Source organism: Onychostruthus taczanowskii, unplaced genomic scaffold (genome assembly GCF_017590055.1).
Source record: "Onychostruthus taczanowskii isolate IOZ18803 unplaced genomic scaffold, ASM1759005v1 scaffold44, whole genome shotgun sequence".
In the NCBI taxonomy this organism is placed as follows: domain Eukaryota; kingdom Metazoa; phylum Chordata; class Aves; order Passeriformes; family Passeridae; genus Onychostruthus; species Onychostruthus taczanowskii.
Genome location: NW_024501903.1, coordinates 498,711 through 610,633, shown reverse-complemented (window position 1 = coordinate 610,633; position 111,923 = coordinate 498,711). Strand labels below are relative to the sequence as shown.

General features: G+C 45.8%; 6 protein-coding genes across 11 annotated transcripts; 4 read left to right on the top strand and 2 right to left on the bottom strand.

The window, feature by feature from the left end:
- The first annotated feature begins 1,245 nt into the window (after nucleotides 1-1,245).
- LOC121340971 (C-type lectin domain family 4 member A-like) lies at nucleotides 1,246-19,054 on the top strand. 2 transcript variants are annotated; one of them, XM_041414083.1, is made up of 7 exons: nucleotides 1,246-5,085; nucleotides 10,143-10,446; nucleotides 13,134-13,250; nucleotides 15,806-15,898; nucleotides 16,224-16,375; nucleotides 16,602-16,723; nucleotides 17,428-19,054. In XM_041414083.1, exons 2-7 carry the CDS (start codon nucleotides 10,380-10,382, stop codon nucleotides 17,573-17,575), a joined length of 699 nt encoding a protein of 232 aa, XP_041270017.1. In that variant the 5' UTR covers nucleotides 1,246-5,085; nucleotides 10,143-10,379; the 3' UTR covers nucleotides 17,576-19,054. The 2 variants fall into 2 exon arrangements, with proteins under 2 accessions (XP_041270017.1, XP_041270018.1); XM_041414084.1 differs by lacking the exons at nucleotides 1,246-5,085; nucleotides 10,143-10,446 and adding an exon at nucleotides 14,600-14,824 and having other exon boundaries at nucleotides 13,178-13,250.
- Nucleotides 19,055-22,406: 3,352 nt separating this feature from the next.
- Nucleotides 22,407-26,581, top strand: LOC121341014 (C-type lectin domain family 4 member E-like). The gene is made up of 6 exons (XM_041414160.1): nucleotides 22,407-22,516; nucleotides 23,407-23,502; nucleotides 24,355-24,447; nucleotides 25,436-25,587; nucleotides 25,792-25,922; nucleotides 26,192-26,581. The coding sequence occupies exons 1-6, from the start codon at nucleotides 22,477-22,479 to the stop codon at nucleotides 26,349-26,351; spliced, it is 672 nt and encodes a 223-aa protein (XP_041270094.1). The 5' UTR covers nucleotides 22,407-22,476; the 3' UTR covers nucleotides 26,352-26,581.
- A 3,289-nt stretch (nucleotides 26,582-29,870) lies between these two features.
- On the bottom strand, nucleotides 29,871-58,329 carry TCAF2 (TRPM8 channel associated factor 2). 5 transcript variants are annotated; one of them, XM_041414142.1, is made up of 10 exons: nucleotides 58,013-58,286; nucleotides 49,900-50,019; nucleotides 48,460-49,093; nucleotides 45,048-46,027; nucleotides 43,054-43,148; nucleotides 41,896-42,109; nucleotides 40,281-40,520; nucleotides 38,086-38,423; nucleotides 36,407-36,529; nucleotides 29,871-29,953 (listed from the first exon to the last, which is right to left on the bottom strand). In XM_041414142.1, exons 3-10 carry the CDS (start codon nucleotides 49,074-49,076, stop codon nucleotides 29,951-29,953), a joined length of 2,610 nt encoding a protein of 869 aa, XP_041270076.1. In that variant the 5' UTR covers nucleotides 49,077-49,093; nucleotides 49,900-50,019; nucleotides 58,013-58,286; the 3' UTR covers nucleotides 29,871-29,950. The 5 variants fall into 5 exon arrangements, with proteins under 5 accessions (XP_041270076.1, XP_041270075.1, XP_041270074.1 ...); XM_041414141.1 differs by lacking the exon at nucleotides 29,871-29,953 and adding an exon at nucleotides 52,554-52,797 and having other exon boundaries at nucleotides 35,288-36,529; XM_041414140.1 differs by lacking the exon at nucleotides 29,871-29,953 and having other exon boundaries at nucleotides 35,288-36,529; nucleotides 58,236-58,329.
- A 55-nt stretch (nucleotides 58,330-58,384) lies between these two features.
- Nucleotides 58,385-74,932, top strand: FKBP4 (FKBP prolyl isomerase 4). Its single transcript, XM_041414146.1, has 10 exons — nucleotides 58,385-58,635; nucleotides 62,051-62,195; nucleotides 63,379-63,521; nucleotides 67,322-67,442; nucleotides 68,020-68,176; nucleotides 69,218-69,308; nucleotides 69,644-69,727; nucleotides 70,317-70,502; nucleotides 71,038-71,277; nucleotides 74,512-74,932. Exons 1-10 carry the CDS (start codon nucleotides 58,552-58,554, stop codon nucleotides 74,608-74,610), a joined length of 1,350 nt encoding a protein of 449 aa, XP_041270080.1. The 5' UTR covers nucleotides 58,385-58,551; the 3' UTR covers nucleotides 74,611-74,932.
- A 3,491-nt stretch (nucleotides 74,933-78,423) lies between these two features.
- ITFG2 (integrin alpha FG-GAP repeat containing 2) lies at nucleotides 78,424-90,280 on the top strand. Its single transcript, XM_041414145.1, has 12 exons — nucleotides 78,424-78,567; nucleotides 79,748-79,843; nucleotides 80,171-80,212; nucleotides 81,049-81,226; nucleotides 81,530-81,669; nucleotides 82,079-82,227; nucleotides 83,124-83,218; nucleotides 84,995-85,045; nucleotides 85,523-85,614; nucleotides 86,120-86,237; nucleotides 86,819-86,992; nucleotides 87,139-90,280. Exons 1-12 carry the CDS (start codon nucleotides 78,454-78,456, stop codon nucleotides 87,279-87,281), a joined length of 1,392 nt encoding a protein of 463 aa, XP_041270079.1. The 5' UTR covers nucleotides 78,424-78,453; the 3' UTR covers nucleotides 87,282-90,280.
- Nucleotides 90,281-90,433: 153 nt separating this feature from the next.
- Nucleotides 90,434-109,467, bottom strand: NRIP2 (nuclear receptor interacting protein 2). Its single transcript, XM_041414147.1, has 6 exons — nucleotides 107,923-109,467; nucleotides 103,092-103,268; nucleotides 98,578-98,660; nucleotides 98,019-98,146; nucleotides 96,077-96,129; nucleotides 90,434-95,263 (listed from the first exon to the last, which is right to left on the bottom strand). Exons 1-6 carry the CDS (start codon nucleotides 108,151-108,153, stop codon nucleotides 95,171-95,173), a joined length of 765 nt encoding a protein of 254 aa, XP_041270081.1. The 5' UTR covers nucleotides 108,154-109,467; the 3' UTR covers nucleotides 90,434-95,170.
- Between the last annotated feature and the right edge of the window lie 2,456 nt (nucleotides 109,468-111,923).

Here is a 111,923-nt window from a genome sequence, read left to right as displayed (position 1 = left end):
CAACGAACTAGGAGCCTCTTCTGTATTGTCTTAGTATTCTGGAGATAATATATTATGTATTTGAAAAGCTGAAGAAGCAAAAATTAAAAATATATGTATATAAAGCATAAGATGTACTGGTGCAAATGGTAATTAAACAAGTAATACTGGGGAAAAAATGTCATGAGTCTTCTAAGTTGTCAAATTGTTTTTGCTTTGGAAGTCTATAGGTTGAAGGTCTTCGTCTCTCCAGCAAGGTCCTCACAGCCTGCTTATCCTTCTGCATATCTGTTGTGGCCTGCAGACTGAACAAGAGCAACCTCAGGAGTGATGGGTTCAGGCTCTGTCTGGGCAAAGAGGTAGGACTGGTGGAGAGAGGAAAAAGGACACAAAACTGACACGGCTGTTCCCCATACGGCAAAAATCTCACACACCACCAAACACATATCAACATGGAAACAGGCCTGAGTGTAGGTTACTGTGGGACTTGGTAAGAGTGTGGATAAAACAAGCAAGTGTGAAGACTTAGTTGCCCTGGTATTTAGCACCTCAGACATTAAAGGCTTCTACAGCCTGCAGGTATTTTCCATGCCTGTAGATGGGAAACAGTCTCTGCCTACTAGAGAGATGGTCAAGGTGAGCCAAGTGGGCCCTTTGTTAGGAGTAACAAGGACAGGCTGCCTGGAAAGAGAGGAAGCAGGAAGATGAGTCACAGCAGGGCAGGCAGGGGCAGTGGCCTCACCAGCAGAGGAGAAGTCCTGAAGTACCTAAGCACAAAGATCAGAGCAGGTCAGGATGAGAATTTAGATATCAGGGTACATGGCCACGCATGGCTGTGCTAGCTCAGGCAGGGTCCAAGGGTGAGAGACTTAGCTATGATAAGGCCAATGTTGCTGAGGTTTCTCAAAGCCAAACACCTCTATTACTTAAGCTGGACCTGAGTCCAGCCAATCCCCCAGGAGGTGAATATGTTCAGGCCCTGACATTGTTCTGTCAAGCCTGCTTGCAGCCATCTTGCACAGCAATGCTTGCTTCATGTTCCTCTGCCAGACAGCAAAGCTGTGTATATGGCAGGTTGGAAGTACAACACAAGTCTTGTGGCCTAGGTAAAGATAAGAAGTCTTAACCTTTTAAGTCAGCTATTTGAATTGTCAAGCATTCTATTATCTGTAGTGGCTGGGGGGAAAAAAAAAAAAAAAAAGACATTTTTTCAGCTCTAGGACCAAAGCTTGTACCTTATTTTTGTAAATAGGATGGGTATGTTGTATAGGTCAGGGAGAAGAAGGTAGCATTTTACCCTTAAGCTGTGGTGGAGCTTCTCAGACCTTTCAGTAGGTACTTGCAGCAGAAAGAGTTAAAAAGCCTAAAAGGGTCTCTCCAGAGCAGAATTTTCAGATGAAGTTCACCTAAGGGAAGTGCTGGGATATATTCCTGTTTGTGCATAAAGAAGCACAGAAGACTGGAAAACAGTTCATGGAGGAGAGCTTAGTCATGTGTGGGGATCTTCCCAGGCCCCATGCCTTTCCTCACAGCAAGACTTGCTAGAATGCACAGCTTGGTGAGTCCTGTGCAAGTTTTCCCTTTTTTCCTATCGGGAGACAGATTGTAGCACGTGGAAAGAATCAGGAAACGAGTGTCAAAGGGAAGATCCCAGTTTTGTCTGGTTTTTGGTTGTCAATACTTCTGTGGGAGCTGTAGTTGAGGTGGGATGTGTGTATTTCCCTGCCCCTTCTCCCATTAATTATGTTTTGTGTTCTGTGACTTTGTGTCTCAGAGCCATGCAGCAACTGTTCTTAACACAGGCACACAATATGGAATGCAGACACAAACGTGCCAGATTTCACAAAGCCTTGATGCTGTGTTGGGACTCCTGAAGAATTGGAGAAGAAGGGCTGTACATTGGAGGAAATCAAACGAAAACCAAACAGGAAACCAAAACCCTCAAAGTCTTCCTGAGCTTTGATAATGAGGTAAAAGAATCTGAATCTGAAGTCATCCTGCTAAATCAGCATAAACCTACAAGGTTCTAGGAGGAAGAACAAGGGGGCTGTTAATGTATATAAGCAGAGCACTGTGGCCCAAGTGGTTAACACACATTGTAATGCCTCCAGGTCTAGGTAGTCTGATGAGTGTTCATTACGTTATGTGAGCAATAGACTCTTGCTCTGGAGACTGTTACTGATCTTTTTTTCTCAAGACAATAGCTCTGTCCATGCTAATAGTCAGGGAAAGCACATTGCAGGATGACAGCTTAATTTTGCCACCTGCCATTACCTATAGTTGTATGTCCCCATCCAGGAGCTGGGGCCATGATGGATGTTCCTGGAAGCTGAGCATAGGAAGATCAGCCAGCAACAGCTGGACTGTGTAGTGGCTCCTGACCAGAGCTATGTTTGCCAGTCACTGTTGGGATCCTGGGGTGCACTCCTTGCATCATTTGTGTTTGGGGCAGGCCAGGCAGGTAGCTTGCAATGAATGGCCTGCTCTCCCTTTTCTTTCCCAGGCGTTGTAGGATGGCAGCTCCTGCATGTTGAGGTAGAGGCAGCTTTCAAGCCTTGAAGCAGTCTGAAGAGGCATTCCCTAAAAGAGGGAGCCGCCTGTAACTTGCAGCCTTTTTGTCGAGCCTTGTGTGTTAGGCATGTTCAGAGGTGGGGCGCTCCCTGCCCTCCCAAGCCTGGTCTGCGAGCCTGGCTGGGCTGGTGACACCCGCGAGCAGACGCCGAGTTCATCTCACCCGTGGCCGTGTGCTGCCATCTGCTGCCGAATCCCTTTGTTGCGGGCTTTCCCGCAATCCCTGGGCTCCGTCTCCAGGGTCTGGCTGGGCGCCAGAGGGAGAGGGAGAGGGTGGCAGATGGGATGCAAGCAGACATCACCTGAGACCTGGCTAGCCCTGGGGGGGTGCTCTCTGAAAAGAAATCGTAGCTGGTGATTTGTAGTTTGATAGTTTAGCAATGATGGAGCTGGTGTTTCCAAATGTAGCCGTGTCCTGCTATTCTGCTGCCCTCTGTGCTTCAGTGCCCTCCTGCACAAACACGGTAATGTAGGGCTTGGAACTGAGCCGTGCCAGGGCAGGCACACATCCCCTCTTGTGTCTGTTATGGATGTCTGTTGTCTTTAAGAAAACTAGGAGTTCCATTCCTTTGGGCCTAACTTTAAAGTGGTGGCTAAGCACTTGTTCATGAGTCCATGTTTATGGTGTTAAGCAAACTGTTCAAAGATGTGTGAGGTGCTCTGTTGGTAGTGCTACTCAAACCGTCCTTTTGACTAGCTGGCAGGGACAAGGAGCTGGATTCAAGTGAGAGGGAAGGGGTAGGAGAGCATTTTCTTTGGAGAATATATGCTAAGTGGGTATAGGTACAGCTGTATGTCTGGCCCAGACTTAGGCGCTGCTGTCACCAGTACCTAAAGCTGAAGTCAATACCATGGGTGCTTGGAAATCACTCTTTTTTGGGGTAGAAAAACAGGAAAAGCCCTTAAGTGATACATCCCATACAGAAACAGTGTTACTGTAAGCTGATAATGTGTCCTGGTAACCTGGTTTAGCCCCAGAAGTAGTCCTGATTTGAGCAAGGTTTGAACAAGATACCTCCAGTCTGAAGTATTTCCTAGCACAACTTTTGTGCTCAGCTGTGGTGTGGTGGTCCCATGCTGGGCAGCAGTGTGGTGAGATGTCTGACCTGGGGAGTTGGTCAGTGAAAAGGAACGCTGAGATCTGACAGTCATCCTTCACCTCAGAAAGGGCAGAGGCTCTGCAAAGAGCAGGATGGTGTGCTGAGCCTGTCCTGTCCAGTCTTAAAATGCTAAATAGGCAAATAACTGTGATCTAGAGGCAGAGTCTGAGACACACTGAGGAGCACTTTGCCCTCTTTGTCAGTCCCAGCCGGCAGGGAGTCAGCAGCAGGGGCCCTTTGGCCTCTGGGTCAGTGCCAGCTCTGTGCTGGAGGCTGGCACCCTAGAGTGCCATTTGCCCACCCTTTGCTTCCTTTTGCTGACTTCAGTGTCCTGGCATGGTAAAAGTGGGTGACACAGGGGCCTGGAGAGTGGGCTCTTAAAAAAAATTGCCTTTCCCCCTCTGATGGTGTTGACATCTGTGTCATGAGGAGGTTCCTGCATATGGTTGAACCCCAAAGCTTGGGGCCTCCCTGCCTGGCATTAAAACTTTGCCATCATGTTTCATTGATGAGGTGCCAAGGAGTGTTTGGTTGAGCTGACTGTACTCCCTGGATTTAGTTCAGCTTTCTATGGCTGTTTCCAGATGGCTTTTGCTTTGTCCCATTCTGACTGGACACCTGGAGGCAGGTGATGTCCCATCACCTCGCTGCTGGCCGTCACAAGCTGGGCTGGGAGGCTGCAGGGCCATTGGCTACAGGGTAAGGGGCAGCAGAGGTCACTTGTAGTCTTCCTGATAAATGCAACCTTGAGGATAGGAGGGGGTGAGGGAGTTCTGCAGGGCCAGGGAGGTTTGTGCTGCTATTCCAGTACCACCTGCTTGGACAGCCTAACCAGTACAGCTCACCCCAGAACCTCCCTATGAGAATATTTTTTTACTACATTCCACTTACATGCATGCAGAGGATGTGGAGGGAAACAGTTTAAGTTCCAATAGGAGTGGCCCTAATGTTACAGCATGAGTCTGGGTGACAGCTCCATACTTGCTTGGTCACTGTGGTTGTTTTCCATTTTTTAGCTTTTCTTTCCATTCCCCCTTGAAGAAAGGGAGATCATGTGCATTCACCTCACTGGGCAGAGAGTAGCCAAACAGAATTCAAGGCTGTGGAGATCTGTGCGATCCTTAGAACTGGAAATGAAGCATGAAGAATTGCTTCTGTGGACAGGTGTTATGTGGCTACAACTTGTCCGTGTGGATTCCATATGCCCACTCTAAGAAGATATACTCCACAGCCCCACTTCTGAAAACAGGCCACTGGGGTCTGAGCAAGACTTGGGTCTGGCCCAGATTTGAAGTCAAGATATGGTGCTGTGGCAGGCAACTGCAGTATCTGGTTCTAATCTCCAACAAAGTCTTGAGACTTATGACTCAGATCCAAAAGAGGAAGGAGACAAAGGTGAAGTGTTCCCAGTAATGGCATAAAACAAAGCTCTGAGGTAACTGCAGCTGAATGTGGTCTCTGTTGGCTTTGATTTGGTAATTTGTTAATTGGGGGAAATAAATAAATAAAACATATCTTTGCTCTTCTGAATAAAATCTTCTGTTAATGCTACATGTAAAGAGGCAGACTGGGGCTTCTTGTCTCTTTGAAGATCCTCTGGATCATGTTCTTCCTTCTCTTATTCCTTCCCTTACACCTGAGGGATTTTGGTAACCTATCAACACACTAGAGTGAGCACATGACTTTCCCTTTGCAATTCACACTGAGTTTGAGCTCCCTCAGCTCAGGTAACTTTGGGACATGATCTCTCCTGCTTGAAACTCTCAGCACGTACTAAAATTTGGCAGGGATGTGGCCAGGGGAGAAATACATCCCTGTTTTAGGGAGGAACATTTTATCACTCCTACTTTTCTTTCGTTCCCCTGTGTTGTGCATGGTACTGTAACCACAGCGTTGTCTTTCTGCTGACTCAGGCCTGCCTGTGGTGAGGTGCTGCCACCTGCCAGAAACTTGTGTGGCTTTACAGTGCTACCTTCTGTTAAATTCATCCCACTCATGGCTCTCACTCCCCTTTTCCACTGTCCATTCAGTACTTCCCTGTTTCCTCTTCACCCCTGGATGCTCAAATGTCTTTTTCCTGTGCTTTCACAGCTCCGTAGAAGCCATTTTTTTACTTGGTCTCTTAGCAACCTGTATGGAGCCCTGGTTCACCTTGTATCATTAGAGGGGTTGACTGCCTTCCAGAGGAGGTCTCTTCTCCCTGCAGCTCTGCCCAGTGTCAGCCTTGGCTGAGAAGGGCATAGGGTGCCTTTCTCTCAGATCCCAGGAGGCTGCTGTGCTCCCACACTGTCCCCTGGAGCAGTATGAACTGCAGCATCCTACCCCTCCCCTCCCTTCCCTAAGCAGTTCCATGCAGCAGGGTACACAATGGGATTACCTATTGCTAGACTCTCTCTAACCAGCCAAATCCCTCAGGTGCCCTCAAGGAACTCTTGCTGCCTGAATCTCTTTGATCTGTTATCTGACATCCCTTATTAACTGTTCAGCGTCAGGCCTTGGGTCCCCATTCTCCATGTTCCAGTGCCTTTTAATGCTCTTCCCTTGGCTGCTCTGCTCCATAGCCTTAATCCCCAAAAAGGTGGTGTGGAGAGGGAAGACCAAGAAGGTGGCATATATTCACTTCTGATGCTCTTCTCACCTAGGTGCAGGGATATAAAGCCTGGATTTGGTTTAGGCTTTTATCTAAGTGTCTTGGAAGTCTGTGCTATCTACAAGTGCCATAAGAGTAGGTGATGCCAGGACTGTAGGCAAAGACCCACAACAGGCAGGATTTCTTTACAAGAGTTACAGTGACTCTCCCCAAAGTCCATCATACTTACACGCATCTCCATCCATTAATTCTTTTGTTATATTAACTTGACCACTAGAGGTGTCAAACCTTTAACTTCCTAAATCTCTCTGAGACTTCTCCCCTTCTCCTTCTTTGGTATGTTCCCTGCCAGTCTGGGATTTGCTGATTAAATGATAGTTTAAGGCAAAAGGTGTCCTACTGATATTAGTAACTGTTTCACCTTTGAATCTCCTGAGAATCCCTGGGACCATCTTGCCCAGGCTGCTAATTCCGTACATTTTGCACAATCAATATTTTATTTTGGACAGATCCTTTGGTTTAGTCCTCCACAAACCAGGGTTCTTGCGTGAGAATTTCACCTATTCCACTGTGACAAATAATTAATTTATCTTTGTTTTGATGTGCTTGTTCTCTCTGACTGCTTATTTTATACCCTGCTCTTAAGTTGCCCTCAAGGCAGTATATCAAATATAAAGGGTTCAAGGAAGTTCTGACACCTTTGCTTTGTTATGGTTCTGCACTTACTGGAGGTCATGCTCGTTTCAATTTTCCTCATTCGGCTGCAAGGTCGCTTCCTGAAAAATGCATATTGATAATCCCTTTAGGAAATTATTTTAGTCATGTCAGCTTCATTTTGCCTTTTGTCATATCTTCTAAAGAGGGTTTAGTTATTTGGGTGGCCAATGTGATGTCCCTGTGTAACCTCCATGTCACTTCTGATGACTCACAGCCTTCAGCTCAATTCTCTCAGCTGCCCTTCTGTATTCAAACTGGCTTGTAAGAAGTGTGTCATTTCCCTGCAGCTTCCACCACAGCTGTGGTCAATTTAAAAATGGGATTTCTATTGCAATGTGTGGGGTCACAGCTTTAGGAATCCAGTCCTACTCTTTGCCTATAAATTTGAATTTAACTCCTCAGGTTCAGCTGGATTTTCAAAAGAAGTAAGGCATGTGCAATGGCACAGTTTCATCTGCTCACATGGATCTGCTTGCTAAATTGGGTGATGCTGGCTGTGGGGTGAAAGGCTAAGATACCACCTTATTCAAACCTCACTGACAGGTAGGGGAGAAAGAGCTTTAGTGGCTCTGCTGCCTTCTCTTTAGGTCAAGGACAAAGGGTGGCCATGGATCTTGCAGAGCTATCAGCAGCTGGAGCGTGAGTAAGGAGGGGAAGCAGAACTGTGAGAGTCCCAGAAAGAAGCTGGGGCTTGTGAGGCACGTGGGGCTGAGAGCATGGGAGGCACTTGGCAGTGTGGGGTAGGGCTGAGCTGAAAGACATCTGTGGGGAAACACAGGTATTTGTGGGAGGACAAGGGAGTGAGCAGAACACAGGAAGAGGGGGAATGAAGTTACTGAGGAAGAGCAGTGAGAATGCAAGGGAGCAAAGCATGAGTTTTGGGGGTTTTTAAGCAAGATTTTTGTTAAAACTTATTTTTTCAGCACCACATCTGCAGGGTCCAGTTGTTTCTATCTCCCACTCATTCACATGCCATCAGTATATATGAAATTCAAAGGACAAATTTTTCCCTCAGGAATATCACGTGATTTTTGTTACACATTGGCTCAGCACTGCATGCCATGCAAGTATGATTCAGGGTTGAATTTTGATAACAAGCAACAACTCTGATGGCTGACAGAGAAGAACTGAGCTGTCTATTGATGTTTCGGTGCAGTCTAATGTAATCTAATAAAAAGAGCAGCTAGAGCCTGAATTTGCATTTGAAATGCCTCAGCTGTGTTTGGAGATGCGTTTCAGTGGAAAAAGCTCATGAAGCTGCTCTGTAACTTCCTTCTCTGTCTGCTGGTTTTGTTTCCTGTTTCTTCGCAGTGGAAATCTTGAAACCCTGCAAGGAAGTAAGCGTTTTTCCCATGAGACTGGGTCTGCTGAGGCTTGGGTGGGGACAGGGGGAAGCATGCAGAGAGTTGCTCAGAATTCTCAACTTCAATTCTCTGAAATTTGAGGGCTTAACTAGATTTCAGCAGAGACTTAGGGAGGCTTAATTCCAGTGAGAGGGCCAAGACTGAAGACAAAGGGTAGTGTTGGAAGGATGTTGGAAAGAGAAGCAGGCAGTATTCTTGCTTGAGGGACCAGGTTTCTCTTCTGTAGCTGTTCTTATTCTTGTGTGAAAGTCACCTTCTTTCTACACAATATGTAAAGGAGAAGTAAAGTTAGCTCAGGACACACAAGACGCAAAGAAGATCCTTGGTAAAAACATCCAGTTACTGCCTCACTCTGCTTAGGGGCAGTTCTCCATAAACTGTGTTCAGATTCCCTTTATCTTCTGCCACATTGTTGTTCTCTGTTGTCTGGTGAATGTTCTTCCTTCTACTGCCCTATCTCAGCTCCAGCTTTGCTCTGGTTACCCTCTGTGCTCTCTGGATGTTCTGTGAGCATCTCATTCTGCTCTGCCTTAAGGGAATTCCAGGTAGCCACACTAACCAGCTTCTTCCTTCTGGTTGTTTTGGAGACCTTATTGTGGCTTTTTTCAGGCTTTTACAGGGGACTTATAAGAAAGATGGAGAGAGGCCTTTTAATGGAACTGGTAGTGGTAGGATAAGGGGTCATAGATTTAAACTGAAAAAGCCAGATCTAGATTAGCTATAAGGAAGAAATCATTTACAATGAGGGTGCTGAGATGCTGAAACAGATTGCCCAGAGAAGTTGCAGATTCCCCTTAATTGAAAATGTTTAGGGCCAGGTTGGAAGGGGCTTTGAGCAGCCTGAAGATGTCCTTGCCCATGGCAGGTAGGCTGGAGAAGATAGTCTTTGAAGGTCCCTTCCAACCCAAACCTTAGTCCTATCTGCTGACTGAACCCTCCCCACCCTGCCTGACTTATTGGCCTCTGTTCCCAGAAGTATTCCTGATTTAGAATGTACCTCAGCAGCCATTTCCCTTGTCTCCTTTCAAGATCTGCTCCAGCTTGAAATCAGACTAAGCACTGACATTTTGCTCAAGGTAATATCAGAGGTTTTTACCAGAAAGCAGATAAGGGAGATAAATGACAGTGTTGGAAAAATAGCAGAAAACTGTAAACCATCCCTTTTCAGCCTCTGAAATGGAGCCTGAAGCAAGCACTGCTCTGAACTTCCACAAGCTGTGAATCAGGTTTTAACAGAAAAGTTTCTGTGTGTACTCTTCCCAGCAATCTCTCAGACCATCAACATATGTTTTTTAAAATTCCACTTTGCTTGTTCTCCTCTCTGACTCCCACTTGATCCTTCTATTTCTTCATGGATATATCAACTTTCTGATTATTTTTATTGCTCTAAGGCTGCAACTCCTCAGTCTCACTTCTACAGGAACATTTCCTAGTCTGAGATTTGTTCTAGGGCTAGCTTCCAGCTGGGCTGACTTTGAAGAATGAGACATAGCTGTGACATTTGATGTAACAAATGCAGTTTAACCACAAGGGGCAAATAGGGCAGAATGCATTTTGTTCTGGACTGCAGGTTAAACTGGGCTAGGACCTGTGATAGCTGCAAATGTGAGAGCAATGGTAGAATTACTAACGGACAAAGAAACACATGAAAATATGGGGAGATAGTTAAGAAAGAAAGTTGAAAAGAGGAAAAAACCCTATAAATTTCTTGAAAAGGAAGCCTATCAGCTGAGAATCTGATATGAGGAAGGAGTGCAACTTCCTTTTCAGTTGTTAGGTTCTCATTTTTCTTTTATGTCTCAAAATCTTCCATGATGCCAGGGCTGATTTCCTGGGCTAAGAAACTGAAGATCTCTTTGGAGCATTTCTGAGCTCTCAGGAATTCTCGGGTTATCACCAGTGCTTCCAGTGTTCAGCACAGCCTTCTTTGATGGGTAGAGGGTGAATGAATGGATGGAAAAGGCTCAGTAACCTATTCCTGTCACCCTCTGGAAACAAGTATCTAAAAGACCCACCTTTTACGTGGCAAAACTAAGGACAGGGTCACACTACGATTAAATGGCATCAGAAATCACCTATGCTGAGGTGAAGTTCAAAAATGAATCGCCGGCTCCAGTGGTCAAAGGTAAGGAATGAATGGGTTATTTGGGAGAAAGGGAGCTGGGGGGAGCAGGGCTGAAGAAGATTTTTCCTTCTGTGACTTTGGTTTCTACCTGATCTTGATGGATTGGTAAGAAAAAGGAGCTAAACGATCAGGAGACTGAAGGAGTTTTGAAATAAGAGTCTTGAGGAACATCTCCAAGAGGAAAGACGAATGGGAGTTGCAACATGAACAACTGCCGGGAGCACAGACAGTAGGTTTCAAATGAGCATTCATTAAGGAGCCTGTTTGGGCTCCCTCAGTACCCTACATGTTATGTAGTCTTGAAAGAGTAATTTTTTGGACCATGCTGAGTACAACAGTAGAGACTATGGTTTATTACAAACAATCTGATCTGTCACAAATGTGGATGGGCTCCCAAAGCAGCAAATAAGCCCAAGTCCTGGCTGCTCTTGCCTCTGAGTGAGACTACAGATTGGTGCTTGTGGAGAGGGTAGGAGAATCAACATGCCTGCTTATAGTAGAGCAGTCAGTTGTACTCTGCAGCTTCATGAGAAGTGGTACTGGCTGCAGAAACATAGCCCCATTGTCCATGGCAGACTGGGAAAAGGCTCTTGGAGAAGAGAGACCCAAAACTTAAACACTCTGAAATATAGAGAAGAAGAATTATTTAAGATCTGGAGGGAGATCCAAATCTGTTATTGATGTCTGCCACTCCTGAAAAACATTTAATGCACCAAACAAACAAATTATTTTTTCCTATTAAAAATTACAGTGATAAAATGGTTCTTTTACCAGACTTGGTGCAAATTTAAGGTATTTTCTGGTTAATATGTACTCTGTAGTCATTATTCCACAAGTAGAAACCCATAGAGATGTTCTATGTAAGGCTGCTTTTGCCTGACCTGCCTACACAACAGCAGGTTCTAGGGCAGGAAATATATGTGTGCATAAATCAATAAATAATATTTTTTTAAATGAAATAAATAATTACTGCTGTCTAAGGATATATAGTAGCTTGCCTATTTACAGCTTTATCTCAGTTTTACAATCCCAAACAGAGCAGGCATCAGCTCCAAGTTATACTTTTCTTGCTCTGAGGCATGAGTCATGGAAATAAATAGTGTACATAGTCCTGTCTGTCTTGAAAGCTCACTGTTTTCAGTGCACCAAGATTAGTTGGTTCTGGATGTAGTTAGCATTTCCACTGTGGTGAGGTGCGGGTGGTGAAGTTCCCCATTGTGTTCCAAATTAGTATTCCAAAGACATCAAGTCTGTTGTGTTGTGATCGTGCTGGACATGTTACAGAGCACAGACCAGCTGTGGAAAGCATTTTGTAGGGAGTTCAACCCATCAAGAGTGCACGAGATTACTGCACTTCAGTTGTGTTGCCGAGGTGCACAGCATGCAGTGCTCTCTGTGCCACCCGGCTCTGACTGGGCACAGGCTGAACAATCTCTGGATGTGCTGCATATCAAAAAAATCAGTTGGATTGGTTAGAGCTATTTCTGAAGTAGGTGGTTCAACTCCAGCTCTTGAGGGGGCTCCTTGTTTTCACTAAGGCAAAAGCTGGCTAGAAAAACATTATTTGACTGGAGAAACCTGGACCTTCTCTGTCCACACATATTTTCTCTCCAGATTATGAAAGATCATGCCTTTTCCTCTGCTGTGGCAGTCTCTCCCAAGCCTTTGGGAAGTAGTCAGAAGGCTTCCACAAAGAGCAGGTTTCTTACAGTCTTGCTTACTAGGCGTGTCTGGCATGCACACTTGGCTGCTGACAGACCTGGGAGCTTCATAGTGAACAATGAATGAAGGCTCTCTAAATCTTATCTTTAATAGTAGTCTCTCCCAAAGTTTCTTTACTCCTGCCCTGCAGTGAGTGCTGCTGTCTCTTTACCCTCCTATTTGCCCTGGCTTCTGTACCTGCCACAAGCTAGAACAATCCCTTAATGCGTGTTTGCTTCTCCTTCCCTGTGTCCCACTCTCCTGCCTGCTCCCAAACCTCCTCAGTACTGGCAATATCCCTCTAGACAAAAGCAAGGTCCTGGCAAATCTTAATCTGAGTATTTTACTCAGGCTTCCGGACACAGCCCTCTGTTCTCCCCAAGTATCCAGCCTAGCACAACCTAGTTTTATTACAGCAAATCTTTGAATCCTGACTTGGAAAGCAGAGATGGAAGGAAAAATATATATTTCAGTGACGTGTGATCATAGCCTTACACAATCCTCACTCAGATTACACCAATCTTCTGCACAGGAAGTTTAAAAAGCTAAAGGAACTGAAGAAGACAGGAAAAGTTTTCTGGGAAGAAGTCAACATGAATTCTTCCCTTATGTCTTAAGTATCACGGTTTGAGCAATGTTGCATTTAGCAGTTTTGGGCTTAATCTAGAAAGACATCGTTTCACTATAGTTTTTGAGGCCCTGTGAAGGGTTCACCTCCAAACACCAACAGTTATCATTGTTGGCTCACTGGCTGGGCTGGGAACACACTCACTGAATTTGACTTTTCTCCAGAAACCACAGACATTCCCTGCTCTGTCCCAGTCTGTCCTTCTCCCAAACCTTGTAACTTCCACGTCAGAAATGAAATTCTTTTTTTTTTTTCTTTTGAGGAGCTCTCCCTTGAGTATCCTTGGTATGTGGACTGTGGAGTGACAGACCCATAGTTGACTGTAGTGTTTTGTTTGTTGTGTTTCTGTCACTTTTAGGACCCCCTGAGACAAAGAAGCCTGAGCAACATCCCCAGAAGTACCCACTCTGGCTGCCATGGTTGATCTCACTGCTGCTTCTCTTGGTGTGCATTGCCCTTGTTGTCGTCCTTCTTGGTGAGTATGTGCAAGGAGATTACAAGGGAGAGGTCTGGGGGGAGAAAAGAAGAGAAGCCATGCTTCATGGTTGTCTGGGCTTTGTGTAAGGTCTCAGGTTTTCCTGCCCTGACTTTGTATATGTCTGCATGCATCCCCCAAATTTTCCACTGTTTACCCCGAGGCCTCGTCAGTATGCCCAGATTGCACATTCCAATCTTGCATGGTCTTTTTGAAAGTGTAGAACAATTCTCTACCCTCATTCCCCACAAAAAGAACTCAGTTACATTTGACACATGGGAAAAAGTGGAGACAGAGGCACAAGTGTCTATACAAGCAGCTGAATCTGCACTTAGGCTCTCTAAGGTACTTGGATATGCTTTGTGTCCTAGTGGAAAAAATGGCTTCTCATAGTCCTGGCATTTCCAGGATTAGCTGCATTGTGCAGTTAATTAACTCTCACAACTTTTTAGGGTTGATTGCAGAATAGTTCATTAGAGGTTATTCCTGTGCATTCTGTTTGTAAAGGTTGTGATCACTATGTCATTCTCATTTCTATTAAAGATAATTCACGGCATGTTTGCACAAATTGCCAATAACCACAATGGATTCTGGAAGGGGCATCTTATTACAAAAAATCACTGTCTTTCCTTTTGCTGCCATTAGCATCTGATTCCCTGACATTTGTACTGCTTTGTTCCTAAATGTATAACCTTTCATGGTACTCAGGCGAATGGTTGGGGAGTTGTAGGCTGGGATGTTAGCATCTGATACCTTCTGATACACATGGAAGGTTTAATTTTTAGTGAAATTTTACTTATCCAAGTTAATTGACACTACACAGGATTTTGGTTTAGCATAGCAATACAGCATTTAAAGGAAACACCAATACAAATTGCATGCAGCTGAGAGTGGCCACTGCAATGCACAGGTGGATCACAATACGAACATGATTTTTAAAATTGCTGATCATACAAGCACGGAATGATAGAATCATTAATCTTGGAAAAGACAGCTCAGTCTGTCTTTTAACTGGTAAGCAGTTTAACAGTAGTTAAACTGCTAACCAACCACTGCCAAGTCCACCACTAAAACATCCAGGTGCCACATCTACTTGTCTTTTGAGCACTACCGGGAATGGTGACTCCAACGCTTCCCTGGGCAGCCTGTTCCAATGCTTGGCCACCTTTTAGTGAGAAGAAGCTTTTACTAATATCCAATGTAAATCTTTCCTGGCACAACTTCAGACCATTTCCTCTTGTCCTGTTTGTTGTTACCTGGGAGAAGGGTCTGACCCCCACCTGGCTACAACCTCCTTTCAGGGAGTTGTAGAGAGCGATAAGGTCACCCATGAGCATCCTTTTCTTCAGGATAAACACCACCAGCTCCTTCAGCTGCTCCTCAGAGGACTTGTGATCCAGACCCATTCCCAGGGCCCATGCCCTTCTCTGGACATGCTCCAACACTTCAATATCCTCATTATGAGGGGCCAAACATAGTTCTGCAGTATGCTCCACATCAAGATATTGAATGTCCCCAAATACCAAGAAAAAATAGGGGAGTTAAAGCCAGATCAGGCCCATTGCTTTCTTCAGGTAAGTTTTTGTTAGTCATTCAGATTCTCATGCCATTTTTTGTTAAGGTACTGACTTGTGCTGTGCTGGTTTGGCTAACTAGGAAGACGATGCCCTTTTTGATCTCTGAGGGAATGAACACTTCCACACCTGCTCACTTCCCTCAGCTGAACAAAACTAAAAGCCAAATTTTTTCTAATTTTTATCTTTGTGTAGAGATAGAGATACATTTATTGGCAACATGGGTGGTCAGCCAGGCATTGCCCTTGCCCATCTCCTCTGAGCCTTCTTCCATTACAGCCACTCACTAATCAGGCACTGGAACCACTAGGATTTGCTTTGCTCATAAGTGAAAATAGTTCTAAATTAAATGATTGATGAAAATAGGCATCTGGATAGTTAAGCACACCCTGATCAGCCTGCAATTCATAATCCTGAGTGTCTGAGTTACTAGGAAGTGCTTGGGATTGTGGCTGTGGCCTGTCAGCAAGAGTGCATTCTTCCCCACAAACTGGAGCCAGTAAGTCCTAGGGCTTTATGCTGCACCCTGGTTTCAGCAGCTCCAGCTGTAAGTGATTCCCTTCACCTGGACTGTGTGTTGCTGATGGAACAGGCCCAGCTGAGGGTGACTCCTCCAAATGCCTGTTGCTGTGCAGCTGAGGAAAGGACAAAGGGTGACAATGAGAGGCTGCTTTGTAGACTGGCAGCTGGGCTGTGGGTTTGTGCACGGCAGAGTGGCTGTGGCTGGGAGGGCTCACTCCTGCCGTGTGTGTGGCATGTGCCCAGTGGGATGTGCTTCCAGGGGTCCCTCTGCTGTCTGACCTGGCAGACGGTCTCTTTCTGGCCGGGAAGGCAGCTGTGCCACTGGTGTGGGCCAGGAGAGGCGACAGCTGGGACAATGCTTGCTGGGGAGATGGTGGCAGGAGAGTCAAGGGGCCAGAGATGCTGTGTGAGGAGCTGGGAGCAAGGGCTAATCCTGCTGCCTTTGCTCTCCCTTTGCAGTGCTTCCCTTGTGCCACAGCAGTGGCCAGCCCTCAGCCCTGCAGCAGCAGTTCTCGGAGTGGGAGTGCGACTCAGCGGTGCCACAAGGCACAGGTCAGTGCTCCCAATGGCCCCTCTTCCTTGGGGCTAAGGGCCTCAAGGAGGCTGTAGCAGGGCAAGTCAAACCACATCCCCAAGAGAGCTTTGGAGAGACCTGAGATTCCCTTACAAGGATTACCACAGCTTTGGGTACACAAAGCTCACTGGCCATACCCCAAAGCAATGGGAAGAAATGTCTGTACTATCCCTGTTTATTCAATCCCTTTCTGTCAGGAAAAGTCACTGAGCAGGACATGAGCATTGTCCCTGGGAAACCAGGATCTCTGCAATCACCATCTCTTGTTAGTAGCCTTCATCTCTCTGTCCTCTCCCTGCACAGACCGAGGCTGGACATGCTGCCCTAAGGGCTGGAGAAGGTTTCAAGGAAGCTGCTACTTCCTGTCCACTGATAAGTTGAGTTGTGATAAGAGTGCACAGAACTGCACTGGGATGGGGTCCCAACTGGTGGTGATCAACAGCAAGGCAGAGCAGGTAAGTGCCCAGGCCTCAGAGAGGGACCCAGCAGGCAGAGGCACAGTGCTGGGCCCTGGAGGGGTCTCAGAGCCCCTCCTTGTCCTGCAGGGAGGGGGACGGTCCTGTCTGCACCTCTGCAGCACCAGCCCCCTCTGCCACCTGCCCCACCCCACGGGGACTCCTGATGCCTCTGTGTGCTCAGTCCTGCCCCTCATGGACATTACACTTTCTCTCTGATTGCCAGGAATTTCTCTCTGAGCAAACAAAACAAACTCCAAAAAGAATGAATGTCTACATTGGTCTGTTTGAGAACAAGGTGGGCCAGTGGCAGTGGGTGGACAAGACTCCATACAATGTGACAGCAGCGTGAGTATCTCTGGATGAAGAATGTTTGGTGTGACTCCTGGTAGGGAAACAAAGTATGGAAGATGCAGGTGCATGAGAGAGGGTTGTCACTCTGCTTCCTTGTGGGAGATCAAAGATACAGCAGGAGAGGGCTGTGTAGGACACCAGGTTCACCTGGCCCCATCTGTGCTGGATATTTGTTATGAAATATCTACCTGTGACATGTGAAATCATTGCAGTAGGTGTAGAAAAAGCTGCATCTTGCTATCAGCAAGAGCCCTTAATACATGCCTGGCATTGCCTGGCCTGCTCTGCACTTATATGCACAAAATGGCCTCTGCTGGAATGCAGGGAAAGAGATGGGGCACAGGGAGAGAGCACCAGGACTGTTCATGCTGTGCCTTCTTCTGGAGAACAAACTTGCCCTGGAGGCCAGCTCTGGCCTCTGCAGGGAGTGAGGTGCCTGGGGTGAGTGGTGGTGATCAGTTCCTCCCAGCAGGATGGAGCAGGGCCCTGTTGCGCTGGAAGGCTTTGGGAAGGAGGCAGGTTTCCATGTGACACTGGTGGCAGTGGGATATGGAGTGAGAGGAAGGGCACTGCTTCAGTCCATGAATCAGCATTGGGAATTTCTGTCTCTTCCCTTCAAGTCTTGAATCCCACAGTGGCCTTTTCCAGCAGTGCTTTACAGTGGTCCCTGAGGAGTAACAAGCCTGTCTGTGTCCCAGGTTCTGGCGAGAAGGAGAACCAAGTCCAGACTATGATGAGAACTGCACTGTAATCTATGTGCCTGAACCAACTTTCCACAACTGGAATGACGTCAAAGCAACTATGCTTCATCATCGAATTTGTGAAGCTGCAGCAGTATTTGTGTGATGGAAATACCCCTGTCCTGAGTAAAGCTGGGAGCATTGCTGGGAGGGGTCAGGAGCTCTGACACATCTTCACTGTGTGGGGTGGGACCATGTGTTTGTCGAAGTGAAATTAACTTTGTCCAGCATCCCCAGTGCGTGTGGTGGCTCAGGGAACACAGGGAGGCTCAGGCTCTTTGAAGCAGCTCCTGTGTTCTTGTGTCCTCTTCTCTCGGAGTGAGTCCAGGAGCCTCTGACTGAAAAGAGATGGACTTTTCCAGGAGGAAGACACTGGAATGGAAGGCAGATATCCAGAGATTCAATGTCCTTTGTCTCCTTGAGCAGAGCTGTTTGCTTCTTGTTGAATGACACACCAAATGTCCTCTAGCTGTACTGGTTGTGCTGAAAAAATTCTGAAAACTTAGACCAGATAAAATAGAATATCACACCAATCAAGAAATTCTCTGTACCCTGTTTCTGTATCTCTTTTTTCCCCCATATCTAAGCTGGAAAGCTAAAGACCTAGAATCACAGAATGGTTTGGGTTGTATGGAAACTGTAAGGATCAAGTTTCCAACCTCTAGGTCTTGAGCAGGGATCGCTTCCACTGGACCAGGTTGCTCAAAGCCCCATGCTGCCTGGCCTTGACCGCTTCCAGGGATGGGCGATGCACAGCCTCTCTGGGTAACCTGTGCCAGTGCCTCACCACCCTTACAGAAAAGAATTTCTTCCTGCTTTACACCTGCCCTCTTTCAGTTTAAAAACATTCCCCTTGGGCTTATGCACTAAATGCTCTTGTAAAAAGTTCCACTCCAGCCCTCTTGGAATCTTCTTGGAAGGCTGCTAAAAGACCAACTTGGAATCTGTTCTTTCCCATGCTGAACAATCCCAATTCTTTTAGCTGTGCTCCAGCCCTCTGTCTCTATCCTCATTGCCTTCATCTTTGTGGCCCTCCCTTTGGACTTGCTGCCACGGGAGAAACAATCCACACTGGGCCTTCAGATCCACCTGGAGGAAAAAGTCCTCTTCCTGACTCAGAGCGGATCCCAGGCAGCAGGCCTGAGGCAGCAGCAGCAGTCCTGGAAAGCCACATCCTCAGTGGTGCCTGGAATGGCATTGCCTGCCCAGGCCGGACCACGCTGCAGAGGAGGCTGACGAGACAGGGCTCCTGCTGCACATGCCATCTCATCCAGAACATCAGTGCCTATTGCATTGCCTTCATGTCCTGCTGTAGAGCATGGGACACCATGGATCTTCCTCTGCTCCATCTCTTCCCACTTCCTGCCTCCTGTGTCCTCGCTTCTCTTTCCTCAGGAAACACCAAGTGCCCAAGCCACCCTGAGGGAACAGTGTCAGCTCCCCACAGGGAATGCAATTGGTGTACAGCTCCTGTCTGTGAGCCTCTGTCCTACCTATGGAAGTGAATCCTCCCTCTGTGTGCCAGAGAGAGAGAGGAATTCTTTCTGGAGACAAGGTGCCCAGGAGATTTGGCTTCATAATCCAGGGGGAGCAGGTGTATGAACAGCAGTGCAGGTGCTGCAGGTGGCTGCAGGTCCACATGCACAGCTCAAGGCAGCAGGGACACACAGTGTGTAGGGACAGTAGGTCCTACATATCTAGGGACAAATGGAAGAAAGAGGATATATACATTCAAAAAACCACACACATCAGCACAGCAGTAAGCGCAGATCCCAACTCACAGAGCTGCCTGTTCCTGTTCCCCTCCCTGGCTGCAGCAGGATGAAATCCTTCTGGAGAGAAAATGTCTGTTTACACCTGTACAATGTGGCCCTGCGAGTGAGGGCCTCTCCATCTGCACCTAGAAACCTCACCCTGCAGTGCCACAGCTTCTCCCAGCAGCAGCCTGGGCTGCTGGGCCTGCCAATGGCTGGAAAGGCATGCTTTGTCTGGGATCTTGAGCGCCATTGCCACACGTTTCTGGCTTTTACCATGCAGGATCCCCGTTAGGCCTCCCCTCTGCCATCACTCTTAGCACACAAGCAGGACAAGGAGCACATTTCCTGCCTTCCCTCCTCCTCCACGCAAGAGGCAGCCCAGCACAGGAGGCTGCGGCCTGCTGTGCTGCAGCCAGCTGAAGGTGCACAGTCCCTGCAGGACAGAGCTGACCAGCAGGTTCCTCTGCTGGCTGTCCACTCCTGGGGTCAGCCTGCGGTGAGCAGCAGCCCCTGCTGGGTCTGGACACAGCCCCCTCCTCCTGGCTGGAGGAAGAAGGCAGGATTCCATGCAGGATTGCTGTGCCTAGGAACAGGGCAGGAGGAGAACAAGGGAGATTGGAATGGGAGTTTGGGATGAATCAGGAACCGGAAGAGTCTGTCCCTCTGAGCCCTGAGGCCCCAGGCCCTGGAGCTCATCCTTCCCTGCAAAGATTGACAACAATCTGAATCCCAAAATGTCAGAATCACTGCAGACAACGTGGACCTCAGCCTCTACATGTCCAACAGATCAGCGTCATTGGCGAGAGTGAGATCCAACAGAGTCCCTCTCATCTTTGGTTCCTCCATACCCTTTTTAGAAAGCTCCCTGAAAAGGAACCTCCAGTGTCCTCCTGGATTGATTGTACTTTACTGCTGAAAACCAACTCAGAAACCACAGCACAAGTTGCAGAGCCTCACAGCTGCCTCTGTGAGCTGCCCTCACACAGTGCTGGGGCTCAGGGCTGTGGGGCTGGATTTCAGGCTGTGAGAGGGCAAAGAAACCAGGCACAGTGGGAGCAACTTTCTCTGGGATTAATTCTCTCCTCCTGTACTGTCCCTGCTGCTAGCACTGCTGGTGTGCTTTCTGCCTTTCTCTTTGTTGATATTTCCTTCCAGGATACTTACCCTTATGGCATTGTTGCAGATAAGTCTCTCCCTTCAAATCATTTGGAATTCAAGAAAACTGGATAGCAGGACTGCTCAGGGGATTCAGGTTGATGGAGAAACGGCCACCAACCACTGAGAAAGAGAGAACATCCTCCACCAAGTTCATTTCTGAACAAGAGCGCATTTGCTGTTTTTTCTACTTGGAAGCCTCTCCAGCCTTACCCATCCCATTTCATGTTGCTCAGATGGTCTGGTCAGCAGCAAGTGATAAAGACAGGAGTGTGAATGCAAAGAGCTGTGTGAATTCAATAGCTGCAACTTGGTGAGGGGGCATTTGCCCCAAACTGCTGCTGTTAAAGAAGAACATGACCACCAGCTTAACAGTAACCAGGGCATGAGGGAAAGGCTTCTGAGGCACCAAAGAAACAGTCTGGAAAGAAAGTTTAGATGAAGCAAGACCATTGTAAGAGAGAGAGGAGTGGGAAGGAAGTGGCCATCGAGCCCAGGGTGCTCTGCAGCTTGGCCCCTCTGTCTGTAAGAAGCTCCCTGGCAGCTCAGTGCTGTGTCTTGCAGATGCTGCCTGTCTGGTAAGAGAGAGTCAGATAAACTTACCCCAGGCATTGTCCTAGGGAGTTTTGAGAAAACTCAGAGGAAGAATTAAAACCGTCCTTAATCTTTGCAGCTGGTGTTTTGAATGTGTTATTTAATTGTAAGGGATGCAAGAAGGGTGTTGTTCCTTATTAGCCACTGGTGTGACGGGTGTTGATTGAGGACCAATCAGGTACGGCCTTCTCGGAACTGTCTATAAAAAGAATGGGATATATAATAAAATTCACATTTCCATTCTAAGAACATAGGAGTGTACGTCGCACCATTCATCTGTCCTTAATACAACAGTGTCAGTGGGTGACCTCGCTGGTGGCACTGAGAGGTGCCGCAGGCACAGACCCACAGTGCTGCAGTGTGACAACGTGACCCTGTGCTTTCACCTGTGGTTCACAGGCTGCTGGAAGAGCTGTGGATACTCACAAGCCCTACATCTGCAGCGGGAAGTGTGTGGGACCAGGGGAAGCCTTGCTTCTACAAAGGGGATGTGTTCGTGCAGCTGCATTTCCTGCATGGCTGGAGGAGGCTGGAGGTTCCACAAGTCTTGTTTTGAATGTGTTTTTATGTGGGATGGGAACTTGTTAATATCAGTTACATAAAGATGTGGAGAAATGTAGGCTCTGACCCTGCCTGCAGCCTGTTGTGCACCAAGTCACAGAATCAGAGGATGTTTTCTACAGAGAGCTCAGGCTTGTCCTCCCTTGTAAGCAGTTCTGTGCCCTGATCTTCTGATGCTTCAGCTGAAATGCCTGTGCTGTTGCTATGAGCTCTCCTATTCCTGAGTCTCTGCAGCCATGCATTTCTCTCCACAGGGAGAGAGCATATGATGGAACATCTCAGCCTGTTCCATGTATGTCTGCAGCATTTGCAGTCACAAGTGAGAAGTGAGGCTTCATGATCTGTCATGCACACGGACTCTGGCACTGCAAGCAATCCTTCAGCCCCACCATGCCAGCTCATATTGAACCCCTTTGCTCTAAGTCCAAGCCACCTTTCCAATGCAATTAGATCAAAACAGTGTTGGCAAGTTCTCTGTTGGACTCAGGATGCACATGGGCACTGCCCAGACTCTGTCACAGATAGGCTTTCCTCTCAATTTTGGCTCCCTTTTGCACACTGTGCTCAGTGAGTTTAACCCATTTCTAGCAAATGCCTAATATACCTGCCTGTGTCTGTATTTTCACACACATGGACCCTCAGCAGGAGAGAGCAGGCAGCAGAGAGGGAAGGCCATGTATGTATGACCTGTGCCTGAGTACAAAGGGAGATTGTGTGAGCTGCAGTGATGCTCCTCTTCATCTGTTTTCCTTTGTCTTGGTGACTTTGTGTGTTGCAATGAGCATCTTGTGAAATGTCCTGGCAGGGAAATGATGAAAATTCCCTAATCTCCATGTGCTGTGGGGTGCACCAGTGTGGGAGGTGCCCTGTGCAGGAGGAAGGCTGTTGGTGGCCACAGTGGTAACAAGGACAGTTGGAGAAGAGTGATCCTCTTGCAGAGATGATGAATGGCCAAGGGAGAGTCAGTCCTGGAAGTGCAGGTAACCCCCAAACCTTCCTTCCTGTCTGTCCTCCTGTCAAAGGGGTTGGGGGAAAGACAGGGCTGGGATGGATCCCGGGCATGGTGCGGTGGCCGGATCTCCTGCCAGGAGATGGGGCTTGGGACAAGAGCAAAGCAGCAGATGAGGGAAGTGTGCAGTGCCAGGCTGGCAGAATGACCTCTTCCTAGAGCCAGGGGGAAGAATGTGCCCTGCTGTTCCCTTCAGTGCTGTGTCTGTAAACAATGGGGCTGAAGGGTGCTCTCCTTGTGTCATTGCCCTGCTAAAGCTCTCTGCATCACACTGAGCACAAGTCCCTGCTCCCATCTCTGCTCTCTCCAAGGACAACCCAGCCAGGGCTCTCCCAAGAGCTCCCAAGTGCCTTTACCCCTGTGGAAACAATCCCTTCTGTGGGTCTGGCTGTGCACACCCTGAGCAGGGCAGTCACTCCTTTGGGGGACCGGGCCACTGCAGAAAGGGGCTCACGGTACAGAGGCAAAATGCAGGTAGGGAGAGAAAGAAACCCTAAAGAGAGAGGAAGAGGAGGGAGATCCAGAAAGGGCATTCAGTGACAGACAGGATAATGGAAGGTAGGCAGGAAGATGTTTTGAGGAGGAAGGAGGTCTGACAGGACAAAGGGAGAGTGAGGTTTGGGCAGAATACAGGCACATCTTGTGATAAACAGGGAAATAAAAAAACAACCTTTGGGCAGGTCCTGTGTATTGTACTCTGTGGCTCCTAGCCACTGCTAGGGACAGGCAGCAGGACCTGCTTCCAGCACCTGTGGGGCTCCCCAGTCCTTGGAAGTGGGTTGTTTGGGTTCGGAGCACTCTCGGTTATCCTGCTGCTAACTCTGGGCTGGGACATGCTCACTCTTGCTTTGTGTTTTTCAGTCCCTGCAGAAGAGAGAAGCTGCACCTGGCTGAACATCTGGGTCTTCCTTATTTTTGCCCTTGCAATCAAAGCTGCTGTTGTGACCATCTGCCTTGGTGAGTTCCACGGTGTCTTAATTCCCTCAAGATTAAGGGCTCAAGTGACTGCTTTTTCTCAGGTGAAAACCCATATCCTAGTCCCTCTTCCAGGCAGGCAAATGCCCTTCACCAAAACAGGCGTCTCCACTCTTATTAGCTTATTCCATGTCTTCTTTTTCCCTTTCCTTGCCCCTTCCTCAGAGGATTTCTAATCCGGGTTTGTCACCTCGGCAAGTGAGTCTCTCAGACAACTGAGATGAGAGGAGCTCTTCTGAAGGAAGGAATGACTGGTAGTGGGAGAAGTGGCCTGCTCTTCTCACCTCATTGCTCAATCCAGATTTCATAGCTTGTTACTATAACAGAGTCTCTGTTAGGGCTCCAAAGCAGAAGTTGGAGGATAGCACAGGTTGTTCATGCACAATATGAGAAGGATGACTATGGAGGGGCTTGATAGCTGGTTTGCAAGCAAAGCAGAGTTAATTGAAGAAATAATAATTGATGATTTTCGAGTGTATCCATAGCATGGAAGAAGACAAGGCCATCAGCATGGAAACAGATTAGAAAAGTTACATGAACATTTTTGTAAGCTAGGCTATATGCATAAAGTAGATGTGTATACATGCCTTATTAAATTTCTCTAAAACTTTTGCCAGTTATATTGACGTTAATTGCTTTGCACCAATGAATATAGTAAGTTATTGTGATGTAGTTAATGACTTAAGATCACACTTTGTGAAGGGTATATAAGATGGTAACATGCAGAATAAAAACTTTTTTCTTCTTGGACCCTGATCAGGTGTGTGTATGTCACGTCCGACCTAACAGTAACAGACGACAATAGCACTTTGCTTTGCTTTCCTCTCTTCTCAGTGGCTTTACTTGATGGAAGCTCTGGCCATTACAAGATTCTCCTCCAGAACTCTACAGAGTGGTATTGTGTCCCCAGCAGTTCTGCAGAGAAAGGTGAGTGATGCTGAGAGCTTCATAAGTAACAAAAGGGCTTCACCAAAATTTTGTTTGGTTTCCCCTCAACCTCTGAGGTGGGGAATATTACTGTCAGTCACAAGTGGATTGTTTGAAGGAAGGAATCTGGGGAATTGAGGTAAGAAGACACTCTATTGTACATCTTTACTAAGAATGCTGTGAAAACATGCTCCAGGTCAGTGAAAGAGGGTGGGTCATTCCATACCTGCATTTCACCAACCTTCCTACTCTTCCCCTCACACAACCCCTCTAATGCAAGTATGGTCTACTGATCTAGATGAAAGTGCTTTTATGCTGGCTGGTTCAATCCAGCTCCATCTCCTGTGCTGGCTCACTGCCTGTTCACTCAAGCATGATGGTCAGTGTGAGGGACAGAGGAGGGAGGATGATGAGTTCAGAATAGCTGGGGAGCTGAGCTGCAGTCACACACGAAATGATGGTAATATGGAGTGCTGGAATGCTGGTAGTGCAAGTTCTCAAACTAGGGTCAGAGATCCCTTCTCATGTAGCCTTGACCTTTGTGAGAACATATCTGTAGCTTTTAATCCACCATTTGAACCTGTGGGCACAAGGCAAATCTCTTGGATAAGCTGGCTGTGTAAGGAACTGCCTGTGGTGGCAGCAAGGCTGTCAGAGAGGTGTTTCTAGAAAAGCACAAGCCAACTACTTCTCATCTTGCTTCCTCAAGAAGGCTAAGGCAAAAACCATGTCTCTCACCAAAGAGAGGTTGCATGGACATGGCAGGACAGAGAGAGAAAGGGAAGGGAGCTTCCCTTCAGGCAGGAGCCTTGTGACAGGAGCCTGTTACGCTGCTGACAGTTTTACTTGTGGAGAGCAGAAGAGAGCATTTATCTCTGTCCAGGCTTTAGGTTCAAACCCCACTCCTAACACCTGGGACCCTATATTGAACTCACAGCCATGAAGGACAGCACATCTTGTTCAAAAGCAGGATTTTTTTTCCCCACAGTGGATGGCTGGATGTGCTGCCCTAAGGGCTGGAGAAGGTTTCAAGGAAGCTGCTATTTCCTGTCCCCTGACACGATGTCATGGCCTGAGAGTGCACAGAACTGCAGTGGGATGGGCTCCCAGCTGGTGGTGATCAACAGCAAGGCAGAGCAGGTAAGTGCCCAGGCCTCAGAGAGGGACCCAGCAGGCAGAGGCACAGTGCTGGGCCCTGGAGGGGTCTCAGAGCCCCTCCTTGTCCTGCAGGAGAGGGGGAAGGTCCTGTCTGCACCTCTGCAGCACCTGCCCCACCCCACAGGGATTCCTGATGACTCTCTGTGCTCAGTCCTGCATCTCATGGACATTGTGCTTTTTTTCCAGGAGTTCCTTTTCAACTTGGCAAAAGAAAAAGCTACTAGAATCTTTGAAACAAAATTCTACATAGGCTTAGCTGCTTACAAAAATGGGAAGTGGCAATGGGTGGATCAGACTCCATATGAGAATACAGCCATGTGAGTATCCTGGTGGAGTGAGGAGAGCCCTAAAACTCATGCCCTCAGTCTAAGTGACCAATACATTGTGTAAGGCAGGTATTTGTCAGAGTGGGATTTCTGTCTTCAGCTTCTCTGCAAGTCAGAAAACTTACATAATTTTCTATTCACAACTATGGCTCCTGATTTCTGTCACAGTGACTTTCCTTTTCTCTTCCACAACTGTTTGAGGTGACTTCACGTCCACTGTCATGCTAGTGCATTTCCAATAAAGGAACTTTCTTTTACAGGTTCTGGAAGCCTGGGGAGCCAAATTTACTCTTTGCAGAAAAATGTGCTGCAATTCATGTCAAGGGAAACACAGACCCCAACACTTACAGTAACTGGAATAATGTCCTTTGCATCACAAGTTGCTATCGAATTTGTGAACAGGCAGTCAAACTTCTCTGAGAAAGGACATAAAATCCAATCATCAAAGTACCTCAGTTTCCAGCCTGTGCCCTTTCATCCCTTTACAAGCTGGAGATCAGTCCTGGATGAAATAGCTCAGGCCGATGTCAAGGACTTACTGTGAACCTTTCTGCTCTCCTCCTTCAAAAACAAGGGTCCTAAGGGTTCTCCATCACTTTCCTTGACTCCTGGTCCAGATAATATCTCAATGATGTAGAAAAGGCCATTACTGTTTCATGAAAGGATACCTGTCCATCAAATCACTGGAGCAGAATTTGAAAGAAGAGCATTCAGTGGAGTGTCCCTGTCCCTCCTCTTAAGGGAAAAATTATTAATGGCTGTAGTGTTTCCTTCTCCTTCAGCACATTGTGTGTTGATTAGTTTTTAAAAAAAAAATTTAATAAATGTTAATTCTGCTCTTTGCATGAGGATGTCTTCTGAGTGACGTGTCCCAGATTCCCACAGTCCAGCCTTCCAACACAGAGGTTTTAACTTTTCAGTGTCCTCAGCACCTGTAGATGAGAATATTGCTGAGTGTGCTGGACCAGCTGGGAGCAGGAACAATGTAATGTTCATCTGTAGAGCGTGTGAGGAAGGACCTGAACACTTTGAAGAATCATTTGTGAAGCCAGAAACAGAGCAGGCTGTGTAGTATTCAGTGCCAGGCAGTTTGCCCAGGATGTAGCAGAAAAAATGATGGATGCTGGAGATTCTGCTGAGATGTGGCAGAATGAGGCATGGCAATGAAGGGGAGAGAAAGCAATTAAATGTAACAAGAAGGAAAAAAGCCAGAGTCCCCTAAGGAGAAATTTTTAATGAGAGAGAAGGGTGGAAGACCCCTATCAGAGGCATCACTGCAAATCAGATACACAGAAGTCTTGAGCAATGTTCTACTTCCCTAAAATTTCCCAAACTCCAGTCTGTATGTTCCTCCCTTTCATCAATGATACACATATTCTTTGAGGAGCTGGGAGTTTCCAGTTTGGGACTAAAAATACAACCTGAAAAATCAGTTCTGGGTGATTTTTTTTTCTCCATCAGAAATGTGAATACTAATACAAATTTTTGTCATTTCTGCCTGAAGAAGTGTATTTTCCAGGTTTCTCGTTTAGCCACTGGACCAAAAGCTTGGCTGTTGCAAAGTGTTTGCCTCCTAGTTTCTAAAGTTGCTGGATACTTTCACAATGGAGAAAATTATTTTTTGTCCAACGTGACCACACACCCAAACATTGCAATGGACTTCTCCATTTCTCCCAGCTCAGTTCTGCAACTTACAGCAACAGGGTTCTGAGGAAGAAAAAGAGGCAGAAAAGACACGCAGAGAGTGACCAATATTTTACAAGTGGTTTTAGGGGTGCTGCAGTTCTGGTTCCTGGAAGGTTGATGGGGCAGAGCAAAACCCACACCAGGAGATTGGTTTGCAAGAAAATGCACGTAACTTGCTAGAAACAGTCTCCCTGCCCCAAATTTAGAAAACAAAGTTTTTCTTGAGAGGTCATGACAAAAGAGAGCCATGACAAAAGAGTGATCTTGGGAGATGATGCTGGGTTTGCCTACAGCATTGCTGAAGGGATGTTCCTGATCCCCTCTTCAATATGGATTTGGCTGATGGAGGTGCCTCTCTCCAACAGATAAGAATCAGTCTTTACCCCTCAAGTCTGTCTTGATTCAGGAGGCAGCAGATGCCACAGCAAGAGGTGACAATAGACAGCTAGGTACAGCACTTTCAGAAAGCTTTAGAAGGACATTCCTGCATACTGAGCCCAGGGCTTGGGTGGGAAGGACAAAACGTTTTTGTCTATCAGACAAAAAGCCTATCAGTTTATCAGAATAGCATTCTGCATGATGACACCTGCAGTCCTTGCTTTCAGGTGGACATATTGGCCACATCCCTGTTGCGATGAACTCTCTGTGTGTGTGGAGGTTTGACTCCATGTTTCTCAGAAAGCTGATTTATTATGTTAAATCTTATACTAAAATACTACATTAAAACTATACTAAAAGAACACAGAGAACAAAGAAATCAGAAAGCTACAAAAAACAAGAATAGAATACATAACAAAATCCTGTGATTGCTCACAGCCTTGGCACAGGTGGCTGTGATTGGTCATCAATTAAAAACAATCCACACAGACCAATCACAGATGCACCTGTTGCATTCCACAGCAGCAGATAGTTATTGTTTACATTTCTCTCCTGAGGCTCCTCAGCTTCTCAGGAGGGAAAAATCCTAGCAAAGGATTTTTCATAATATCATGACTACACATCCCAGCTGCCTCTCACAACAAGACCTGCATGCTTACCACTCCTTGGCACATTAACTTTTGCTTTTGGAATGGAACTCAGGTCTGAGGAAAGGAGCCACAGTGACATTCACTTCTGAGAATACACACACCACTGAGTGCAGGTACTCTGACTGTTGCAGCAAAATTCTCTTGTGGTTCAAACCTGAGCTAGCTTCTGGTTTTCCTCCAGAAAGGTCACGGTGCCCAGTCTTTGAGATGCTGTCTTCAGCTGGAAAAACATAATTAGAGCCATGTTGGAAGGACATCCAGTGTTGATTCTTATGGTCAGACTTATTAATTACATCTGTACACTGAGCATACTCCTCTCCTTATGTTTAGCTCTGACAGCTAAGTCTTCCTTTATAGGATGTGCCTGACTTTCTCTAATAAATCATGATCCTTGCCAAGCCAAGTGATGAAATAAAGTGAAATGTATGTGTTTTTCTTGGCAGACACTATCTTTTATAAATTTTCCTCCAAGGGTGTCTGTTCTTTTTTTAGACAAAGCAGAGAATTACACCTCTACTCCTTCTCTTTTTCTCTTTTATCCCACCTCAGATTCTCTCTGGTTCCCTTACAACATTTATTTCTCCACTTCTTTATTTTCTTTGCACTCCTGCTGTCTTTCATACTGTTTCCCCCTTTACTTATTTTTTTTTCCTTTTAAATTTTGTTTCCTTTTACCTTTTCTTGCTAGACCACAGATGAAGAGCATACAATGTTGTGTGGGAGAAATAAAAGAGAGAAATGGCATTTAAAGAAGTTCTGGCACTGGACACACGTCTGTTCTGTCTTTTAAAATTTTGTGTTCTGAAATTATTTCCTTAGCAGTCTTGTGTAAGGTATTAGTACTAACCCAGGCATTGTTTTCCTTGCAAGGTTATTGTTTTCGAAGAGATCCACAACCCAGAGTTGCTCACTTGTCCAGTTCATGCTGGTTATCCATTGTTTATCTCAAGTTGTCTAAGACAACCTTTATGTCTGTACCTGGTTACAAGGGAATAAAACCACTTTTTTATTTTATATGGAATCAGTTTACATACCTGAGCAAGCTTTTTCACATCCTGCTGCTTAATTATAAATAATTTATCTTGACAGGCTTTTGGACAATCTGCTGTTTCCTGGAAATGCCTCAGCTGATCATGAGCACTTCAGCACCATCTCCTGCTCACAGCAAGTCACCTGCACTCTCTCAGTGTCACTGTGATCTATCTTCATGAGATCAGGAGGAGATGCAGAGTGCCTCTGACTCTGTCACTGCAGTCCCTTGTGGTGCATCAATGGCTCTACATCAAGGTAAGAATTCTGTAACACTCACTAGAAAAAGAAAACACAGCCATAAGACATGGAATTACTTAGCTCAGGATCTCAAAATGCACCATAAAAATTGGCTTGTGCTATAGTCCATGTTTTAACATAGGGGAAATTCAGCGTAGCATTTAAGAACTGGACTTGGATCTGGTTGTTTAGATTCGAAATCAAAACAGACCACTGTAAACACACTCCAGTGCTCTGCTCCTCCCATGACATTCAATCCTGCTAGGTGAGGCACCTGCTGTCTTAGATCCTCATGCAGACTGATTTGCCACAATAATACATGCAGAATTTTAGGTGTCTGCAAATTTACTCTAGCTAAGGATCAAGGAGGTAAGTTCACTGCCTGAACACTCTTTTGCTTCTGACATGAGCTGAAGCCGCTGATTCTCACAACACAGTTGCCAACTCTGAAAGCAGAGGATGAAGGCAACCTCTTTCAGAACAATTAAACACATATCAAGGCCTCTCCTGTGTGGTCCATCAAGGTTTTCCTTTAAATTGTCATCCTCATTTCTCATGGTTATAGCCATAATTTCACCAGAGTTCTTCCATTTATGTCTAGCTTTATTATCTCCTAATGTGTCTGTTTTTAAAGTGACATTTCCCCCTGTTCCAACTCTTCTCGTAATGATTATAATTAACAAACTTTGCATACCTGAAATCAGAGTAAGTCTGGAACAGAGAACATTTTGGAGATAAGGAAACAGAGAAAGTAAAAAATTGAAAGGGGCTGATTGGTTTCATTCGTAATAAGAGAGCCAATGTTTCCCCTTCTGTGGTTAAAATTGCTCCTGTTGGGAAAGGAAGTAGTGGGACCTACACAGAAAAAGGCAGATTTGGGAGGAAGCCAAGAACGAACTCTTGTATCACATGTACAATGCAGAGACGCTTCTCAGATTCATGAGAACAGCACACCATTCAGACACCATTTAAAACTACTGCAGAGAATGGCTTTAGGACAGACAATCACATTTTCATGAGTCAAAACCTGCTTAGGAGATATATTGCTTTGTGGGATCATCTGATCAGATGGGGAAAGAAACAGCCAGCTGCTGCGAAGGGTTTGCCCAGACTGGATATCCCCAGGCCTTAAAGAAACGAGTCAAATTCCTCCTGACCAGATATGAAAATGTTTCTGCCTGCAGATTCATTTTTGAGTCATCATCATCTGGGAGCTCAGTCATATTTTGGTGTTCAGAAAATATCTTGGTGAAGGCTTCCTATGCAAAGGCCTCTTGCAACTATGAATCACAAGTGACACAGTACAAAATACATGCATGGAAGTTTACAATTATTCTTCCTGCATTCTTAACAAAATCTTGTATTAAATTCAATTCTTGATCTTTTCATGGGGTGTTTTTCTTTTTTTTAAGTGTAGCTACCCCCAAATTTTTAAGTGCCTACTGAAGAACCAAAGCAGCCCTTTAACAACATCAGATGATTCAACAAACTCATCTGTCTACTATTCACACAAAACCAAAAATCAAGTACTTATATAAGTGCTCTTCATCCTGAAGGGCAGGACTGTGCTCACAGGCTTGATCCCTACTTTTTTTCCCCCCAACTGTTACAAGTGTTCAAAACAAAACTGATAAAAAATATCAACCCACCTCTCCATGCTTATAAGTATGCATATTTAAAATATCTCTTCATACTTAAAATATGTAAGACTCTCCTCACAGCACAAAATAGAGGGTCCCTGCCTAGAGACTGCACAGTTGATGTATCAGTTAACCCTGGCTGCTACTGAGTGGAATTGCACCACAACACTGAAAGACTGGCTTGAATGTAGTATTAGGGGAAAAAAGAGAAAGAAAAAGAAAAATAACTATTTTCAGTGATCAGAAGTCACCCTTGGTACTGCCCAAAGGCTGTGGTTCACTATTACATCTCAAACCAATGCATTCCACAGAGCAATGAGCCTTGCACTGTGCTGTGATCACAAATGACTCAAAACAAGCACATTTTCTGAGGACTGCTTCAAAAACTTTTCCCTGAAGCTCTGGTTCTCCTGCCTAAGTGTGCTACTTGGAGACAGATCAGGACTGACTCATGTTGATTTGTGGAATCCTGTGAGCTGGCACATGTACACAGGGCTGGAGACTAAGAGTCAACAGACAAGATGATCTGGGGTAGGGATCAAATGGTTGCAGGAAGTGAGGAAAGGAAAGAAGCTTCCCTGGATTAAAATAATAAATCTGTAAATGTGTTGTAAGCTTAATTTACCTGCAGATCCATGGTCTTCCTCACTTGATTTCAGATGTGCCTCATCACAAGGGGCCTGCCTGGCAACCAGTGGAATATGTCTGACCTTGGTCACCACCACAGGACCCAACACTGACCTGAGGACTGATTTCCATGCTTGACCTCAGACCTTCCTCATCCCTGGAGACTTGCCCAGCTATCTAGCCCCTGGATGCTGTGCCAGGTGTGCCCTGCTTGCCCCACTCAGGTGCTGTGGCTGGTCCCCAGCTGTCCTGCTGGCTGTGTGACTGCAGCTGACTCCTGGCCACCGGCCCTCGGGGAGCAGCCGCCTCCACTGTGCCCTCACAGTGTCTGTTGTACCACAAAGCAAATCAGGAACTGGGATTCATTTTATTTTGTTGGTTTTTTTAGGGAAGGCAGATTCTTGTCAGTTTGTTTTAGTAAAGTAGCTCTTTACTATTGAATATTATGGAAATATGGAATATTATTCCACAGCTCACTTGAGCTTTGGGTAGCATTTGCTGCTGATGGCCACCATTACTTCTTCACTGTATTTATCATCACTTTGGTTCCAATTTTGCTGTTTTTCATGCTGTTTGTGAAAATCCTCTTTTTTCAGTAAAGATGAAGTTACTGTACTCCTTAACATCTTCCATGAGCTCCTCGGTATTGCTGACAACCATAACCAGCTTTAAAAGTCATGTTCCAGTAGCTTTTCATATAATTTAGTTTATCTTTGGTTCTTTTTCCTTCAGGGACAATTCAACAGGCTAAACTGGTTCCTCATAGCTCCAAAGTAGTGCAGGAGGGATACAGAGCCATTCACATATTTGAAGTGGTGCTACACTCCACTTGTTTTAGCAAGTCTGAGAGAAGCAGGAAGAGTTTTATATGTTGGGTCACACAGTGCTGCCTGGATCTGCGCAGAGGATCTGCAGTGTCTGTGCAAATCTTTTTATCTTATGAGATTATAGGTTATCTTATAGGCTATATAGGTTATCTTATGAGAAGGAGCCACGTAAATCAATCCAGAAGCAACTGATAGGTAATCTCAACACAATTGTTGAAGAGCCACTGAGAGATTACAACTTTACTGTTGGATTCAGAGCTGTATGAGGCCAGATATGATGATTGATTAATAAAATCCTCCTGACAGAAAGACATGTTTAGAGAAGCAAATGCAGTATGGAAACACAAGACCCACTTTTCATGGAATCATGGAATGGTTTGGGTTGAAAGGGACCTTCAGTGTCATCTAACTGCATTGAGCAGGAAGATCATCAGATCAGGTTGCTCCAAGTCCCATCCAACCTGATCTTGAATGTTGTCAGGGATGGGGCATCAACCAGCTCTGGCTCTGGGCAACATGTGCCAGTGTTTATACTTGGGCCAGCCTCTCTTGAATCAGTTCTACTTGACTGACGTGAATCAAGCTGCTGTGAATTATTGAGTGTTGCCCTGGCCAGCTGATGAATTTATCAGTTCAAGTGGTAGAAAACACTTCTAGTGCTATAGTCAAGTCCTACTGAGAAAAGTGCAGCACTTGAACAAAGATTAACTGAAAATAATGCTGAGATTTGGCCTTTAGGAGCCTCCTCATCAGCCATAACAAACTTCAGTTCCACTAGCCTAGTGAATTGTCTTTCAACAGCAGATTTCTGCAATGACAGACAGCCAAATGCTGCTTACAACCAACTCTGCCCCCTACCACTGCCCTCACTTCCCCACTAATGGAAGCAATCCTATGCCTGCTAACACCAGGGTCTTATTACACAGTAGGCTGCCTATGTGTCTGTTGCATGCCTTAATTCAAGTTTCGAAATCTCCTTTGTCCTGCCTAAACCAGCTACCTGTGTTTCCCTTCTTTCTGCTGCAATTAGAATAAATTCACTCCCACAGCAACAAGATGGTACATGATTACATGGTACACATCATTTGGTGGCCAGCCTCCCTTCACTGGGTTTTACAGTGTCACATTCAGCAGCAGAATATGCTACTTTTGCATACAAGCTCTTGACATTCACAGAAGATTCTTACTCCCTCCAGCAGTCTTCTTGGATATGGTGGAATTGATCTGCTGATTTGAGGATCTTGCGTATTTCCCTTACAAATATCCATCACAGATACAGACAAAATGTCCTAATTATTATACTTGCCATGAGATATCTGGACATCTGCCACCACCCTTTCTGGCCTTGGAAAATGTTGCTGGGATGGCTGCTGGCCTGGCAATTGCATCCATCATCTTGATGCAGATGGGAAGCAGACTCTCTGGGCTGCCCATGTGGTGTACATCAGCAGCTGGTACTGTCAGGAGGATGTTCTAGTGGCCAGTTCAGCCCAGGGAGCCGCTACTGACAGATGGTTCAGAACCAGGCAGAGATGTCAGTTCCCCCTAATCCAGCATTCAGGTGAAAAAAGGCAGCCAATTTGAAAATAACTTTTAAATGTGAAGAAAGAGGACGATCACCACAGGTAAACCCCTTTGCATGGCCTTAGAAACAATAAATTGGATGTAGACAATAATCTGGATGTAACTGTGTTTTACTGAATCACAGGGAGATCCTGGGATGCTGGCAAGGGCTTCAATCATCTTTGGTGACCTCATGTCTGCTGCTGCTGAGAGCTGATGATATTCAGTTTTTAATATCAAGCCATGTTAAAGGTGTCTCAGACATACTTACACTGGGAACATGGAAAGAGATTAATCCCTAATTGAAGGTCTTATCAATATACTTTCTGGGCTAAGAAATGCAAAGCTTAATGCAAAGGTTTTCTTGGGACATTACATATTTTAACATTTTCTACACACATGACCACAAAAAAAATCAAAAACCAGAAAAGCAGGAAAATATGGGTAAGCCATAAATGCAGAAATGCCTCTTTACTACAGCTAGGTTTTGGCACCACTTACCAAGCCTGAAGAATGGAAGCTGCACAGCCTCTTTAACTGTGACTGATATTTGGCCTAATGTGCCCTCCTTTGGCACTATATATGAGGCCACACCACAGACTAGAGACTTTCATGGTGTTTTTTTTCAACTTTGAACAACTTTACCACCAAGGCAACTTCTATTGAGGTCATTAGGGCATGGAGACATGAAAACAGGACCACAAAACCTGTGAGTCTACAGTGATTTTTTTTTTTTTATTTATTTATTACAGATACATAAGGAATAGGCTGGGACTAGTGCGCTCTTAGGCTAAGCATTAACATGCTTGCCAAAACCCTTAACAGCTGAGCAATTATGAAAGAGCTGGGAGTAACATGAACTTTTATTGTATCTGGAAAAGGCTGGCCCTCTGTCTTGATGAACTGTTGTCTTCCTTCTCTCTGCTCCCTCAGGCTGCCAGCTCAATGCCTGTATTTTAACCTTTGATGAGTCCACAAGCTAAACCATTACTGACTACAATCAATTCACCTCCCTGTTTCCACTCTCTCATCTTCATTGGCATGTATCTTGCTGTCAGGCTATGGCTGAAGACAGCTGAAACTTATAATTGACTTACTCACATAAAGATGGACGCTGGGTCACACAGTCAGAGAATGTAGAAAGAAATCTACAGCATTTCAGTATCAACTATGCATTATATAGCCTGTATATAAGCATTGTAAGGCCACTTTCACAAAAGGTGCTGTGAAGTTCTGCGCAATAAGAGGAATTAAAAATTAGGAATTTTAGGGTAACAAAAATAATTATGAAAATCTCATGTTACTGCGATTATAATGTAAAAATAGAGTGTTGTGGAGGTTACTATTTGCTTTAAAGATCTCTATTCCCATGGTAAAGTCCTTGAAACTGGTCCAGCGACTGCTCCACCTAGAAAACTTCCATTTCATCACAGAAAGGTTCTGTAGCAACTAAATCGACTTAGAATTACATTCTTCCTGAGGTGAAGCACCTGGAACAAAGCTCACTGATTATTTAACCCTTCAAAAGACAGCTTAGGTGGTTGCTGATCTGCTGATCCCTGTTGAAATTCTGTTGGGGCTGGCCTCCACTGGCAGCAAGAACCTGAAGAATCCAGCATAAATTCAAGCACATAGTGAGCTATCATGTAGCATACAAGGAGAATAAGATAGGCCATAGCTAGTATAAGAACCAGGATTTAGGTAGTTTTCCTTTATGGTCTATAGGATCTCATTGGATCCTGTTCCCAGCTGGGCAGAGAGGACAGTTCCACAGACAGCTCTTTCTTGATAGGCCATCCCCAGGCTGTAAAGAATGGAGCCAAATTCTTATTCACCTGCTGAGAAAACTTCTGTGCCCACAAGTTCATCTTAGAAGTGTTGTCTTTTGGGATCGTGCACATTTTCTGGTAGTCAGAGAAGAGGTGGGTGAAGGGGTCCCAACCAAACCCTTCCTGCAGCTGATGAAAAAGAATACAGCATACAAATAGTTAAGTTATCATTTCACTGGCATTATTCCTGTGTTACACACAGTAGAAAACTCCACGGGTTTCTGCAGTGTCTTTTAGAATGAATGTATATTTAGATGAAATCATCTAGGCTTTTCAGGCTTCAGAGCATAACTAACAGCACTAATGTACAGAAAAATACTTCCCCATTACACTGATCTCCCAAAACAAACAGAGATCAAAGATACATTGGGAGTAGCCAGAAGTGTCAGCAACCTATTATACAAGCTGCTGCTTTGGAGACAGTGAAAGCAGTATCAGAGGGGACACTGGCAGAATAGCTGGAAAGAAGGGGCACAGGAGAACAAGGAGCATTGAGAAAACAAGAGGGAGAGATTATGAACAGGGTATGCTTTGCCTAAGAATAAGAACAAAAGGAATTCATACAAAAGAACTGCTGCTGCAGAATTAGAACTGTTCTTCCGTGCCACATTTATTCCAGCAGTCCTGTTAGTAATCAAGCAGGAGATGAGACATCCCAGCCTACAAGCATGGGTGAGGCAGTGGCCAAACTGGTAAGGTATTGTGGGAAAATTTCTCCCCTTAAAACTGTTCCTTCTGTATAAATATTTTGTTATTGGTTGCACCAAAAATCCCCAGAGGATGACTCTTCAGCTTGAGAATGCAGATGCTTTTCTGGGATGTGGAGAAGTCAGGATTAATACTCCTCCAGTAAATATTCTTTTCCTCATATGAAGCGTGAGAGCTCTCAGACAAGGTAGCTGAGGGACACTCATCTCACAGCAGTCAGTAGCTTAAGCCATCATAATGGACATCTGCTTTGAACTCCCCAGTTAAAATCAGGCTGAGTGCTCTCTCCATTAGGCTAATAGTTTCTAGGAGGATTAAGGGAAAAGGAGAATCTGTCTTGCATGCTTCCCAAGAGAATGCATTTCAATCTAGGATAGGGTTCACTTTTCAGAGTCTCAACCACAGTGAGGGATTCAGTTCTGTGTGCAGGAGGATAGGCTGAGCCCATCCTCTTGCTACTCGATGGACTACACTGGCTCCACTCAGTGCACTGGATGATATGAACACCCTCCTCTCTGTAAGCTTCTTAAAAGGCCATGTAATTCACCAGGAGACTGTTCAAAGTCTGGCTTTCCTAGACACTTCACAGTGCCAAGGTTTTTTGACAACTAGCCCACCATCCCACAGGAAATCTGCTGTGGATTAAAGAGCTGTGCCCAATTTTGATCCTCCTTTTCCCATGTTGTATAACAAGCAGCAGTTCCTGTTTCTCTTCCAGGGAGAAAGATTAGTACATTGCACTGAGCTATCTCCCTGGGTGGCTAAGCCCAAATCTGACAAAGGAAGGTTTTCAGGAGATGTGAACTTTGGGCACTCTGCCTCTTTACCTCTCAGGTGTGTTCTGGGCCCAAGATAAACCCTCTGACAGTAATCAAACACTTACAAGGCTTCACAACTACAGTCAGCAGGCTGCAGACATCCCTCTGACACAGGCTTCAGTGACTGCACTAGGAACACACACACGTTTCCCCTGTTACCTGCAGGTATGTCTCCAGAGCAGTCCACATGTTCCAGTCCTTTAGCTGAGCACCTTTCTTCAGATAGTCTTTCATCCTTTCCTTCCGGCACTGTGGCCTGAGTGCCTGATGGGCCTCATGCCTGGGAATGCCCAGCACCTCCTCATGCACATAGACAGACCAGAGGTTGCACGTGGCCTCTGTGGTGTGAGGGGGAAATTCCCACGCCTGCTGCTGTTGATTGTGTCCCAGCTCATGGATGGGACCCCAAAGACCAGTAGTTTGCATGTGCTGCACGTCTAACATCTCCTTCACTGAATCCAGGTGGCCCATGATGGGGTAGCCAGCATGCATCCAGCCTGCAGGACAGACAGGTAGCAACACACATCATTAAGTGCTCACCTCAGTGCTTCTTAGATGTAAATTATTATTGGGTTTTTTTTTCATTTCTCTAGTGCCTTTCCTCCATCTCACAAATAACACTTTTTTATTTCCACGAATGACCAACTTTTCCCAGTGTGACAGAAGGAAATACATCACGTTTCACCCTAACAGACAGTCACCCTTAAACAGTCAAACAAGTAAAGGCAGGATTGAACCATCAGTCAAGTGCAGTTTCGCCTGCTTTCCCTTTTTATATACAAATGTACACTCATGGTTGGACTGAGACTGAGGTTTTAGAATGAGGAGAAAAGCCTGACCACTCAGAACACACCTGAACTCCCCCAGGCTGAGCACAGTTGACACCAACCATGCAATGATGTGATTGAGCACCATGGCACTCCTTGAGTGCTCCTATGGAGAGTGTGGATACTGCAGGCCTGCACTCCAGTGGTCACTGGTGTGGATGAGACAGATGGAAAACAGTTTGTCATGCTTAAGGACTACAAAGCCTGTCATACTTAAGCCTGTTCTTAACCCTGAAGGACAGCTATTCCATAAACAACTTCCCAGCAGGTCACTAGGCAAGAAACATGCACTGCAAGGGATTTTACTTATGCCTTTTTGGTGTCTTCTTCCCTAATTGCTCCTCCTGGAAGATTCCCAAAACTTCATGCAAGAGCAATGTCCCCAAATTCAAATACCTGTTTTAGCAGGGCATAAGCAGCCCTTTACACAGAGGGAGCCTGGTGAATGAACAGGAATCGCAATCCCCTTCCTGCAGGAGTTAGTGAACATAGAACATGAATGGCCTGGAACTAGTTTCTGCAGGAACTAGTGAAGATCTTGAGATTCCTCCTTTTTAATAAGAGGGATATATGCAATTAGCAACCACTAGCACCCAAAAAGTTCAGATCCAGAAATGTGAGTGAAACCATTTAGTCCATTCAAGCACAAAAAAAAATTATGTCTGTAGACTATGGTATTTTTAACAGGCATTTGCTCGGCATAGCAGAACCTAACACTCCCAAGATGTGCCACAAATTCTTTCCATTGTAGCTTAGCAAAAGTTTAGGGCATCAGGATTCATGCCAAGCCCTTGTCTCATTGTGGGACGATGAATTTAACCATGATGAATTTAAGTTATTTTTTTTAAAACTGAGCAAAATGTTTATTGCAAAGTTCCATGTTTACTATATAATTGATTCTTGATCACTCAGTTCATAACTGGAAAAGCTGGAGTGGGGGAACATCAGCTGCAAAAATACACACTGCTGGTCTTTGACAGCAATACTGGATCTGCTTCCAGATGTGTGCCATCATCTCAGGCACACATCTTTTTGGGCTAAGCTTTGCCCACAATAACCTTTGTGGAGCGCACCTCCAGCAAGTAGGCACATGGAGGTTTAAAAATTGTCACTGAACACATGAGAACAGTCCTGTGGCTGAGCCAGAGAGAAAATAGAAATCAGGTCACTGCTTCCCAGCTGTACTGGCTCTGCAGTGCATTCAGGAGGGAGGACGGATAACTGCATGTGAGCTAAAGCCACTGCAGTCAGCAGCTCTGCATCGTAACACACCCCAACAGCTGAGGAGACACCACCAGTTTCGAGAGCAGGGAGGCATCTGGAAAGGTCAGTATGTTTTTCAAGCCCTGCCTTACCACATTTCCACCCTGATGGAGTAGCTCACAATTATGCAAGGGTCACAGTCATTTAACACCTCACATATGTTCCCAGTCTGGTTTTAGCAAAATAACCTTGAAGGAACAGACATTGCTGCTAGAGGCCACTTGCCTCTTAGCCCCAGAGAAGGCCATATGGCATTGTACCTACCACATGAAATCTGGACATCTGTTACAATCCTCTCCGGCCTTGGGAATTTTGCTGGCACGGCTGCCAGCCTGCTTATCGCCACCATGATCTCGTCCCACAGGGTCAGCAGCGGCCGCGGGTCCTCCATGTGGCGGATGCTGTCAGAAGGCACCGTCAGGATGAGGTTCTCAACAGCCAGCTCCGCCCAGGGAGCAGGGTAGTGCCGGATGCAGGCCTCCCACTGCCTTTCACAGGTCTCCCCTACAGCAGCAACACAGAACACCAGTTAAGCACAATTCTGACTTTTGAGCATTCTCACAGAGGTCTCAGAGAAAGAGAGCAGGTCATGAAAATTTCTTGGAAAACAGTATGCGGTAGTTGCATGACTGCGGGTGGTGGCTGTTAAACAGCCAGTGCTCAATCTGTTCTTGAGAAGCCTCCTCAGGCTCTTTAATAGGTAGGGAACAGAAAAGGACTGGCATATAACAGAGCAGCATAGCAAGAACAGATCCCTGTTTTGTGTCAGAGAGCAAGAAGCATCAAGTTTCTCCAGTGTCTCGTTTCTTTTTGTCCAGCAGAGTTGCTGTTTCACATAACAATGCTGGTTCCATTCAGTTTGACAGGGAGAGAGGAGAGGAGGGGAGGGGAGGGAAGAGGAAGAGGAAGAGGAAGAGAAGAGAAGAGAAGAGAAGAGAAGAGAAGAGAAGAGGACTGCTGGGAACATGGGGAATTCAGTGGAGATGTCTTGTAGGATCTAGAGATGGCCATATGAGGGCACAGTAACGCAGGCAGAGCACAAAGCATCCTTTGCTGCGCAGAGATCAGTCTCCCTCTCCCTAGCACAATGGTTTCCATCAGAGATAACAACTCCAGCTCCAAGAAATGTTGCTGTGGACAAAGCCTGCCCATTTTGTGAAAGTTCTTTCACCTACTCCCTGCCACGCAGCAGGTTCAGAGTGACTTACTCAGAAGCAGAGATTCATAAATTGTAGAATAGTTTGGATTGAAGGGATCTTAAAGATCACCTGTTTCAACCCTCTTGCTATGAGCAGGGGGGACATCTTCAACTAGATCAGGTTGCTCAGAGCTTTGCCCATTTGACACTGAATGTTTCCAGGAATGAAGCATCCATCAACACTTCTTTGAGCAAAGTCATTTTAGTGTTCCACCATCCTCATTGTAAAAAACTTCCTTACACATAGCCTGAATCAATCCTCTTTTAGTTTAAAACCATTGCTCCTTGTCCTACTGCAACAGGTCCTTCTAAAGGGTCTGTCCCCATCTTTCTTGGACTTGCTCTTGGTGAAGCTGTGCTGGCTGTTCCAAATCACCTCCCTGTCCTCCACGTGCCTTAGCATAGCATCTAGGGAGGGCTTGTTCCATGATCTTTCCAGGCACAGAGCTGAGGCTGACAGGTTGGTGATTCTTGGGGACCTCCCTTCCATCCTTCTTAAAAATTAGTAGAAAGATGGGAATCCCAGAGGACAACATAGTAAGGAAAATAAATCTGGATATACCTAAATCAAGCCATTTCTAAGACCTTCCTAAGCACAGGACCATCCTTCCTTTCAGTCACTAGGACAATGACATCTGTGAGCAGCCCTCAGGCAAAAAACACCAAGGTAAACAAACCTACCAAGCTTGAAGAAAGGAGCTCTGACTGCCCCTTCCACCGTGATGGGCACTTTGCCCAGGACACTCTTTGCTGGTACTACGATGTAAATGAGGCCACCCCAGAGGCAGGAAATGGATTGTTTCTGGCAGGCAACATCACAGGTGCGGATTACCACTGGTGCCCGTTTCAGCTCCTTGGCTTTAGAGAGGTCATCCGTGTGACACCCAACCTGCACCTGGCAAGCAGAAGTGTAGGAACAGCTGGTCAAAGGTGTGCCAGTGTGACCTGGCAGACTGACCTCAGCACCCGCTGAGCTCTCCACTGCAGCGCTGTCCCGGCACAGCACGCGCACAGAAGCAGCCTTCTGACTCCAGCCTGGTCCCATCTCAGTATTACAGCTCTCCTCCCACTAGTCCTGGCTCAAGCGCATCCTTCACCAGCAGGTCAGAGTCCTGCAGTGACTTCTTCCACTGCACTGCACTTGTACTGATCATTCCTCCACCCTTCCCCAGCATCAGAGTCACTTCCTATAACATGATTTGGAGAGATGTGGTCATGACCGGCTTCTTTTATTGTGCCTCCTCCTTAGAGCTCTTATAATAAAACAGACAGCATGTGGCTGCAGGATCAGACAGAAGCACCTGAGTTAACTTTGCATTTCAGCTTCAGGGAGGTCACTGCAAAAAATATCCAAGCAGGTAAGGATTTGCTTCTATTGTATTTTGCAGAGAACAGGATCCCAAGTAACAGTGCCTATCTCGTCTGGATACATCTACATGAGCAGCAGTGACAGCACTGTCAAAGGAATTTATGAGAGATCTGGAGAGATGGAATCAAGTTTGGTTCATAGAAGGGCCCAAGTACTTATCCTGGACCTGAAAATCATCTTGATCAGGTTTTCCTGCACCATAACAGAACAAAAACCAGCAGCCCTCAAGCAGCAGCCACACTCAATTACCCCACCAGCACACAGAAAGGGAGGAATGCAGAAGAAAAGCTTGAGGACACAAGGTGAAGAAATGATGACAAAGCATTTAAAGTGCCACAGGGTGGCAGCAGTAGGAAAGGGCGGGAAAGGCAGAAAAAGCCATAAAGGAGAAAACCCTTCCCAGTGCTATTTTTGAGCGCTCACCCGACAAATATACCAGTGTAAACCAAGGCCAAGGAGAGAGAGTTTACCTTCAGACCAGCACCGACCACCAAGCAAGGGCACGTTATCACTGCTGTGTGACCTTCGGGGAGGTAGAGCCCTGTGCTTCTCCAGGCTGTCTTTCCTAAAATGTAACAGAACACAGTCCCTGAATAGTCAAGCACTTCTTTCTCCCGAGCATTACAGATCCTGGAGATTTCAAGCTGCAACAGGAGAATCATCTTCCGTCCTTTCCTTTTCCCTTGCTCTACACTCACAGAACCATCTCGCATTTACCCAACTTGTCAGAAATACAGTTTCAAAGAAATGAACAAAATCATCACACCATTAGCAAGCAAGCCCATCCAGATTTACATTTCTGGAAACCACAAGCTTAAATGTGCTTAGTAATATCTTCTAAAAATTCAAAGGGAAAAAAAAAGAAAAAGAAAAGAAGCCAAAACCTCAACACTTCCTACACTTAGACCCTCTTATCCTAAAGACCTTGTAAGAGGTGCCAGCTATGGTGGGATTACACAATTGAAGTTGCAATGGTCATAAAACATTTCCCAAATAACAGATTGATGGTGGCATTGCATTTTTCCTTAGTGACTGGAGAAAACTGGAGCCCACAGGAATTTTAATTTCTAGCTGACTGAAGTGATGAGAAAACCTCAAGAGACCATTCTGTGCTAGGTGTACCTGTAAGAAGGGTACCACTACAATTCAGCAGGTTTCTAGACAGTCTTCCCATGGAAATGCAAGTCTCCTCAGCAAAAATCTCTTTAAACACTTGCAATTTACAGAATTTACAGGGCAAAACTGATCCATCTCTACTGTACTGGCAGATTCCACTCCCTAGTTCTGACACAAAGTTTACTTAAGGCATATGTCAATCCAAACACCAGAAGACCTAAAAAGAGCTGAACTGTCATTAAGCACCCAACTTACAACCTTTCCTGTCATCCTAGACAGCAGAACCAGTTTTGTCAAGCAAAACCTAATCCAATGAACAATGCAAATTAGACTATATGACATTGTGTTACTGAGTTCACCTCAGTTTTACTGGATTTGTACCAAAGGCAATTTTGAAATGATGCTCAGGGTTTGCGAGCTTTTCTTTCTTTTTCGTTTATGTGAAATGATACAAATTCTGAGTATTTTCTGCTTTTGTCCTAACTCATTAATGTTAAAACCAGTGAGAAGTTTTTCTACAACTTTTCTCTCTGTACAGCCACTGCACTCAGACATTGGCACTCCAGAACAGCCTCCTTTATCTCATTGTAACAATTTGAAAATAACTCCTCTAAATCATATTCTAGTACCAAAAAAAATCTGTCCAGGGAACAAAAGTCACTAGTGGAATTTAACCCAGAATTTAAACATATCAGTTGTGAGCAGGATTCTCAGCAAGGTGGTACAGATGCAAGACCTAAGCTTAGACAAATAACTTATGGTGTATTTACTCAATACTTTGGCTTCAGTGGTGGTGTCAGCCCAAGAAGTTCCAACCGTATTTCCAGCCTCTTTCACCCCCAAAACCAGATCTTCCCTCCATTGTGCTGATACACCAAGCTGTGGGACTGTGCTATAACTCAGGATGAAATTACCTATCTAGATAACAAACTTTTTGTTTCTAACTCCCGCCTGTTTGTAGGATGGCTCCATAGATGGCTGTATCAGCACAACTATGGGAACAGCAACGTGCAGTGTGGAGTCCAGGGTTTCTCAGAGAAACTTTCTTGCCAAAACCATTGTGCCATGCAAGTGCCCTGTGGTACCACTTTTTGGGGGTTCTTCTACCAGTGCCTGTGCACCAACAGGGAGGAAGCAAGATTTCCATGGGGGTTTCAGGTGCTAAAATCAGGACTGGCCACAAAAGGAGCCTGTCTGCCACTGCACTGAGCTCAGTCTCCTCCGAAGCCCGAGGTGAAATTGCACATCTGTGCCCATGTTCAGGCACACACAGACACAGGCACACTGAGGGCAGGCATCCCAGTGATACCAGCAACAGGACACCTTGAGAGGAAGAGAGATAACTCACCTGGGTTTGTGCCATCGATTTCCACAGTGACAGGGAAGGCACAGCCCCCAGCAGCAGATTTCTGCACCAGGGCTGAGCTGTCTGTCATGGTGAGGGACAGCTCGGTGGCCATGCAGAGCAGCACTACCTCTTTGGAGTTGCTCTTGACGGGGCAGTGCCTGCTGACCTGCGGGATCCCGGTCCTCTTGAGCACTTTGGTCAGGATGCGGTGGAGCGAGGCGTACGCCGGGCAGTCGTGGGCTGGGATGTGCAGGAAGGCAGCGCAGTCCCGTGCCAGGGGGTGCAGCCAGCCCTTCAGGGGCTCCGTGAGCTCCTGATGCCCCTGCAGCTGCGTGCTGAAGAGCAGGAGCGCCCTGCGGAAGTGGTAGTGCTCCCCAGGCCCCACGGGCGGGTACTTGGCTGCCTGGCCGCTCTGCCCCAGGATGCTCAGCCCAAAGCGGTTCAGGATCCTGTTGCCAGGATAATTTGCCACGGCGGCTTTGCCAGAGTTCTGGGAAGCCCAGTACCAGGCCTGGCCCCCCACCAGCAGGCCACCTCCCTCTGCCACAAAAGCATGGATCCTCTCGGCTTCTCCGGCGCTGTAAGAAGTGCAGCAGTACACACTGATGTCACCTGCCAGCTGCGACACCTGCGACACCTGCGACTTCACCTCTGCCTGAGACAGCAGGCTACACAGCTTCTTCAGGCTGGGATCCACCCCCACCAGCCCCTTCCTCCCAGCATCCAGCCAGGAGACAGCATTGAGCAGGAATGTGGCCAGCTTTGGGGAGGACAGTTGGCTCTCATGGGTGGCCACCACCACGCGGCCGCGGCCGTAGCGTGCGGCAGCCAAGAGGCAGCGCTGGGAGCTGTCCAGGCACAGCGGGAAGGAGAGGGCTCCGTGCACCAGCAAGGTGGAGGGTATGCCCCCCGTCACCAAATCCAGCTCCGACACACCGCGCAGGAGGAACTCGGCGTCGAGGCTCAGGTTGGCCTGGTGCCTGCACAACCAAGAGAGTCCAGGTTAGCCCCCAGCCCAAAATCCTTGGCACAAAATGACTGGTGCCATAGCTGAAACTTAAGGAGTTCTCGATTTCACAGAATATTCTGAGTTGGAAGGATCACTGAGTCCAACTCTTAAGTGAGTGGTCCATATAGGGAACAAACCCACCTCCTTAACTCTATTAGTAGCACCATGTTCTAACCAACTGAGCTATTCTCAGTGGCCATCTTTGCCTCTTCTTGTTCCTTCATCCCAGGACATCATGCTGTCAGTTCTTCCGCTTAAAAAAAAAAAATCCATCAATGGCTCATTTTTCTTTTAAAGCCTCAGTTTAAAGCCAAGCAAATCTGTAGGAATCTCAGTCCTCATTTAAAAATTGGAATAAATAGGTCAAAAGGAAGCTTCTAGACCTCCGTCTTTGAAGAGCCACTTGAAAATCTAAATACACTGCAGAAGCTAAAAAATCAGACCCTTCATAGTTTCTAAAACTGCAGATTTAAACTGCACATAATGTGGGAATTGGCATATCTGCTTTAAGAAAAACTTTCGCTATTTGCCCCACCCTAGCCTTTATGAACTAGGCAAGCCCAAAAGATTTCTGTGCCTTTTCCCAAGCTCTGCCACTGTTGAGAACTGAAGAAAGGAGTGCTAGGACAGATGGGCTACACAGACAGGCAGACACACAGCTAGACAAATCATGAGTGACTGGAAGTTGAATTAGAGCCTTAACACATACACCTCACATTACCTCACATTGCCGGTCTCCACAATAAAAAGAGATTAGTCTGTGCAAGGCTCTCTTATCTCTGCTATTTTCATATAACTCCTGTGTGTCACTGTGGAGAAAGACATGCTGAATTACTCTTGTTTGCTTTGTGTACACTTTCCCCTGGTTCTGCCAAACAGTTTTCCCCCAACACCTGCGAAGGATCTGTTGTTATGTGGCCATTGCTTCCAACTCAGTGAGAATAAATTATGCTGCCTTTCTTCATGCCTGTAGGACAGGAATTAAATCTGCAGCTCTTCTTTGGTTATTACTTTACTGAGACCCTTTGTCACACAGAGCATGTGTCCAGGCATATGGCACAGCTCCTGTCTCAGACTGAAGCCTGATTCTCTGCACAGAAATCTGGCAAGAAGACTCAGATGTACACAGAAATTGGAGATGTAAATTTCTCTGTGGCTCTGGATTCAAACAAAACCCCCACAAAAACAACCTAAACAAGATGTAATACACCCTTAGTTACCATCTGAAGTCTCGCTAATTGCAATGTATTTTTTCTCTTCTGAATTCCCCACCCGTTTCCCTCTTCCATGCCCTGTGCATGAAGCAGTGGGAACATGCTTGTGCAGTGCAGGTGGTAACAAGAAGCAACCAGCAAATTTTAATTAAGCAACCTGATTTGTTAGCTGTGCCCTAAGCATTTCACTGAATTAAACAGCAGAGCTCTCTACTACCTTTACCAGAAAACAACAGAAACTATCAAATTCCATTAATTGTTTGAAAATATTAGAAATTTAGCACTCCACATCCACAAGGAAAGGGCTGTGAAGAAAAGACTTGCTGGGAGTTTTACTGTAATTGCTGTGGCTGTCGCTGCAGTGAAATGAAGCTGCCACACAGAGGAAGTGCAGCAGCACCAATGCTTCTTGGAAAACCTGCTGTGCCTTATGTAACTTAGCAGAAAATGGCAGGAGAAAGAGCCTGGCATAGCCACTGGCAAGGGGAGGAAGAGAGCAGGTCACCATCCAGGTCTCCAGTGCCTGGTCAGTTGTGCAATATGAGTCATAACAGCCCTGAGTTTTACACCTGACAATCCAGAACCCAAAGAGCCAGGCTGGAATCCCAAGCAAACTGAGATTTCTTGCCCACAGCCTGTTTCAGAAGCTGAGAAGGGAGGCGGCACGCAGCCTCAGCTCTGGCCAGCTCCAGGGCCTTACCTGCAGAAGCAAATTCCTGCAAGGAACAGGCTAAACAGGTTTAGCAGATGTCAGCCAGAGCCTGGCCCAGAGAGCTGTCGTTCTGCTTCATCTCCAACCTGGTTTACAGCTGTGGGAAAGTTGCCCTGAATGCAGGGATGTGTGGGGAGAGGACGAGGAGTTCCTCCTCCTGTCTCTGTTTTGCTGCATTTCACTCAAGTACACTTGATCAGACAGGCTGCTCTAAAAGATGGCTCCTCTCATTTCCTTCTCTGAGCATGGATTCCCTGGGCCTGGTCCTGCTGCCCTGGAAGCACTTGAAGATAGCATTCTTTCCAATTGTAAAGAATGGGAAAGTCCCCTTTAAATTGGAAGGCAACAATTCCATGCTGGTTATTAAAGAACCAGCATTCATCTTCACCCTCACCTCCCACCTCCCAAATCTTCTACAAACAACTCACCCACATAACCTAACTGGTGGTTTAAAGAGAGGGCAACTCAGGTACTCACGGGACAACTAATGGGATCTTGGGAATCTTCTTGGCGACTTTGAAGACACCTTTTTCCACGACGTTTCCTGTGAAGTACACTCCAGCCATGCTGGTCACCTGGTTCCCAGGGAATTCGAACAGCACCTTCTCCTTGCCGTGTTGACTGGCCCAGTACCAGGCTTGGCCTCCAACAAGCAGCCCTCCACCCCCTTTGACGAAGTCCACGATGCCTTTGGCCCGGGAGCTGTCATAGGCGTCCATACAGAACACCCCCAGGGACGGGCCGGGCTCTGCCCCCACCTGCACTCGGGTGCCAGCCTGGAGCAGCACCGGGCACAGGGAGTCCAACCGAGGATGAACCCCAACCAGGGCCTCGGGGCAAGGCTTGAGCCACCCCACGGCATTTCTGAGGAACTGGGAGAACTTGGGGCTCTTCAGGATTCCTTCATGGGAAACGACCACCATCCGGCCCTTCCCGTACTGCGACACCGCAATCAGGACCTGCTTCTTAGCGCTCAGGAGCACAGGATAGGCGTCCTCTCCAACAAGGAGCATCTCACAGGGAACAAAACCTCCAGTGAAGTCCCATAGCCCGACACCATCCACTAACTGCTCATAGGTGGCACAGGGTTGCATTTCCAGGACACTCCTATCTGGTGGAGAGAAGAACAACCTCCATTACCGTGAAGTTCAACAATAAGGAACAGCTGTAACAACCCCATGGAGCAAATTTTTTGTTGGCTAGTAGGAACTCCAAACAAAGAGGAGTCAGATTTGTGGATACAACTTTTTTGGGGATTTGGTTTGTTTGTAGTTTTGTCTGTTTGTTTGCTTGTTTTAGCTTTGTTATCATACTATTTACACATTTAAATAGAAGTGACAAGTATACCATGATTATGGGGACAAAATGACTGTTTCAACAAATTCTGTTATGCACCAGGGAGGAAAACGGGGAAATAAAGGTATTCACTGTCCCATTAACAATTTATTTGAAGAGGGAGAGTGCCAGAGGCTCCAGGAAGTCTACTAGGAACTTGTATGGTAGAGGTGGTTTACACAGGAACAGCCAGAAAATGAAAAGACTATCAACACAATGCACAGTATAATTAAAACATGTGGTTCACATTTTAGCTCCTAATTGGTTAGGTACAGAGCTACATGCTGTTGCTGCAACATGTTGTACTTTTCTACCTCCATTTAGGCACTATAAGCCTGTGCTTAGTATTAGGAGGTGCTGTGAGGGAGAGGAAAGTAAGGAAAAATGATGGAGATGACCAGCTTCCCTGCAATAACTGTGAGTTTAAAGCACACAGTACCCATGAGAGCACGTCTGGGCACAGGAGATTAATGACCCAGTTCCCTGATCCAAACTGTTTTAAATCTCAATAAAATAATTCCTCTTTCCCATAGCTTCGTTTCATCTGTTTTCCCACCTGTGAAGTAAGGAGAGTGTACTGACCTCAACTGCCAAGCCCTTTGAGGTCTCTGAGTGACACTGCTCTGTTAAGGCTCCCTCGGTTTGAAAGTCTGGCTCAGCTTTCTCCTGAAGTTGTCTTCTGCTGATCTGGGGCAGCTGCGGCTGTGCAAACAGGAAGGGTGTGAGGTATGAGACTCTGACCCAGTCCCACCCAGCTTGTGTCATTCAGGATTCAGGAGAGCGACACTGAGCACAACACCTACGGCAAGGGAAGGAGCCGCTCTGTAGGGGCGTGGACCTTTCCCTGGCAGCATCCTGTGCCGACACCAGGCTTCACACACACTTCACATTTGCCTACCCTGTAAGCAAACCCTTGTCATCCAAACACAGGAAAATTGCAAGTCCTGGAGAAGCTGCATCCTCAATCTGGATTTGTCACAAGACCCAGGGTCCTTGGAAACAGCAACCTGATGTAGAATGACAGTGCTGCTTATCCTCTCTGGTCATGCCTGGAAGTGCTGTTTTTCACCAAAACTATCAGGGGAGTCCACTATTCTATTGCATATGATTCATGAGTCAAAGCTGCTGATTAACATGGGATAAAAACTACGATGCCCAGTAACCAAGTGCTTGATTGCTGGCTTAGTCTGAGCCACAGTTTTGTGTCGCTGGGTTTGAAGAAGCCCTACATGTAAAGGCAAATACAAGGTCTTAAGTGCTTTAGGGTGTTTTACTACCAATCATGCGGCAAAGCAGTAACACAGCCTTGGAAAATACTGAAGGTTTTTTTTGGTGGTTTCTGTGGATTTGATACTAATGTACCTATGCTGACACACTGACCATGGTGCAAGGGAGAGGAAAAGCAGGTGGATAGTTTCAGCAACTCATATTAAGCTATACTATAGAATCACAACTACTGAATGGTTTGGGTTGGAAAGGGACTTAAAAGAACATATAGTTTCAAACCTTTTGCCATGGGCAGAGACACCTTCCACTAGACCAGATGCTCAAAGCCCCATTCAACCTGGCCTTGAACTCTTCCAGGGATGAGGCATCCACAGCTTCTCCGGGCAACCTGTGCCAGTGTCTTACCATCCTCAGCAGAGAATTTCTTCCTAACATCTAATCTAAACCTGCCCTCTTTCAAGCTATTCCCCCTTGTCCTGTCACTACATGCCTTTGCAAAAAGTCTCCCTCTCCAGCTCTCTTGTAGCCCCCTTTAGGCACTGGAAGGGGCTCTAAGGTGCTCCTGGAGCCTTCTCCAGTCTGAACAACGCCAATTCTCTCAGCCTGTCTCCATAGGAGAGGTCCTCCAGCCCTCTGATCCTTGGTGGCCTCCTCTGGACTTGTTCCAAGACGTCTCTGTTTTCCTTCTACTAGGAACCCCAGAGCTGGATGCATCATCCCAGGCAGGGTCTCACAAGAGCAGAGGAATCCCCTCCCTTGCCCTGCTGTTCATGCTGCTTTGGATGCAGCCCAGGGCACGGTTGGTTTTCAAGGCTGCCAATGCCAGGTCATGCTGGACTTCTGGTCAAACCAACACCCTCAAGTCCTCCTTGGCAGGGCTGCTCTCAATTAATTCTCCACCCAGGCTGTATTTGTGCTTGGGATTGTCCCTCAGTTACTTTACATGGGGACAAACCACAGGACTAGGTTTGATGTAAGATCAGCAAACTTCTTAGCCCCCACCTTTCTTATCACAGGATTGGAAAGCTAACATCCTAAGCTCTCAGCCTAGGAACACTCCTGCTCCCTGGCATTTATCCAGAACAAGGAGTGGCTGTTTTGGAAAGGATGTTAACTCTCTTGACTGAAAGCAATTGTGACCATACAACAGAATTCCCAATTCCTATGCAATCAAAATTTTTCTATTTAAATTGTATGAAGCATTTCAGAGTGGAGAGGAGAAGTGCACATACTAGACCCTGAGCAGACACAACTAGAGATGATCTCCTCTATCTAGAGAGAGAAGGGAGAAAATTCAGCAGGAACAGAGAACATACAGAGAACATGTCTAACAAGAATTGAAGGAAGCTGCAGAAGACTGAGCTGGCTGTCTCTCACATCAGTTAGGAGGAAACAACCACTAGACCTGGGCCCATACAGAAGGAAGACCTTGGCTCCTAGCTGCCTCCCCTCTTAACAGGGAAGCAAAAATTCTCCATGGCAGTGTCTCAAGACCAAGATTCTGAATTCCTTGTTTTCCATCCCACACCTTCCACCTCTCACCTCCAGAGAGTTCCTACTCCCCGCAGAGCTGAGACTAGTGTGAGAGTAGGTATTGGATCAAACATTTATAAACCCTACCAGGTGACTAAATCTATCCGTCTTTCTTCTGTCTGTGGAAAAGGGACAAAAATGTGATGAGAAGGTAATGGGGTTTCATTAAATGCAAACTTAAGATTTCATTATCTGCTGTCCAAAAGCCATCACACACAGGCAAAAGAGATATGATTCAAAGGAAGGAATACCCTCTGGTCCACTCAGGAAGAGTATCTGTGAGACAGAGGACCTGGGTGAGTTCTGAGGGTGAATATGGGAATAGATGTTGTGTGTTAAGTGGTCAGTGATTTTCAGGCGAGTCTTCAAGGTTCCCACAAAATATGGAAGGACTTCCATGAGTAAAAATTATGGGATTGTGCAGTATCTGTGAAGTATAGGACAAAAGAGGCAAGACAGGCACTGAGATGTCTCACCTGTCAACAACACAGGCAGCCTGAGACACACCGCTTCTAGGGATTTGGCTATTCTTCCTCATTAGGGTGGGCCCATGGGTTTTCCAGTCTTTCCTCTCTTTCAGATTTGCAATCTAGCCATCTGCACAGTAACCAAGAATCAGCAGTGCTGCAAAGTCTGTAAGCAGTAAGGAATTGGTGGACTCTTGCTTCTTCCCAACTTAGCAACAAATTGAGCAAGGAGAGGAACGACGTTTGGCATTTGCTGAAGAGACAAAAATACTTATTTTCACTGTCTGTTCATCAGCAACGAGGTTTTAAACTGAAAGAGGGTAGATTTGTATTTCATAGATTTGGCTAAAAGGAAGAAATTTTTTATGGTAACAGTAGTGAGACAGTGTAACAGTCCAAACATCCAATCTGACCTTCTTCTGACACAGAGAAAAGGGATGGGGAAGTGGGAGGAAGTCAAGCAAGAAAGCTTGCTTGGGGAACACAAAATTAGGAAAAAAATACATTAAGAAAACCTTTCCAGAGTTACATAATAAAAGTAGAAAAAACAAAGTTAAATATGTCTAAAGGAAGGAGAGCCAAAGAAAAAGTAGATTAGGTTGCAAAATAAGGAGAACTCTAAAATTAGATCAAGATAGCAATTACCAAAGGAAGCTACTGCAGGTATTTATTTATTTTTAACAATGCCAGTCTTAAGAGTTATTAGGAAAGATACTGAAAATTGATAAAGCCTAAAAATTATATATTTTTAGTAAAAGTGCAGCAGAATCAATTAGGCAATTACCATGAGTTATTTGCATTATTTTCATGTGGCACTTCAGAGCAATAGATCATAAAACATTATCATTTCCAAGCCTAGTAAAATGTTGCAGTGATTTAAGGAAAAAAAACATGAATTGCCCATCCTTTCTGGTGGTGTTACCATGCACATGTGAGGGTACACTCACTGGCTAATGAGATGCAAAGAAATAGAAAATCTGAATATCTAAACATACATTTGTCCAGTTACCTTAATTGCTTTCAAGGCAAGGAAAGAACAAAATGAAAGCAACTGATGAAACATGATCAGGTATGTTTAAATTAATTTTGCATTTGGAAAAGTAAATAACATCTTAATTATAATTAATTCTACTAAATTTCTGTGTGTTGAAAGTTAGCTAATGAGCTATAATTGGTAAAGACAGGGATACACTGAATCAGAAGAGATGCCTATACAAACAAGTGCTGTTTAGTCTTTTTGAAAATCTTTACCTGGGATCTAAAAAGGACAGCATATGAAATCACCAAATAATAGAAATCAAGGTACAGAAGTACAGAAGAAATCATAACCTTACTAGAGAACAATTTTTAAAAAATGAGATCTCGTCTAATTTTAAGTCCTACAGTCTGTAATTTTAGAAAAGCGTTGACATCTGTTGGTGAACAGGGAGCTGAGCAGTGCAGAAATCCCCAGGAAACGCAGCCACAGAGCCCTTTCCCAGCCTGGCGCTGGAAGGGTTGAGTCTCATCTGCATGCCTGCTGTGTAACAACTCAGCTCACTCCCCTGTAGATGCTGCTCGGTTTTGAAGCAGGGGATGAGTGAACACCACTGCTTTAGGTTGAAAAGGAGCAGAAAACAGAGAGGTCTGATGGTCTCTGTGTGCAGGCCGTGCCAATCCACTGCAGTGCGCAGTGACGCCGTCATGAATATGGAAAAACAATAACTTTATCCCTCCCAAACCCAAAGGATGGCATGGAACTTGATTTGCTGTATCCTGTTGGGGGGCAAGGAAAAGCAGGGATACTGGGACAGCTCAGTGAAGCTGAGACTGAAGAACAGGCAGGGCATAACTCAGGTGACAGGCAGCTTAATAATCTATCACTGACATGTCACACAAAATACAAGTGTAGGGTCGGACTGATGAAGGTTTGTGCTCTATTGCGGACTTCAAAGGCAGCACTGCTTATTGCAACAAAAAAATGTGCAATTCCATAAACTGGGCATTGCTTCCTCCTTATCATCATTATTTTTTATAATGCAGCAAGTAGAAATAATTAAAGCTGTCCCTGATCTATTATGTCACATTCTTTTCCAGCTCAGCATAAGTGTGACACACCAACAGATGAGTATCTGGGGTTTCCTTGGGATTTCCACAGTAACCAAACAATCCCTCAGAAGAAATGTATGCCAAATTAAAAAACAAAACAAAACAAAACAAAACAAAAAAACCCAACAAATTTACTTAACCCTTTGTTACAGTCAATCACTGTTTTAAAGCCTTACTTCAAATAACATGGGTGCACAAATTATCACTGTTGCCCGTGGTGTAGGAGCTGTCTTACTCGTACTAGTTTCCCCAGGAAGGTCTTCACCACACTCAAGCCATGCTGGGTTGGATTTTGTGTTCCCTGGCAGCTGGCATCGTGGTGTCCCTGCTGGTGTCTGGCTGTCTGTCCACCTGCCAGATGGTGGCCAGTGCCAGTCAGCACAGAATGTGTGGCTTCTGCCTTTATTCCTTACACCCCGTGCTCAGCCCTTTCAAGCCAATCAAGCATGAACCCAGTGCTCTTGATGAGTGTGGTTTCAGTTCCTGTTCCAATCACAAAGTAATAACCAGGGTCATTCCTTTTTCGGTTACTCTGTTTGCTGTTATCTCAAAATGTCATCTTTGAGCTTGTGCAGACACGAATTCCTCACTTATTTCCCGGTTCTGGGAGTCTGCTGTGCCAGCACGATCAACACAGCTGGGCAAGTGAACTTCCAGGCCACAGCTTGTCATGGTGGGGCTTTGGTCAACCCACACAGCGCAGTGACTCCAGCCATGGCACGCCTGGGAAGCCAACCCTTGGAGAGCTCCTCCCTCCCTGATGGCCTTTAGGCCACCTTGAGTCCCACCTTTGCCTGTGCAGGACCTGTTGATAAAGCGATGTTCGAGCTGCGCTGCCCTATGCCATCTTCTGTGTTTTAAGTCTAAGCCTTGTTATCTTTAGCAAGTCTTTACATTAAAACTGTTCCTAAATCTAGCATGTTGCTGCCCAGCTGTAGGTTGGCTTCATGTCCTGGGAGGCTGTTCCAGACTCTTGCTGGAATTTGTTGTTTTTTTCAGGACATTTTACTGCTTGAAATGTTCTCTGCTGCCTTAGGCAATCATCTCACTTGTCTTCCACTCTGCCTGAAAGCTATAGCCAAAATTTTCATTTTCTCTTCACCTAAGCGTACCCACCAAGTTCTGAAATCTTTCCTTTGTGTCTGCAACGTACCTTCTGAGAACAGGCCTGACATGAGGTGCCTTTACAATGCTGTGGCACTATAAGCAAGCCTTAGAAGAGGCACAAAAAAGAGACTGTTCTGACCTGCCTTCCCTCCATCCACGCCCTACTGGAAGCATTATAGCACTGACATCACCCCAGACACTCACTGTTGTTTTGCTGCGGTCTCTGTCCCCTTTTCTATAAAGCCCTGCACATACAGCCCTCCAGGGAGGCCCTCAAACAGTATCTAAACAGTCTTCGAAAAGTTACTAAGAAACACAACTTGCAGTTCTTGGTTTAAATTACTTATGTAAGGGTTTGCACTGCTATGTTGAAAACTAGGGGATGGCTGGAAATATGAGCTGTATAACATCTGTAAATGATGTCCACTAAAAGACCTCCTTTCCTTTCTACTACTTATCACTTTATCAAACTTGGTTCTAGCATGTTTGGCAGTTGTAGATAATTTGGCACCAATTACACATACTGCAATTTTCAAATGCTGGATTATGAAGTAGAAAACATGCAGCTGAAAAAGAATCAGTACCAAACAGAAACTTCATTGCCAAATATAAGACAGAATGACCTGCAAAGATTTATTTTAAACCAACACATCGTTGGTTTATTATTAGAAGTAGATGAAAAAAAGACGTCAGATGAATTGAGAGCGTAGGAGAACTCGTGTGCTAATGCTGACTGGAGATTGTAAATTTAGCACCCTACAGACTCATCAGATGAAGAATTATCTCCTGTGTTTTTGCTGTGCCTCCCCCAACAAGACCTGCTAGACCTGCTGGACCAGAACCAACTTAGATGCTTCTCTCTGTGTTCCTCAGTGTATCAAGGTCCAGAGTCTATGCACAGAACCAGCTTTATACCTCCTACAGTTCTAATCTGCAATCAAATAACTCATCCATGTTAAATTGCAAATTGTGAGCAGCTAGAAGTTTCTGGACCAAATGCACGCAGAAACCACAATCCTCTCCTTCTCTGCCTTCTCCCTTCTTACTCAGATCGAAAGTAAACTAAAGTGTATGTTTTTGTGGGGTTGAAAAGCATGTTCTTTCCCAGGGGAAACCTGCAGATTTTGCAGTTTACATCCAGCTGCCAGAGTAACTATAGATTCTTTTAGTCTCTTTTGCTATTCCTTTCCTTTGGAACCGGCAGAGCCCACCCACCTCAGGCTGCTGGGGTCGTTGTGCGCCAGGCACAAACGCAGCTTTACACGGGCACAGGGCAGCTCCGGTCAGGTCAGACGCAGCCTGTACCCTCCTCACAGAACAAGCTCCCAATCCAGGGATTTGCGTTGGAAGCGCCGCGAGGCGCCAATGCGGCTTGGAAAGGCAGCTCCGGGACACTGCCCGCCTGCGAGCCTCCTTTCCCCTTCAGTCAGCGCTTGTGCCACAGAAGGCTCAGGCACCGCGCCGCTCGGCAGGCTCCGAGCCGGCGGCGCAGCACAAGCGGCGGCGGCCGCGGCCCCGGCGCTGCCCGGGAGCGGAGCGGAGCGGAGCGGCGGGCGGGCCCAGCACCCACCGGGAAAGCCCAGGGAGCGGGCGGGAAGGAAAGTTCAAGAACAGCCGGGAAAGGTGCCGCCCTATGCGAGGAGTGGGCAACGCTGCAGCTGCGTGGCCGGGGGGCGGGTGTTCAAGGCTTGCAGCTCATTTAACACTTTTGCTTTCCTTATTTATGGCGAAGGTGATGGATGCGGTTCTAGCCTGATTTTTTTATTACTGGATTTTGCAAAAGATTTGACCGAATGTACCATACCATCCGGAGGGATGTATAGATGCTGAGTACTCCACAATTAGACTGGTCTGCTAATTCCTGCATATTTGTATTAATGTTCTTCATATTAAGAGGGAGCTCCTATTTCTGTTTATGCATCCCTAAATACTCCACCAGCAGGTTGACGCACAAATCGGTGTTACATTATCTGGATGGATACAGACGGGCAAGCCTCAGAGCTTACACTCTGCGTCCTAAGCATGTCGTTACTTTCCTGGTCCTGGGTAACAAAGAACTTTTAAACACACGGCTCCCAACGGGACCCCGATCAAGGGATGCCCGAGCTCCCCGGGCTCGCTGTCAGCACGGTGCTTCTGTGCCCACTTGTACCACCTTTCCCTGGACCACCTAGTACCATGTGGTGGGCAAAAAGAATATAAGCCATGCATCTGCACAGGGCTGCTAAAACTGAGGGGCCAGAGGGGTTCCTTTTCTTTTCAGTGCAGCTTACAGTAAAGCTTCCCCAGCGCAGGACGCAGCAGCTCCTCCTCGTTGCCGGGCCGGGCTCCTGCATCACCAGCGAGAAGTGGGCGCACCTGCCCTGCCCTGCAAGCTCGGCGCCGTAAAAGCGCGCCCTCCCTCCTCTCATGAATAAGCTGCTCTTCTTTTTCCTCCTTCTCTTCTCCTTCGCCCCCGCCACCCCGGAGTATAACGCGGCCAGGCGGCTGCCTTACCCCCGCCGTCCTCTCCGCCCCCGGGGGCGATGCACACTTTCACCCCGGCCCCTGGCACGGCCGGGCGCTTTGCGGCAGCAGCTCTAGAAACTTCTCGGTCCCTCCCTCTCTCCTCCCCTTCCTCCTCCTCGCCGAGCAGGGGCCGGCGCTGCGGCGAGAGCAGCAGGGAAGGAGGCGTGCGGCGCCCGCCCCCCAGCCGCGCTGCCCGGAGCCGGAGGCGCAGCCAGGCGCTCTCGCAGCCTCATCCCGGCGCTCACCGCAGCCCCGAGCCCGCCAGGCGGCCCTTCCCTGCGCAGAGGTGGCAGCGGCAGGCGGCATGACGGCGGAGGAGATGAAAGCGGACGGGGCTCCCCTGGAAGGGGTGGACATCACTCCCAAGCAGGATGAGGGCGTCCTCAAGGTACCGGGCGGCTGTTCCCCATCCCCACCCTCAGTACTAGCTCGGAGGGCTCCCCGCGCCGGCGGGGAGCTGGTGCATTCCTCTTAGCCTGCGAGCGGGTGCTCCCGGGGGCGCCCTGGCCCTACCGAGCCCATTGTGTGCCCAGCGGTGAAGGGGACGAGGCGGTCCCCGGGTATCCAGGCAGGGCTGGCGCAGCGCGGGCGATTAAACAACAGCGGCGGAGGGCGGGAGCGCGCCCCGGCTGCGCAAGCGCTGCCCGGCTGGCTGCGGGGGCTCCCCGCTCCTCCCGGCGGCTTCCCGTTCCTCCCGGGGCGAGCCGGAGCCCGGGCTGCCCGCCGGGAAGCTCTCGGGGTCGTGGGGGGCTGTGCAGCGAAAAGGCGCTTTCCCCTGCCTTTGGGCTTTCCTCCGCCGTTTAGGGGAAGATGCGGGAGGGGGAGGCGGGCCTGGCTCTCTGTCTTGGCTTGTGGGGGTCCGGGTCCATCCCCGCCCCCCCAGCACGTGTCCGGGGCCGGGAATTAAAGATGGAGCCCCGGCAGGGCACGTGCGCTCGGTGCCCGTCTCCGCCGTGCCCGTCCGTGCCTCTCCTCAGGCCCCGGGCCCGGGAGCGCGGTCCGGCGGCCGGAGCGGCCTGTCCGCCCCTCGGTGCCGCTGGGCCGGCGGCCGGGCAGGTCCCCGGCGCGGCCGAGGCGGAGCGGCTGCTCTCCTTTGTACTGGGAAGGCAGGCGATAAGGGCAGCGGGATTTATACCGTGAGGGGGAGTTGCGCGAACTTCCTCTGTCAGACGTTGCCTATTTCCATATCTCTAGAAACTTCCCTAGGCTCTGCTAAAAACTTCAGCGATTATTCAGAAGCGTTATTCAACCGCAGTAATATTTCGAAGTTACGGTGTTCAGGAGGAGAAAGGGATGCCACAGCAAAGGCAAAATTCTGGGTTTAACCTTTAGAGCCTTCTAAATTCTGAGTTCATTACGGAGGCGCTGTCTCCCGTTCAGGAGGGGTATCAGGGTTAAAGATGTTGGCTGCTATATTTCTGCTTTTCAGTATTTCCTGATAGCATGTTTAGGTGTGATTTTTTTTGGGTTTTGCTCATAGTACAGTATCAGATCAGAGTTCTCATCTGCATGGCTGCCCAGGTTTCCCGCAGCCCAGATCCCTCTACCAAAATCTGTGGTAGAAGGACAGTGGAGTCTGCCTGATTCATGCAGTACCTACTTTATGATGATGGAGAAGCAGTAGGTGGTTTTGGGGTTGTTTTTGGTTTTTTTTTTTTTAGAGGACAGGAGTAGAAAACACTAACAAATGAAGTGAGGTTGTGAAAATCACAAATAAGATATCACAATAAGTAAAATACCAGAGAGGTCACAAAGTCCAGCCTTCATGGATTTTATTTTTATGTAATTGCTGGAGTGCAAAATGCATCTATTGAAATCAAGCATCTAGCTCTGAACTAACCTACACCAATTTTGTACTGGTATTGTTGCAGTGATTCCAGTAGCAAGTTTATTTGCTCATTAGCTGTATATCAGAATAGTATCCATGTTTTTTTACCTGATATTGCTGCATATACTTGCACAATTCCTAGAATAAGCAATTAAATTTGGAAGGAAACCATTTGAAATGCCATATGAACTGAAAAATCCTGTTTCTCCATCTGAAAAGGAAATGTAAACCTTACAGAAAATAGGATTGCCATATTCACAAGTGAAACTTCAGTCTCTTCAAAATGGGACAAAGGCAAAAGAATAAACTGTATAGATAATGCAAATGAGATATTTGTTACTCTAGAATATCTTGCTATGGCACTACAAGAATATGTCATTTGATAAAGTTGTGTAAATTTCCATTAAATGCACTTAGTTTTTCAAAATTACATCAGACTGGCTGCTTTAAAGTGCTAGTTTGCATCTGCAATTTGCAAATTGCATCTGCTCAGCATGATGTAGGTCAGGTTGCTTACCTGATTCATGTGTTTTTCTCATACTTATATGTTTCCTAATCTCTGTGAAGAATGGTTGCTTGAACTTTTGCCTTCCTTGGGGAGACACCAACAGATTTGTTTTGTAACACTAATAACTGGCTGTGGTGCTGGGGTAAAGGGAGGGTGTGCTGTGTGAGATCAGGCATCCCTTTTCATGTTGGGCATCCTTCCCTTAGAAAACAAGCAGCCAGGATTTTTTCTAGGTTTGGTTTGTTTGTGGGGGTATTTTTTGTTCTATGCTTTCAGTGAGGTGCTTTCAGCTTGTTAGTCTGACAGAAGCTGTCGGTGGTGAAGCTTTGGTTTTGGATGAGGGTCCTGGCATGTCAGTTGGATAGTCAGTGGAAGGGATGGTGGGAGGCCAGGTGGGAGAATGACAGTGGTGGGTTGCAGGAAACTGAAATTTCTGGAGGAGACTCCCAAAGGTCTGCATCCTTCAGTGAAAAACATGATTGATATAGAAACATGACGTTTAAAGGAGGGATGCCCTGTAACTGCCCTTGAATAGGTGTTTATCTTCTATAACAGAATGTTTTCCAGGTCTCCATGGTGCAAGCATATAGGGTCCTCCATTGGTCCCCTTTTGCCTGGCTAAGATAATGCAGAACTTTGGCTTAGGGCTAGCTGGTTTCAGTCTGTATTGGGAAAAATTCAAAATTCAAATCTGAACCTCAGGAATCCTGTTATGGGCAAGGCCTCACATATCCTTGCCTGTGAGATATTGTCCCTATTTTTCTCTAATTTTATGTAAGCTTCAAATGAACATGAGAGAGATTGTCCCTGCTTTCTGAGTAGTGTAGATTCCTTTAATCCTTGTCTTGCTGGGCAGGCTGGGGAACCCCCTGAGAAGAAAATCAAATCCTTGCAGCTGTATGTGACACGGGGGTGCTGGCCATCCGTGTCAGAATTGTGGGGAGACAAAATTCTTGCAATAAATAATTTTTAAGTGTTACACTGCAGGCTGATAGTACTGACCTGCTTGGGGTGAGACACCGCTAACCTTTGTTAAACTGCCTGGTTTGACTTGAATAATTTCAGATTACATGTTGGAATAGACTTTGCATGGAAAGAACCACCTCGTTCTCTTGTTGAAGTGCTTTGCGTAGAACACTGAACTCAGGCGTGATGATAGAGAGGTGATGAGGCAAATGCTTGAATAAAGAAGAAAAAACCCTGCCTGATGCAGAGATCTGTAAGCTGGTGCCAACTGTTTCCTGTTAAATTCTTGTATCACAGCACAGCCATCTTGAGGTTCTGCGTTTGCAGCACTGCTAATCTGCAGAAAGAACAGCCAGTCCATTTCCAGGTGACTGAAAGAAACCTGCAAATCCTTTGTCTGCTAAGGATGATAACACACATATCTGGGTATTTGTGATTCATGTCCAGTGGGCAGGCAGACTTGATTTCTGGGATGTTAATGCTAATTGCTGTTTTCCCCAGGTTGTCAAGAGAGAAGGCAGTGGGACAGAGTCTCCGATGATAGGTGATAAGGTGATTGTCCATTACACGGGCTGGCTTCTCGATGGCACAAAATTTGACTCCAGTCTGGATAGAAGAGACAAATTCTCATTTGACTTGGGGAAAGGTAATATTTTGTGTTTGGTGCTGATCAGTTTTGATAATAATTGAGACAGGATTTCATTGTGTGGCTCCTTTGCTTTTCAAAACTGCTGCTTGAACTTGTTTTCAGAGTTTATTCTCTTAGAATGGCCCCATCAGAACGTCTTGGAGATTTTTCTGAATAAGGGAACTGTGTAGCCCCTTAAAAGGCCCGCTGAAGAATTCACAGGCCTCAGCAAAGCACTCCAGGGGAGCAAATCTGTCCTGAAATGTAGAGATGAAGGGCAGTTAAATAGCCAGAATATGCTTTTTTGGGGGGGCAGCCCTCAGTTCAGGAGTGCTTAGTTGTGACCAGATACTGGGACAGAGTACTCAGTGGTAGCTGTCTTATGATGAAACACACTCTCTTTTCCACAAAATTCTCAATTTAACACAAATAGGAGTCTTTGAGCAGTGCATCTCTTCATTATAAAAATCTTTCCTTTTTTGAAAATCTGAGCATCGTTGATCCTCAACGATATTACTCAATCTTGTATTCTTCCCTCGAGTTCCTTACCTTCTGCTTTTTAAAAAATAGATAATACCTGCTTTTTAAAAAGAGGTAAATTATTTGTACTGCAATTTGAGATGATATTAAGCACATCTATTAATACAAGACTAATAGAAAATCTACTTGATGGGTCAAAAGGAGCAGCAATTAAGGACGGCTTGAGTAGGAGAGGGGAGTTTGTTACAGTTTTTCCTTTTCAAAAGAATGTTACTACTTTCTTCCCCCTTTCTGTTACAAATGTGTGTAACTTTTAGTTACCACTGGTGCTGTTCTTTTGCCAGCTGATAAAGTATGAACCGAAAAGGCTGTTGGTTTGGATTGTTTTCAAAACAGGAGCAGGCAATCTCTCGCCCTAAGGCCTTCCTCTCGGAAGAGTTTAGTGTTACTTCCTCACACTTGGGACTGTGCCAAGCACTTCAGCTGGTGTCTGTGTTCTGTTATTCTATGAAAAGAGTTGTTACACCTGGAATGAAGAAATGTTTGGGCCAAATTTGGATCCCTGGGAAGCTTCAGAATTTGATTAGCCTTAAATCTGATGTACATAAGTGAGAGTGAATACAAGTATTTCTGCTGCCTTAGCTTTTGTATACTAAAAGTGATGATTCTCAGTTTCACCTGATCATGCCTTTCATGTGTGATTGGCATTTGACTTGTACAGGTGAGGTGATCAAAGCATGGGACATTGCTGTGGCCACTATGAAGATTGGTGAAATCTGTCGGATTACGTGTAAACCAGAATATGCCTATGGCTCAGCTGGGAGCCCCCCAAAGATACCTCCCAATGCTACACTGATCTTTGAGGTAAGTGAGAGATGGTCACTAAAACTATATGCTTGAAAATATGTGTGATGCAATATCTTTTCAGAATAGGATTGTACATTTTCTAAGGAAAATAATATGGTCCATTTGGGTAGCATGGACAAAAGTTTAGTCTGGCTGCCACTGCTCTGTAATGGCTCGGGTTCCATTCTGAGTTTTTAAAACACTTGAATGATCTTCAGTGTTCAGTTGTAATTCTGCAGTTACAGAGTAATTTGCAGTAGTAAAGTGCAGGCTGGGAGGGCAAACTATTTCATTGGTAGACTGTAGTTGTTAAAATGAAATCTTTGATCCACTTCATAACACTCAAGTAATGTTATATTAAATGTCGTGAGGTTTTCAACAACAGGAAGAACAATTAATGACCTCAATCATACATTTTTTATACTTGTGTTTTCTTTACAACATTAACATTACCTCTTATGAGGTGTTTCAGGGAGAGAAGAGTAATTGCCCCATGTAAACTGCTGGAATACAATATTTGAACAGCCCTGCAATTATGAACTCTCTTCTATAGAGCTGAGCGTTTCAGTCAGCCTCAAAGCACCATAAAACCAGTTTGGATTCAGGTTGCTGGTTCATTGCCAAAGTCTCTCTGTGCATCCAGGCTACACTGATCAATCTTGCCCCTGTAGATGAAGTCCTGTGCACTCACTGAGTGCTTGCGACTGACTTGGCAGTCTTGAGTTTGGCAGCTGGGTAACCCAGCTGGACAGCTCATGTGGCCAGCTGCTCTCCTGGAGATGAGCTGCATGGAGCCAGCTATCCTTGGTGGCACTCAGCCTCACCAGGAAAGGAGAGATTTTATTTCCTACTGACCTTAAAAGTAATTTCCCCCCCCCCCACATCTTCCCCCTCCTTCCCCAAACGGGGTGGAAACAGCAGCTATCTCTTGTGTGTTATTTCAGAAGTGAGAATGGTTGCTTAGAATGCTGAGACTTGTATTTGATTTTTCCATGTAGGATGACATTAAAGCTGTTTCTGGAGCATACCCTGACAGTCTCAACAGGGTTTGGAGAGGATGGATTTTTCTTACTGTTGAAAGAGTTCAATTTGCCAACAGTTGTTTCAAAATAAATTCTGTCTGAAAAAAGCAGACTCTTTTCTTGAGTGCAATTTTTAAAATTACTTTGCTCTAAAGCACTTAATCATGGAATGGAATCTTACAATTGGGAGTATAAGGAAAGCTTTAAAAATGATGATTGCACTGAGATATAATGTTTTATCTAATATCTGAGAAATGTGAAAATAGCTCATGGAGTTATTCAAAGACTGAAAGTGTGTTTAGATTTTATTGGAAACAACGAGCATCTGTTAAGAAGGGTAAATTACACATAGAGTTATTTAGGTTGGAGAAAACCATCAAGACCATTGAGTTCAATCGTAAATCTGACACTGCCAAGTCCATCACTAAACCATTAACCCAACTCTGTACCAATTCTACACCTAAATACCTCCGGGGAGGGTGACTCACCCACTTCCCTGAGCAGCCTGTTCTAATGCTAATATACATTCTAAACCTAAACGTGCACCTTGAGGCCATTTCTTCTCCTTCTGTGACTTGTTACTTGGAAGAAGGGACTGACCCCATCTGGCAACAGCCTCCTTTCAGGGAGTTGTAGAAAATGAGATGGTTCCCTCCAAAACCCGTCTTTGTTTCCAGGCTAAACACCCCCAGCTCTCTCAAGCAGCTCCTCATGGGACTTGTGCTCCAGACCCTTCAGCAGCTCTGTTGCCCTTCTCTGGACACACTCCAGCACCTCAATGTCCTTCGTGAGCTGAAAGGGCCAAAACTGAACGCAGGATTTGAGGTGTGGCCTCACCAGTCCACTGGTACAGGGTGACAGTCACTACCCTGATCCTGTCCACACCATTGCTGATACAGGCCAGGTGCCATTGGCCTTCACATAATTGGATATTGAATTTGCTTTGCATTTGGGTAGTGTATTTGCTTTTTTTTTTTTTCCATGGACTTGTGAGTAAAAGGATTAAAGAGATGTTCTGTGTGGAAAGATTAAAAAAATATTGCTAGCAGGTAGTGTCCCCTAAGGGATGACATCTTACTCACTTTGAGTACATCAAAATTAATACCATCATTTCTGAAAAAGAATGTCATGTAGAGCTGTTCGTAAACAGCATTTTCTTACACGGAAATCTGACATTATTCATGGCTTAGTTGTATTGGATCAAACTACACATGTTGCAGTGCTGTGTGCTTCTATGCAAGTGATGCCAGGTGTAATCAGGGCTCAGCTGAGGATTGAAATGCAAGCTAAAAGCTCAAGACCTTCTACCTAGGCAGCACAGTGGGGCATTCTTAAGGACTTAGCACTACTACAGAGGATGCACGTGGACAGCAGAAAGCAGAGAAGCTTGCATTGTCCTTCAACAAGAGGTAATACCTAACATTGGGATAAATAAAAGCATGAACCAACCACAAGATGGGATTTGGTCCATCAGGCTACTCCTGAGTCCGTCCCATGCAGTCACCCAGGTTATTCACTTCCCACTGGACTTCTCTTGATGCTGCCAGTCTGGCCCCTCCATTTTCTGGGTATGCTTTTAGATGAAAGTATTGCTTCATTCATGAGTCTTGATATCCCCTAATGCCTGCCTGAGCAGTTATGTTTAAGGGAAGAGGGGAGAAAGAAAAGGACCAAAGCTGCCCGGGATGGTTTTGTGCTTCCCTAACAAAATAGCCTGGGGCTCACTGGTTGCAACAAGTCAGCAGTGCTGGGTGTGTCCTGATTGGGGGTGTGGGTTGGAACTTAGATCCAGAAAATTTTCCCGAGTTTATTAGGTTAGTTTCTGGCTAGTATGACTCTCAAGCAGCTAAAGTCTTTAAGCTTCCACTCTTAGTTTTACCTAGGTTTATTTTTTATTACTTAACACAATATCAGCAGGATTGTTTTGCAAGTGACTATCCCCATACCAAAATTTTGTACAAGTTGCTTTACAAAAGACCCTTTAGAACTTACATTAGGAGATTTTTGTACCTGTGTCATCACACCAGCGTTTATGACAAGAAGTAATGCATGTCCTCTGATTTGGGAGTCCTTTTCTTTTTTGATATGGTGGTGGTTTTGTTTTTTCTTCTTTGTGATTACTTTTGCTGAGCAATATAAATAGCTAGATTATTCCATAGAATAGTATTGTTCAGGCTGGGGTAAAAAAAAAGGGGAGGTACACACCTGTATGGTCATCAGTAGGATGTTCAGGAATTACTTTTTTAAGACTGACTGAAAAGAAAGACCAGACTATTATTTGTTACTAGGTATCAATTAAAATAAAAAGTAGAAGTACTGCTGGATATTCAGTTCCTTCTGCATTCCAGTTATCTCAAGTTCAGTGTCAGGAACCTCCACATCATTAACTCTGAATTTTTTTTTTAATGAGGTAGTTTAAACAGTGCTGATTATAATGGCTTGCTTTTTGGTGCTTGGGAATAGTTTTCACTATTGTTTTACTCAAAAATAGGATATGGTATTTTTTTTCTTCACTTCATAGCAGCAATGACAAATACCTTTTGTAACTAGACTGTTTTTCTATGTCATCGTGGTACTCCCACTTGAAACTATGTTTTACATTTACTTGGGAAGGCATGTGAGGATTCAGAGTTTCAGACTGGATACCCATCTCCTACATTAACAGTAGCTCTTAAAAATCCTAAACAATTTGTTGCAGCAGCAGGTTTAAAGTTTCAAAGATCTCTGGAGAATAAATCCTGTGAGTTACTAAATTGGTCTAACAAGAATAAATGCAAGGCTTTTTTCCCTCCACAGATAGAACTTTTTGAGTTCAAGGGGGAGGACCTCACTGATGAAGAAGACGGTGGCATCATCCGAAGAATCCGTAAAAAAGGGGAGGGTTACTCCAGGCCCAATGAGGATGCACTTGTAGAGAGTAAGTGTGTTGGTACACAAATAGTGAATGGATTTGCAGTGAGGGATGGCAGAACCTTTTCACCATCTACAGCTGCATGTCCTGAGGGAGAGGAATACTTGGCTTCTCTTTTCTCTACCAAGTAACTTAACAACCTAGAGTAAGCTTTCCTTCTCCTGTTTCTAGCAAGGTTTACATTTTCCAGCAGCAACTGTGTTTTCTGGTGATACTGAATCTGTTGAAGTGCTTATCTGATGACAAAAGGTGATTGAGTCTCATAAAGTATTTCCATGTGCTGAGGAACAAAAGGGGAAGTCATTCTGGCACTTGTTGTCAGAGTGGAAAACACAAACACTTAAATGAACAAAGGAAAAAGAGGGGTTGTTGAATTGAACAGCAGAAATTCTGTCTGCTGCCAGTAGCTGCCACGCCACAGGTAGCTGCTAAAAGAGAAAAGACTGTTCAGAAGGAGGCTTTGGCACTTGTGTGTGTGCTGCCTGCCTGTGTAGAACTCCCTGTGCACTCCTGGGTACCTGCCCAGTGCCATACATCAATACCTCCTGATTTCTCTCTCTGTTGTTCTGGGTTTTGTTACCAGTCCAGTTTGAAGGCCGACATGGAGATCGTGTTTTTGACAAGCGGGAATTGCGGTTTGAGATTGGAGAAGGTGAAAACTTTGATATTCCTCATGGTCTGGAGAAAGCAATTCAAAAAATGGAGAAATCAGAGGAATCTGTGTTCTATCTCAAGCCCAGGTATGCTGTTTTTGGTGTTTGATACAGGAAGGGCTTATATTAATCATCTGTCAAGAAAGAAATATTCTGTTATAATGCCTTTCAGCTTTTTTCAGTGCTGTGGTAAAAACTTGGATCAGCCCCCAAAATTGATGTATGAGAAGTATTGTGCTTTGCCACTTCACAGTGGAGCAGTAGCAGTCCAGAAAAAATTACTTAAGTCTCTGTAATGTTGACCTCTGAATATTTTTGGAAAACATTGTTGCTCTCTAACTTGGATTTTTGTGATCCTTCTTCATGACTGATTACTGTAAAACAGTGCATATGTAGACTTGGATATAGGCAGAATTTTCTCTTTACAGTGAGAAACTCTTTGCATCTGAAACAAGTGGAATTATATAGACTGTTTTCATCAAACTTTAATTTATTTCATTTTTTATTGAGTTTTTTTAAATGTAACTGAGCCTGATGGGAGCAGGAAAGGAAAGCAATGTGATCTAGAGGGTTTTCCTGCTAATGTGCAGCTCTTACTGGAGTTGCATTGCAGTACCTTTCTGTAAGCATTTCCTGTTTACCAGCTGGTTACCAGTGTGTTAAGTGTACAGCTGCTCACCTAATCTTGGTGTTTATTCTCTTTGCTTTTCTAAGAATAGAGCTAAAGCACAGGTGCTCTGAATGCAACTTTCAGTTTCAGACCATGAATATTAAATATGATAGTTGTAATTTGGAAGCTGGTTGTTTTGGTTTGGCTTTTTTTTTTGTTTTATGAAGGGATTACTTGCTTTTCCTTAAAGTAAACTAAAAAACTAATAAAATAATAGGAGCTGCTAAAAGATTAATGAAGTCAATACTATGTTTCTCTTACTTTCTTCTACCTTGTATTTGCTAATTTTAGAATTGTACCTAGAATTCTTCAAGCCTTTGCCTTGTAATAATAATCTATGCATCCCAAATTTGCAAATTTGGGTTTTTGTCTCCATCTTCCTATATAGCAAATACAGCTGGATGGATAGTTTTGAACGCTATAATTTTTGTTTCTCCCTCCCCACCTCCATTTTACAGCTATGGTTTTGGAAGTGCTGGGAATGAGAAATTTAAGATCCCTCCAGATGCAGAGCTGCAGTATGAAGTGAAACTCAAAAGCTTTGAAAAGGTGAGAGCAAGAGATGAAATCCCAAAGAGATCCAGGGCTGGGGGAAGAAGTGGGAGTGCAGCTTAAATGATGACAATGGAATCCTTGGATGGCAATGTGAAACAGGCAGGCCACTGTTGCCAGAGATGATGGTGACATGCTGGGAGCTCTTGGCTGAAATGGTCCTTATTCTTCTTGAATCTCTGTCTGTTGCCATCTCTCATGCTCTAGGCTGGTTTGTATTAGCTCTGCTTTGCCAGACTTATCTCAACCATAATGTTAGTAGGAAACAGCATAGCTACTTGATTCCCTAGAAGTTGTATTGAAGTTGACTGGAACTGTTCCTGTTTGGGTAGGCTAAGGAGTCCTGGGAAATGAACACAGATGAGAAATTGGAACAGAGCAGCATTGTGAAGGAGAGAGGCACTCAGTACTTCAAGGTGAGTTACAGTCCCCAAGTAATAATAGCATTTCTTGGTCCATGCCATGAGTTGATAATGATGTTTACAGCTTCTGTAATTTCTGAGTGGTGTTCATGGTATTCTGTGAGATTTTACAGGGAGAGCTGGAGGGGAATGTGTCTTAAAAAAAAAAAAGAAACTCGGCTGGATTATCCAAAGAACTAACTCTGCAGGGAGCTTTCTATTAGAGCTGTTTGCTGTCTCTACAGATAACACTGTAGAGTATTTCAGTACCTAAAGGAAGAGTTTCCTATTATCTTTGTATTGCATTTTGAGAATTTCCGATCTTCCCTTATTTTTGCATCAAAAGTTGAATATAAATGTAGGAGTTCAGTGAAGTATCAATGCTGGCATATATGCCTAGCTCTAGTGGGGAACCAGTTAATTATTCCTAAAAATTTTCTGATCCTGTGCAGGAATGGCTCTCAGTAGTATTTTTGATGATAGACGTTACTTTTTGATCAAATGGAAAGGTTTTTCAGATGTATTGCTCACGGCAGGCAAAAGGGAGAGGGAGATAAAGGTTCCTGTGGTGAGCTGTGTGATAATTGAGCTGCCTTGTTTACAGGAGGGGAAATACAAGCGGGCAGCATTACAGTATAAGAAGATTGTGTCATGGCTGGAGCATGAGTTGGGACTCTCCGAGGAGGAGGAATCAAAAGCCAAAAGCCTGAGGCTTGCTGCCCATCTTAACTTAGCCATGTGCCATCTCAAGCTAAAGGAATACTCCCAGGCTTTGGAGAACTGCAACAAGGTAGTAGGAGTTTGTTTATTCTTAAGCTGCACAAGCAGTCTGACATTTTGTCTTGCTTTAAACATTTTAGGGACAACAGGCCAGTGTGATGTTTGGTCTTTCTTACCAGCTGTCATTTGGGTAGTATGGAATTTTTAGTGCACTAAAAATATCCAGCAGATTATTTTCATAATTAATGCCCTTTGAATATCTTTTACTAACTTGCTGCCACGTTGAGAATATTCAAGTATTTAGGAATAAGGAACACTTGAGATGTGGTGAGGGTAGTCATGTTGGCAAAGGCCTTTCAAAGAGCAGGATTACTCCCTGACTGAATCTTAGACTTGCTGGTTCTCTTGTCAGATAACCTACTATATTCATTCCTCTTTGTCCTTACTTCTGCTGTATTCCACTGACTTTCATTAGTAAGCCCTGACAAGACTCATAAGTCTACATCAGAAGGTACAGCTCCTAGCAGTCACTGGTGTTCTGACTGCATATCATTTTTATAAAAGAAAAATAATTACTGAGCGTGGTTTTGGTTTTTTGAATGCAGGCCCTCGAATTGGATAGCAACAATGAAAAAGGCCTTTTCCGGCGTGGAGAAGCTCACTTGGCTGTCAATGACTTTGAGTTGGCCCGAGCAGATTTCCAGAAAGTGATACAACTTTATCCAAGTAACAAAGCTGCCAAAGTGCAACTGGTGACTTGTCAGCAAAAAATACGGGAGCAGCATGAGAAGGAGAAGAAGATGTACGCCAACATGTTCCAAAGGCTCGCAGACAAAGACTTAAAGGTAAGTAACGCTACTTCGAACGTTACAGGAGGTGGTGTCATGTGTAAGACAAGGAACAGTGGTTTAGGTACTCACCTTGCTTCTTACTGCTGATAATTATAGCAGGAGAACACTCAAGTAGAACACTGTTTTGGGGAGCAGGGATGGATCTCAAAATGCCAGCAGTCCAAATTATTAGGCCATCTTGTTTGAACAGGAGAACCAGGAATACCAACGATGGCACAGAAAGCTTTTATCTGTTTCAGCTGAATTTGCAACAGACCAGTGTTAATCAGAAGGCAGATGAATTGATGAGATGCAAACATGACAATGTTCTAGAAGTGGGAAAAGCACCTATTCCTCTAGAACCTGTTGCAAAGAACAGGCTGTTCTGGTGCCTGGGGTGCCCATCTAGTGAGAGCTTGTGTCTGTAATACAGAGGGTGCTGAGCACCATCTTGCTTCTCATGGAGACATTAGGGTGTGGTTGATGGTCTCCATTACAAATATCACAGACTGATTATTCTGCTGTATGGATGGTTTTCCTAATAAGCTTTCACTAGAATTTTACTAAGTGCTAGTTCAGTTAATAATGGCAGTAAGTGAATACAGGTTATAACAAGATTGTATTAGCTAGCAACAAACATTTCAGGTTACTGGTGAGAATCACATATCCTAAGAAAATCTTCTGGTTCTTTTCCTTAAATCTGATGGTCTAGAGGGACAAGATGGAACTGTAACTTCTCAGACAAATCTGGGATTTATGTCAGACTCAAATTTCCTCAGTAACAGTGGCGAGTACAGAAGCTCGTATCTTGTGAGGTTATTTTCACCTTTCCAGAATAAGCATGGAGAATGTTAAAAATTGCCAGATACTGGTACATTAATTTCCATTGGTTAACTGTGTCATTGAGTATTTCCAGAGGCATGGTGTCCTCAAATGAGTGTATCCTGACAGTTCAGCCATTTCAGAGTGTCAGCTGACAATTTCCTACATGAAATGCTTCACTCTGTCTCTTCTCTTTACGGCTAAACAGCCTGATGTCAATGGTCCTTGTGTATTGGAGCTTAAAAGAAAGTATTCTGTCCTTCTAGACACAGTGATGTAAAGTTACACAGTATCTTAATTTTGGTAGGCTTTAATAAAAAATCTCAGAAACACAAAGACACAGCAACTGAAGTAGAATTATTTTAGATGTTTAGAATTAATTTGTGGAATTACTTTAAGATGTTGGGCATCCTAACTTCTGAAATGGCAGGATTTAATTGCCAGCTGTCAGGCTCTGTTGTGAAGGATCCTTTCAGCTAGCACAGCTGCTGGGAATTTGGCTTCCTCCAGTAGGTGTGGGATACGGCAAGATCTGTTGAGATAGGAAGAGTGGATTGCTGAAACAAGCTATACCCACTAAAACTTCAAAAGCCTTGAGCTTTCTTCAACTCCTAAGACAGATAATTGGTAGAGTAATATTCTTGGCAAAAGGCAGACTCGTAGTCTTTGCACTGGAGACTGTTTGGGATCTTGGAAAAACATGGCACTTAGTCCCAATTTCCCTATCTGCTTGGGATAGAATCAGTTTAAAGTTGTAGAATCCTTTAGGTTGGACTCCAACCAAATGTAAATGAAAAGTTATTGTTTGTCATATAACACTGGACACAGGAGATTTATAACACTGGACACAGGATTTGAGGTGTGGCCTCACCATTGCCAAGTACAGGAGGACGATCCCTGCCCTGATCCTGCTGGACAGATACAGGCCTGGATGCCACTGGCCTGGTGAATTCTTCCTAGCAAGTTAGATGATCTTGGAATGTGCAATGTGCTGTTTCTGGCTTTTTTTTTTTTCTGTGAGCCATCTGGCCTGCCTTAAGTGGATATGGTTTTATAGGAAATGGGATTGATGGAACTATAAACTGTAAAGGATGCTTACTCCCTAGGCCAGTCTTGAGGTAGTTTTCTTGCAAGAAAAGCTTGTTTTCCTCTTACTGCATTTATAGTGTTGCTTTACCCTAGCTCCAGCAGTGTCTGTTAGTGGTGGTGTAGTAGAAGTTCAAAGTTCTGGAGAGGAGAGTTTGTTTGCTAAATGTCTTCTGATTGCTAAGAAGATAGCTTGAACTGCAGTTCTGATGTTCCTGACACAGTCCATTAAATTCAACTGCCACTCTTGCATCAGTAGTTCCTTTCATGAATTTGAAAAGTTCACATAAGTAAAGTGTGAATTTTTGAAGGTCAGGGTGTTTATCACCTATCTTAAGCCCAGGATTGGTAGCTAACAGATTTTCTGTGGAGAGAAGACTTAACTCTTTTGTGCTTTGTGGAATGCTTGTAAGGATGAAAAATTGACCTTTGATACATGAATGTGGTTTTGTGTTGCAACCAAATTGGTGTAAGATTTTAAGGATTCTGCCTGTTTCCCCCCCCCCCCCCCCCATTCTGCTCTTCCAGCATTGTATGCTTAAGACTTTGCTTGGTTTTGTTTGGTTCTCATCTAATATCATCATAAAACAGCTGGCTCAAGATGCTGGGCTGACAGGTGGAATAGCAATTCCATTGCACTAGGTTTTGAAATGAGCAAGCCAAGACATTTTTACCTCCCCTTACTGTGCTTGAAAATTATTGTGAGGTCAGGATGTGCTGGTTATGTCCTATTGTAAAAGCTGACCTTGGGGCCCTACCTCATGGCTCTGCTTTCCACACCTTTTTATGAGGAAGATGCACAAGGAGAGGGCTTTAGAGCAGCCACATTCAGATCATATTTTCTTCCAGTTAGGCTCTTGCACAGGACATCCAAATCACTGTTGCTGAGTTTGAAGTGTCCCTTCACAAAACTGGTTGTCCAACAAAGATACTTTGTATACTGAGTGCAGGTGTGCCTCATACAAGTTGGGTCAGGGTAGGCCATGGGAATGGCTGAAAATTGATGACATTAATATTGAAGCAGGGCAAAAGCAGTTCCTGCGGAAGCTTCATAAATGAATTTCAGTTAAAAGACTTCTGAGGAGTTGTTGGGTGGCAAGTGGGTGCAGGCCACATTAAGAATCATAACCACCTAATACCAGTGTTATATTTTGGCCTCCTCTACACTGCTTCTGGTTTCTCAGATGCATGAAAATTTTTGGTGTCTTTTGGCTGAAGATCCTAATATCTTAATTCAGTCTGGCAGGGTAGACAAGCTTTCTAAGTAATAAGAATCAAACAGTGTTTGTGCTAGCAATTTTGTATAATGTATTAATATATTTTCTTTGTCTCTCTATTTAGTCATCTGCTACTCTTCAGACAAGCCACACTGAAGATGCAGAAATGAAAGATGCGCAGAATGGAGTTGAAGATAAATCAGAAGTTGAAGCAGAAGCATAAGAAAACCCCTATTCCATTAGTTTTGTAAATGAAAGAATTTCCAGTGAATTAGACCTTTATTTTTCTACCTGGTTGGATAGTGGCTTCAAGGGAGCAGAGGCTGAAGCCACCATGCCACAGTCAGTTACAGCTTTATGTGGCTGTTCAAGAAGCTGAGTGGCAGCATAAATCTGGTTTAATCCTAGTGACTTTATTTATTCATTCAGCCTCTGTTACTGTTTGGGTTTTGTCTGGATTTGCTCTGCTTGGTTTATTTGCATTTTCATAGAATCATAGAATGGCTTGAGTTGGAAGGGACCTCAAAGATCTAGTTCTAAACCCCCCCCCCCGAGCATCTACAGCTTCTCTGGGCAGCCTGTTCCAGTGCCTGAACACCCTCAGAGTAAAGAATTTAATCCTAATACCTAATCTTAACCTGCCCTCTTTCAGTTTGAAGCCATTCCCCTTGTGCTGTCACTACTTGCCCTTGTAAATAGTCTCTCTCCATGTTTCTTGTAGGCTCCCTATAAGGTACTGGAACGCCACAGTTTGGTCACCCCAAAGCCTTCCTTTTTCCAGGCTGAACAATTCCAGTTCTCTCAGCCTTGTCTCATAAGGAGAGGTGCTTCATCCCTCTAATCATCTTGGTGGGCCTCCTGTGGACTTGCTCCAAAAGGTCCATGTCCTTCCTGTGCTGGGGATCCCAGGGGTGGATGCAGTGTTCCAGGTGGGATCTCAGCAGAGTACAGGGTTAAAATCCCCTGCCTCCCCTGCTGCCCACACTGCTTTGGATGCAGCCCAGGTTACAACTGGCCTTCTGGGCTGTCAGTGCACATTGCCAGCTCATGTCCAGCCTCATCCAACAGCACCCCCATATCCTTCTTGGCAGGGCTGCTCTGGAAATGTTCATCCCCCAGCCTTTATTGATACCAGGGTTTGCCCAGCCCAGGTGCAGCACCTTGCACTTGACCTTATTGAAGCCTCATGAGTTTCACAGGGGCCCACTTCTCAGGCTTGTCCAGGTCGCTCTGGGTGCCATCCTGTCCTTCAGGTGTGTCAAGGGGACTTCTCAGCTTGGTGTCATCTGCAGATTTGCTGAGGGTGCACTCTACCCCTTCATCCACGTCACTAACGAAGATGATAGTAACACTGGTCCCAGTATGGACCCCTGAGGGACACACCTGTCACTGGTGTCCCTTGGGATGCTGAGCTGTTGACCACTAGCCTGTAGATGTGACCGTGCAACCAATTTCTTACCCATCAAACAGTCCACCCACTGCATCCATCTCTGTCCAATGCAGAGAGAAGGATGTTGTGGGGAACTGTGTCTAAGGCAGAAAATTACAGGAATGAAGGTAAATGACACCTGTAGCCCTTCCCTTGTTCACTGGTGGAGTCACTCCATCACTGAAGGCCACTAGGCTGCTCAAATGGGACTTGCCCTTGGTGAAGCCGTGCTGCTGTCCCTGGTCACCTCCCTGTCCTCCATGTGCCTTAGCATAGCATCCAGGAGGATCGGTTCCATGATCTTCCCGGGCACAGAGCTGAGGCTGACAGGTGGGTAGTCCCCGTTTTGTCATCGGCGTTTTTCTTTTTGGTTCCAGCTTACTTTAATCCCAGGTTCTGCTTTCTAAATTTATTTCCTTGATTTGCTTCAAGTAATCAGCTTTTTTCAGGAGTCCTCATGCGAGACTTAAGAACAAATCAGCGCTCCCAGTTCTTCTGCCTTGGGATTGCCCTCTTTCCCCCTGTTCAGTAGGGAGTCCCTTCCATTAAGTATTGTAGCCTTTCTTGTATGCCTCCTCTTTGCAAATTGCTGAAGATGAAGACTATGAAGTCACAGCTTAAGTAATAAAGCTCCAATTAAACTCAAGAAAACTGAACTTTTCGTGGGTTTTTATTGGAATTTGCACAGAATCAAGAGAATATACTGTCCTTTGATCACTGTTTTCTTGTCCACAGAACCAGTGTCCTGATTATTTTTCTGTGTTGTTTGTTCATTACCATAGAAAATTCCCACAATATTTGATACAGTATTTACCCATATATTTGCAAAAGGGAAAAATTATGTTGCTGGACACTGTGCATAAAGCAACTCTGTAACCTATGCATACAGGTTGTTCTATGTTCATATTGCTACCTTCCTCTTCACCCCACTACATTGTAAAACTGGACCAGAGGAAAAACCAAACCAGTGTATCTGAAAGTGGCTGGCTTTGAAGTGAAAGTAAGGGATAATGGCTTACATATTGCAAATACTTTCAATGACCTACAAACTCCTCAGTGATTCTAATGTCTGCTTACCCAGATCTCACAAGAAAGCTATTACTAAGTATTCTGCTTCTTTCTGCAGTTTGTGTGTCTTGTTTGGGGGTGGGTGTGCTTTTGAATTTTGTGGGGGCTTTTGGTTGGGGTGAGCTTTTTTTGTCTGAAGGCATGGAACATAGTGCTCAAACTCAAGTGTTTATCCTATCACGTGGTGTTAAATTTGCATTTCCAGTGTCCTGTTTAGAGACAGGGGCAGAAGGGGCAATTTTTTTGCCTGCTCTGCAGAAGAAAGGTAGAAAATCTGTTTCTCTCAGATTAAAATAAATGGAATTTTTTTGTGGTGAGAAAGATGTCTTTGCATGGCATGCCATGGGCTGGAATTTGTGTGTATATTGCAGAGAGTATCCCTGTTTAAACATGTAATACGATGTGAATTCCTGGTCTCCTTTGCTGAAACAGAAATACTGTGTAAGCACTTAAACTCGTGGGGCCTGGGGGGGAGTGCCAGTACCTGTCCTGCAGCAGTGCCAGCCCAGCTTGGGCCCTGGAGCTGTCACCAAGCAAGGGCTGCTTGGAGTGCTGTCCTGTCCCTGGGCCCCGGACACCAAATTCAGCACCTGCTGCTGGGCTGGAGCTTGGTTAGAGAGCTGGGAGCTGCAGTGCTCTGAATCTCATGGGCTGGGTGGGATAGGACAGAGGCAGGAGAGGTGCCTGGGTGGTCACTTCACTTAAGGAAATGCTGATTTCATTTGTCTAATAAAGCTTTAGGGTTGCCAAGTAATGGGGGTGATTTTCATGAGCTCTGAATGTAGCAACAGCCCCGTGTATGTGAAAAACTTATACCAAAGCACTACCCCCTCTTGTGGGAAACAACACTGTGAGTGTCAACTGGGGTTAGAAGAAAGGATTTCTAGACCTAGAAAACCAGTTAAAGGGGACAGGAATGCCAAGCCAGAGTACTTATTCAGCTAGGAAATACCTTTATTTGTTGCTAATTATTCCTGGAAAACAAGCCTCTGTGGCTTAAACTGGTTTTGCTGCTAAAACGTAGGGCCAAGTCCTAATGATAAATTTCTAATTGTTGAACAGCAGTTATCAAAAATCTCCTACAGGCATGATAGTTGTATATGTTTCTGAAAACAAAAAGTGATTTCTGTGGCACATCTATAAAAAAATCTAGTCAATGGTGCATCTGTTGTTAAGTGTGAGCAGTCTTGAAAGTACCACTGTGCCCTTGTTGTTACTACATAAACTATGAAATGTTTGAGAGTGTAAATCTGTTTAGGACACTAAACATGCCCTGTCCAGGCAGCTGAACAGATGTTCCGTGCTGTCTCTAAAAGTGGGTCTGGTTGCCGGCAGAAGGTGGCAATGCTGGTATTTGTGAGTGAGGTCATGCATGTAAACTTCAACTATAAACTTCGTTATGTATGTCCTTATAGAGGAAAAAAAAAAAAAGAAGAAAATAATGCTTAAAATAAACAGTTACAGTCCTGACTTTGTAAACCGCACCCGCTGTCTCTGCGTGTGTAAATCCTTTCCGGTGTCGGCGTCGCTGTGAGGGGCAGCGGGCGGGCCCCGCCCCGCGCTCCCGCCATGCCCGGCGCGGCCGCCATGCGCTCCGTCAGCTACGTGCAGTGTGTGGCGCTGGACTTCGCGGGCAGCCTCTTCCCGCACGCCATCTGCCTGGGGGACGCCGACAACGACACGGTCCGAGCCCGGAGACCGGCGTGGGGCGGGCGGGGCCGGCTGGGGAGCCCCAGGGCCGCCTCGGAGACGGGGCTGGGGGGAGCACCGAGCGGCTGGTGCGGGTGCGGGGAGGGGATGTCGGGGATTCCAGCCTGGGCACACGCACGGGGCTTGGCGGGCGCCTGGTCAGAACCCCCAGGAGTTCCCCTGCAAAGGGAATGTTTGCTGGGCTGCAGCGGGTCAGGGCTTGGGAGCTTAACTTCTGCTTAGTAGGCAGTCCCCTGTCACAGATGGGCGCGGGTGTGGTGGTGCTCTGCTGGGCACAGCAGGTCACAAACAGGGTAGAGCCGCGTCTCGGTGTCTCTAGAGCCGTGTGATGGATGGATGTGCATTGGGAGTGTTGCTGTCAGCCCCTGAAATGGCTGGTTTGGATTTGGCTGTAACTAGGAAGAGGTTAACTTAGCCAGCCATATGTCAGCTGTTTCTCCTCAACAGTCAAGGTGTTTTACAGCCTTATCCTGGAAAATGTCATGGCTAGCAATCCAGTCGATGGTTAAAGAGATTTCCCCATAAAAAGTTGTTCTGTAAGGTAAGGTGTGCAGGGGGTTATGAAATGCACACCATTTAAATACACAGAAGCATGATGCAGGAGATGGATAATGGGAGTAGGCTTATCACTATGGGTGGCTGGTGATTTTTAGAAATCTTCTTTAAAGAAATAATCACCATTCTGAAATTCCTTTACCCCTTCAGCAGTGAGATTGAACATCCTGTGTAAATCTGTTTTAAGTGTTCTTGCACTGACTTCCTGGATGGTTGTATTTTTGTCATTGCCATTATCTTCCTTAGGTGATTCAAGTCAGTCTAGATTGAAGGATGGAAGATGGAGTAATGATGATTGTTTTAACATCCAACCATGGTGTTAAAACAGTCAGTGACACAGCTCTGAAACAATGAGTGGAGAAGCAGTGGGTAATGGGGATGTTGCTGTAAAGAGCCGTTCCCCATCTCTTTTATCTGCAAGAATAAAATTAGGGCTTTTATATTTTCCCAAACCTTCCATTTTGATTCAAGATTGTCTCTTTAACTCATTTAGTTTTGCTGCTTCTTCCTACAGAGTGATTTTTAGAGATGAATTCTGAAATTTTTGCTGTTAATGTAATTGTGGATTTCTCCTAACTAACCCAATTTTCTTGTACAGCTGAATGAACTCGTGGTGGGAGACACCAATGGAAAGCTCTATGTTTACAAGAACGATGATAGCAAGCCCTGGGCTGTGCGATCTTGCCAAGGAATGGTCAGTTCTTGACAAATCTTCTAAATGGTTGGGCCTTGTGGTGTATGTGCAGCCAGCTATCCTTGTCCTTTGACTAGGAATGTGTAGGCTGGAGAGGAATGGCAGCCCGAACTGATTCTGGTGACTTTCATGTAATTATTGTAGACCCCCTTTTGCCTATAGCCTGGCCAGTTGTGTTTCTGTCCTTTGACTGCTGTCCTTGTCCTTCAAAAGGCTGTTAGGAGTTCAGGAGATTCTTTATGGGAGAGGAGGGGGTAGGGCAGAGGTATGTCCCAGGGTGCTGGGTTGGGTGCCTTTTCTCATGGATGACCTTGTTTTCTTTTGCAGCTCACGTGTGTCCGTGTGGGAGATGTGTGCAATAAAGGAAAGGTGAGAGGAGCCAAACTCTGCCCAGCTCTGTCTGTAGGGCATGTGGGAGGTGTTCAGGAGATTAGGGTCATGCCATGTGCTGAGTGTGACAGAGGAGGACAGATTGCAGGTGTTGTCTCTTCAGGGTTTGCCTTTGCTGTTTTTAAACTGTTCCTCTGTTTATATATAACTGGTATTTTTTCTGTGAGCCTTACACGGGTTTTAGAGAGCAAGAAAATCCATCCTGTATTCAGAGAGCAGTTTTGATTTCCATGTGGCCTTGTGAGAGCACCACAAGGCTTTGGTGGTTTGAGGGTTGCTCCTTTTGCTCACTGGCTTTTGCCTTTCTTGGGCTGATGACTGCTGTGGGCCGCGGTCCTTCTGCCACATGGCTTTGTGCAATTAAGGTCATCTAAACAAGACTGAGACATGGAATAGTCTGGACTCCCAAGCAAATTCCACTGAGTCTACTATGACTCCTTTTGTTGGATTGCTGTTTCTGGGGGTTCAGCCAGCACCAATGAGCCCAAAGGTCCCAGTTCAGGCACCCTGCCTGAAATACTGTAGCTGTGTTTCCTCTAGTGGGGAGCAGAGCTAACGTGGGCATTGAGAAAGCCACGTGTTGTTTGAGGATTGCACACATACCACTTGATACTGTAGTGTGACAAAGATGAACAAGAAGTTTGGTTCTTGCCAGTAGCAGAGAAGTTCGTGTGCTGACCAAAAACCTCCTGTTCTGTAGCAGTCATTGATCATTTTCGATCTACCCTTGTGTCTTCCTTTGCCCTGCTGTGGGGCAGCTTCTGCAGTTTCTAAAAGAGGAGGAAGAATTACAAGGTTTTTCTTTTCCCTCACAGAATTTCGTGGTGGCGGTGAGTGCAGAAGGCTGGTTTCATCTGTTTGACCTGACTTCTCTGAATTCAAAGCACCCAGATGCTTCAGGCCACCATGAGTTGGCAGGGGCAGAAGAGCAGAAGCCAGTGTTCAAGCAGCACATTCCTGCCAACACCAAGGTCATGCTCATCAATGACATTGGTGAGCCACAGAGCTGGTGTGGCAATGCAGGGTGAAGGGGTTTGTGTGTGAGGCAGTGGGGAGAGAAGGTTGGGGGGGGCATGCAGCAGGAGATTACTGTCTTGCTGGAACTGACACTCCAACAAACCAAGCAAAGTCATGGAAGGGAGAAACAAGAACTTCAGAATTTTTCTGAAGTGCAAGCTTTCATTACATGGTTGTGGTCCCCAGGGATGCTAACTATAGAAACCAGCAGAGTGGTTTCTGCATTTTTGGGCTCTTAGGGCTTGAGAGAGTCCAGCTGTCTTTTGCTCTTCTCTGCAGATGGAGATGGGAAGTGTGAGTTGGTTGTGGGCTACACTGACAGGGTGGTCCGTGCCTTCCGCTGGGAGGACTCATCAGAGAATCCAGACCATGTCTCTGGGCAGTTGATCCTGTTGAAGAAATGGCTTCTAGAAGGTCAGGTAAGGAAAAAGGATGTTCAGAGCAGTACTTGTCATACAGTCTTCAAGAGGTGGCTTTTTCAAGAGAAGAAGCACAGAATCTCAGTCCTATGAACAGAACAATTGTCATGTTGATGGTTTGAGAGGAGATTTGCCCTTAGATTTTTTTGTACAGCTGGTAGTTGGTCTGAGAAGCAGTTTCTTTTGCCTGATGGGAGAGCATTAGTGGGAAGTACCAGTGTTGTTTTAAAGTGGCTTTTGGTAAGGAACCAATCTTTTACTGAACTTGGGTGTTTTGCTTCCAGCTGAATTTGCTCAGCTGCTGCTCAGCTGTATCAGAAGATTTGCCACATTCAAATGTAGTTGCAGGGAGCACTGTAAACCTTTTGGAGTTCTTGACTCTATCCGTGTTTTTCCTGTGCTGCTGTAGGTGGACAGCCTGTCTGTGAACCCAGGCCCTGATGGCTCACCAGAGCTGATGGTGTCACAGCCAGGCTGTGGCTATGCCATCCTGCTGTGCACCTGGGACACGGAGCAGCGGGACGCAGCCGCGGGAAGGGACGGACCTGCCCCGAGCAGGTGAGGCTGTTCCTGCAGGGGTACATGAGCACATGCCACTGCGGATGCCTGTTACAGGGTGTCACCACATCACTGTGTGAAGCAGGGGGTGCTGTCACTGTCCTTGCTTCAGTGACCTGCTGTGCTGCTGGCACCTCATCAGTTGAGCCCGCCTACACCCAAGCTTCCATGGACACTCTTCATGTCTCTGTCACGAAGATGAATACTGCTGCTTTCCTTGTATGCCACTCTCTTCTTGAACTGGGCAAAGAGGAGAGTGGCAAAACCACCTCCCTGAGGCTTCCTCACTACTGGGAGCTAAGGTAGGGAAGTGAGTGACCTAGATTTCCATAGAAAGGTCATCAGATTTCAGGGTAACAGCTGAGAGACTGGGCCAAACCAAATACACCTGAAGTCCAGGATAAAACTGGGTTCATTCTCTTGTTTTCTGCAAATGAGACAATTAGAAGTTTTCCTAAGTTTCCCTGGCAGCCAGTGCTGTAAATCACAGCCACAGCAACCAGGATGAGCAGTGAGGTGCTTGTTACTGTCTTGATGCTGGAAGGATCCTGGTGGGGAATTTGGGTGCTTCTGTGGTGTTCAAGGTGTGGACTTCAAGGCAGACACAAAAAACCGCAGCAGGAGGGAACCTAGGCAAGTCTCCTTGATGTCTTAGAGAACTCAGTGGAATGGTACTCTGTTAGCCAGAAGCCAGGCCCAGATGTAGTCTCTCACCAGCCTGTTCAGTCTGGGCAGATACTTTGTGAAAGAAAAGCAGCCAGGCTTTTGTAACAGTAATGACAAAAACTGTCCTTTTTTTCCTTCATTGGAATACAGGCCTTACTCCTGGAATTCCTCTGAGACAGTCCCAGGCGTGGTTCCCTAACTTTTCCCTGTTGTCTTTCTCTTTTTCCCAGTGAGGCCCCTGTTCGAGATGTGATTCTACACCAAACGTCTGGGCGGATTCACAACAAGAATGTCTCCACTCATCTGATTGGTAGCATTGCCCGAGGTGAGACATCAGCAGCTTGGGGTCTCCAGCCCAGCAGTTGCCCCTGCTGGTTTTTCAGCAGTGAATGAAATCAGATTTCCTGTGGTAGAAAAAAACCTGTGAGAGGCTGCTGCAAGAACACAGGGATCTCAGCCTCTCTTAGCCAGCTCCCAAAGAAAGACAGTTGGATATTTGCATGTGAGCTTTTTATAGCCTTTGTCCTTCCCTAGGTAGCCCTTATCCTTCACTCAGCACAAGAGTTTTTCTGCAGCCTCTGCTGACCTGCATTTAGTCAGTTTGAATGGCTGCCATGCCATGCTCCTGCAGATGTCCTTGATCCTTGCTTCTGCATGGCTGCAGCTTATGACTCCTTCTTATTTCCTAGATGCATCTTTTCCTTCCCACAGCCTCATCTTTGTTCTTGCTTTTCAGCATTTGAATCTCAGTTCCTGGTGGCTCTGTGCTGCTCCTCCTGCTGTGCAGTCCCACCCTCTCCATAGCTGCTTCCATGTTTCACCTGTATCATTGTCCTCTGTCTTTTTCCACTGTGTTGTGTTCAGGTCTTGTATCTAAAATCTGCACAGCTGCCAGCTTCTCTCAGCCCTGACACACTGGTCTTGTGTCCAGACTTTTCTGGCACGCTGCCTCTGCTTCCCTCCTGTAACTCCTTGTGCTCTGACCTGTGCCCGGTGCACCTGCTGAACCCTCCTTTGGTACCTGTGGAGAATAAGCTTTCACTCCCCCTTGGAGTGTGTGGGCATAGTAGAAGGCAGAAAACTCCCAGCAGAGATCACTTTCTCTTGTATTGCTCTGCCCAAGTATTGCCTCCTGCAGTGCTGTCTGAGAATGATTCAGCCTGTCCAGTGTAATTAGAGGTTGTGGACAAGAGCAATGCACTGAGCTCCACCCTCTTCCCATTCCTCAGAGGACCTTTCCTGCCCAGTTCCTAAGCTTGTCATATTCTCAGCATCTCTAATGCTGCTGTGAGCAACATGGTCAACAGAGCATGAAATCAATTACTTCACTGCATATGAAGCCTTGCATCTATTGAGAGATGTCTGTGAAAAAATGAAGGCACACAGCATAAGGGATGAAGAGCAGGCTGTAAAAAAGCCCACTGGTGCTGGACCATCAATAAAGGACCAGCTGAAGAGTGCCATGCTGACCAGTTTCCAAGGGGGACACAGCAGATCTCTTGGATCAGAGCCTGTCTGGGTGCTTATCACTAGGGGCAGTTAAGCACCCAACCAGCTGGCTTTGCTTTAGGCTGATCTGCAGAAATGGGGTTTGCAGCCTGGGGGTGTGCAGGGGGCTGTAGCTTGGAGCTGTCTGTGGGCACTGGAGAACATGCTCGTGTTGTTTACCTCCGGGAAAACTGCCTGCTTGCTTTCAGCTCTGCTGGCTTGCCCCTGCCTGCCAGGTTTCCTGGGTTCCTCCTCAGGGAGCCAGTGCCTCTCCTGTGTTGTCACTGAAATGGTTAAATGCAGCTTTAGCTGAATACAGCTCCAGTCCTCTGTCTGAGAGTGTCATATTTTTAAAACTTGACCTTGCATGTCTTTTCTTTTTTTAGTAGCTAGGTAGAGAGTTTACTGAAGGGCTGAAACAGCCTGGTGGTCAGGGAACTCTCCTCTTCAGATTTAGTGACATTTGTCACTGCTGTCCTGCACACAACTGGGCAAGGAAAGTTGGCAGCATGGATCAGCTTGGTTTGGATCTTTTTTTTTTGTTTTCAGGAGAGGGAGGGGACGATGTTTACAAAATGGCATCAATGCCAGTAATTTTCTTTTGCACTTTCAGGGTCCAGTGAGAATAGTGGCTCAGGTCTCTTTGCCCTCTGTACTCTGGATGGTAAGTCCTGCCAGTGTCCTGGAAGAAGACCTGTGGGGCAGCCAAGGCCTGTCACTAATTCAAAGCAGGGATCCAGGGGCTCAGTTGTTCAGGGGCTGCTTTTGGTTTTTTAAAATAAGGGGAAGCTGGGCTTCAGAAACCCTTCAGGGGTCAGGCAAGAGAATTTGATTCCAAGGTTCCTTCTGCTGACATATTTTATATGAAGGCACAGAGGACACTGTGAGGATAGATGCTTGTTTATGTTCCACTCTGTCATGGCCAGTGCCCCCTGCCCAGTACTGCCACAGTATATCTGGATAATGGGAGCCTGGTAGGTGGGCTCAAGTGTCCCGTACGGGTTTAGCAGCCAAGTCCATGTCTGTGCTATTAGCAGCTAATTCTCAGCAACCTTGAGTGTTGAAGGAGCAGGGCCTAGCATTAGCAAACATCTTGCTCTCTTTTATTGTTTTCAAAACAGTTGTTTTTTTCTTTCTTCAGGAACACTGAAACTGATGGAGGGAGCAGACAAGTTACTCTGGTCTGTTCAGGTTGATCACCAGCTCTTTGCTCTGGAAAAGCTGGACGTTACAGTGAGTATCTGAGTAAGGCTGGGAGAGATGAAGACAAAAACTCAGTGTGGCTTTGTGTAAATGAACTTAGGAAGGGCAGAAGGAGTATGACTCAGTTGGAAAAGGCTGGGATTATCTCAGGATGACACAGAGTGTTCTGGCTGTAGCAGTACGTTCTGCACTCAGGTCAGTCTGCCCAGCTGCAGGAGGTTGAGCTGTGTCTGCCTGTTAGACCCAGCATCCATTTATCCATTTGTAAACTTTTGTCCCCCAGCTGTTCTTCGATCTTACTGCAAAGCTGAATGGTTTTGCTTGCTGCTAATACCCTGATTGTCTAAAAGCTCTTACAGTACGTAAGGATTGCCATATAGAAGAGAGATGAGCTCCAAGTGCAAAATACCTGGATGAGATGTCCAAAAGTGGCATCTAGACATTAGTGTGTGTCTCTGAACCGGCAAGAAAGATTCTTGTCTGTCCCTGGGAGTGGGTGACACCTGTGTAATACGCAGTCCTCTGGCTCCTGCAGGGCAATGGGCACGAGGAGGTGGTTGCCTGTGCGTGGGACGGTCAGACGTACATCATCGACCACAATCGGACTGTGGCCAGATTCCAAGCAGATGAGAATGTCAGTGCCTTCTGTGCAGGTGGGAAGCCTGACTGCAAAGCCAACCCCAGCATTTCCCCCTCAGAGCTACTACTCCCATCTAGGAGACCCAGAATCCTTTGTCTGGCTGCAGTGGGGATAATTTCCTTGTGTGCATATTGCAGAAGGCCCAGCTAGTCTTTTCTCTGGTGGCATCTGGGAAAAGTAAGGGTGAGAGAAAATTATGCTGAGGCTTATCTATGGTGCCTTGGGGTTTTTTCCTTGTTGTTTTTGGAGGTGCTATAGTGGTCTCCTGTCCTCCACACTGCTTTTTTTAATTTGCAGACTTCTTAGCTGTTCTTCAGTGGAGATAAAGAGCCCATGGAAGCAGCCTGTTTTGGCCCTGCTCAGTCCCTTCTCTCAGACCTGCAAGAAGCTGCTTGCAAATCCCCAAGCTTCATGCGGTTCAGAGACAGCTTCTTGGATTGTCTCAAAGGGACTTTGTATACCCAGGCCCATATCTCCGCCCAGGTGTTTGCTGTTTTCTGGTAACAGCTTTGGTACCTCATCATGAAATGTCAATTATTTGCTTTCTCTTTCCTTTTGGAAGTAGTCAGATCTCAACCCTTCTCCTTTCTGCAGGCCTCTATGCATGCAAAGAAGGGAGCAACAGTCCCTGCCTTGTTTATGTCAGCTTCAGCCAGAAGATCTACATCTACTGGGATGTGCAGCTGGAGAGAATGGAGTCCACCAACCTATTGAAAATCCTGGATGGTGACCCAGAGTTTGAAAGTCTCCTGCAGCAGCTGGATATAGGTGAGTGCAGAAAGAAGGAGGACATACAGAAAGCAAGAGGATGAGGTGGCAGATGATATGCTGGAAACCAGAGTATTTCTTGAGGAAGAACCTTTCACACTGCCTGGTGAGAATGCCTAACAACTGGTTTTCTCTCTTTTCCTTAGACAAAAACGATGTTGATGCTGTCAGAAACCTGATTCACAGAACACTGTATTTTCCTGAGAAATACCATCTCAGCAGCCCCTCGCAGGATCCTGCTGGAACAGATTCTTCTGCCCACTGCAGTGGCATCCAGGATCCCTTATAACAAGAAGGCTGACATCTTTAATGCCAGCACAAGCTCGTTTGCAGCTGGAATTAGGCATCTGATGAAGATGACTGTTCTTTCCCTAGCTTGTGAAAACTTCCAAACAGGACAGAGTCTACAGGTTGTGAAGGGATGTTCTTGACTGTAGGCTTGCTTGTATGTGGTGGGTTGATTTGCCTTTAGATGAGGCAGCTACAAGAACAGAAAGGATCCTGCACACAAGCCTTCTGTTGCCAGTTTCCATATTCCTCACTAACTAAAGTGCTCCACTGGCCACTGTGAAGGAGCAATGAGGTCACAGATGGAGAGAACAGCTGAGCCAAGTCTCCATTTTGACCTATGCTTAGAAGTACTTCAGTGAATACCTATGAGTTGTTAGCAGGATCACAGTGCAGGAAGTGGGGATGGAGGAACTGAGTTAGGGTGCAGGCATGGGCCTTCTCTCCCACTTAGGTGTATTTAAAGTAGAGCCATGCATTGTTTGTATTTGCTTTGCTGCTGCTCTTCTGCCAAGCAGTTTCTCGCAGTTCTGAGTAGCTGGAGACATGCACAACTTGCTCTATTAAGATGTGGAGAGAGAGCAGCTCCAGCAAACCCAGCTCTAGTCTAGAGTCATTGCTTGTCTCCATCTTCTTGGGCAGGGCGATTCCAGAGAAGGCTGTGACTTAAAGCAGCTGTGAAGCAGTCAGTAAGACCAGTCTGACTTAACTGTGGATCTGTGATGCTATGAGAGCTTGGCCATCCCACAAAAAGCAGTGGAAATGCCACTCTTGCCTCTTGTTGTGGAGAGTGTCATGCTTTGAGTCCTGCACAACTGAAAGAGGTGGGCTGGAAGAGATGTCCCACTGGCTGGCACGAGGAGTCTGCTAAAAGGGAGCTCATTTGCAAAAGCCCTGGCATGAACCTTTCCACATGCTGTTGTTACTGTGCTTTTCCCTCTCTTAGCTTGTTTCTTGCCTAACTCAGCTTGTTAGGAAAGGGGCAGCAGGCCTACCTGCTGGCTTGCATCGATTATCCCCTCTCACTTGTGTGATGTTTTATTGGACATGTGTGATGGATGGAGCTGTCCCTTCGCCCTTACAGCAGCCTGAGTCACAGCAAATACAATTCAGTGATCTGGAGCAAGTGGCAGCATTTAAAGATCCTGCTGGCAGTTGAAAACCTGCTGTGCTTTACTCTGCAAAATATCCAAGGGCAACCCTAACTGGGAGAAAATGCTTTGTATAGAGAAAAGGAGTGTCTTGCCCTTGGGTGAAAGTGACTATTGCTGAAGCAGCCCTGTGTGGCAGAAGGGCAGGATCTTACGTAATAAACCTTAGCTGTTCTTTGCAGTTTCCCTCTGTAGATTTATATAAGCATTTCAGAGGACAGTGCTATCCTCTGCATTTGGTAGCAGTGGAAGCTGGAGCATGGAGCAGTGAAATGGTCTGACTTTCTCTGTACCTGCTAGCTTGCTTCTCAGGCCTCTGTGTCTTCTGACTCTCTGACTGCAATAGAAGTTTCTCCCCATTTTAATGGCCTTGCTGAGAAGCATTTTTAAATGTTCCCCTGTCCTACTAAGTGCTTGTGTAAAACTGGACCCTTTAGGCAGGACCTTTTGAGTAATAATAAAGCTTATTAACAGTGGTGTTGAGAGCACCACGGCTGGAGTCTGTGAGCTGTGGGGAGCTGATACCACAGGGACCATCTACTTATGGGCTGAAGCGAGGAGTTTGTCTTGAAGCTTGTCAGACCTAGACTGTAACCTGAACAAATTGTCAGCTCTTGTGATACTGAGATGTGCAGCCACCCATCCCCACAGGAATCATCACCATTGCTTCTGGCAAATAGGGCCTGGCAGGGAAACAGGATGGCCTACACTCATAACAGAACAACTAAGTGCTGTCTGTCCATGCCAAATATAAACCTTTATTAGCAACACCAAATATAAACCTTTATTAGCAACACAAGCGCAAGGGGTGTACAAATGGGTGCATATGGCTGGAACTGTTGTATGCAAAACAAACAGGTTGAATGATTTCCAAGAAAGGAAGGTCAAACTGATCCACTGTTGGACTATTAATTATTGAGAAAGAATGGGAAACAGTTGCTGAGGAAGAGATGACATTTTTCTAAGAACCATCTTTAAAAGGAAATGGGGCAAAAGCCTTGCAAATATTGTGCACCCCAACCCTCTCTTGCTGGCCTGAGGATAAAATTGCTGTGCAAGCCCAGGCAATGCACACTATCAAAAGCAGAGGTGAGAAAATACAGACACTACAAAAACATCTGTTCCCCAAAACATTTCAGCTCTTAAAAGCCATTGGAGAGGAAAAATACTAACATTTGAGGGCTTCCCCTGACAGTTTTATATTGCGTGCAGCACATAATAACTTGCAGATACATTTTGCTCCTGTGCCCCTTGTGCACAAGAGAAAATGAAAAGTGTCTACAGAAGAATTAACTGAACATCTATACCGTTCTTGGCCAAAAGATGGCTTTCCTTGTTTTTTCCTGCCTTGAACTCCTACGTGCCAAATACTTCCTGAAGTCTGTTATTCAGGCTACTTTCACTGGCAACAGTTTTTCTGTGAAGTGTCCATCTTCTCAGGAAAGGAGCCACTTAAGGCTCTGTCTCTGGAGCGATGGAGTTACATTATACTTTCTTTGTAACTAATTGTCTGTTTGTCCTTGCCAGCCGACACAAGCCGCAGAGTTGAAATTCGAAGTGGTTCCCTCCCCCACAGCAGAAAATGAATGTTTGCTGTATCCTACTCTAGCAGATTGGCATAACCTGCTGGTGCTGGGAAACTTTTCAGCAGGGCAGCATTTGCAGGACACTTTGTATGTCCCAGTGCCAGCACACAGCAAGTGAGGAGTCTGACAGTGTTCTCAGGCACTGGGGGTATTTGCAGATAAATGATTCATGGCTTTGGTTCTGATGTCAATTTACTAGCAAAAAAATAAAGGGAAGGGGTTGCCTTATTTTCCTGAGACATGATAAACCTGCTCTCCATCCCTGCCCTTGTTTTTATGATCTTTCTGCTATAACTTAGTTATTTCTATAACTTTAGGTGTATCCTGGCATGTGCCACTGGAGTCTCTTGAAAGGAGCATTGAATGCAAACATAGGTATGTGGCTAAATGATCTTCAATGCCATTGCTCACCTGCTGGTAGTAAAAGAAGGAGCAAGCCTTTGGGAATATGGATGGCTGCAGCTCCCGTTCTGTGTAAAACCAAATGACCCCCAAGCTCCTGGAAGTGGTCCTGGTTATGGCTTTGGCAGAGTGCATGTTCTCAGGAAGGACAGAAGTCCTTCTCCTCACTCCTGGGTGTATTGCACACTGTTCCAGAGATTTGCCATGGCAGGTGTTTCCCTGCAGGCTTTTCCACAGCTGCTGTGCCCTCTATTAGAAAGCAGCCCTGATAGGAACTGACCACCAAGGTGGTTCAAAGAGATTATCCCTAAAATAATAACATTCCATTTTTTATATTGAAGGGACAGGCCTCATCACAAGGAAGCCAGTACTGGACACATGCAGGATGTGCCTGTGTCCTGCTCTGAGCTGGCAGTTTGTACTGAACTTCTGCTTTCTGTATGAAAGTGTTAGCATTTTTTGATCTTCAGTGAAAAAGACCTTTAGATTATTCCTTTGTTCCCTTGATCTCCCAAAAGCAATAGAGAAGACTGGAATTGGGAGTAGGGAAGTATATCTGTATAATAGGTTTTTCCAAGAGAAACTACAATTAAGACAGTCTTCAGCCTTGCCAGCCCATTCAAAAATTACTTACTGTGCTTCCCAGTGTTGGAAGACTTAAAAATTACCATGTTTGTAGATGGGAGTTGAGTTGGCTTCTTTGAGATGTTGTAAGTCCTATTTTACAATCACATTTTAAAGCCAAGACTTCCTTCTTTCACAATGAAGGTTATGCTTCAGATGTAACGACACAAAAATGCTTTGGAGAAAGAAAAATGTTTGTGGGCTAGAATTCAGAATGCACATGTGAAATGCAGTAACAGTGTGTCATTTTATGCCAAGTAACTTGGGGAGTTGAAAACCCACCGGGAGCTGTGTTGATGAGGAAGGCAGGTACTGGCCCTGTAGGATTCAACTGTGATTTAGTGAACGGGTTGAAGTGAGGTGTCTGCCATGGCATCATGACCTGCAGCTCTCATTTAGTCACATAAATGGTTTTTTTTCTGGAAGTTCTGCCTGCAGCAAAGCTTGATGGGTAGGTTCCAAGATAACCGTTGGCAACAGATTCCTCAATGTCTGGACAAAAGAGACTTTTACTGATTGGGTCTGTATGTTCAGCTGACATGGACAGGAGGAAGGTGAAGAGCATGTCTTCTGCCCTGGAGCTGATTTCAGAGCTGAGAAAAGAACTCACACTAATTTAGTGCTTTTTTGGAAACATCTTCTCTGTATCTGAGAATTGACACATGCAGTCATTTACAACAAAGACAAAAGGCTCACAAGATTGTGGCACAATATGGGAGTGTTTTAGTAGCCAGGGTACAAGGCAAGTGTTAAAAGGATTCTCCAAAATAGAAATAATTCCTTTTTGAAAGACATTTGTCATTTACCAGTGTGAACAGAAGGTAAGGAGGGTGCAAAGAAGGAGTCACTAAGCAGAGACAAGAGGGCTGGAGATTTGCACCTGCTCTAGCACATTAATTCACAGATGAGCCTGAACTGTTAGTGGTTCAGGATATGAAGCATGTGATCAATAGAAAGGCTTCAGAAAGGCTGGAGGATGTTCTGAATATGACCAAAAGCAGTTATTCCAAGACCGACATGTAGGAACAGCACCTAGTGAATTCCAGCAGCAGCTAGTGTGCAGTATCTGCAGGGCTGCAAGTGACAGGCAGTGGTCAAGACAGAACTGTCAACTGAAAGTCATGGCAGTTTTCTGTAGGATCCCATCCAACACTCCTTTTAAATCATTGGAAAGATTCCTGTTGGCTTTGGTCTGAAGGCTCCTGCACCCTTGCCCTAGCCAGGGCCCAACTGCAAAACTGACACCGGGTGCTGCTCTCATGAGGAAGTGCCCAGGACTTGGAGCTGTTGGTGACTCTCCCCTTCCCGTGCACTTGTGGGCACCAGCAAAGCCCAGCAAAAGCTGTCAGACACTCTGGAAGGCAGCAGAGACCTGCCTGGGCACCAGCAAAGCCCAGCAAAAGCTGTCAGACACTCTGGAAGGCAGCAGAGACCTGCCTGGGCACCAGCAAAGCCCAAGAAAAGCCCTGTGGTGATCCACAGGAAGCAGGGCCCTATATGGGCCTGGCAAAAGCCTGGCAAAAGCCCTGGGACACTCTGAAAGGGAACAGAGCCCCTTGCAGGGCAAAGCAAAACTCAGTAAAAGCCCCAGGGTGCTCTGGAGGGAAGCAAGCCCCTTGTGGGAATGACAAAAGCCATCAGATAGGGTTAGGTGGTTGTGGTTAGGTGTAGGGTTAGGGATGTGTTTGGAGTTGGGGTTAGGTTTTGTTATATGGTTTGGGGTTTAGAGTTAGGGGTTAGGTTTAGGCCTTGGAGTTTAGGTTTAGGGGCTGCGGTTATCTTCATGGTTGGAGTTTAGGGTTGGGGATAATGGTTAGGTTTTGGGATCAGTGTTTATAGTTAATGTCTTTATGATTCTGTCTTGGGTTTAAAGTCACATGGTAAATGTTGGCATTAGAGTGTTAAATTTAGGGGCATTATTTTTGATGTTATGTTTTATAGTTAGGAGGTGGAGATTTTATTTAAGTGTTAAAATTAGCATTAAGTGTTACAGTTTGTTTTAGGGGTTAAATTTAGGATTAGGATTTCGGGTCATTGTTAGGGTTTATTGTTTGGGTAAGGGCTAAAGTCAGCTTTGGGGTTGTGATTTAGAGGGGTTTTTTTAATGGATCATAGAAACTAATAAGATTTGTAATGGACACAGTATCTGTATGTATAGATTATTTGCCCTTGTTCTACATGCTGTTTTTAGAGGGCAGTAGGAGTTGGAAACCGGGTGAGTCAATGCATATAGCAACAGGTGTTTTGTCTATCACAAGCAAGATTTTGTCAGCAGAATTGGCCCAGGCACCTAGTAGACTGCAGCTAGAATACAAGATGGTTTAGTACAAATGTGAACTATCTAGACCCTTTGATACAGATCTGAGAAGCCAGTCAGGCATGCAAGTGATACAAATCCAGGAGGAATTACTGCTGCTTTGGAAGACAGGCTCATGGAGCAAGCATGTTTTCCTGACTAAATGAGAGAACCATTGGTGTCACTCGAGAGATTCATGGAAAGCAGTTCATGCAGCCAGAAATAGATGCACAAGTAGAAGAGTGGCAGAGAAGTCAAGGAATGTATCAGAAGCTGCAAGATATGATGAGTAACAGTAAAAGTCTGCTGCTCCTTGTGGGAGCAGCACATGCCAGCAATGCCAACTATCACTGGTAAGTGAATCCCAGATCATATCAGCCAGGCTTTACTCTGATGTCCTTAGCATGTGTTAAACTACAGCATGCAGCTGTAGAGAAAAGAACTAACAACAAAAAAAACCAAAACAAAAACGCATACACATGTTTTTTGAGGAGCACAACAGAGACAATGACCAGTTGGATAGAAAAGGAAGAGAGTCAGCAGTGTTTAATCCAGGAAAATAGGCAAAATGAGGTTGTCACAGCCTTTTAAAGGTGGATAAAGGTATATTTTGCAGTTTGGATAGTGAATCAGTAGCCATGAGGGATGGAGCAAGCCCTGATCTAGTGCATTTTTCATAGAGCTAGTTAAGAATAGATTATGCATGTTTAATATACCTATGCTTTAGTATGGAAATTAAAAAGAAATTAAGGAAATTAAATAAACCCAATTGTTAAGTGACTTAATAATCACCTTTAACATTCCAGATGAGTTCACAGCTTTCTAACCTGAGCTGATACTACAAATTCTCATTTGGTGCAAGAGAAGCCAAGTTGATGGGCTGTGTGATGCCAGGACTCAAGGCTGATGATGTGTCTGTGTTTAATCACTGGATTTCAAGTTGGAGGAAAGGAGCTGACAGAGCAGAAGACTCGGTGCTGTAATTCATCGCAGCATTTAAACTGAGTGGCAGGATCTCTGATGAGGCAGCAGAGGGAACAGGGATGCAGCTCTAGCAGCTGGAGTGCAGAGAGGAGTGGCCTGGCCAGAAGAACAGTGTGTGCAAGTCTGGTTACAGGGTATACACCAAGAGATGGTAAGCATTGCCATTCATATAATATAGCTTAGTGCCCAGAGATGCAATGGCAAAGCCCAAGCCCCTGTCAGTGCTTTAGGCATCTGCACTCAACATTTCTGCAAAGGTTTCTTAGAACAGAGAACTCTAAAACTGTTTTTGCCACAGTTTTCCCAAGAAAATACTTCTGTTCTGCTCTGAGCCAGCAAAAAGCAGCAAAATCCAGCTTCCCAGAGTACAGACAAAGGGAACAGAGCCCTTCTGACAAAGAAACAGGACTGGTGTACGCTGGTATTGAGGCAACAAGAAGGGAAATATTTGTGGTAATCTTTGGAGGTCTTTGAAGAAAAGGCTGTTCTCCTGTCAATAGAACAACTGGAGACTGTTCACAGAGACTCTCTTGTGAACAGTGTGTTGTAAAGTCATTAAAGGGGTAGCATAAATTTATTACAGAACCAGAAATTGGAGTGACTAGGGCCAAATAGCAGAACAAGAACAAAATGCCCACTTGGCACATCAGGACAAGCAAGAGGGTCCACTGAAAGGAAGGATATCTCAAGTTGAGGCACTCCCAGTGACAGCTTCCAGCACCTACTTGCCTTTTTCTCACTCCCCATTGAATGCCTCAGCCTAGAACTCAGCAAGGTTAGGGGCATGGGAGCATCACCCTCATCTCTCTCATGGCAGCAAGTCTCCAGACATGGGGAATGCAGCCAGTCACTGACCAGGCTCTTCAGAGGCATGTAGAAAAGGCAGCTCCTCACTGAGTGCTTTAAATCTCAGGACTCCTTCCTCCAAGTCGATGCAACACTAAAGAAGGAGAGAGACAGTTATTTACTGGACATTTCAGACAGCAAATCTCATGATGTCTATGACTGGGGAGAACCTGTAACGCCTCTCTGCGTTTGCAGAGACCTTACAGTTTTCCTTCCCTGTCCCACATGCTGCCTCCTTGCTCCAGTTCCCTGTAGTGGGGTTCATCTCCAAACCCTTCACAGAGCCATTTCTCTCCCTTCTTCTTATGACCCTCTCTGAATTGATGTGCTCACATCACTCAGCCATTCAACCCATTGTTTTTCCTGTTTTATGAGCCTGGCATGTGGCCACAAATGTGTGACAGGCCAGAGCCAGCTTGCTGCAGCCATATCCTGAGCCACCCAGGAGCCAGGCACAGCAGAGCACTGACCCTGAGCCAAGCTGAAAAAAGGACTCTTTCCACTCATGGCCAGCGAGTGTTGGACACTGAATGTATCATACAGCTGTATTTGGCTTAAAGCAAGGGCACAGCTTGTTCTCATCTGCTTTCAAAGGGCAACACGGGTCTAACTCGTGCCTTTTCTTGTCTCCTCTTCAGTTTCCTCTTGCTGCTTGCATGTTGTATGGTGAGAAATACAGAGAATGGGAGATGTGATAGTATCCTACTGAGTGTTTTCTTTCTTAAAACCTTTAAGAAGGACTGGAAAGGAATCAGTGACTCAGAGCATACTGCACCCAGTCAGGCAGCTGAGTGACAAGCATTGCCCTGAGAGGCCTGAACATTAAGTAATTCTGATGCTTACAACAACCAGATCTGGGAAAGCTTCTTGAGAGGAGCCCTGCAATAAGCAAGGAATTGTTCCTTACCTTAAGAGACAACAGTGTCTGGAGGCCAATGCAAAACTCCAGCATTTCATCATCTGAGAAGAGAGAAGAGACTGATCAGGCTTTAGATTATGCAATACTGCCTCATTAAAGAAAGTGTATCTCTCCTGTAAAAGGATATGAAATACAAGAACATCTGATTCATAAATTTTTATGAATCAATATAAAGCAGATAAAAAATAGCAAGGAAAAGGATGAGTTAAACACACCAACATTAACAAGCAGATGGTAGCAGTGACAATAATAAATCTCTCTCTTCTGCCACTGATGAGCCTTTAAAGGAGCTGTTTGGGCACAGTCCTGAAGATGGTCAAAATGAACTTTGCAGCTGATAAGAGAAGGAATCCATGATTATCATGACTACTGTGAGATAAATTTGAGAGGGTTTGTGTGATTGTTTGAAACTTAATGAGATATCAGAAGGGGCTTGTGAGATCCCATGAAACTTACTATGGGCTGTGTGAGGGAAGGGCAAAAGGCAGAAGGCAATCAGCAAGGTGAATCAGGGAGAAATAGCATGGGAAAATGGAGGGGAGAGGGGATAAGGGTCACATGCAAGCAGGCTATTGGTTCAGTTTTCTGACCAAAGCCTGCACCTAACTGATCTTATTAAATAAAAATCTAACTGATCTTATTAAATAATTTTATTAGGGTTTGGGGGTTTTTTCCCATGTAACTTGTCTGTCCTACTCGTAACTGCTGCAAGTCTTCAGTGTCAGCAAACAGAAGATGCTAGGGGTTAAAGTGGGGTAGCTAAGGGGAAATCCCAGGTCCTGGAGTCTGCAGTAATCAGCAGCCACTTGTAATTTCATTAACACTTCACATGTCTCCTGGAGGCCTGCTTGCTCTGTAACCAGTGGATGTAATTTATAGTTTATTTATAACCACATAAGTGAGAGCACTGCGTGCATAGGAAGATGTAAGACACAGGTGTAGCAACTCTGCTCCTTCCAGGCAGCCATTTCCATGTTCCAACAAAACAGGTAGTCAGTAGTAGCTATGGGGTAAATTCACCTGTGCTGGTACTAATACAGATTTCCCATGAAGGGCGAGAACAAGCAGAGTGGAAACCAGGAAAAAAAGAGCAAGCTGGAGTGTGTAAAAGGAGGAAGCTCTTTCTAGAGAACTCAGGAATGTGGAAAGAATATACATGAAAAGAGGGAGCAAGGGAGGCCTTGGAAGATGAGCAGGACTCATCGAAGATGGGGGAACAGATTAAAGCAAGAAGGTAGGGCTGGAAGACTAACAGGGAGAAAGAACAGGGTGGGGAAAAGAGACAATCATGTTGTTTTAAGCATATGCACAGCTTGATGTAATGCAGAACATGCAGCCTTTCTGCTGTTTTCTGGGCCTGCCTCAGTGCCCTCTGGCCTGACCTTGTCTCCTATGGCTCCTTCCTTCACAAGGTCCTGCTTCAGGACACCAAAGGAGACTCAGCACTCTGGGGCTTGTAGGTTCTTTCAGGGTGCTCCCTGCAGCAGAGGCAGAGGAGCACACAGAGAAGCACTCTAGGAAATAACTCTATTACTTTCTCAGCAGACTTCCAACCAGCCAGAGATACAAGTGCCCATTCCATAGCAGAACATAAGGCACCAGAGGATTAATCAAGCCATCTGCAGAATTTTATGAAAGGTCCATTTTAGAATCAAAATGAGAATTTTTCACATCCTTAGTTATGACTGAAAAAGCACCTAATTTCTCCCCACTTTCAATGTCTTCTGTCTTCTCTGTACTCTTCCTGTGCCCTTTGCCTTTGGTTACATTGAGGGTATTCATGGTGTATGGTGATGTTGGCCTGCAGTGGAGGTGGCCACATCACCAACCTTCCACCATATTATGCTTTTTCCAAAGGTCCTTTAAATGCCCCTGGCATGGCAAGAAGGACACAGGAGAAATAAGGGAGAGGAGGGGCTGGCACTCTCACCTACAACCAGTGCTGAACACAGCACTGTCTCCTGGCCAAATTGCAATTCCAAATGTTCTACTCGACCAACAACGCTGGGGATGGGAAGAGAGAGGTCTTCACAGTCCATGGCAGACACTTCTTCCAGCCTGTGGGACACAAGAGGTGTTATTACCTCAAACGGAGGAAGAAGAGGAAAACCAGGACTTCTCATTGATGGCAGTTCTTCTGGGTCTCACTGTGAATAGGCCCACAAGAGGGGGAATCTCTTTCATACCATATGCCTGGAGGCAGATTCAACAAGCAAAACCTCAGCACCAGCCACCAGCTGGGCAGCTTTGCCTTGCAGTACATGCAGACAGAATTGCACAGCTCTGCCTCAGAGTCTGGGGTCTGCACACACATTTGCCAGTGCTTAATAGTTTTCCCTGTAGCCCACCCTCTGCATCTTCTCCTCAACAGCCATATGCACATGCAGAACTGCCAGCCATTATCCCTAGGGCTGGGACTCCAGAGTGCCTGGGTTCTTGCCATGGTTTTTCTTTAGCCTTCCCTCCTTTTATACTGTGCAAAGACTTACCCCAGCTGGTTTAAACACCTCTTGGAGATGAGGTTTGGTAGACACCCAGTGTTAACAGTTGCTTTCAATACCTGACCTTGGCACTAGAAAAAACAACAACAGATAATTACTGTAGGCTCAAAATTGGCATATTCACTCCTCCAACAGTATGATCTGGATTTTCTGAGCAATATAGCCAAGTTGTGGTGTTTTAGGCAGTAGTCAGAAGGCAAGAGTTTCATCCAAGACAATGGTGGTTTCCCCAGTGCTCTGCAAATCACTCTCAAACACTTATTTTTGAATTTGTCTTCCTTCATTTGTATTTGATTGCCCAGACACTTATCTTAGTGACTTTAACTTAACAGTATTCCAGTCAAGAGATGCACAGTTCGAGAATTTGTTCATGAAACCAACATGGACTTTTTTAGCAGAGCAGTAAGTAATATGCAAAAGTTTCTGAAGGAATACAAACATGTGCTAGTTTTTCTGGGTTTCATCTCTCCTTTTTTTCTGATATTGCAGGGAACAATGTCCCAGGACTAAATGTTAGACCTCAGTAGAAAAGCTGCCAGAGGGAGAAGTCTGAAGGAGAAGCAGGAGCACCCAGGACAAACACAACTGAAATGAGCTTGAATTTAAGGCAGTTCTCAAGATAAATGGCAAATCCATGTGACTCCTGAATCCAAGACACAACCTAATCAAGAGATGACTATTTTGTGTAGGGCTTACATCATATTCCTGTATAGCTCTTTATGGATATAAGACATGATATTACAATAGTCACAGCTGGAGTCATTTAGCAAAGGGGGAGACTGTGTCCTGCACCCATATAATCTGTGCATTATTTTACTGGAATAGTTCCCAGTGCTTTGCTAATTTCATTTCTTTACCCCTTTGCACATAAAAGGGAAAAGAAGATAAGGTTGCCATCTGTTTTCTGTCCCTTCTGCAGAGAGATCCTTAATGGCAGGCCTGAGGTGATGAAGTAGCAGCAGGTCACATTTATTTTAGGGGTCTCAAAACATAGGGTCATCAAGAACATAAATAAGAATTAGGTTGAAGAAAAAAAAAAAAAAGGAGGAACAGGACTTAGTAAAGGAACTGGAAAAGATGGAGTAACTGTTATCTACAAAATACATCTTTACCTATAGTGCCAAATAATACCTATTCTTGATGGCCTACTTCTTCAAGGCTCTGTCCTACACCACTGCCCAAAAAAATAACCCACCCAAAAAACCTCACCCACAAAATTTTCCTTTTGGAAGGCTTATTGTATTCCTACTATTATTTGTGTTTTTCCTGTGATTCCTTCTCTAGCATCCACTATGGCACTCTGTGACATGAACCACTCAGAAGCAGCAACAGACCTGCCACTTCTTCTCTACTCTTATGCTCAGTCCAGACAAGTTTAAATGCTTGAACATCTTAAGCAGACCAGCATGAGGGACTCAGTGCAGCACCCAGCAGGGTCAAGGAAAATGTCTTAATTTCCTGATTTCTTATCTAAGCCTGTGTATGATTACTAATCATCACAGAGAGCTACATCCACTATTTCCAAGATTTCATTTTCAAAAATATGCTGTCTGTGAGTATTTATAAAGAGAAAGAAGAAAACAACTCCTGTGAGAAATACTGGAATGCTGCAAACAGACAATACTAACAGGGTCCCTTTCAGCCCAAACCATTCTATGGCAAAATGTCTCCCTTCTGATTTTAGAGCTCTGCAATGTCTGTGCTCCTTGTCCTCCCCAACACATCAGCCCTGCCTGAAATGGCTGTGGCCAGTCTAAGCAGAGAGGCAAGAGAAAGCACAGAGTGAAGGTGCATGCCAAACATTGCCTCCAGATCCTCTCTACTCAGAAACAAGACCTGGAGCATAGATAGCAATTGCTAAGGAATCACTTGGGAGCAGCAGATTGAGATGCATGAGCTGCTGCTGTTATAATAAGCCTAAGCTGTATCACTGGGCAGATTACTGAATTTTGTTTCAGAGCAGGCTGGGAAATCTGCAAGTTAGAGGCTTGATAGTATATAATAGGACAGTGATTATTCTGTAGAAAACAACATTTAATCTCACTGAGTTTAAACAGCTCTTCACCACTAACCATCTCCCTAGAGAACTCACCAGGAGCCTGAGGAAAGTCCTTGGTCCAACATACCAAAAATACCATGTAGGCAGCTCATAAGCACTGCAAGGCTTCTTGGACTAGGAGGACTTTTCATCACTTTACCCACTCTCATCTCTACTCCAGAATTTTAAGTCTGTTACTACCAGTCATGTTTATTTTTTATCTAAATGTTACAGGAATTTCCAAGAAAGAAGGGAAGGGGAATCACTAAGAATCATTATAAAGAGCTATGTTTTCTGAAATTATGTCAGTTCCAAAGTCAAGCTGCTTTAGCAAACAAAAGGCTCATCCATCCCAGGTTGCTTTGGCATAGAGGAAAACTGGCCATCTACAGCAGTGAAATTTTTCAGCATTGATTTCCAAGTCAACAAGCGACAAGCCCCACCACAAGAAATAACAGCTTGATTTTATGTTGCAGATATGGGCCAGTCATGACTAGCTTTCTAAAGTGCTCTTCAAAAACTTTTATAAAAAGGGGCAATTCGGCTAAAGTACCACCTGGGCAACCCACCTAAGCAAATAGGAGGGTGACTGCAGTACAACTATTATAGACTGGGTCTGTCTGTGATCTCTGGGACTTAAAAGGCCTTAGACATAGGGCAACTAAAACCTGTTAGAGTGAAACCACTTACTGTCTGAATCTCCATGTACCACCAAAGTCTACATATATTTGGGTTTATTCCCTAGTCAAATTCAGTTACAAGTCAGGTGATGCATTTGTTACCACTTTGAGATTTTCAGCATACTTGCCTGTGTGTAAATGGTAGATTTATCTTTTCTTAGGAGTCAGGAGAAAAAAAAAAAAAAGACTTCTCTGGGGCTGTGCTCCATTTCTAAAAAAATTGCACTATAATCAAGCAGATCTCCAAAGGTACCAGCTCACCTCTCTGGTTCAAATGAACTGGCAGCCTGAATCCTATTTCCTGCCACAGCTCTGTTACTGACAGCAGAGGCTTTTTGAAGTTCCTAAATGTGAACATCAAAAGCATCAAGACAAAAAGAAGGGGAGGAGAGCTTCCCTTCCTTCATTGTAAGATCAAGTGTGACAAACAGTGACTGGCTCCTAAGAAGGGCAGAAAAAGAGAGAAACGCCTGTGCAGAATTCAGGGAGAGTTACATGCAGTGTTAGGTCTATTTCCTTGCTTGTGATGCTCATTAACCTTCCTCTGTGAGGGAAAATAAAACGTGGGTGACAGCTGGGGTTCAGTGCATCAGAAACACAAAAGGGAATGCCTGGTGGACTGTAACGCTGACTTAGCTACTGCCCCTGGGATACAACACCTGTACATGCCTGTCCTTGTTCAGTGTGCATGCCTGGCAAAACCCCACCCTTTATCACTAAATTTCCTCCTGCAGAACAATAAGGAGTGGTTATTAAAGAAAAATAAACACCTTTACTTGCTCAAAAACAAGCTCCAAGTAATTAGAGAAATTACCCTGAGAGCCATTCATCCTACTAGTCTGTCCCCAGGTGCGGTTATGTTAACCCAGCCATATTAAAGTCTAAAATGCAGGTAAGCAATGCCTAACTGCAGCAGTAAAGGCTGCAAAACAAACCAAAAAGTGGCTTTGCTTGGTACTGAGATACCTGATCTAAGCCTTTCAGAAACTTGCTACCAGGCTGTGTTCCTATTATAATTTATTGTGCTAAATGAATTTTCAAAGGCATACATGTTTTTCTTGGAAGTGTAGCCTTTACACTTGGATATGGGAGACATTCTTTAGGACGGGTAACTGAACTAAAACCAGCTTTAAAATGGGTTTTGTACAACAGGTCTGTGTCTTGGTGAGTCTCATATCTGCATGTTACTGGGCAGCTCTAACTATCCAGCTCTCGTCTGTGGGCCACAGCTTTTGGATGTGCTTTCTCTAACTGCAGGGACCAGGGAGTAGTGTGCTCTGCTGTATATAGGAAGATATAAGAAGAAAAGGAAGCTAAAAATACTGCTTCCATCAAGAGATACAGCTGTGCTCATTTGGAGCACAGTTAGCCACTTTCTGAGGAGCTCCTTTGACACCTGAGAGAATCAGACTAGACTGGAATTGGTTAAATGTAAATCAGCTAGAGGCACCTGTCTTCAAGTGATAAGGAGACATTCCTTCTACATACAGTTATAAAATACCTCATATCATGGGAAAGCTGGCCTTCAAAGGAAAGAGATGTGATGAAGGTAATTTATATTCAAATATGGGCAACTAGAAGAAGGCATGTAGCAGAAAGGCTTTCCTCTGGCTTTTGGAAAAACTGCATCCAGACTCTAGGAGAGGCCATGCATGAAATCTCTTCTTTTTGTCTGCAGCTGGCTTTGCAATTTATAATTCACCATGGCCCTTGGAAGGGGGGCATCTGGAACTCTGAGCATTTGCCATCACTGTGAAATCAGCAGCACTGTGTTGTTGCCTTACCTGGCACTGTATTAGCAGGGGTGAAGTCTCTTTTCTCCTGTCCTCTCCCTTTTCCATCTTTTCATCCTGGTCTTTTGCCAGTGGAGATTGAACCCGTGCAGACTGACCCCTGGCCTCGCCCCGCAGCTTGTTCAGGTTGCCTTCCAAGAGGCGCCGCTGGACCACACTATGAGGCTGCTGTCTCCATCACAAAGAAAGAGAAATCCCAGCTAAGTATGGAGCTAAGAACAACGATATTTGATAGCTCTGGGAAGCAGGCTGGAAATGCTTGACCCAACTGATTGTCCTGATGAAAGACATGCTTATCAAAAAAACTTTCTTTAAATCCCAATAATTTTTTTTTGGTAGCTGCTAATTTGGTGTTAAAATGTTGGGATGTCTGTGACAGGCAGATCTCTGGGATGCAATTATTGGAGGAGAAGAACATGCCTGATGCATGCTCTCCCCACACATATCTGTTCCTTCAGCAAAACGTGCACTGGAGAGTCTCATTCCTGTTCAGCATAATGCAGTGCACTGCCTGCTGAGTGTGTGCTGACATCCCACCAGGCACATTCACACCTTCCAATGTGGGAGGGCATGAGGAACACAGCATGCACATGTGGGCAAGAAGGCAGGACTGCAGATATTTTAGGTGTACAAGAAATTATTTGTAGTGAAGCAGGAAGCTCCCCAAGGAGGAAACTAAAACCAGCTTCTAATATTCCTTGGAGTCTGTCTCTGCTCCTCACCATCAGATGCTCTAGATTTTGCCCACTATTGATCTATCCAGTCCCTGCACAGCTACTGAATCAACAACGGGCAACACCAATGAAACAGGTGCCTGTTGCAGGTAGCTTTGTCCTTTCTCCACGTACTCAGCCCCATGGCCCTTCTGCAGGACAGCAGCTGCTCTGGGCTGGTCATGGCATTTCCAGTAACAACAGCCTGTTTGAAGAAAGGCAAACAATCTAAAGGGGTTACTGTGCTACAGTTTAAAATGTTGTTTTATCTTTCTAAAGAAAAAGAAAAAATTAAGTCATCTCCCAGGTGGTGCAGCAGTTTGATGCACGATTTTGTCAATGGGCAGGCCAAACACCTGAACTAGACCAGACCTGCCAGTGAGCGGGGCTGCATTAACCCCACAGGGTTACTTGTGTTTCAGATTAGCCTCAGAGTCCTGAGGCCAGAGAAGTGTGCAGCTGCAATCTGAAGCACCCTGATTTGTCAGATTTGCCCAGTGGTCGGTGCAGGATGGCTGTCACTGGCTCTTTGGCCACACTCAGCATTGCTCTTTGCAAGATGCCAAGTCCCTCATGCCTCTGCTTCCCTGCCACTCAAGGGGTGAGTGTCAGATCCTTCACATGCTGCATGAGAAACACTGCAGCAGTTCAAAAAATGGGGTAAAAATATCCCTCTGTTCCTGGTCTTTTCCCAGCCTGCTGTGCCGGCCTACAGCACAGCTGGCCCTTGTGCTTAGCTCCCTAAATACTCTGAACACCGTGCCAGTTTGGCTGCCAGCTAACATCTGGGCCATGGGAAAAGGGCAGGGAACAAACAGCAGGTCTCCAAATTCCCATCCTCCCTCCTGCCTCTCACAATCTGGCATGCAAAGGACCTTTCCCCCTTCCTGCAACCTTTCCCACAGAACGAGCAAGCTCTTTGCAGCTGCCACCTCTGTCCCCTTCTTGTCACTCAGGCAGGGAAGAGGCCAAGTGCTGGTGGGGATTAGCTGATCTTTGGGATTTTGGAGGCATCTGATTCAAGAGCAGAGTCCCAGGGCCCTGCCTGTCTTCTCTCTCACCACTGAGATGGAGAAGTGGAGAGAGCATTGTAGCTCTTGGACTGGTCAGAAACAATTAGAGGATGGTAAGGGAGGATGCTGCAAGTGTTGTGGCCAGGAGCTGGAAAGCATGCCCTCTCAGGGCACTTAGAGGGATCAAAGAAGATTCCCAGTGCAACAGAGAAGGTTCAGGTACTCCAGTGTGAAACCTCCAGGCCTTGCTATGATTAGTGACATTGTATGAGCTGGGGATCTTGATTTTTGGGAGGTGAGAAGCCAGATCTTCAGACCTTCTTGGTACTTCCAGAATATTTTAGCTCATGTAGCTTTTTTGCTTTTTTTTTTTCCATTTTAAAAAAACCCAAAACTGATCACACTTTTTGTTGCAAAGGTGGAAACATGAGATCTCCACGGAATTATATAATTACTCATTATTTGAGATATGATGGGCCCATCAAAATGCAGGCACTTCTGGATGAACTGCATAAGCTGAGTGCACACCCAGAATGCATGAAAAAGAGAGGCAAAAAGTAACAGCTTGTGGCTGCAAAAGAAAGCAGGTATTTTATTTTAAATTAGTTGAGGCCTTGCTCTAGTTTTAGGACATGGAGCTGCTACAGCTGGAGTCTCTGGCAGTGTTAATGGAGACCTGTTTTGGGGAATTAATTAAACTTTCCTCCCAGTGTAAATGCTATAGGAGTCAGGGGTGTTTTACTCTCTCTCTCCAAATCAAACTCTCCAGCACATCCTACTGCTGCTTCATTTTCAGTACATTCCTTTTTTGTATTCCTGTCCTCCAGGAGGGAGCCAGACAATTAAGGAGAAAGAGATGGGGTTTTCATAGTGCTGGAGAAATGTCTAGAAAAATAAGTCAAAATGTATTTGGGACTCTGATTTTCAGCGCCCAAAACATTGCAGCAGTATCACAGTGCCCCACCGAGTTGCAGGAACTGCTAAATCCTGCTTGGAAATCTAAGACCTGGTTCTTCTTTTGCTCCAAGTTAAAGCAGAAACACAGGTATCACATTAACCCCAGGTATGGCACTGTGGCCACACTTTATTTTGTGCCCTCTAACACCAGAGCAAAATGTCCATGTGAGAAAAACACATCATGCTTTATTTACTGCTCCCTAGCTCCATGGTAAAAATGTTTCAGCTATTCTTTATAGACCAAACATGAGCTTGCAGTGACCGAATGCTGTTGGCATACACCGAGTTCTCCTGCCTGGAATGGTTATTTCCAGCAGGAGAGCTGCTTGTGGCAAGTGATTTAGACAAGGACTGTCTTGCTCAAGGAACCCCTTAGGGCTTCAGGGTGCCAGTTGTCGCTTTGAGGCATGGTGTGACAGCAGTCAATCCCAAAGCAAAGCTGGCAGATGTGTTTCCGCCTGCCTTCGTGGCTGGGGTCAGCAAATACACACCAGAAGTCCCAGAAGTGGCTCGTCCCCATACCCTGCCCAGGGACGGGCCCAGCGCCACGCCCGGCTGTGCTCCGGGGGGTGTTGGAGCTGCGGCGCTGCAGGCCCCGAGGGCCCGCGCTGGCTCTCCGGGCTCCGGCATGGCCAGAGCTCCTTCCCCACGGGGAGGAGAGTCTCGGCTCCTCGCCAAGACAGCACTGATGTGCCACGGCTCTCACCCTCCAGCCGCGACTGCGCGCAGGGGTGGAGGGACAGTCCACACGGGTCCCTGTTGTCAGCCGTGAGGAGGGACAGTCCACACGGGTCCCTGTTGACAGCCGTGAGGAGGGACAGTCCACACGGGTCCCCGCTCACAGCCGTGAGGAGGGACAGTCCACACGGGTCCCCGCTCACAGCCGTGAGTGTGGCTGCAGACCGTGAGGCGACAGCTCGGGGGGCCTTGGAGGAGCCGCCCTTGACCTGCCATGCCAGGGACTCCCAGCAGCTGCTGAGGGAGCTGCGGGGAGGGTTGGGGGAGCAGCAGGATGTGCCAGCACAGGAACGTTGCACTGACCCCTTGTCTGCAAGCTGCTGCAGCCAAGGTTTCAGCAAGGAGGATTAGCTCCCATTATGCCAGGTCCCACACATGTGTGGCCTTGTGTCACTGTGTGCCTCGGGAGCTGGGAAATGACTGGAGGCACACGCATGAGAGCATCTGTGGTGTTGCTGTGATTGTCTGAGGATACAGAGGGAAGCACAGACTGCAGGGAGGGACAAGATCTTTTATGACACCCACTGCCACAGATGGAACAAGTGACTGTGCCCCCATCACAACCAGACGTGAGCCTTCTTTTGGGAAAATGATTTAGACCTCCACATCCTTGAGCAGTTTAACTCTACAGTGGAGAGAAGTGGGACAGCAAAACTGCCAGAGCAAGGAGAATATGTGTGCAGTTGAGCCAGTATTAGATCCTGTGGGAATCTGCTTCCAGCCCCGGGGAAGCCCTTCCAGACCACAGGCTGCCAAGGCTGCTGGAACAGACCTCCCTCCCTGATGCTCCCTGATCCACGTCACCACAAGGAGATGCCCACAGGCCTCGCTCCGGTGCCTCCTCCCCAAAGGAGTCATCCAGAGTGCCAGGTACTGCATCTGCCTGCCTGCCTGGTTTGCAGTCCTGCCCCTTGCTTTCCCCTCCATAAATCCAGAGAGTGGGGGAAGAGAGAAAAATGCAAAAAGGTGACAAGGTCAAACACAAGTCTCTCACAATTTAATGAATTGTATTTCCCTCCCTGCTGAGTCCATGAAGCATTCTGCTTTTGAGCTGGATCATGCAGGAATACATGGGGGCTTTCAGAGACGTCCCACGTGGAAATATACATGTCACATGAACATACATAGGTATTGGGTGAATGGAAATTTGGATTCTGGAGAGTCCTTCCTGTCCATGCCTGCCTGAGGAGTTTGGTTCCTATGGGGAGGCACAAGAAGATGGATGCAAGCAAATGAGTGATTAATTCTTTCCCCTTTCTCTGACACACTCCTAGATGATCCTGAAGGGAAGTTTCATTTTTGCTGAAGTTATGATGCTTTCACAAAACCTGCCAGCAGCTCCCAACTGGAATGAAGGCTATTAGGGGAACCCCCTCCCAAACGGGATCCCACTGGACTCACCAGATCCTTGGAGGTGCCAAGCCTTGTCAAGCCATCCAGGGGCAGCAGATCAGCAGAGTCCTTGTGCACAAACTGGGTGGCCTGTTTGAGGCGCCTCTTCTGTTGCAGAATAGCTTTGTTCCTCAGCTCCATCTCACACTCCTGTCGCTCCAGGTCGGGAGTACCCTCGCTCTGCTTCTCCTCCTGGTCTCCTTGCCCCAGTGGCAGGGGGCAGCTCTTCCTCGTGCTCATGGTGAAGATTCAGACAGAACAGGTCCTTCTTGATGTGCTGGGGTGTTCCCTGAACTCGTCTCCTGGTGTTTGCCCTCTGGAAGCTGACTCAGTCTCTGATCTCCTTTCCCTTTCCCTTCCTCACGGCTCTCCTTCTCTTCCTTTCTGTGCCTTTGCTCCTGCTCTTAGTTATAACTCACCCATCTCTGAAGTGTCTCGGTGTCTGTTTCTCCCTCTGTCCTCTCCACTCCTCCGTGTCCCTCTGCTCCCTCCTCTTCCCCTCCCTCACTTCTGCCCTGACTGCAGCTTTGCCTCCTCCAGTCCGTGGGTCCGTGTCGTAATAGAAAAAGCCCCGCGTCAGAAACCGCTTTCCATAAATCACGGCAGAGCCGGCAGGATGCTCCGGCTGGAAAAATCCAGCAGCAGAAGGATGGCCCCGCTGGATGCTGGGGGCTGGACTTACCTCGGCGGGCTGCGCGCACGCACCGCGCGTGTCCGTGTCCGTGTCCGTGTCCGTGTCCGTGTCCGTGTGCCCGCCTGTCCCCGGCTCCTGGGGACACGCTACATCTGCCGGCGGCAGCCTGCGCGCTCCACTGCCTCTGGCAGGGGGCTTTGACGCTTCTCCGTGTCTTTGTAAATACTGGCAGCAGCTCGGGTCAGCCTGGATGATGCAGTGCCTTGGTAAATGGGAGAGAGTATCCTCCTCAAGGCTCCTGGCAGGCATGCCCAGTCTCATTTCTGCAGAGAGTGCCATGCCTTTGCAATAGGCTGCGCTGAAGGATTTTTCTGTGTAGCTTGAATGAAATGCTGAAGGTCTGGTTTCTGCTTCCAGCCAAGGCAAATGTGCCCGACTCTGCCCTCATTTTCACCCCACTCTATCAAAGGCAATCCCCTCTGATGTTGCAGGAGCCTAAAACCACTGGCTTGTTGATACCAGCAGACTTGGCTCCCTGTTTATACCAAAAGAGTGCTGACACTGCTGCAGTGTGGGATGTCTGGACCAGAGCAGACATCCCTTCTCTCAGGGGAGACAGGACATGGTAGAGCTCCCTTTTTCAACTTTCTGTCTCTATATTGTCCTGCTTGAAACTATGAATTTTAACTTGAACTGACCCTGTCTCATTTTGATCCCTTTTCTCTGGTTAATGCACTGCCCCACTAAACACCAGGTCTGATATCAGGTACAGGGGAGGAACCAAAACTTTATTCAGCTGTGAAGCTAAGGACAGCATTACATTTCCAGGAAAGCCAGCAAGGGCTGAAACAGCTTTCATGTGCATCACAGAATGAGTAACAGCAACTGACTACAAAAGTTACAGCAAAAGGACACTTTCTGTTGCTTCTTTTGTTTGTTTTCTATCTTAGTAGTATGTAACATTCCAGGATTACTGATACCAATTATTTCTGTGTATAAAAAAGTGAGTATTAAATATTAAGAAGCAAATCCAATACAAGGCATTATGGTTTCCACCAAATCACAGCACTAGATTTTTCAGGAGTGGGAGTGGAAATACATTCTGACTACTTTATACTCTAGGGGCAAACTTCAATACCATAATGCAGGCAGAGTCCCAACAACAGCTCAGAGGTGTTTTGAGCTGTCCTTATCTATCTGTGAGTTAAATTAAGAAGAGAATTTAAGTAATGGCTATTTCTAGGGAACCGGTGTTCCTACAGTGTTGTTTTCTTCCTGTGGGTTGCTGTGAGTCCTGATTTGAACACACTTTTGACCTTCTGTGGCCCCTCAGTATCCTCTGAGTCTTGCCATCAGGCCCTTTAACCATCCATGTAAAGAAAGTACTGAATCATGCACCTCTGCTCTCACACAGGGCTAAGAGGTGCTTCCTCTCCTGCTGACTGTGACCACCTCAGCAGGCCAGCCACAAAAAGGCAGTGATAGTAGCAAGGGCGCTGCCAATTTTCTTAAGGCCTCAGAATGGACCCTGAGATTGTAAAGTGTTACAGAACATCTTAGGACCGGATCACCTACAGTCCCTGCCTTGAAGTCTATGGGCAGAGTTACATAATTTCTGATGAGATCACCTCCCACCCTGGATGTGTATGTAGGAATGAAGAGGAGGGAGCTCTCCTAGTTCCCACTCCCAGCACCTCATTGCAGCTAGCCACCCTTTATTAGTTTATTTTGAACAGCATTTTGGCAAAGCCTGATCAAAATTGGTTTGCCTTGCAGCTGGGCTGGAGCCATTGCTTGAGCAGTTCTGCTTTTGGGTCTCACCAGTTAGTCCTGGTCCCTAATTCATCAAGTATTTCTCTCTTTGTGCCTCAAAGGGGAGGAATCATCAAGCCTTGTTTAAAGCTTTCTCTCCTCCTTCATCACTTCTGCTTCTACATGTAGGTCACTTAACACTTTATATGCTGTCATGTGTTGGTTCCTAGATCTGGCAAAAATCCCCAGCATTTTTATGGGGGTGGTCAGCTAAGGTGCTATCTTCTCCCATCAGAGGCATGCTAGATTCTAGGTCACTGTTTTTTTCTATTCAGCTATTACTTTTCCCACCCTGTTCCTCTTAAACAGAGCCCTATTACTAAGTAGGTTAGGTGATTTCTGGTTTTGCTTTTTTTTTTTTTTTTTTTTTTTTCCCCAGAATGGACACTTCTATAGGTTTTTTAATGAGAAATCACAGTGAAATTTACAGTGCAGTAAATTTAAGGGAATTTTGTAGCAGTTATACCTTTCCCAGTCATCTTTTGTAGACCCTGAAAATATATGTATGACTCACCAGTAGCCTGTATCAGAAAAATAAAACTGATTTTGATGGAAATATTCATACACAATCCCATACACACCAATAAACTATATTCTGATGCCATCACATCAAATAAGCATAAACCGTTATACCTCGATATTCTGCACCCTTCATACAGAAATCTTACAGGGTGTGTAACAGTGCTATTTAGACAATAGAAGAAACACTCTGCCTCCACAGAATATAGAAGCCCTTCTCTCTGACCCAGCTACCAGCTTGGCCTCCAGCTCAAGCAGTTACAGGTCAGTGGGAGCTCTGGAGCAAAAGCTTCCAGGTCCTAAGCACTTTAGCTGCGTTTGTGGGTGTTGGTCCCTGGACCTGATCCCCTCCATGCCTGAGAAATCCTGAAGAAATCAGAAGTAGTGCCCATACTTCTAAGGAAAGGCACCGAAGAGCAGCGTTTCCCAGTAGCCAGTTTGCCCAGCCAAGAAGCAAGAGAGGATCAATATATTCCACTCAGCTACTCCTCTGTTGGAAGACATTCATTAATAGTACCTGGAGTAGTAAAGGGGAGTCGAAGGAAGCAACTGGCAGATTAAAGAACGTGAGACAAAGGTTTTACTTCCTTCTGCCAGGAGCATTAGAGAGTATCCCAGCTGTTTGAGAAGCTGCTCTGTTGAGGGCTTTCGCTGGTTTGGCTTTAAATTTCATGGACTGAGGTCCTTCTGCCAGAGATTTTCCCTGTATCTCACTTCTGGGAAGCTTTACCAAGACTAATAATTTTTCTTTAAAATATTCTCCTGCTGCTTTTGCAACTTCTAACACTTGCTTCTCTTCTTTAGAGATTTCTTTTCAGCTTTGAATTTTTAACAGTTTGGAAACTATTATTTTGTCCCCCTGAGATTTGACACAGTGCAGGTGGGAGGGTGGATTGTAGATGGAGAGCTTTATATTTCTGTTGTGACAAGCTGGGTGCTTACAGAGCTCAGCAATAGCCCCCACATAATGTAACCAGCACAGAGGTTGTTTCTACAGTACACCAGTTTCCAATGCACCATCTCAGTAGTAGTGTAAGCTTCAAGT

Bases quoted from the DNA above. Each gene is read 5' to 3' on its own strand.
- ITFG2 (XM_041414145.1), top strand. From the start codon at position 78,454: ATGCCCGGCGCGGCCGCCATGCGCTCCGTCAGCTACGTGCAGTGTGTG. The intron at 80,213-81,048 runs GTGAGAGGAGCC...TTTCCCTCACAG, and splicing joins ATGTGTGCAATAAAGGAAAG to AATTTCGTGGTGGCGGTGAG. The intron at 83,219-84,994 runs GTGAGACATCAG...TTGCACTTTCAG, and splicing joins GATTGGTAGCATTGCCCGAG to GGTCCAGTGAGAATAGTGGC.
- FKBP4 (XM_041414146.1), top strand. From the start codon at position 58,552: ATGACGGCGGAGGAGATGAAAGCGGACGGGGCTCCCCTGGAAGGGGTG. The intron at 63,522-67,321 runs GTAAGTGAGAGA...TTCCCTCCACAG, and splicing joins ATGCTACACTGATCTTTGAG to ATAGAACTTTTTGAGTTCAA. The intron at 69,309-69,643 runs GTGAGAGCAAGA...CTGTTTGGGTAG, and splicing joins AACTCAAAAGCTTTGAAAAG to GCTAAGGAGTCCTGGGAAAT.
- LOC121341014 (XM_041414160.1), top strand. From the start codon at position 22,477: ATGATGAATGGCCAAGGGAGAGTCAGTCCTGGAAGTGCAG. The intron at 23,503-24,354 runs GTGAGTTCCACG...CTCTCTTCTCAG, and splicing joins TGTTGTGACCATCTGCCTTG to TGGCTTTACTTGATGGAAGC. The intron at 24,448-25,435 runs GTGAGTGATGCT...TTTTCCCCACAG, and splicing joins CAGCAGTTCTGCAGAGAAAG to TGGATGGCTGGATGTGCTGC.
- NRIP2 (XM_041414147.1), bottom strand. From the start codon at position 108,153: ATGAGCACGAGGAAGAGCTGCCCCCTGCCACTGGGGCAAGGAGACCAG. The intron at 103,269-107,922 runs GTGAGTCCAGTG...TGATGGAGACAG, and splicing joins TTGGCACCTCCAAGGATCTG to CAGCCTCATAGTGTGGTCCA. The intron at 95,264-96,076 runs GTAAGGAACAAT...CTCCTTCTTTAG, and splicing joins AGACACTGTTGTCTCTTAAG to TGTTGCATCGACTTGGAGGA.
- TCAF2 (XM_041414140.1), bottom strand. From the start codon at position 49,076: ATGCAACCCTGTGCCACCTATGAGCAGTTAGTGGATGGTGTCGGGCTA. The intron at 43,149-45,047 runs GTGAGTTATCTC...GTTACATTTTAG, and splicing joins AATCGATGGCACAAACCCAG to GAAAGACAGCCTGGAGAAGC. The intron at 38,424-40,280 runs GTAGGTACAATG...TCTGTCCTGCAG, and splicing joins AGATGTCCAGATTTCATGTG to GCTGGATGCATGCTGGCTAC.
- LOC121340971 (XM_041414083.1), top strand. From the start codon at position 10,380: ATGGCATCAGAAATCACCTATGCTGAGGTGAAGTTCAAAAATGAATCG. The intron at 10,447-13,133 runs GTAAGGAATGAA...TGTCACTTTTAG, and splicing joins GCCGGCTCCAGTGGTCAAAG to GACCCCCTGAGACAAAGAAG. The intron at 15,899-16,223 runs GTCAGTGCTCCC...CTCCCTGCACAG, and splicing joins AGCGGTGCCACAAGGCACAG to ACCGAGGCTGGACATGCTGC.